The sequence below is a fragment of the Vigna unguiculata genome, chromosome 3, assembly GCF_037176805.1.
Source record: "Vigna unguiculata cultivar grain cowpea cultivar isolate G323 ecotype 2 chromosome 3, ASM3717680v1, whole genome shotgun sequence".
NCBI lineage: Eukaryota > Viridiplantae > Streptophyta > Magnoliopsida > Fabales > Fabaceae > Vigna > Vigna unguiculata.
Window position 1 is genome coordinate 1,773,034 of NC_140794.1, and position 140,412 is coordinate 1,913,445.

Here is a 140,412-nt window from a genome sequence, read left to right on the forward strand (position 1 = left end):
ATATTTACGTAATTTAAATACCTTTGTTTTTTGAATCCTCGATCGTTGTAAGTCGCCATATACTTTTCTCCATGAATCTTGAATGCCAGTAGTGCTTTACTTTGTTTTTCGCCATGAATCTTGAATGCTCGACTTGCTCTACTTCGCTTTTAATGATGAAGGTTTTTTATCGTAATCCTCAAGCCCACCTGGGCAAATTTATGCTTGAGTGTTTATTCATAACCTTCAAGTCCGACCCTAAGCCGAGCTTAGGTAGTTGTTTTAGACGACTCTTCACTGCCCCTAAGCCGAGCTTAGATAGTCGCTTTAGACGGCTCTTCACCGCCCCTAAACCAAGCTTAGGTAGTCAAGGATTATATTGCTTAATTAGGAACTAAAAGGAGAATTTTTATTAAAGAGGAGATTTGACCTCATTAAAAAACCCTTGTGTTCCTTAGCCAAGGGAAAAAGAGTGTCAAAGCATACAAAATGTACAAGTTTTAACTAAAGTATAAATGAAGATTAACTGCATTCCATGTTTGTGTAATTTCCAGGCCATCTAAGGTCTCCAAAACATAGACACCATTTTCTAGCACCTGTTTGAGGTGGAAAGGTCATGTCCATTTGGGAGAGAGCTTGTCCTTTATTTGTAGGGGATGAGCTTTCCTGAGGACAAGGTCGAACTTCCTGAACGATCGTGGGAAGACCTTGGTTTTGTATCTCGATTCGACTCGTCTTTTCATCGCCTCGCTGTTGATTCTGGCAGCCTCCCTAATTTCATCTATGGTGTCCAAATTTGCTCGTATGTCATCCTCTATTAGGGCGACGAAGAACATTCTAACATAGAAAGTTGGCTATTCAACCTCCATGGGTAGCACTGCGTCCATACCATATACTAGGTTGAAAGGGGCTCTCGTGTGGTCGTCTGTGGGGTAGTATGGTAGGCCAACATGATCCCCGATAGCTCTTCGGGCCAGTTCGACTTTGACGAGGAGATACGTCGACGCAAGGCTCCTAATATGATCTAATTGACGGCTTCGGCCTGTTCGTTTGTCTGTGGATGTTCTATCGAAGAAAATACCTCAAGAATTCCCCAACTCTCATAGGCGTCACAGACAATCGTCGTTGTGAATTGTGTTCCCTTGTGAAATATTCAATTGCCACTATAAAGAACTTCCGTTGCTTAGTGGCTATAGGAAATGGTCTTAGACTGTTGATCCCCCACGTGTGGAAAGGCCACTGGATGCTTATAGAGTGCAACTCCTCGGGGGGTGCTCGGTGAAAGTCTGATTGTCATTGGCATTGCATACATATTTTCGTAAAATCTTGACAATCATGCTTTAGTGTTGGTTAGTAATACCCTGCTCGGAGAATTCTGAGGCACAGGGCTCGAGCCCCGATGTGACTGCCGCATATACCTTCATGGAGCTCGGACATCAGTCGATTAGTCTCCCCTTGCACGACGCAGGTGAGGAGTGGTCGGCTAAATCCTTAGCAAAAGAGACGACCTTCTATAACAGTGTATCTAGCTGCGTTCTTTTTAACCGTTTGGGCCTCTGTAGGATCGGATGGGTGACGACCATCCGCTAGGTATGATAGGTAAGGAGCTAACCATGAGTTTGACAGAGGTCTTCCTTCTTGTTCTGTACTGATCGAACATACTTGGACATCTGACCTGATATCGGATACTTTAGGCGTTACTAGTGTTTCTCGTATTACCGACCTCTAGCGTCTCGGACGTGAGCAACTCACCAATTTAGATAGAACGTCGGCGTGCGAGTTTTGTTCTCGGAGCAAATGTATTAATTTAAAAGATCTTTTGCTTGATAGTCCCCGGAAACTTGTCCCGTGACGAGCAGAAAGTCGCTTTTCGCCGTCAGTTTCTTTACTACCAACTCTTTGGCGAGCAACATGTCAGTTATGAGAGCCTCATATTCTACTTGATTGTTGCTCGCTCGAAAGGAGAAATGAAGGGATTGTTCTATCAAAGCACCTTATGGGTCTTCCAAGATGACGCCAGCTCCGCTTCTCTTCGAGTTTGTTGCCCCATCAACTGACAACACCCAGCCCTTGACTTCCTCATCTTCACCCGTTGTGAGCGGAGTTAGCTCGGCCAAGAAGTCAGACAAAACTTGAGCCTTAATAAGTCCATGAGGTTCGAATGAGATGTCATATTCAGATAATTCGATGGCCCACTTGACGAGACGCCCTGACACCTCTAGTTTTTGGAGAATTTACTTTATGAGTTGATCGGTCATTACTAAAGCAGAATGCGTTTGGAAATAATGACGTAGCCTTTGTGTAGAGACAACCACAGCTAGGGCGAGCTTCTCAATTTTTTTATATCTAACTACCGCTCCTTAAAGAGTTTTGCTGACGAAGTAGATCGGCCGTTGATCCTCCCCTTGATCTTGCATCAACGTCGAGCTGATGGCCCTATTAGTTACTGTCACGTATAATTTGAGCGGTATGCCTTGATGTGATCGGCATAAAATTGGCGGACATGATAGATGTTCCATCAGCTGCACGAAGGCTTGTTCACACTCATCCCTCCATCGAAAATTCTTCCCTTTTTGAAGACATTCAAAGTAAGGATGTCCCCGATCTCTAGCTCTTGGCAAAAACCTCGTCAGAGCAACCATGCATCCTATTAATCGTTGCACTTCTTTTATATTACCTGGACTCCTCATATTTATTATTGTCGCACACTTGTCGGTATTCGCTTCAATTCCTCTTTCTGCAAGCAGGAATCCCAAGAATTTGCCTGCTTTGACTCTAAACACACATTTATTTGGATTGAGTTTGAGTCCGTAGGCGTTCATAGTAGAAAAGAGCTCGGTGAGTCGACAAAATGTTCCTTAGCCCTGTTGGATGTAACCACCATGTCCTCAACATATGCATGTATTTTATGTCCTGATAAGGTCTTCAAAATTCGATCCATCAACCTCTGATAAGAAGCACTGACATTTTTTAAGTCCGAAGGGCATAACATGGTAACAGTAGGTGGCTGCCTCCCCATGAAGGTTGTTTTTTCTTCATCGTCCGGATGCATGCTGATCCGATTGTATCCCAAGTAGGCGTTTAGGAAGTTGAGCAACCCACAGCCTGAGGCGTTGTCCACCAACATGTCGATGGTAGGTAGGGGATACAAATCCTTTAAGCAAGCGTTGTTGAGATCGGAGAAATCCACACACATCTTCCATTTGCCGTTCAACTTCTTTACCATGACCACATTAGCCAACCATTCAGGATATTAAATCTCTCAGATATGCCCGACTAACAGAAGCTTGTTGGTCTCTTTCCTTACTGTTGCCAATTTTTCGGGTCCATCTTCGTTCTTCGTTGTATCCTTCGCGAGGGTCGATGTTCAACCAATGGATCATGACATCGGGACTAATCCCAACCATATCCCTAGCGCACCAAGCGAAATAGGCTTTGTTATCCTATAGTACCTTGGTTAGTGCGGCTCGGATCAAGGGATCCAAACTCCCACCGACCTTCACTTTCCTGTCATCCCCTACATTGAATTCTTCTACCTCACCCATGGGTTGAGGTCTTTTGTCCTCCCTACCTATTCTAGGATCGAAATCGGGTGCACAGTCTTCCTTGGGACCAAGCAGGGATAGAGCATACATAGGTCTCCGAATTTTCAGGCTGTTCTCGTAGCATTTTCGAGCTACTGCCTGGTCAACCCTCAATGTGACGACGTGACCCGTGTCCGCTGGGAATTTCATCTTCAAGTGGGTTGTGGATACAACGACCTCGAGGCGATTGAGATAGGGGCGACCTAGGAGGACGTTGTATGAGGACGACACCTTTATGACTATGTATCGTACTATTATTGTTTTGGCCGCCTCTCCATTTGAGAATGTCGTCCTCATATCGGTATATCCTTTGTCTTCCACGGGGTCTCCTGCAAACTCCTCTAATATGTTGTCGAAAGGACGTAATTGATTTAATGGTACACATAAGCTGACGAAGGCGTCCCAAAACATGACATCGGCAGAACTCCCCTAATCGATCAGGACCTGGTGAACTCGTCTTCCCATTGCTATTATCGAAACAACTACCAGGTCATCCTCATGAGGCATGACGTCACTTCGATCATCCTCTGTGAATGTTATAGTCGGCATTGTCTTCTTTTGCCAGGTTGTAGATGTTGTCATGACGCTCCTGGCATACCTCTTCCTGCTGGCGGATGTAACCCCTCTGCCTAAGAAACCGCTAGCTATTGTGTTTAAATCCCCCAGTACAGGTGATATATGATCTGCTTGATCTTTGGGACGACAAGGTTCTTTGACTTGGTCCCTCTCACGAATGTGCCTTCCTTCCCGAGTTTCTCCTCTTAACCTTTGTAGTTGATTGGCTAGAGTGAGACACTGCTCGGTGTGGTGTCCATAGGTGCGATGGAACTCACACCACTCTTTCACGTTCCATCCCAAGATCCTGTTGGTTGGGTCTGGCCATCTGAGAGCCTTTGTGATCTCCTTGTCAACTAGGGCTTCTATCTGAGCTTTGATCTTGGAGGGCGTGCGTTGTTTATCAAATCCTAAACTTGCGATCCTGCCTTACTATAGAGGCTTGTGCTACGTAAAGGTGTCAATTTAGCCCAACCCACAGGGCTTGGCTCTGGCCCATGTGGACGACGGCCAAAAAAGCCCACATTGAAAAAAGCCCTCATCAAAGAAGCCCACAGGGCCAAAAACTCCACAAAGTCCTGTGGGACAGGGCCAACCCATAGGCTTCCATCTTCAACATGAAAAATATATTACTTTTTAAAATATATTATTATCTGTGGCTAGGGATGGCAACGGGGCGGGGCGGGGACGGGTTTCACTATCCCATACCCATCCCTGCATAAAAAATTCATCGCCATCCCCATACCCAAACCCAACGGGTATCAAACTTTTTTCCCATCCCCATCCCCACCGGGTAACGGGTATAATCTCGTACCCATACCCGTACCCATGTTCTAACTACTTCAATATTAATTTTTATAAAAGAAAAAAAATTACGGTAAAGAAAACATAATATTATGAAATAGTTAATATTATGAGGATTTTCTTCGATGCCAAATACATTAAAATAAATTATAATTGTTTATATTTTATATTAAAATACCAAATAAAATTTCATGTGAACAAAAACATTTATTAAATTTGCAAACTACAACATTAATGAACTTAGTTGATAAAATTAAAAAATATTCAAAAAAGTATAAAAGGAAAACAAATATTCAAATTAAAATATATTTTAAATGTTTGTTTACTTCAATTTTTTAAATTCTAATGAATCTCTTTTTTATACACTAATAAAAGTTATAATATATCACTTGATCAAAATGACACAAAGAACAAATATTCAAATTAAAATATATTTTAAATATTTGTTTACTTCAATTTTTTAAATTATAATGAATCTCTTTTTTATACACTAATAAAAAGTTATAATACATCACTTGATCAAAATAACACAAAAAACAAATAATAAACATAATAATAAAATTTTGACATAGATTTTGTATCTTTTGAACTTCAATATATGTTGCATAGTGACAAAAAAATATTCATAGAAATTACATTAAATTTTTATATTGTAGTAAATAAAAGTTATTTATACAATTAAAGTAAAAAAAAATTACAGTATGATTAATAGTGAGTTATAAAATAACAAATAATTAGATAGAATATATCGAAATATTTTATTCTACATGATGAAAATAAACAATAAATAAAAATATTAAAAAACTAACAAATGTGTGTTTTAGAAATAATTTGAGAGACTATCGAAAGAAATCGCACAAAGGAAATCAAATGTATAATTAAGGTATGATAAAATGAAAAAAACCTTAGAGAACTAATTATTAAATTATGTTTGAAGTGGTTAAAAATAAATAGAAATATCATTAGTGACCAAAAAATTTATCATTAAATTACAAATAAATTAGTAATTAAATTGGTCACTAAATCAAGTACCGATTCGATCATTGAATCAGTCACTAATTTAGACAATAAATCAACTACTACCACCAATGACGAAAAATAGTGACTGATATGGGTTACTGACTAAATCAGTCACCATTTCATTTTTTCTTGTAGTGAATTATCATATACTATTCCTAAATATCATTATATATATATATATATATATATATATATAATTTTAACCACTTCAAACAGAATTTAAAGTGAAACAATTACATTATGATATATTATTCTACATGATGAAAATAAAAACAATAAATAAAAATATTAAAAAACTAACAAATGTGTGTTTTAGAAATAATTTGAGAGACTATCGAAAAAAATCACACAAAGGAAATCAAATGTATAACTAAGGTATGATAAGACGAAAAATATCTCAGAGAACTAAGAAAACTTTTCAAATATCAACATATATACTTAATGGTTGAAAAATAACGAAAATTACTTTAATGAAACAAAAGAGTTCTTCAAATTAAACAAAAATTAATAATAATAATAATAATAAGTAAAGAATTTTTTTTATATTACCTTAAATTGAGAGTATAAACATTCTCATGTGAAAGGAAAATTTATAATAAATAAAAATATTAAAAAATAATATAAATATTTAAATGTAAGGCATAATTTTTTTTATTAACATACATTATTTTAACATAATTACATAAAGGTTATGATAAGATAAAAAATATATTGGAGATGAGAATGAGTTTAATGACAAATGAAATAATTAAAAGAAATAAAAAATAGAATATATATATATATATATATATATATATATATATATATATATATATATATATATATATGGGTTACTTGATTAATTGTGAATATTTTAATAATTTAAACGAGAATGAAGATATGGCGGGGACGGGTATTATGGCGGGTATATGTACATCCCCATACCCATTCCCATACCCAACTGAAAAAGTCGGGGATTCCCCATACCCATACCCATACCCAGTCAATGCGGGGATTCCCCGTCAAAACGGGGACGGGTTCGGGCAATACCCACGGGGACGGGTTTATTTGCCATCTCTATCTGTGGCACATGCCCAACTAACTGGACAAGCACGACGACCCGAATATGCTAGACGATCGGAACAGGCCCAAAGACCCAGACGGGCCAGACGACCCAGATGGGACCGACGACCCGAACATACCCGAAGACGCTAATGGGCCTGACGACCTCGACGAGCCCGACGACCCGGACTGGACCGATGACCCGACGAACAGGACGAGCCCGACGACCCGGAAAGGCCCAAAGACCAGGACGAGCCCAACGACCCAGACAGGCTCGATGGCCCAGAAGGGCCCGATGACCAAGACGGATCCGACGACCCAGACGAGCTCGATGACCCAGAAGGGCCCGACGACCAAAACGAACCTAACGATCCGAACAGGCCCAACGAACCAAACGAACCTGACGACCTCTACGGGCTCGACGACTAGGACGAGCCCGACGACCAGGACAGGCCTGACGACCTAGACGGACTCGATTATCCGGACGCGCCCGATGACACGGACGAGCTCGAACACCCGAACGACCAGGACAAGTCTGACGACACGGACGAACCCGACGACCAAGACAGGTCGAACAACCCGGACGAGTCCGTTGACCTGGACGAGCCCGACGACCAAAACGAGCCCAAAGACTAGGACGTGCCTGACGACACAAATAAGTCTGACAATCCGAACGTACCCAACGACCAAGACGGATCATCGGGCCCGATCGGCCCGCGAACTATCTGGGTAGTCAGACCAATCTAGGACATCGGGCCTGTCTAGGTCGTCAAGCCCATTAGGGTCATCGAACCCGTCTCGTTCGTTAGGCCCGTCTGGATCATTGGGCTAGTCGGGCTGGTTAGGCTCATCTAGGTCGTTAGGCTCGTCCTGATTGTCGGGTCCGTCTGGGTCGTCGGGCATGTCCAGGTTGTCGGGTCTATTTTTATTTTCGGGTCGTCCAAATTGTCGTGTTCGTCCGGGTCGTCAAGCCCATCTAGGTCGTCGGGTTCGTCCGGGTGGTTGGGCCCGTGTTGGTCTTCGGGCGCATCTAAGTCGTTGGGTCATTCCTGGTCGTCAGGCCCGTCCAGATCATCGGGCCTGTCGGGGTCGTCGGGGTCGTTGGGCCCATCCAGGTTGTTGGGTCCCTTTGGGTAGTTGGGTCAGTCCGGGTCGTTGAGCTCGTCCGGGTTGTCGGGCTTGTCTAGGTCGTAGGGCTCGTCCTGGTCGTCTGGCTCGTCGGGGTTATCGGGCCCGTCTGGGTAATTGGGTTCGTCTAGGTCATCGGGTCTGTTCTGGTCGTCAGGCCCGTCTGGGTAGTCGGGCCCATATAGGTCTTTAAACTCGTTTAGTTTGTTAGGCCGATTTGGGTCTTCGGGCCCGTCCGGGTCGTTGAGTTCGTCTAGGGCTTCGGACTTGTCGGGGTGATTGGACATGTTTGGCTCGTCAGGTCTGTTTGGGTCTTCGGACCCGTTTGGCTCGCTTGACTTGATATTTGACTTTTACTTAATGTACTATTATTTGGGGGGCCTAACCCACCTCAGTCCTAACCCTAGCCCTAACCCACTAGAGAGGGGGCTTTGGGGGTTGGGCTTTTTTTTGGCCCCTTCATTTGGGGTCCCCCTTAGAGGGGACTTTATGAAGAGTGGGCTAGGGTTGGCCCATGGGCTAAGGACCAAATTGACACATCTAGTGCTACGTAAGAGGTGTATCTTTTATCGAATCGTTTGGTGAAGGTGTCGTCGTAGGAACGTCACATTTCCCGAGTTCTCGCATTGTTGGTGATACACTTTTCTTGTCGTCACTTTTACCTCATCACATCCTTTGCGTCTGTGTGTCGTGGCCCACAACCTTATTTCTGACACTGATAGCGCAGGGGTCCATACGAGCGATTCGTTGAACGAGTTCGCTCGAAGGCCTTTTACGAAGGCGTCTACCAGGATCTCCTCATTGGGGGTCGAAATGCTGGTGCACGCGTCGCAGAAGCAATTTAAGTAATCTATCAACGTTTTGTCCGAACCTTGTCTTACGTCAAATAGGTCGACAATTTTTGATGCCTTTACTCTATTAGCAGCAAATCTCTCTACAAACGTGCGCGCAAAGATAGCGAAGGAGACGATGGATGAGCGCGACAAACTATTGAACCACTTTAGAGTTGTGCTCGCCAATGTCCCCACAAACACCTTGCAACGCACTGCATCGCTGCCCCCCGAGATTAGCATTTGAGCGTTAAATGCTTTGAGATGGGCCTCTAGGTCCGAGCTTCCGGTGAAGGGCGGTATCTTTGGAATGATGAACTGTTGCGGGACCACCTCGGCCATGATAAGAGCGAAGATAGGGTATCCCTCTTCTGGCATAATGAGCTTCGTACCTCGCCCTCTTTCATGCTCATCTCTTGTTTGTATACGTTGTAGGAGATCTCCATTGGCTCGTTGCAGCGCATCTTGACCTCGGAGGGTCTCATTCATTTGTCTTCGAGCCTCTACCGACTCCTGACGTGTTGCAGCATGCTCCGCATTTGCTTCCTCGGCGCGACGATGAACTTCCTCAACCCTTTTGCGGATCAGCTCGTGCTCCCGTCTTAGCTCTAGTATTTGCTGCAATAATTCTCTAGTGGTGGGGTCTGGTGGGGGATCTTCCTGCGTGTGGTTAACTTGATGAGTGGGGTCGAGTCCAGGACTTCGAACCATCGTGAGTGTTTGTTATCTAGGGTCTGGGAATCTGTTTTATCGAGACCCCACGGTGGACGCCAAATGTTCTTGTCGACGTCCGTCCGATTTTAAATCGATTAGGTGTCTAGCAAGAGCAAAATTTTGTGTGTCTTCAGTGTTTTTTGTACCCTCTTATACTAGAAAACATGTGAGTTCCCAAGACTATCAGTCTAAAAATTCGGTTACGTGGCAAGATGGTTCCACTTCACGGGGGTCGCTTACCGTTGTGGTATCTGGCCCGCCACATCCGCTTTGGGGATAACTTACCGTGGTGTCCTTACTGGTGACTAGTACTAATGGGCCACTGACCGTGTTTGGACCATCCTTAACCGTCTTTGTGATTGGGTACAGCTCGGACGCGCCTGGACACTCCTGAAATGTAATGAGTGGAGATTTGCACAAAAGAGTTAACTTTGAAGCGGTGTTTCTTCCTGTTTATGTTTTAAACAAGTGTTTCTTCCCTTTAAATTCTAAATAAGAATAGCTGAAGGAAGCATATTTTATGTCTTTTAAGTTTTATCTGCAGAGGAAGATGTCTTGTAAGTCAAGCAACACTAACAAACCCAATCTTCACACAAACTCGCTCTCACACACACTCAACATCGCAATTTTCCATTCATTATCTGCGCTAACTAAACAAAGCAGAGCAATGCTAATCGATAAGAGTTGTTGCGTTGACCAACACCATGCACGACCACGTTGTTGTCGAGTTCCACGACCTTCCTCCTTCCGCTTTCGCCGACGCGGCTCCCAACTTATCAGAACCGGAGCTCCGGGAAACGGCGTACGAGATCCTCGTCGGAGCCTGCCGGAGTTCGGGGCCGAAGCCGTTAACGTTCGTCTCGCACTCCGACTCTAACAGAGGAGATAAACGGAATCCTTCGCCGTCCTTGTACAGGTCGCTGACTGTAAAGGCGTCGAGCGAGGTGAAGAAGAAGCTGGGACTGAAAACGACGTCGTCGTGGAGGAACAGAAGGGCGGCGACGACGGGGGAGTTGATGAGAGTGCAGATGAGAGTGACGGAAGTCACTGATACTCGGGTCAGACGTGCCCTTCTCAGAGTAGCTGCTGGCCAGGTCTCTTCTTTCTGCTCCAAACTTTAATTTTTCTATGAAATAAAACCCTTGAGAGTTTATTTAATGGTAGCAAGCTTACTAGGTGTTTGTTCTTGAAATAGCTTGGAAGACGAATAGAATCGATGGTTCTGCCCCTGGAGCTAATGCAACAGCTCAAGTGTCCAGATTTTGCTAGTGAACAAGAGTACGAGGCTTGGCTAAAGAGGAATTTGAAGGTTCTTGAAGCAGGACTTCTCTTGCATCCTCGCTTGTCGTTAGACAAGGAAGATATTAGCGCACTGAGCCTGCAGCAAATAATCCATGGGGGCCTTGAGAAGCCCATGGATATTGGAAAAGACAATGAATCAATGCACGCACTTCGCAAAGTTGTTATGTCTCTTGCTTGTAGGTCATCTCAGGGGTCTGTTACCGATATATGCCATTGGGCTGATGGGTTTCCGCTAAACCTTAGGATCTACCAAACTCTATTAGAAGCATGTTTTGATAATCATGAAGAAAGTAATGTGATAGAAGAGGTTGACGAGGTCTTAGAGCTCATCAAGACAACCTGGGTTATTCTTGGACTGAATGAGATGCTGCATAATGTCTGTTTTTCTTGGACCTTGTTTCAACGTTATGTTGCCACTGGTCAAGTGGAAAATGATCTGCTGTTAGCATCGAGTAATCTGCTGGCAGAAGCTGAGAAAGATGCCAAGGCGATTATGGATCCATTTTACTCAAAATCCTTAAGCTACGCATTGAATTTGATGTTAAGTTGGGCAGAAGAAAAGCTCCTTGCCTACCACGATACTTTCCATGATGGTAATATTGAGTCAATGCAAAGTGTTGTTTCTCTTGCTGTATCGTCAGCAAAGATATTGGTAGGAGATATCTCTCTTGTGTGTAGCAGGATGAAGAAAGAAGCTGATATATCCTGCACCAGAGTTGAAAATTACATTACATCGTCATTGCATGCTGTTTTTATTAAGGCAGGTTCAACCCTTCAAACTTCCCTCCCTAAGCACAAACACTACTCATTTTCTATCTTGAGGCTAATTTTCATTGAGTTTGGAAGATTTTTTGACTAATTATGCGAAATCATTTACTCTGTTGATTTATTCACGATTTAATATTGAATGCTTATGCAATTTTTAAACCTAGTTTTGTTTGAAGCAGAAACTGGATCTCCGCAACAGCAAGCACTTAGCTAGAGAAGAGGATAAAGTGTTTCCACGTCTCTCAGTTCTTGCACGAGACGTGAGCGAAGTGGCTTTTGGTGAGAAAGCAATGTTTAGTCCAATACTGAAGAGATGGCATCCACTTGCAGCTGGTGTTGCTGTTGCCACCCTTCATGTATGTTATGGTCATGAGTTGAAGCAATATGTGAAGAGTGTTACGGAGTTGACTCCTGATACTGTACAAACGCTGATGGCTGCTGATAAATTGGAGAAAGATCTGGTACATATAGCAGTGGAAGATTCGGTTGACAGTGACGATGGTGGGAAATCCGTTATAAGGGAGATGTGTCCTTATGAGGCTGAAGCAGTAATTATCAATCTGGTCAAGTCATGGATCAAGAACAGAGTGGACACACTGGAGGAATGTGTTGACAGAAATCTACAAGAAGAGGTTTGTTGCTCACAATCTAATCAAAGCAAAAAGGGTACATGAATAACATGAATCATAACTCACTTGATTCTTTTTTGCAGCAGGTGTGGATTCCACATGCGAACAAAGAGTTGTTTGCTCCTTCCGCTCTTGAAATTCTAGGATTCATAGATGACTCCCTGGAAGCGTTCTTTCTGTTGCCAATACCCATGCATGCAGTTTTGCTTCCTGAATTCATGTTTGCTCTTGACAAATCTCTCCAACAATACATCTTGAAGGCTAAAGCTTCCTGTGGTATATATTTACTGCATACCATTCATAATCCTCTTCATGACCAGCCTTTCATTTCATATCATCATCTGCAGGAAACCGTAATACATTCATCCCAATCATGCCAGCTTTGACTCGGTGTTCGCCAGGATCAAAATTTCATGCTGTATTCAGAAAAAAGGAAAAGTCACAAGTAACTCAGAGAAGGGTATTCCATGTTGGAACAACAAACGTGGAAAACTCGTTTGGATTACCCCAGTTTTGTGTTCGCATAAATACCATGCAGCGCATTGGCATGGGACTAAAGATTTTAGAAAAGAGGACCGTTGCCCGTCTTGGGAATTCTAAATCCACCACAGAGGGTGGTATGGAGAAGAGGTTGAAGTTCAAGCTTTCTAAAGCTGCTTCTGTGGAAGGTATCCGTCAACTCTCCGAAGCCATGGCATACAAAGTGATTTTCCAGGATCTCTGTCATGTTCTTTGGGATGGCTTATACGTTGGTGAAGTTTCATCCACTAGAATTGAGCCTTTTCTTGAGGAGCTTAACCAATGCTTGAAGATAATATTGTCCACTGTGCATGAGAGAGTAATAACGCATGTAATAACTGATGTAATGAAGGCTTCTTTTGATGGGTTCTTGTTGGTTTTGTTAGCTGGGGGTCCAGCACGAGCTTTCTCTCTTGAAGACCATGTTATAATTGATGAGGACTTTAAGCTTCTCACTGATTTATTCTGGTCCAATGGAAAGGGTTTACCAGCTGATTTGATAGAAAAGCATTCTACATTTGTTAAAGAAGTGCTTCCTCTGTTTCGCAAGGATACTGAGGACTTGACTAAGATATTCAGTCAGCTTATTATGGAAATGTATAATTCTTCAACCAAATCTCACTTGCCATTGCCCACCACATCTGGTCAATGGAGTCCAAGGGAACCAAACACTCTTCTGCGAGTTTTGTGTCATAGAAATGATGAAACTGCTGCCAAGTTCCTTAAAAGGAACTACAACTTGCCTAAGAAGGCTAAGCGCCAATAATACAAGGCACAACGTATACCATATACTATTTGTAAAAGAAAAACCAATTCGTTCAGCCGCTGCTGCTATTGCTGTTGTGCCAGGATGCTTTTAGTGACAACCTAGACGATCCAAAATTGGTATCTTTAAATTGTAATTAGTAATTGTTTGTTTTGGTATTTTTCTCTGCTAAAAGACCATTTGAAATTTTCTTTCAATCCAGAAGACTTGAGTTTCATGACCTAAATGAAATTTCTTCATTCAAAACTGAACTCTAGACACGGCAATTTCTGCCTGCATTGGGTTAAACCATCATTATAGTTCTTCATTCAAAAATGAACTCTAGACACAGCAATTTCTGCCTGCATTGGGTTAAACCATCATTATTCTTCATTCAAAAATGAACTCTAGTCACGGCAATTTCTGCCTGCATTGGATTAAACCATCATTATAGTTCTTCATTCAAAAATGAACTCTAGACACGGCAATTTCTGCCTGCATTGGGTTAAACCATCATTATAGTTCTTCATTCAAAAATGAACTCTAGACACGGCAATTTCTGCCTGCATTGGGTTAAACCATCATTATAGTTCTTCATTCAAAAATGAACTCTAGACACGGCAATTTCTGCCTGCATTGGGTTAAACCATCATTATAGTTCCGGCATTAGGTTAGACCGTCCATTCTGGATGGGCAGAACTTTTGACTGTCATTTCTAATATCCATTACTTGGAAAAAAAAAATCCAGCTGAAGAACAACATCGGAGAGGAAAAGAGTCTTGAAGCATGACCATTAATATTAACTTGTTATGGAGAAGAAATTAGTAAAACAAATTTCAATGAATCTCTGGACGATCATTAATCTACACCTCTGTATACCACAAGCTGCAGCTGGAAATATAATAAACAACACAAATAAAGCGTTACAATGCTTCTCAAAAATTGGTCGTCAAAGAAATGTTAAATAAAAAGAAATGTGGCTGCAAAACAGTAACATATAACAAGCATATTCATCCGACAGGTAACAAATGGTCAGGCCACACAATATTGTCCAATGGTTGGTAAGCATGTTCTCTTCATTAGGTGGATGGAGCTAAATCATCAATCTTTCAAAGCGGAACCTGCATACATTACAGAAATTAACAAAGTGCAACCTATAACGCAACTATTAAGAATGACAAAGCATACAAAGAACTATACAAAACTTACAAATGGATCTGCAAGGACAAAGCTTCAAAGCAACTGATTACAAAGAGGCTGAAGCCAAAAAACTTTTAAGAAAATACATATGAATCAATTTGTTGGACGTTGGGGAATGTTTCCCTAAGGAATGCAGAATAGTTGGGTGACTTAGCCTGAAAGAAACAAGCAGGATTAGTTCCTAAATAAGTAAATCATATACCGAGAAGTCCTAAAGAAGAAAGATCAGACAAGGAATAACATGGAATCTATCACTGAAGGATGACTGTAAATGTCAAGTTAAGCTTCCTCCTAGAAACCCAGTACTTCCAAAATAACAAAACCAACAGGGTTGAAAGTCCCAATAGTGAAAATAGATAGCAGTACAACATATAAATTACACTTTTATTTATCCAGTCAAAGCCAAAAATCGAATAGTGGCAATTGGAGCTTCTAAATGAAACTCGGTAAGATTATCCCCATTTTATAGTCTACAATACAATTCCATAACACGATTAATTAAAGAGTAAAACTCGTAGTATAATGCATAAAACAACATATGGTTCAATTGCCAAATACCAAGGTTTCAAGAAGAAAATGATTCAAACTCGTTACACTAAAAAGGAACCGTACACATGGGTTATGCTCCAGGTAGATGGTTGTAAGCTTCTCTCTCGAACCAACAACAGCCTCAGCAACTCCTTCAAGTGATTCTATTTGGTTGTCGTTTAGCCACAAATCTTCCAATCTGCAATAAATTAAACAAGGCAATTTATTTACCGATGTAAGTCTTTAAAAAGTTATTAGTGCGGAGGGAAAAAGATGGACCAACGGAGAAGCAGACATACTGCGTCAGGTTCGTAATGTCATCCACTGAAGTTAACTTATTTGAAGATACGTCTAAAACCCGGAGATTGACTAATGTCGACAACCCTTCCATTTTTGAAATACCATTATGGCTCAGGTATAGTTCTTCTAGAGCTACGCAGCCCTGCATCCCAGAATGAAGGTTGGCAACTATAAAGTTCTCAATTAATAATAAAGAGTTTAGTGGTTATGCATAGATGTAAAACAGTTTTACACTTAGATCCAACTCAAATTACCAATGGAGTGACTTTTAAGAATATTATAAAATTCAATAAACTTACCAACATGGTGGTTTTGTGATTGTTTGAAAGTGTAAAACCATTTTACATAATCAATGCATACATTTTTTTGTGTGGTGGGGGGCGTTAACCTACTATTCACATAGTCCTGATATTTATCTTCATCTTACGTTTTAATTCCTACACGAGAAATTAGGTTTAGTTCCTACAAATGAATACAAGTTAATTCTACTGGTGATAAATAGTCACAAAAACAATATAAGAACTAAAACTTAATATTTTTTTCGTATGGAGACTCAAACTTCAAATCAGAACTACAGAGAACAGATGAATAGTTTACCCCAAAAGAATAAATTTGTGGATTCAAATTGAGGGCAACCCCATCGGTAGAGAGCATACCTCAAATCCCGTCATTGAAGTGAGACGATTGCTTTGCAAACTAATCTTCTTAATGCAATTGAGACCACATAGATTCACAACTTTAATTCGATTCCGACCGAGCCACAGCTCCTGCAAATTCACAAGGCTCTGCAAATTCTCCATGACCTAAATCACAAACAAAAACAAAAAAAAATCAAAAACCCCATTGGAAACAAACAAGGCACAAACCCGGTAACTTAACAACGTTAACCTCAACACACCCGCAATTTATTGGAGCCGAGTTCAAGAATCTGCAGCTGATGGAAGTGGTCGATCTCCTCGATCTTCGCAACTTCATTCTTGGACACGTAGAGTTCCTTGAGCATATCGGAGACTTTGGCACAGCCGTGTAGCGAACTAATCTCGTTGAACGAAACATCGAATACCAGAAGCTTCTGGAATATGCTGACGTCAGGAATGTTCCTCAATTGATTATCCCGCAGCACCAGCTCCTGCATGTAGGAAAAAAAAAAGAGATTAAAACAAACGCGTTCGAGAAAATGTTATTCATCCATCCAAACAGAGGCTTAAGCGACATACCTCGAGCGAGGCGAGGGCGCTCCAGGAAGAGAGAGGGAGAACGGCGGCGTCGGTGACGAGGTTCTGGCGCAGTGAGAGCTTCTTGAGATGGGAGAGGTTGGCTATGCGCGGGTCCAGCGTGGACAAGCGATTCGCGGTGAGGTCCAACTCGGTGAGAGTGGGAGGCAACTCGACCGAGTCAAGGTCGTGGAGCTGGTAACTGGTGAGATCCAAAATCGTGGATGAAGGATCGTCTTCGTCGTGATCCGGAACCGCTATTGATTCTACTGACTCCTCCATCTTCCAATTAAAGAACCTTCCAATTTCACTTTCTGCTTCAACCAAAAGCTCACATTGCCTTGCCCTGCCCTGCAAGATGCAACTCAAACTATGTTTCAATTTTTTTTTTATATCTATTGGGCCATCTGGGCTGGGCCTGTGATGAGGCCTGCTATTTTTTAAGGGGCTTTTCCTGCATTCTCTTTATAATTGATACTACCGAAAATGCCCTTGTTCTTGTTTTTTGAAAAGCTCGCTCAATTGTAAAAGAAAGAAAAGGCTTGTTTTTTCGGCGCATATGCCTGCCATGCAGAGCATGTAGCAGCGCAAGGACACTATTATGTCTATGCGCACGTTATTCCAACTTGCGTTCCCCCTTCGTCGTCGTCGTTGTAGTTACTCTACCCAAAACTCTGCGCTTCGATCTCTTCTGGATTATTCAGGAAGCGACCTTGTAGCGTTGGTAGCTACTCATTTGAGTAATTGTGCTACTGTGCGGGAACTGAATCCATTGCATGCCCACCTTCTAAGGACGCATTTTTTTATCTCCAATCCGGCGCCGTTTAATTGGAACAATATTATAAGATCATACACCAGGCTAGAGGCTCCACGCGATGCACTTCGCATCTACGTTTTAATGTTGCGGAATGGGGTTTTGCCCGATTGTTACTCCCTTCCCATTGTTCTGAAGGCCGTCTCCCAAACTTTTGATGTTAAGCTCGGGAAACAGCTTCACTCAGTTGGTATCAAGATTGGATTGCAATGTAACGAGTTCTGTGAAACTGGGTTTTTAAGTTTGTATTTTAAAGCTGGCGAGTTTGGAAGTGCCCGAATGGTGTTTGATGAAAATCCTGACCCGAAGCTTGGTTCTTGGAATGCTGTAATAGGTGGGCTTTCGCAGGCTGGCCTTGTCCGGGATGCGATTGGCGTGTTCCTTGATATGAAGAGGCGGGGATTTGCGCCGGATGGGTTGACCATGGTTAATGTGACTTCGGCTTGTGGGAAGATTGGTGACCTCAACCTGGCTCTCCAGGTGCATAAATGTGTTTTCCAGGCTGAAGCTGGTGAGAGGACTGATGTTTTGATGTTGAATTCGCTGATTGATATGTATGGGAAGTGTGGGCGGCTGGACCTGGCTTACAAGGTTTTTGCAACTATGGAGGAAAGAAATGTGTCGTCGTGGACGTCCATGATCGTGGTGTATGGTATGCATGGACATGTGAGGGAAGCGCTGGAATGCTTCTGTCATATGAGGGAGGCTGGGGTGAGGCCAAATTATGTGACTTTTATTGGAGTGCTTAGTGCCTGTGTGCACGGTGGGGCAGTTCGAGAAGGGAGATTTTATTTTGATATGATGAAGAATGTTTATGGCATAGCACCCCAATTGCAGCATTATGGATGCATGGTAGACCTTCTGGGTCGAGCTGGATTGCTTGAGGATGCCAGAAGAATGGTGGAGGAGATGCCTATGAAGCCAAACTCGGTAGTGTGGGGGTGTTTGATGGGTGCGTGTGAAAAATATGGGAATGTGGACATGGCGGAGTGGGTGGCTAAGCATTTGCAAGAATTGGAACCTTGGAGTGATGGGGTTTACGTGGTGTTGTCTAATATCTATGCCAATAGAGGATTGTGGAAGGAGGTGGAGAGAATAAGATCGGTAATGGAAGAAGGAAGACTTGCTAAGGTTCCTGCTTATAGCCTGACAACTAATTCAAATTGAAGATAATTTATTTAAGCATCAGTAATTTACACTAAATTATAGTTTTGCCTGTATTGACCATGACTTGCAAATTGATGTTTTGATTTTTCGATAATGTATACTCCATAAACAGAAGATGTTTCCATAACCATTATTTTTGTGTTAATGAATGGGCAAGTTGGTTAGGGGAAGACCCAAGTAGGTATGGATAGCTCACTAGAGAGTAGAGAAATTTTGATCTGTAAATTCTCTGTTGTTAATTACAGAATAAGTTGATTTTTAGTTTAAGCTTTCATAGTGCAAGGTTAAAATCTAGCCTTTGTAACTGAGGATTGAGAATCTTATTCATGCGTGATCTGCAGATATGACTATTAATCTTATACCGAATTCAGCCTTATGATGCATGGAGTGAATGTTTTTGCTTGACAGAGAAGAAAAATGGCACTCTTTGTTTTTGGAAGAAGTTAAAACTCACTCCACGATTCATTCACTCAATATGATTCTGATATATTATATATACTGCCTAATGCCTTTTATAGGCTTTCAAAAACAATAAAATAATAAAATCAAGATAAACAAAAACTTAGTTCCTAAGAAATAGTGGCGGTGCAGTAAAATATGGAAGTTCATTTGCGTGGCTCTGCCATTCCAGTATAGTTTGTTTTTTAAGAAAATACCAATTACTTGGTTATGAAGTGATTTGCGGCCCAATAAAGAAACAACAACTTGATTTAATTTTTCCTGAAATCAAATTTGTATCATTCCAAGCACTTTGTTCACTTTTAAAGTAACTCAGCTTCGTAAAAATATCCACTACTTGATCTGTTTAGTTTGACAATAAATAGTTTCACCTTTTTAAAACTATCAATTTACCCGAAAGTATCTATCAAGGTGCTCTGTCTGCAAGTAAAAAATCGGATACTTAGTTAATTTAATAGCATATTTGGTAGTCACCAAATATTTTTGTGGGAGACTGTTGTTCTGGTTTTTATTCTTTTTCAGCCAAGTTCATTATAAGATCAACTTATCCTCTAATATTGTAAGTTGTCTTGGACATCCACTTCACTTCAAATGAATTTTTACTTGCATACGAATCAATTGACCTCCCGTATTTTTCTTCTCTAAGGTAAGAAATGGAGTAAAAATAAAGGTGTTTTGATTGAGAAGGAACAGAAATAAAAATACAGTATAATCAATACAGTAAAATACCAAAAGAAAATACAGTATTATGTTGGTTTTCATTTTTTACTCTTTTCAACTGAATCTAAGTGGAAATTTATCACATCATATCCTTAATCAATTTTTCAACTTTCAAATCCTTCTATTCAGTCAAACACAACCTCTTTCTTTCTCTTTTATCCATTCAAACACAACTTCTCTCTCCCTCCACTTTCTTCCTCCCTTTTTTTTTCTCATTGTCTCATTTTCATGAGATTAAACAAATGACAAAGGGTCAATATTTCTCTCTCTCTTTCTCTCTCAACACTTCTTCTTCATGAGAGAATTAATCATCATTGTGCTATCAATCATTTAGAATTTCTGATTTAAATGAGTCCTTAGCTATAGAAGATGAATGTCTGATTTAGGTGTTTTTTGCATGAAATGCCGAAGATCTAATCTTATACATGGAATTCTCATATTTAACATAAATGTTATCAAGATTCGTTCCACTAGTTAAAAAACATACTTCATTATTACTTTTAGTCAAATAATGTCGATTCTTAAACCTAATATGACATTTACTGTAACTTTTACATTTTTTTTCTCTTATATTTTGGTTGCAGTTTCATTATGTCAGTCACACGGATACTCCCTCTTTCCTTCATACTGGTCTCTTCCACTCCATGAGTGTATACACGGATATGAAGTTGGATGTGAAACAAAGACTTTACCTTTTAGTGATAACTTAGTTACGTTCTCGTTTGCCTTTTGGAGAATCCCAATCAATGCAGTGCTCTAACGAACAGAGGGGCTACTGGGTAGGTGTGGGTGAGTAGCTGCCAAATTTAGTGCCAATGCAATTAAAGTTCTCTCTTTTTGTTACCTTTTTCTCACCTTTTTGCATTCTTACGGAGTAACAAGGACTAAAGCCAACCCTACAACGTATTGCAACACTCAAAATGTGATTTTCATTATGAACTGCGTCCTTCTGACCAAAAAAATAGTAGGATTTAGGAATGGAATAAGGCATCGCCTCTTACCTCAGACCCTTTACAGCGTATCATCGCTATCTTTTATTATAGCGTCAATATATCAGATTTTCATCTATTCTTTGTTTATTTCTGCTAACAGTGCCTCGTCTATGTCCCCCAACAGCTACTAAAAATGGAGTGTGTTGACTTTATACCTGTGAACTCATTTGTAGGAGTTGTCAATCATATCAGAAAACTACTTTTGAGGACCGAATCAAATATTTGAAATTGAGTACACATACTTGGAGGAACAACATTCTCCCAAATCGTGTTTTCCATTCATAAAATTAGAAATCATGGGACTCTAAGTCCTTGTCACCGGATTTGCAATGAAAACCAAGCTACTAAAACAAAGCTGAATGTAGCTGCAAAACAAAATGTATCATTCACAACAATTACATTTATCTTGGCCTATACAGTTTTTCAAATCCAACGAAAACAAAGCTGCATATCTAAATGAAACCTCTCGAGGTCCTTGGCCAAATTCAGCAGCTAGTGATCTCTTCATGAAAAATATCTGCAATGTTACAATTCCCTATGTATAATTACATCATACATAGTCATGAACTAAAAAAAACTCTATAGCCTAGAAACTCACACCTTACAGCTCTGTACTTTTTTTTTAAGTAATGAAAAGTGGCATCTATGAACTCTGGTTTACAAAGACGAGAAACATAATCTCATTAAACCAAACTAGCTATCTGCTTCACCGATTTCTGAAATGTGTTTGATGCCTGAAGCATCGTAATGAGCAATAATATTTCCTGCATTAGTTTTTTCATCAGCATCGTTCTTTGATGTTTCCGGATTCACTTCTACGTATGTGACTTCATAAATGTGTTTTCTTAACCAACTTCCTTTACTATGAACTCTGGTTTACAAAGACGAGAAACATAATCTCATTAAACCAAACTAGCTATCTGTTTCACCTTCTGAAATGTGTTTGATGCCTGAAGCATCGTAATGAGCAATAATATTTCCTGCATTAGTTTCTTCATCAGCATCGTTCTTTTATGTTTCCGGATTCACTTCTACGTATGTGACTTCATAAATGTGTTTTCTTAACCAACTTCCTTTCATGCACAATGTGTGCCCGACCAAATACTATCTCAGTTTCATTAACATCAGGTGGGGCACCATTTCAGAAATCGGTGAAGCAGATAGCTAGTTTGGTTTAATGAGATTATGTTTCTCGTCTTTGTAAACCAGAGTTCATAGATGCCACTTTTCATTATGTTTTTCGTCTTTGTAAACCAGAGTTCATAGGTGCCACTTTTCATCAGGTGGGGCACCATTTTCATCATGAAAGCTTTGAACCTCATCTATTTCCTCTGTCAATTCAGCATTTGTGGCACCCTCCACCACATTTTTCTGTATCCCGGTTTCCTTTTCTCTAATTATTGGCCCTTCATCTACATCATTCTCCTTTTCTGAGAAATCTAATGTAGCATTCTGTCTAACATGCTCATCATTTAGCTGTTTCCTGAGTTGTACTTCTTTTTCTATGCCATTACCTTTAGAACCGTTTACTTTTGATCCCTTTGGATATTTCTCAATGCCATGCTCTTTGTGACCTGACTCACTTCTTGATTCTATACCAACCTTTCCGGCTGTTGTTTTGGATGAATCTCTGCATTGATTTTCAGATAACACCTCAGGTTGAGTTTGTGGTTCAAATCCCACTTCTTTTCTTTCTCTTGTGCTGAATTTCTCATTGATATGTACAAGCCCTGCTTCAGCCTTATCTTCCTTGGCTCCATCAGATGACTCAGATCCATCATCGCTGCCACTACTTGACTCTTTAGCTTCTCCTGCAGAATCTACATTTCCTGAGTCAGGAAAATCTATTTCGTATACCCGTGGTAGGATCCCCTTACGCCCTAACAATCTAGCTCCATGTCCACCAACAAGCTTCCTTTCATCGCTATATTTCTCTCTATCATTTCTTGATTGCTTGATCTGATATAACATCCAGGAACCAACAGCCAAAACTAGCATCACCTTCAATGTCTGCTTTGTAATCGCCACTTTTGATCTCTGGGCCCTCCCAAAAGCTTGATACTCCATTCTTCTGCATATGATTCAGAATCTCTGTCAATGCTCAGATATATATTTAGAGGATTCTAAAGATGCACAATTGAGCATTTCAACATCTAGGTTCTTGCATTAATTCCGGAAAAGTAAAACTACTAGTAAATCTTGAAAACCACCAAGAGGGTATAAACAATTCCAACAAAACTACTAGTAAATCTTGAAAACCAGCAAGAGGGTATAAACAATTCCAACAAAACAATCAGATAAACAAGTCCGATTACTAACAATTACACCACAGAAAATTTTAGATAAAAACAAGAACAGCAACAGAAAGATAAGAGGCGCATGTGCAGGCATCAACAAAAGTACTCTAATAATCGTGACTTGAAACAAAACCCAAGAAATAAAAAGTCAAACAAGTGCAACCATTCATTCAAACAAGGCGGAAGAGAAGTATTTCTTCCATGGGAGATGGTCTTAGAATCGCAAACATTCATGGGCTCTTTCTAGTCCCAAACATGATGCCCAAGAACACTTAATTTCATGAGAAACTACTTAATCCAAGAAAGACGTTTGAGCGTGATTCTTGATGAAAACAAGAAGAAAGAAAGAATAAAAGATTGCAGAGGTATAGAGAATTGAAGGGAAGAAGAAGAATGAGAAGCAAGAAATGGAGTTTATGGAGTAATTACCTTTTGCCTTGTTTTCTTGGCTGAGGAAGTGATGTTATGTGTTGTGTGGGATTACGGTTGTTCAGTCTCTTTGTAGTTTAAAATTGTAGTTGGAACAAGAAAATCAAAATGAATGGCTTTGAAAGTACAGAAAACCAGAAGAGTAGTTGGGAGTGCCCAAAAGTAGCAGTTAACATTTTGTCGCCATCTAAAATAATCCTGGGACGGGATTCTCCAACACGCAACCAGAGAAAGTCAAACAAATCATTCGGGGCAAATTCAGAATTCAAACCACTTATTAAGCCTTCCCTTCAGTGATGCTTTTTATTCCCCTCGACTCTCTACTAATCCATCACCATGATCCACTTATATGGTGATGGGCTCCGTTCATACGGAGATTTGGATCAGACAATTTCTTATTACACCTACATAAATTTCTTTCTGCACCCCCATATAAAAATTTCATTTCATCCTTTTCTAATTACATATTTCGAAAATTATCTTTTTTATTTTCAGATTATATAATTTTAAAATAAAAAAAAATTCTGAAGTATAAAACCTATATAACCCAGAAACTAAATAACTTTCAGATTATATAATCCAATATTTTTATTTTCTAAACACAATTCAAAAAAGGCAAAAATGATTATCAAGGTGCAAGAAGATAGGAAGAAATCCTAATATTAATTAAACCTCCAACATAGTTAAGAAAATAAAAAATATCCTTTAGATATTTAGCAAAAATAACCTTTGTTAAAAAGAAATTTTCGGTAATTAACTCAACCAAAAGTTTATGTAGTGTTAATTTTATTTATTTTTTAAAAGTCATTGAGAAACAAAAGAAGTAACTTTTTTATGGAAATTTTTTTAATATGTTAGTTTTTGTGAATAGGAAAACTCGAATTTATGATATATCTATCATTTTCTTTCTTCTTTACCGAAACAGAAGTAAAATGAATAGAAAATTGTGTGTTTAATTATATATGAATTTGTTTATAAACACATTCACTTTATTATTACAAAGACAAAAACAAATCCATGGCAAGACAGGTTTGATAATGTATATTTTAATTTTTTTGATAATTAATATATTCTTTTATGAAAATATTATGTTGTCATAAGTCAAACTTAAATATACCAACATTTTTTTTCTTGGTAAATAAAATATATACTACATCCTTGAAAGTCATGCATTACAACTATTCCATACACAACTAAAGACAATAATAATAAAAAAAGTTACAGAAAAAAAACATAATACAAACTTCATAAATATGTGTCCTTGCAAAGAACAAGGAAGCCTTCCACAATGCAATGTTTAAAAGTGTTCGATTTCATTGTAAATATATAATCCTCAAAATGGGTTTATAGATCGGAATTTGATAAAATATTTTATAGAGTTGAAAAAAAAATAGAAATAATACATTAAAGGTATACTCATAATTATTTACTAGCATACACACAGGCGCGATAATGTCTGTGTATATGCATTTTTTAGATATGAATGATAATATCTTAGTAGGTGATAATAGTGTAATGTTATTAAGTTAATATATAAAATAAATTTATATTTATTAAAAATGAAATGAAATGTTAAAAATAAAATGAAATGAATAGAAAACTTAATTGTTGATGAATAAAAATAAATAAATAGTTTTATAGAAAATAGGTAAAAATAACCATTAATTTTAAAAATTTTAATAAATAATTATATTGTAAAAGGTAGAATTGGTATTATGAAATGTGGACACGAAAGAGGGGATTATCTTTGTATATTATTATGGATTTAGTTGTTCGGATTTATTTAATTATATTTATACACTCTTAATTAATTTCTTGTTTTTATGCCGTTCATCATAAATCCACATTTAGAACTCCTAGTTATTCAATTTTGCGTTTAATTAATCTCTTACATAAATATTTAAAAACTTCCACGTTGTGATATACCTTATGCAATTAAATGGTTGAACTAAAACTTAAACTAAAAAATCGACAAAAAATGTAAAACATTTATTTTTGCATGTTTAATTATGAAAAACGAATCATTGTTAAAATAAATATAATAATGATTTCAATTGTCTATTGACATCTATTGTTTTGCATGAGATTATCTTATTAACTGTTGCACTTTTGTTTGTTCACAACTAAAAATTTAGAGATTACTAATTCAGAAAAACTCATAATTAAAATATGTATTTAAATTTAAATAAATTTAATATTTTTTTCACATAAAACACTACCTAAGCCAAAAATCACATGGAGGGTATTACCCACATGTCAACTTATTATTTAGAACTATTCAATATATCATAGATGTATGCTTGAATCCCACATTAATTAATCCCTTGATTTATGGTCACTTTCCACATTGTAAACTACTATCAGAATTGAAGTCCAATTTGCATGTCATTACAAAACATTTTAATGAGAAAGTGAGAAAAAAGAGAAAACACTCACAATTTTCTGTGAGAAAAAAATGTATTTTTAAAATTTAAATATTTTAGTTACATTATTATTATTGTTATTATTTAAATAGTAATCTAATATATGTTTTCATTATATTGTAAAGTGAATCCAACGCACAAGTGTTAAAATTATAATAGTGGCTTAAATTGTGTAAAGTATTGGAAAAGTGAAGCATGGGTTATCTCTTCGAAATTGTCTTGCTCTTATCTAGATGCTTTTATAAAGTAAAGTGTATAAAGTCTAAGAAATTATTCAAAGTCAAAGGTTTTCGATTGGAAGAGGACCAGGCTAAGGAAACTCCTCCATCTATACTTATCTTCTATAATAACATTTTATTTGTTGCATTAAAAATAAAATATTACTTTACTTTCTCACTCTCTCTGCAACAACGGTAACAAAAGTTGAAGAGCTTAAAATAACTTTTTCATAAAAATATAGGCGAACGGAATTTTATCTTACGAAAATTATTTGTACTAATTAATATTGAACATTAAATAATTTTTTGATGTCATAATTTTATTTAATAAAAATCAGTTTTAGTATAAATTAAAAGTCTAAATTTAGAGTATGTACATCATACTTAGGATAAAAAAATTTGGATCAATGGTTTGATCTAATACACTCGACTACGTACACTCACTCACTATCATCCTTAATTTTATCATAACAAAGGTAGTTTTACTGACTTAGTTTAAACTTCTTCATTTGGTTTGCAACATTTTTTTCGATTAAAAACTATTTTTATCATCTAATTACCTGTTTTATGAATAATTGATTTAAACTTACATTCTTTGTTTTATGCAAAATTAAAGTTTTGCTTTCAGTCATTAAAAGTTCTTATTCATTTTCATTATTTAAAAGGATAAGTCTAACCTGATAAAATAATTTAATACGACTATTAGTTTGTGGAATTATTATTTTGATTCGAAATCCAACTTCTTTATTAGTAATTGAACAGTTGAAAAATAAAATTCAATGACTTATTCTAGTATAAATTTTCTTATTACCAGGTTTTCTTTAACTTTATCAAAATCTTTCTTTTAATACAAACTCATAAATGTTTATTTCGTTATCACTTTTTCTATAGATTTTTTTTTACATGGATCTAATATAATCTGACGTAAATTATTGTTTTTATGTCGAATCTTGTGTTGTCTAATATGAATTTACTAGAAGTGTTTTTCATTTGATTTAAATTCACATGTCTCGCATTAATATCAAATTTAAAAGAGAAAAAAAGTTATAAGTAACTATCACTGACATTGTGTTAGTATCACTAACATTGTGTTATTAATGGACTCAAAATATCAAATTGTAACAAAAATATATGAATTCTATTAGTAATTTATCTAATAGACTATGTAACAAATAGTAATAACATAATTTTTGTATTAATATTTCTTAGAAAACTATATCATAGAACATTAAATAACTTAAATTTATATAATTTTAAAACATATATAAATTTATAATTCCCCTATAAAAATGTATAAGTTGTGGCATCTGAGAAAATTCTACATAGATATTGAATTGGTCAATCAACTCCCCATTAAAATCCACTTCAGCTAAAAAATTAGCTATATTAAATATAGTGATTTTTATAAGGAGGAGATAAGATATATTCTATTTTCAATTATTTTTGTCTCTTGTAAATTATCAACACTATACACTCATTTATTCTGAATTAATGTGAGATGATCTTTCGTACTTAAATACTCAACGCTAGAGATTGGGTTGCCACGATATACATTGGGAGAGATAGAGACACATTACACAAGACAAATTTTAGGTGTAAATATATAAGCATATTATTTTTCGATAATTTGTGTCAATTGTGTTACGATGTCTCACTGTCAATGAAATCATTAAATTAAAACTCTAATTTTAATACTCCTAATGTTTGCCCAATCACACATATTAACGAACCAATTAAGCACGGTTCATGTTTTCTCTGCTCTTATAAGAGAACACCACAATGCCACGTTTCCAAAGTAGTTGTTCTATTCATGACCCATGAGTGCGATTTTGCAGTGAGATATTTTTAGTGATGTTCGTTAAGTGACACTGATAACGTTACACACATATTAAATTCTCTCTACGACTTATATTTTTGTCTATTGTAATCGAGAGGTGCAAAATATATATGGTTTTTTCAGTGTTGTTGGGATATTTAATTTTGAAAATGTAGATATCAAAATCTTATTACACTGTGAAGTATATGAAACGTAAACTGAATTAATGGCTGGAGCAATCACACCTTTCATGATTTTTGAAAGGGATTGCAAGACGATTTTGGATCTCTTGTTTTTGCAGTGCTGAAATTGGTCCAAACAAGGGCATTATTCACTGGCGACACCTTTTATAAATGTAGGTTATTTATTACTTGTACTATAGTATAAGCATTTTTAATTAACGAGTAAAAAGTAATGAAATAAATAAACATTTTTATAATAAATTAAAATTGGTTTATGGTTCAACTAATTAGTAGAAAAAGCACCTTAGTAGTATCTAATCTATTTCCGGGAATCAATTTCTTTCGTGATTTTTATTTTCATGCATACTTTCCAGGAAACTTGATTATTAATAATATAATTGATATCTTACGAAAAAAATAAGCCAAAATGTAATTTAAACAGTCACAACGAGTTGACATATCACACTTTCCTCGAATAACAAGCTCAGAACAAATGACGCAGAAAAAAAAAAAATATATATATATATATATATATATATATATAAGTGGAAATGGACGGTAGAGATTACGCGGTTGAAATATATTTAATCAATACTTCGTCAGCACGGCAAAGGCTAATATACTTGAAAAAAAAAACTCAAATAATGTCTAATTATTTGTTTTTGGTATGCAAATCTATTTATGTACCTATAAATAGTTTTCGTTGGATTTACGGAAAATATTTTTTGTTAAAATAGTTGACTAATTATTAATTATGTTTTTTATGAACAAATTTTAAGTTTAAAACTCTATTTAAGAAATGGAGTTGAATATCGACTAAGTAAATAAATAAACAAACATGGGTTTCCATCATGGAGACCTTCGAGTAAACTCCAACGTCCATTCCTGGTAATGCACCAACCTACCAACATCAATGGCAGACTTTTAAATAACCATTTTTGTCATTGTCATATAAATTTCCTCTCACCCTCTCCAATCTATCATATATAATGTATATCAATCTTTTTATCGGTGTTTGTTTAACTGGGTTTGATAATTTAAATTTTTATAGCAGTGGTCAAAAAAATAATAATAATTATAAATTATGTGAAGTACAACAATAATAGTAGTAAATCAGTTTTCATATGCCTAAACTATACCTAAGAAGTAAATAATTAATTTAATATTTTTTTTATTTTATTGGTAAACTAAAACCAGCTTTTTAAATTGTCTTCAGTTTTTGTATCTCTCGCTAACACAATACTCAATATGAAATCTTATTTCTTTTTGTTTTTTTTTAAAGGAAACTTATTATTGAATCATTACAATAATAAACTATATTAGTCTTCAGTTCCTTAAACTGGAAATGATTAGTAACAACACAAAAAATTACTTACCAAATTCAAAATTTCGTTCCAACTTGGCTTCAAACCCCCGTATCATTCGCAAATGATCACTTTTATAAATTAAGGTCACGTAGCAAACTTTGAAAGAAAAAGAGACGGAAATATCAACCTAAGTAATTATATTTTTTTTGTTTATCATTAAAAAAATTCAAATTTATATAAATATTTATTAAAGTAGCATATGTAATATACTTTTTTAATTCATGCATTATAATAAAGACTTTTCAAGTCAAAAATAGTATAATAGAAAAATAGAACATTAACAAACATTTTTAAACTCTAAGCTTTGAGTTTATTATGTTTTTCTCCTCTCTTCTCTTTCTTTGTTCATTCTCTCATTGTAATTGTGTCCCACTCATTATCTCAATGATTGGTTACATTATTCTTTTTTTTTTTGGGAAAACTTCATTTATTGTCTCGTCGAATATAATATACACGATCATCTGGAGAAAAAAACATATTATATATATATATAGAATGAATAATCTAAGTTATGATATTAAATTTACAATTTATTTATTCATTTAAAAAAATATTATTGTAATTGTTTACACTCTTTTAATTATCTTTTCTTAATTGATAAATAAAAATAAATTTATGCATTAAATATTGTGTATAGCATAATTGTTTATTTTTTTATTTTTTATTTTTGATCGGCATAGCATACTTGTTTATAATGATTATTTTTTTAACGTATAAAATTAGTTTGATAACGATGTATTATGCTAAAGATACAAATAGGTTTATAATTGTTAAATATGGTCGTGGAGATTGGTTGTATGTCCAAACCATAATATCCCATTTAAACATTTTCATCCCATTAATAAATATATATATATATATATATATATATATATATATATATATATTAAATTAATTGTTAAAAAAAACATAAATAATGATAATGAGATAATAATAAGCACAACAACCGTGTGGCACTTGCATATCGCTCGCTCCTTTAAATAGCTCCAACCCCCTCTCCCATTGCATACCAAAACACATTCCAATCATTCAATTATTACTCTCTCTCTCTCTCTCTCTCTCTCACTTCCTTAAGCATTTAGACATAAAAGAAAAGAAGAAAAAAGACAGTGAGGAAATGGAAATTGAGGGAAGCACGCAGGTGGTGGCGAAGAAGGTATGGAACATCATACGTGTGATGTTCTTCATGTTGAGGAAGGGCATAGCGAAGAGCAAGATAATGGCGGAGTTCAATCTCATGCTGAAGCGTGGGAAGAAAGCTTTGGTGAACAACCTCATGCTGAACCACCACTACATCATCGCCTCTTTCACCGGCCGCTCCAACCACAACCACGCCACCTTCATCTCCCCACGCGACTACGAGTTCAGCTGCAGCAACAGCCCCGCCGTCCCCTTCCACGCCCACAAAAACCACCGCTTCTCCAAACCCTCCCAACAACACCACGACGTTTCCACCCTCTCCGCCGTTCAGAAGGTTCTCGAAATCCTCAACAACGACGCCACTAACTCCCCCTTCCCCGCCTTCGCCAAAAGCCCCCTTGGCAAACAACTCAGAGTCACCGACTCACCCTTCCCTCTCAAAGACGACGGGGATAGTCAAGTCGACGTGGCCGCCGAAGAATTCATTAAGAAGTTCTACAAAGACCTCAACTTGCAGAAAAAAATGGCATATCTTGAGTCCCCGTATCATACTTCCTGGAGCAGATGAACAATATTGCATTCCACTGTTTTCAACTTCCAATTTTCGAAACAACAACAACCTTTTGTCATCTCGCATGAACAGAACCTTCTGCATATTTTTGGCTGCTACATCACGAGAGTTACATGATCAGATTGATCATTTGCACGGTGACATGGATGACATGTGACGTGACTTTATTGCTTTCATTCGATGTAGCAGCTTTGGTTTTTTTGGATCGGTTCTTGGGAGATGATTGTTTGTCCTGATGCTTATTTTGTGTTTTTGCTTACACTGTCTTGTTTCGGTTCACTACACTATACTACACTGTATATTGGTGTTTTGGAACTATGTTTTTCTTTCTTCCCAGTATTTGGGGTTTGAGAATGTTGGTGACAGTACCAGTGTAATGGAAGAAAAGAATGAAAGGGAAAAAAAAAAGAAAAAAAAAGAAAGAAAGAGATGTGATGTGTTTGTTTGTGAAATTTTTTGTGCGTGTCTTCCTCCGGTGGTTTGGAATTTCTCAGTTCCCAATAAAGGAATGCAGCTACTGCAACTTTGCACAATGAAAAATTAAAGTGGGAGATTAATGCAGCTATTGGTTATAAGTGCAGAAATTTAATTTACAGCTTTTCAAGTTTGGTGAGTTGGAAATTGGCTTTATTAGGGCCTTTATGTCTCTCTTGTCTCTCAATTGCTCTAATCATTCTAAATTTCTCCTTTTTCATAACCTCTATTTATCCTTATTAAATTTCATGGGTTTTAATGCTTCGGTGTCTTTTATGGTAAGGTATTTCAATTAAAATTATTGTGAACTATGTGTTTAATTATTATTACTTTAAACTAACTCAATCCTAATATCTTAATTCACTTTAAATCTTCTTAAAAAAAATAATTTGGATTTTATTATTAACACTGGATAAAGATAATTAATATACATTAAATTTTATAAAATTTAATTTATCTTATCTAATAACTATTAATGTAGTTTTATTTTATTTAATAGACAAAAATATCTATAAATATTGTACAATTATATTTAATGTTCATCAATTAAAGTTAAAAAATAATTAAATAATTAAATAATTTTATTTTAATGTTGTTAAAAATTAAAATATAATTAAACATAAAAAAGTTTAAATTAATATAAAAATCAACAAAAAATAATATTAAACATTTAAAAAGTTAAAAAATTAATTTGATACTTTATTGAGTTTTTTTCATGACTTTTCTATAAACTTTTGTAACATTCATCTTAGTTTAACAAAATCTATTACACTAAAATAACGTATAATATTTTAAAATCTGAAATTATTAATTATATAGATTTTTTTTTTGTTTTTTAGTAAAGAGCTTAGAATTCCAAAATACTCATTTGATAGCATAAAAATTTTAAAGGATATTTTTATTTTTATAAAATCTATTATATAGGTATATATATTGTTTTAGTTAATGAAGTTAACTATTTCGGCTTTCAATAAAAAAAATATAAAATCAATACTTATTAATTATTCGTTAATCAGTATGTCTTTAGAGTATTCGGTAGCATTCTCCCATTAATTAAATCCAATATGACAACAAATGAAGTTATTATTATTAGTATCTATGTATCCATTGTCCATTCCATTTATAAATACCTATTTTATTACTTGTTCTGTTATTTGTACTTGTAACTCTCAATATTTATAAATATTTTTACATGTTATTTTTGATGGGTTAAATATGGTTTTGGTCACAAGGATTAAATCCACGTATTTTGGAAGATGAAAGACTAAATTGGTCCAAAGTTTCAGAATTGACTAATTCCAAAATTCACTAAAAGTTAAGAGACAAAAACCATATTTAATCATTTTTTAAATTTTAAATAAAATTATTTAAAAGTAAAATTTTAAATTATAAATTTATATGAAAAAATAATTTGAAAGTACAATTCGGATTAAATTCCTTATTAAAATATTAATAGAAATAAATTTAATATGCATTTAAAAAAATTGCATATTAATGAAAGTACTAAAATATATGCATTTAAAAAAAATCAATCTTTCAAAAAATAATTTTAATTTCACATGTTTAAATACAAAAACAAAAATATGTAAATCAAATTTTAAATAATTATTTAATAATTAATTTTTTTTCACTAATAATTTTATTTTAATGACTTGGTTCTAAAAAAGATTGCTAATAATTATTAGTTGATAGATGATACTACAATGAACCATGATATTATTCGTCGTATTACCAAACATATAATTATATATTCATACTCATTAATTACATTAATTACATGTAAATAGTAATTTAATATTTATCATAAATTTTACCCGAAAATATCTGCATGTATTTTTTTTTTCATCTGCAATTAAGACTTCATTGTCAAATTAGAAAAAGATGAAATGACAATAATTAATTCGCCATAATTTTAATTAAAATGCTGATAAAACTCAAGTGAACATATTAAATACTGAAGTTTAATTATTTTACTGTCTTCACATAAAATAAGATATATTGTTAGTTTAGAATATTAATGACAGGGTTTTGAGTATTAAAATACTAATACTAATTAATGTAGTCATACTTCGTCAACAGAATGAAACCAATATTATTTATTTGCTTCTAAATTTAAATATATTTTTAAGGTATCAATCAGTGGGATTGTGTTATAAACTCAAGTTCATCTAAAATATAATTAAGAGTCATATTATGAGTTTAGCAGTGTCAAATATTTTTAAAAGTTTTTATTTTTTTTCTAAAAGTGTTATGAAATTCGCACTCTACATAATTTTCTATTTATACTTTAATTTTTCAAATTTTATTTTTATGACCCCAAATATAATTATAAATTTAATAGCTTAAAAAAATATTTTCATTTCAGCATAAATATATTTCTAACAAGCTGTCCTGTCCTATCTAATTTGAAAAAGATTGTCTCAATGTTGGTATATAAAAATCATTATATTTGAACTTTTTTTGAGTTATCAACGTATGATAAAAATAATGAGTTATTTAATTGAAAGGCGCGTCTTTATCACACCACTACACTATATTATTCAGTTTTGCTAGCTTGGCACTTGTCGTCGTGTGCCATCATAGAGTCTAAAAAAAAGGCCCCTTAATCCACTTTTTGCTTAAGATGAACAAAATCATTGAATCTCAAAATAATTTGGGATCCGTATCTTCGTTACCATCTTTTTTTTGTCATCAATATGAAAGTATCTTGTTTTGGATATAAAATGTTTAGTAATTGTTCTATATGTACAAAAGAGTGGGTCTTAATGTTCACAAGTTAAAATAACTTTCAACTTTGTATTATTTTGCTAAGGAATCGAAATTATATTTATGTTAACAAACAAGACGAGATGGTATGGTTTTGCAAATTTAAATGGACTCAATTCAATTTAAACATTTAGATGTTCAATAGTTTGATTCTATAGATTAAGCATAGAGATTTTAGGTTTAACATACCCAATTTATTAATATGTGTTGGGTTATATATTCTTTCATATGTTTTGGTTATATATGAGTTATGGTCATAATCATTGAGAGATTGTGGTTTCATATGGTTATATAACGTTAGTCTTACATATATAAGACATTTGACACCACTTTTATACTAAAACCTTAAAATAATGATATTATGGATTTTTATTCTTATATAATGTTTAACTTTATTTTTTCTATCTAATGTGAGGACTATTGATTCATACTTGGACTATTCCCAACATAATATGATAAAAAAAATTACAACTTGGAAGAAGAAATTGATTTAGGGAAATTATGTGATTGAAAAGTGTGATTCTGTGTGATAGTAGTGGGCATAGAAGACATGTGGGTCAGTGGTATTATTTGAGGGAACTTTAGTTAGTGTGTGGATTAGTTTGTCTATTTGTTCCCAAAGCAATGGCTATGGCAAACATTGGAGCTATTTTGTCAAACACAAAATAAAAGTACATGCTGCTTTAGGGATCACTAAGGACCCAAAAGACCATTGTTGCTTAGTTAGGTAATATAAAAGCCACTTTCATTTCCCCTATATGTCCATTTTTTAGCTTTATTTTATTCCCATTATACGCACCCCTTTTCCCTACACACACTTGCAAACTTATCTGTTATTTATTTTGAAGGAAAAACATGCTACTTGAAACTATACATTTAAAACATTGAATTTTATTTCTAATCCAACTATATAAAATTGACAAGTTTGTATCTACTAATATATTGAGTACAAGATGAAATAATAACATATGGTTCAATAATAACCTGAATAGACCGTATGATAAAATTTATTATAATAAAGTTTAGATAACCAAATTTAATTTTATTATAAGATGACATTTGACATTTATATTTATTTATATATTATAAATTTATTGTTATTTATAATCGATATTAGATTTTCAAAAATACATGCATACTTTTTTTTGTTATATATCTTCAATGTTGTCTCTGGTTAAATTTTTTTTTGAAATGTGAAAGCTTTATTTTGAATGAAAGTTTTCATAATAAGTGTAGGCTGATTTCTATAGGATGCAGTGTCAATTGCGGAAAAACACAGGCAATTGCTTCTTCGAATTATTATTTCTGTGACTGTAGCGTATAATTTCAGAAAGGGTTAAATGTACCACAGAAAGACGGTTTCCGAATGATTATACTCTGCAACATTTTTTCGATTAAAAACTATTTATATCATCTAATTACCTGTTTTATGAATAATAGATTTAAACTTACATTATTTGTTTAAACAAAATTAAAATTTTTCGTTCAGTCATTAAAATTTCATATTCATTTTCATTATTTAAACGGATAAGCCTAACCTGATAAAATAATTCAATACGATTATTAGTTTGTGGAATCTTACTACGATTCGAAATCCAACTTCTTTTTAGTAATTGGACAGCTGAAAAATAAAATTTAATGACTTATTATAATATAAAATTTATCTGCACGAAATTTAATTACTACCATTTATCTTTTACATTAAGATAAAAACAGTCATTTACATTACCCGATATATGTCTAACATAAACCCAATTTATGTTTAGTAGCGAAAAAAAAAAAAAAAAAACAGTGGTATATTTTTAAATAAATGGAGGCAATGTGCGTAGTCGACGTAGAATAGGTCATATGGTATCAACGTAAATTATTTCTAAATAATATAATAATATATATTTGTTTAGTGCTTCTCAAACAATTGTGCAACACAACATTGGTCTTTAGAGAGTGTTTTATGTGTTTAGTACCTCATTTCATATACATATTACACAAGCAATGAAATTGTTGTACGAGAAATATGAGCAAAGCTACACCTAAAATTTACTTTCTAAGAGAAATATTAGGTTAATTACATTGTTAACAATAATCACCTCATTCAGTCAAGCGAAAACTAACCAATGTTATTACATAAACATCATCATTGACTTTACCATAAAACTCAGCATCCCATTTGTCTGCAGCATGAGCAAACAACAGTTGTTAACCTTCTTTATGAATGCATAATTTGTTCCACTTGATTATCTTTTGAACGAAATTGATTTCTCCTTCTCTTCTTCCTCTGTTTTGCTCTGAATATTAACCCTCGACAATTAACAAATCAAAGAACAAACATAACATCAGTCACACCACAGTATGGCATGTAACCCACGGTCTCTTTTTGAAGGCGCTCTCTAGAATCTGAAATTCAACAAAAGTTAAGATGATTGTTATATTGAAAAACGGAACCCTAAACGAAAAAAAAGAAAGAAAGACAGAAAATGGAACCTCAGAAGTGCTGGAACTGAATTGGAACCAAAAAACAATTGCCCAGAAGCCATCCTTCCCTACCCTACGGGACGTGGATTATTTTCTGATTCATCAACATCATCAGCTCCTCTGAAATTACTATTGTTCCCATCAACCGTCGATGAAGCAAATTCAGAATTATCACTGCTCCCGCCAGTATTTTTTTGAGTCCTATCTTTCCTTCCTTATCAAATTCCTAACCGCATATATCCACATATTCCTGAACATTTCATCATGATGATACCAAGCCTATTCATCTTGGAGTTTGCTATATATTATCGAAAGAAACCCTTGCATGAAAATATACGTAAGAATATGGACACACATTAGGGTTTAGGGTTTTCGGAACATAAGGAAAGATAGGACAAAAAATATTGGAGTGACAAGTTCTTCTGTTTCAATTCTCCTCGTACATGATTCTAAATCTCTTAACATGTTCTGTGCTTTTGAGTTAACCAAATACAAATCAGAAATCTCGACTCGGGCCGCTCCATTTTTATCCAACTAAAATTTTACATCAGAAAACTTTTTTTTCATATTTAAAAATCTATAACGATATATAAAGAAATTCTCCTTTTTGTATTCACATTTCAAATACCAAATTCACCCTTTAGATATAATAATTTATTAAATTTTTAAAAATTGATCGTTATTTTTACAAACTTTTTTATAAAATCGTTATCTCTGCTATTTCTCTTCTTCATTATTTATCAATGGTTATTCTTTCATCTGTTCTGATATATATTAACTTAATAACATTACAATATTATCACCTACTAATATAATATCACACAAATTTAAAAAATACATACACATAGGCATGATAGCACATGTATTTACTCTAGTATATATATATATATATATATATATATATATATATATATATATATATATATATATATAACAATATATAAAGAGATACTTGTGTTCATATTTCGTTATTCCAATTTTACCCTTAATTATTATTTTAAAAATTAATTATTTTATAAATAATTTATTTTTAACCGTTAGTCTAAAAATCTATTTTGTCTTCAATAGTTGTTTTAAAAACCTCTCTTATGTACATATTTTATTTTTTCTAATTTTACGTTTAACAACTATTTTAAAAATTCATTATATATTATTTATTGAACTGAATCGAACCAAATCGAATTGAACTGAACCGAATCGGACCAGACCGAACCGAAATGAACCAAATTGAACCGGATTGGACCGAATCGAACCGCACTGAACCGAAACGAATCGGACCAAACTGAACCGAACTGAACTGAATCGAATCGAACTGCACTGAACCGAAACGAACCGAACCAGACCGAACTGAACTAAATCGAACCAAACTGAACCGAAACGAACCAGACCAGACCGAACACTGAACTGAGCTGGACCCGACCAAATCGAACCAAAGTAAACCAGACCGCACTAACTGAACCGGACCGAACCAAACTGAATCGAACTAGACCGAACCAAACCAAATCAAACCAAACTGAACCGAATCGAACCAAACTGAATTGAAATACTATTTAGTTGTGCTGAATTTTAAAACACCTTCAAAAAAAGAGGAGAAATTTTAAAGGAAAATTTTACACTTTCATAATTAATTAATAAAGAGCAAAAAGAGAGTCACTTTGTAATGTGCACAAAAAATGTCATACCCAAATATTTGTTCAGCACCAACACCACAATCGTAAGGTCCCTCTTAAACAATTGAAACATAATTTTTTTCCCCCAAATTAAATATAAGTGTATAAACAATAACATAAACAAATTGTATATCTTCAATAAAAAAATCCAAAGGACAAGCTTGAATTGATTTTTATTCACCTTTCACAAAAATAACTATTTGATCAGAATGGAGAGCATAGAGTTCCAAAATTAGTAAAAGCCTAAATAGTTAAGAAAAACATTACAAGACGATGAAAAAGAAGAGTGAGATGAGAGCAGTGAAGCATTGAGTATAAAAAAATGAGAAAAATGCAAAAGACATATAAGAGAAGGATAAAATATTAGTTAGAGTTAAAGTTCAAAATAAAACATATCATTTGGGTGGGGTGTAAGGTGTTAGAATTGCAGTGAAGGTGTTAAGGTGGGATGACGAGAGTAAGACGACATGGCCTTATATAGTAGTGACAAGGATGAGAAGCTCACAATCATTGTCTCAATGATGGTGATTGAATTAAAAAATGGAGTGTGCGTGATGTTTAGGATAAGAAGTCATTGAAGAAAAGAGAGAAAATATAATACATAATCCAATTAGTGAGTAGTTAACCGATAGAAATTAAGTTTTTTTAAAATAAATGGTAAAACAATACGGTTTAATTTTTATTAATTTTTTTACTATAATATTTAATTTCTATTCAAAATAGTTTTCTTACTTTAATATAATACATATAATTATAGTTAAATTTAGTTAGATAAATTTTGTTCATCTATAATAATATATAAAGAGGACACCCTCATTTGTATCCATATTTCGTTATTTCAATTTTATCCTTAATTATTATTTTAAAAACTAATTATTTAAAAATAGTATACTTTTAACCGTGAGTCTAAAAACATATTTTTTCTTCAACAGTTGTTTTAAAAACCTCTCTTATGTACATATTTTATTTTTCTAATTTTACGTTTAACAACTATTTTAAAAATTCATTATACATTCTTTATTGAACTGAACCGAACCAAATCGAAATGAATTGAACCGAACCGGACCATATTGAACCGAAGTAAACCAAACTAAACCGGATCAGACCGAACCGAACCGCACTGAACCGAAACAAACTGGACCAAACCAAACTGAATCGAATTGAACCGCACTGAACCAAACCGAACCGGACCAGACCGAACTAAACCAAAATGAACCGAACCGAACCAAACTAAACCGAAATGAACCGAACCAGGCTGAACCGAACTGAATCGAACCACACTAAATTGGATCGCACTAAACCGAATCAAACCAGATCGGACCGAACCGAACTAGACCGAACCAAACTGAACTGAATCAAACCAAAATGAACTGAAATACTTTTTAGTTGTGTTGAATTTTAAAACACCTTAAACAAAAGGAGGAAATTTAAAGGAAAATTTTACACTTTCATAATTAATTAATATAGAGCAAAAGGAGAGTTGCTTTGTAATGTGCGCAAAAAGTATCATACCCAAATTTTGTTTGAGCACCAACACCACAATCGTAAGGTCCCTCTTAAACAATTGAAACATAATGTTTTTCCCAAAATTAAATATAGCAAGTGTATAAACAATAACATAAACAAACTGTATATTTTCAATAAAAAAAAATCCAAATGACAAGCTTGAATTGGTTTGTATTCACCTTTCACACAAATAACTATTTGGTCAAAATAAGACATATAAGAGAAAGAAAAGTGAAAGCCTAACAAACTGAACTGAACCGAATCGAACCGCACTGAACCGAACCGTAGCAGACTGAACTAAATTGAACCAAAATGAACCGAACCTAACCAAACTGAACCGAAACGAACCGAACTAGACTGAACCGAACCGCACCGAACCGCACTGAACCGGAGCAGACCGAACCGAACCAAACTGAACTTAAATACTCTTTAGTTGTGCTGAATTTTAAAACACCTTAAAAAAAAGGAGGAAATTTAAAGAAAAATTTTACACTTTCATAATTAATTAATATAGAGCAAAAGGAGAGTCGCTTTGTAATGTGCACAAAAAATATCATACGCAAAAGTTTTTTCAGCACCAACACCACAATCGTAAGGTCCCTCTTAAAAAATTGAAATATAATGTTTTTTCCAAAATTAAATATAGCAAGTGTATAAACAATAACATAAACAAACTGTATATTTTCAATAAATATAAAAATCCAAAGGACAAATTGAATTGATTTGTATTCATCTTTCATACGAATAACTATTTGGTCAAAGTGGAGAACATAGAGTTTCGAAATTGGTAAAAACCTAAATATTTAAGGAAAAATATTATACTCGCTACAACAATAATCTTTGTGTTTGTCAAAATATACACATCAATGAAGTTATTACTATTTCTTCAATATTTGTATACCATTACATATACATTTAATGTCTCATAACTAAATAACAATATTCAATCATATTTTTTAGTTCTTTAAAACTCAACAACTTATGGACCATGTCTTCTACAGAGAATTAAGAAGACTGCTATAAAGATAAATAAAGATTTTTTATTATTATTTATACTTAATTCAGTTGCTACATAATATTTCTTTTATTTGCATATATATATATATATATATATATTAACAATAATATTTTCTTTTTTTAAAATGCAGGAAAGCTGAAACACATCCTACACATCAATATTTATTTGGCCTCCTAATTAAAGAAATGTTTAAGATGTAAATCTATGATACTTTCATTTACTAATTTTTTTTCTACATCATGTATTAGTAAATATATATTTAAGTTTTTTAACGAATGTATATTTATAGACACCTACTAAAATAGTTTGTATATTTATAGACAACTACCATTAACTCCATCACATATAGCTCATTAACCCCCAAATCTTGATCAAATGTATTAAATATTAGTTGATACACAATCTTACGTATTAGTAATTTATTACTTTCTTTTTTAACCAATCTACGTATATCTATCATAAATTGTCATCAATTATTCTGAATATTATACATATAGATACATAAAAAAAGCGAACACACAGGCGCGACAATGCCTATATTTTCGCTAGTTTAGATTAAAAGAATTCAATCCAAAAAATTATAAATCGTAAATCAAATTAAAATCCAAATTTAATATAATAAATTTTACATAGACTAAATATTTAATAAAATGAATTGAATAATGGAAAATAGATGAGATTTTTCTTTTCCATCCCTAATAATCTCATAACTATTCTATAAAATATTATAATTCTTTTTTAAATTAATAATATACTATACATTTTTTTTTCATTTGTTCTTGCTTAAACAAAACATACATTCATTTTGGAAGTAAAAAATATATATAAAATATAAATAAAAGAAACGGTGAAATGCTCTACTATCATCATCCAACTAGTGTGCAAATCAATAGGAGATTTTTGATTTGCAAAAATAACATGTTGAGGTTAGTATCTAATTGTATTTTACTTGTATAAAAATTAAATATCTGTTTTTAGTTTTTATTTCGACATACCTAATAAGTCGTACATCGCTTAGTTGAGGTCAAGTGCAGTTTATATATTTCTTTTTCCCTTAACATTAGGAACAACCACTATATTTCTCAGGTATTGTCTGCTTTGGAGCGTAGAGTTCCATCACGGTTTACGAACTTGGATCAAATCGAAACAAGTTTTTTTTTTTAAATGATGTAATTTGCTACATGTACATACATAGTTGAATTAATAAAAATATTTTATTACTAGGGAAAATTTTACTAATTAGCTCTCTTGTAAGGTAGTTGAAATTTATTGTTTTCATAATTTAAATTGATTATTTTTTCAGAAGATATAATATAGTATAATATTCTTGAACCAATATTATTATGATAAAGTAATATTGACTTTGAGAATATATTGTAAGAGAGATCATTATTTCTATATCGTTAAACGAATATCACTATTATAAAGGAATACTAACTTCAGTTGAAAATAATCCGATACAGCTTTATACAAAACTATTCATTTTTTTATTGACAAAAAATAAAAATATATAAATGTACCAGAGATCAGGTGTCTCAATCCATATAAAAAAAAGTTCTTTCTTATATAAACTAAGCAATGTTGTACTAGACAATCATGCACATACACATTAAATCAAATACAAATGTACATCCTAGTATCTATCCATGCCAAATTAGATATTTCGGTCATTGCATAAAATAAAATATACACTAAAATAATAGATGGATTGGATCAAAAATTAACCCATATTAATATTTGTAAAAAAATTTTAATCCAGTTCAGTTTAAACCGATGATGAGTCTGATTGATTCGCAGATTACAATCTATTTTTGACAACTTTAAATTTAATAATTAAGTTGACAAAAACACTCAAAAAAGTTTTTCACACAAAATAGCAATAATTAATGTGCATATGCTCCATGTACTATCAACATTAGTATATCTAATAAAGATGAAAAGTGTAATTCGCAACTCACTTTAACCGATGAATGAGAAAAAAAATTAAAGACCGAATGAGTAAGAAAAACAAAAATAATTATCAAACCATCTCATTAACAACAAAATAAAATAACGCATAAAAAAACTCAATTAAAAGTACTAAAATTTGTAAGTTACTTAATTATTGTATTTAAAACTAACCCGTTGTTATGCAAATCATATTCAAAACGTAACAAGTTATCTTTATATTCTCCTTAAAAAAATCTCTTATTCTAACAAAATAAAATAAATTGTCCAATACTACCAATCTATATCTTTATACAAAGTACTATAGACAAGAATATTATTTTGCGTGTGACGATCATTATACTAGGTCAGTAGTTCTCTTTAGTTTTAAAATTCCCACCCTTGCTTCTTTTGAACAAACAACTCACCTATCGATGAAGCACGTGTTGTTGATAACAGCCATTGTTTCCTTCTAATTTGGACACCTTTCTTCAACCATGTTACAAAGCATAACTAATATATTACTGTAACAATTTTCTTAACATTATCTAATCCCCTTTATCCAACAAGAATACGTGACATCAGACAAGACAAAAACTCTTACTCAAGCCAATTGTGACCACACAGTGCCACGTATTCCACATTGTCATCTAGAAATTCCATCTGTCTACTATCGCCGAACAGAGACAAAGCCTTTGTCTTTTTTTCTCTCTCTCCCTCGTATGATTTCGTTGAACATAGCCAATTTAATGGTAATTAACGACTCTCAACCAGAGATGTTTCCTTTTTTTTTTCCACCTATTTTATTTGTTTTTTGGTAAATTTTGAAAATTTCCAACATGGTCACCATGAGTTAACCATCTGCAAAACGTAGTAAAATTGTAACGATAAAGCACAGAAGACGAGACTTGACATAGTTTTTCGAATAGAAAATGACATATTGACGAATGTGCATTGTGCAGTGTTCCCTTGACTTCTTTCTTCATAATTGTTGTGTTTGACATTTAACCGTTATGAAGTAGGGACACGGGTGCTCAAAAAACTTGGGAATTTCTAGTTGGTGTGGCGGTGGAAAGAGGAAAATATCAGAGAAAGTTGTGTTGCGTGTGAACTCAAAGGTTAGTCAACATAATAATATCCATAGCACTGGTGAAGAAGACGAGGGAGGGGAAGAGAAGAAAGTGATTGGTAGGAAGATGGAGAGCATACTTAAGTCACTGAGAGATGGAGAGTCAGTGTTGGACCTCAGCCCAAGATCCACCGTCAGCGGTGGCGTTGAGGATGTCTACGGCGAGGATCGCGCCACCGAGGACCAACTTGTCACCCCATGGACTATCTCAGTTGCCAGGTCCCACTCACACACGCATTTTACTTCTTCACGAGTTCAATTACTTGTGGTGTATATGCTCATGCTTAATATTGTGTTTCATCATTAACAATATAGTGTTTCTAAAATTGAGTTGGATTTCATGTAAGTATGTCAACTTGTGGTTTCTTTTCTGCCATTTTGCTTCTTTTATCCCTCACTACTGGGTTGATTTTAGTAACCTCTTTATCATAGAAAAATTTACATGGTAAACCAATTAAAATTCATGTTAGAATGGTTTTTAAGATAATTAATGTAACATCAAGAATTTACCCTATATAGTAAGTTGTGTGATTAGATATCTGTATGAAAATCGGTTCCTTTATGAGCTGCATGCACTATTTACTCTGACAGAAACACCTCTCTGATCTGAATCTGATATGAATTTGTGGTTTCTGAGTTTCTGGAGCAATTTGTTCTACATGCAGTGGTTACTCTTTGCTAAGGGATCCACAGTACAACAAAGGGCTAGCTTTCACTGAGAAAGAGAGGGATGCACACTATTTGCGTGGACTTCTACCTCCCACTGTCATCACTCAGTTACTTCAGGTTTGTGCCTTCTGAAAATAATTTTATTTAAAATCTGAGAGTATTATTTTCGTCTCATTGTTTCTTTGTACTCTCCACAGGAGAAGAAACTGATGCACAACATCAGGCAATATGAGGTTCCCTTGCAGAAGTACGTGGCCATGATGGAACTTCAGGCAAGAATTTCAAGTCATCATAGATATATTAAAAAACATCATAAGATTTGTTCCTGTTCAGGTTCTCTTGTTCATTCATGGTGTTTTTGTTCATATTAAGTTTTATGCTGAAAAGAAGGGCAGTATAACCTCGCAAATACTGGATAGTAATTTATTTCTTTCATGGTCTCTTTTCTTCTCTTAGTGGTGCTTTGAACTATATCCCTGAACTATATCCCTGCAAATACACTATGCCCTTGAATTTTGCAAGAACATAGAAAATATATCAATATGGTGAGAACTGAAATATTGAGGATATGAAAGCTGAGAGGTAACTACCGCAGCATTTTGTTCTTGCATACAGGAGAGGAATGAAAGGCTGTTTTACAAACTTCTCATTGATAATGTCGAGGAATTGCTCCCAGTTGTATATACTCCTACTGTTGGTGAGGCTTGCCAGAAATATGGGAGCATATTCAGGCGTCCTCAGGGTCTTTACATTAGTTTGAAAGAAAAGTATAATTCTTTATTTTCCTGCATTAGTATGCAACTTTCAGCCACATTTGGTGCATAGTTGTAAGGTTGTTGGCCCTTTGCAGGGGTAAAGTCCTTGAGGTTTTGAAAAACTGGCCTGAGAAGAGTATTCAAGTTATTGTTGTAACTGATGGCGAGCGAATTTTGGGACTTGGGGATCTTGGATGTCAGGTACATATGAAGGGGAATTGAACTTGTTAATTTACACAGAAATTATAGACATGTGAAAGTAGATGAACACATAACTAATTACGTTGGTTGTGCTTCAGGGGATGGGGATTCCTGTTGGTAAATTGGCTTTGTACACTGCACTAGGAGGAGTTCGTCCTTCAGCTGTAAGCATTTTCCATTATTTGTTACATGTTACATATGATGTTTGTGTTTTGTCTTCTTAATTTCTTCCTCTCCTCCTTTCATTTGATTTTATTTGTGTTCAGTGTTTGCCTGTCACTATCGATGTGGGGACAAACAATGAGACATTACTGAAGGATGAATTTTACATTGGGCTTAGACAAAATAGGGCAACTGGGCAGGTTTGTATGAGATAGATGTCTTATATTGTTGTACAGTTAATAACTTGTTTTGATCTTAGGCAACTTTAATGGTGTCTTTTTAGGAATATTATGACCTTCTGGATGAGTTCATGACTGCTGTGAAGCAAAATTACGGAGAAAAAATTCTTGTACAGGTCAATACAAATTTTCTATGCATGGTTTATGTAGCTTCTAAACCTGTTTTCTTCAATTATTATGCCTCATTCTTTGAACTTCAAATGATTATTGCAGTTTGAAGACTTTGCAAATCACAATGCTTTTGAGTTGCTTGCTAAATATGGTACAACACATCTTGTTTTCAACGACGATATACAGGTACTTTGTCTCGCAAAATCAGGCATCTATGTATGGAATATTAATTGTTGATGTGTTGTTTCAGGGTACTGCATCTGTTGTTCTAGCTGGTGTTGTAGCAGCCCTGAAGCTCATTGGTGGTACCTTACCTGAGCACAGATTCCTCTTTCTCGGTGCTGGAGAAGTAAGACCATTTTCTGTTTTTCCTCTTTTTTCTGACTTGTTATTTATGCTTCATGCTGTGGAAGTGGAGAGAAGCAACTAAAAGGAATAAATCATTCAATTTTTTTCATTATCTAAATTTCATCTTCATTCTGAGGGTGATAATACAAGCCATCAATTGCCCATTTTTTTGTTACTTAACAAATCAATTTGTCTAACTCATTGTTTGCACACTTTCAGGCAGGAACTGGTATAGCAGAGCTAATAGCTCTGGAGATGTCAAAGCAGGTGAATTAGTCACTTATTCAGCAACACTGGTTTCTTGAGTTCATTTCAATTCAGCAACTTATTCAGCTAATAGTTCTATATGTATTTCTAATTGTTTCTCTGGTAGACTAAGGCACCTATAGAAGAGAGTCGCAAGAAGATATGGCTTGTAGACTCAAAGGTAGTAGAGTGCTTGACAAGTTTCAGCAGCAAAATCTTCTCTGCTCATTAAATTTTAGTTTTGTACACTTTTCTAAAGCATTTTTTCATTCTGTTGCAGGGTTTAATTGTTAGTTCCCGGAAGAATTCACTCCAACACTTCAAGAAGCCGTGGGCTCATGAACATGAGCCAGTCAACAGTCTCCTAGACGCAGTCAAGGTGTTTGATATGTTTTCTTATGGTCTTCAATGGGTTGCCTTAGATATGTCCTTCTCCTTAATTACTGCACATTTCAGGTTATCAAGCCTACAGTTTTGATTGGATCCTCTGGTGTGGGAAAAACATTTACAAAGGAAGTGGTTGAGGCTATGACTTCAAACAATGATGTAAAACCTAATCTCACTCTTGTTGTGGATGAGTTTTTAGATATATGATTTTACTTAAGAACTGCACTTCCATGCCCACTTGCAGAAACCTCTCATTTTGGCTCTCTCCAATCCTACCTCACAGTCTGAGTGTACTGCCGAAGAGGCTTATCAGTGGAGTGAGGTAAAAAGACTGATAATCACATCATTCTCTGGGCCTGGTTAAGCATTTATTTATGCAAATTATGCTCAACTCACGTACAATTTTGCAAGAATATTAATTTGTCTCCTTGTTTTCAAAAAAAGGGTCGTGCAATTTTCGCTAGTGGGAGTCCATTTGATCCTGTCGAATACAAGGGCAAAGTTTATGCTTCTGGCCAGGTTTCAAAGTCTTCTCCAAATTCATTATCGCTTCTCTATTTTCATTTGTTAAACAGCAGAACTTCGCATCTGATGCTTTCCTTGTTATTTCAGGCCAACAATGCTTACATTTTCCCAGGCTTTGGTTTGGGTTTAGTAATCTCAGGAGCTATTCGAGTACATGATGATATGCTTCTAGCAGCTTGTAAGTGAATGTGACAAATTTTGCTAGATAAATCCAATGAACATGATGATGATGATGAGTACTTGCTTTCTTTTGAAGCAGATAGTAGAGAAGGAAATGTTTTAACGGAAACTCATTTTGTTTCAATATTCTTGACTCCTTTTACTTTATACATACGCAAGCCAAAACTATCAAATATTGAAATCTTTTGACATGTAATAAGCAGTGCTTACACATAAACAATGCTTTTAGATAATGTAAAACTGAGAATGGAATGATGAACTCATTGACATTCTTGTGAATTGTGCAGCTGAAGCCTTGGCAACACAAGTGAGCGAGGAGAACTACAAAAATGGTTTGATTTACCCACCACTCTCTAATATCAGAAAAATCTCAGCCAATATAGCAGCAAATGTTGCTGCCAAGGCCTACGAACTAGGTGTGTGCTCATTCTCTTTGCTCTTTCATCCTCATTTATTTCCCTGTAAACTAATCAACTGCTTCAACTGTTTTTGTAGGCTTGGCCACTCGTCTTCCTCGACCTCAGGATCTTGTGAAGTATGCTGAGAGTTGCATGTATACCCCTGTATACCGCAACTATAGGTGATTCAGGACAACTTCTATGAACTCTTGCCCTTTTGTTCTAACAAGGATGTATTTTGTGCTTTTCTGCGTATTCAAGAATAAACAATTTCATGCATAAACTAGTGTTTTTCTACTATGTAACCCATCTTGGCTTGTTTTAACCCTATTGTACCATCTACTACTACCTCTATAATATGAAACTCTTCTATGGCTTTCATTAACAGAATAAACATATTTCCTCTCGCATTTTTCCTTTAGACAACACTTTCATTCAACACATAACTCCCCCTCAATTTTTCTCCTACTCTCCCAAAACACTAACATTCTGGTTTTTCAATTTTTACTGCAACAATCACATGCACCTCACAGGTTACTCTTATTCTATTCATCACAAATCAGAAACCAGACATGCACCTTCGGCACTATTTCTTTCATTCAACACTAGCAGACCCTCGCACCAAGCACACAAATACTCAGAGAGATGGTAACAAAAAATAATTTATAATTTAAAAATATAATCTTGTAAAGGGTGGTTTTAGTAATTTAGTACTTGATATGCAGAATTCAGATTTTCTATTGGAATTTTTGTTATAATAAATATCATTTTCCATAATAAAAATACAAATATATTAATGTTTAAAAAAAATTTAATACATTTTAAAATATTAAAAGCAGTGTGTTCATCCTCTTATATTTTGAAAATACATGATAACAAAAAAGAAAATTTAACAAACAATCCAAATTCTCTTGTTCATGTCAGTAAAACCCGTTAAGGACCATCAAATTCATTCGACTAAAGCATGTATGCATAGAAACTATTGTATTCATTCATTATGAAAACCAACATAATTGATTAGAACATTTTTCATTTATTCCTGCATTTATTAAAATTCTTGACTTATTAACCACTTTTCCTTTATCCCTCCTATTCATTTATGATAATAATAATAGCAATAAATATTATAATTAAAATTTGATAAAAAAAACCTTATTAATAATAAATAATAAATAATAAAATAAGACTATTAGTAACTAAAATAATATTAATATTCAAAAATATATAATTTTTCATCTTCTTAAATTCAATTTATTCTTTTTAATTGAAAATTAGCTTTCAGTTTTGTATTTATTATGTTTATCGATAATACAAGCAAGTCTGCAATTTGAAATTTTCTATTCCACCATTTTATCAAGTCCACAGAAAATATCAAGACTTAAAAAAAGTATGATTTTCAAATAATATTTCTTAAAATATTACAAAGTAAATTATATTTTAATACTATATTTTTTTAAAATATTGCATATATGCATTCTTATAAAAATAAGTTATATATATATATATATATATATATAATTTATTAAATGTAATAACTACCATAAAAATATGTAATAAATATTGAGAAAAATGTTTTTATTTATATAATTATATGAATACTACATTAATATATGCACTGAATTATGTTTTATTTTTTTCATAAATTGATTATTCAAAAATACATTTTATGAACAATAGTAATTGAAATTAAGAAATTTTTAAGTATCTAGTTGAACTTAAGGATATTTCATAAGAAATACGATATTAATTTACACCCATATGTTAATATATGCATTTGAATTTTATGTTTTAAATGTTTCACAAACTGGTTTCATAAAATAATATTAAAAATAAGAAACGTGTGCATACATACATATATATATATATATATATATATATATATATATATATATATATATGCGCCATGCGTTTGAACCAAAAAATATTAATGACGCATTAAACTATCATTGATTGCATTTAGTGATTTTAATATATATTACACTTAATAAATATGACATTTAATGATACCAATTAATTTAATTTATATTTTATTTAATACTTAACTCATTGACTTCATCTAACTAATTAATATCAGTTTTAGATTCAAACTCTTACCTAATAAACGTGTTATTTTTACAAAATAAAAGACAATACCCAATACATATATTTTAGAAACCTTCTTCTTCTCTCTCATTTATTTTATTCTTATAAGAATGTATAAATGCGATATTTTTTCATCCAGACCAATTCAAATAAGTATTTGAGACAACACTAATAAATTAATAAATAAAATAATTATTGGTATTTCTTGAAGTAATATAGAAATTGTATTTTTGTTTCAAAGAAATCGAAAGATTTATGCGTATTTTAACACCAGACTTATTAAATTAAGGGTTAAATATGTTTTTATTTTTGAAGTTTAAGTGAAATTTGAAATTAGTCATTTTTTAAATTTTTTTATCAATTTAGTCATTCATTTTGTAAAAATACGTGAATTTAGTTATTTTAACCAAATTTTGTTAAATTTATCTAACGTTTGAAGCGCATTTCATTATAGTATTTGAATTTTTTACCTCGTTTGACACTCTTTACTTTAACTTTAACTCAAATATTATCATAAAATACGTTTAAAATGTCAAATAAACTTAACAAAACTTAATAAAAAAGACTAAATCTACATATATTTAAAAATGAATGATCAAATGGATATAAAATTTCAAAAAAAAATTAATTCAAAATTCACTCAAACTTAGGAAAAAAACGTATTTAAACCTTAACGATTTAATAAAAATGAAAAATATATTAGAACCCTTCCACATGTACACGAAAAAAGTCATCAGAAACTGCAGTTTCAATATTAGAAACTTTTGTAACATTTGAGGGAGTATAAAAAGAAAGAAGTGTGGGGATCAATGATCCCAAAAAAGCAAAAACCTTTCTAATAAAAGAACTCTTCTCTTTCAGCCATCTTCTTCTTCAACTATGGGTCGTCGTAAGATTGATATCGCAGAGGTGAAGGATCCCAACGACAGACAAGTTACATTCTCAAAGCGCCGCACAGGTTTGTTCAAAAAAGCAAACGACTTGTCTGTAAAGTGCGGTGCAGAACTTGCTATTGTCATGTTCTCTCCTGCGAAAAGGCCTTACTCTTTTGGCCACCCAAGTGTTAATGTTGTTGCAGACAAATTTCTTCGGAAGAACCCAACGTCAAATTACGTACGAGAAAATGACGCACCCGATGATGAAGTTGATGACATTGAGAGGTTACGTCAACAGTTATCTGTTGTTGAAGTTCACATAAACGAGGAACAAAAGAAGGCTACGGAACTTGACGAGAGAGAGAAAGAACAAGAAACTTCAGAAGCCCAAAATAAGGAATTGCAGAATTCACCTGTGCTCCGGCGTATGGTGGAAGATTATGTTGATGCGATTGAGGTCTCAGAGTGTATGTTGCTTCTGGCGAAAGAACCTGTAATTGGAATATCAAATCGACCAATTTGCAAGAGAAGAAGAAGGAATTGATACTCAGTACCATCAAAATTATCTTTGCATCTCTTATGTAAAAGAGTGTTTGTTGAGAAAATAATATTGTATATCAAAGAGTAACAAATAAACTCTCTATAGTTATTGTGTTCGTGTTGTTATTAATCGTATGCAAGAATCAATTTAGTAAATTTATGGATTTTAATCATATTAAGCATCAAGTATTCAAGAATTCTGTCCCTTTCGATAAATTCACTTGGTTTAGATTTGTTGAGATCGATTAATATGTTTTTTTTTTTTTTCTGAATAAATCTGGTATGCCTTGAATTAGTAATGGAATAATACAGTTTTAATTTTGGTGTAGAGAATATAAGCAAAATCGTATAGAAAATATCAGTTTTTAAAAACCAGTGGAACATTCAAATCTAGAATTTTGATGTGACTTCTTTTTTTTTCTTCAAGTAATGAAAAAAAAAAAAAACTGTTGCAAATTCTGAGATAACTAAGATTTTCTTACTGTGTTATTGCTATCTTTGAGCACTCTTTTGGTAGAGATAAGTGTGTATTAATTGAATAATCTTAACAACGCCAGCCCATATTAATTACGTTACATTTAATATAGTTTTAAATTAAACATTACAAAAATAGAAGTTAATTAATAAAATATTAATTGATAAAACTTTTTAATTAGTATATATATTGTTATTTAATCAAAAGAGGGGTTGGTAAAGATTGGTATGTGTTGACAGGTAAATCATGTTCATTAATAGGTTTGGTTTGATGTCTTCTAAAGTTATGATTGTCATGATTGCAGATGTTGTTTATTAATATAAAATAATCGTATATATTTACAATGGACCATAAATAAATTATATAAGTGAATTTAAAATTATACTTAACCCAAAATTATAAGACATTAAATTTAAAGATTTTTTTTATATATGTTATTTTATCAAATGTGCAACTCATGTTTACATTTACATTACAATAAATATTATCATGAGAAATTTCTTGTAATAACAAGTTGGTGATACTATTTTCTAAAGTGTAAGAATTTCAAGTTATATGAGAATGGATTTATTTTGTTTCATAGAACTTACTTGGTATATAGTATCTATTCAAAGGACTGGAAGCATATATTGTGACCGTTAAAGAGTAATTAATATTAATTCAGATAAATTTTTTCATAACTTTTAAGAAAGAAAAATAAACGAAATTAATCTTTTAAGATAAATTAACTATACACACATTCAAGATAAAAATGTAGAGAAATCATATAAAAAAATGTTTTATAAATTAGTTTAAAAGATAATTTAAATCTGATATGTATAGATAAGGCTAGTGAAGTAAAAATGTTTTTTAGGTAAGATAGTGAGATAATTCTTCTTTTTCAAGGCACATAAGATATCTTAAATCCAAATGTTGAATAGGTAATTTAAAAACAAATTTTCATGATCAAATTACAGCAAAAGAAACTTCAAGATTAGATCTTATTACTTAAAAGTTCAAAACTCAAACACGTAAGTAAAAAATTCAAGAAAATTTCCTACAAATGGTAAAGAAGCAAAACAAAGTCATTGAAGGAGTGATAGACCTACTTTGATTGACATTACAAATGATAACAAGTGAGGAAAGTTATAACTTCTTTATTATATTGAGATGGTTCCCAACATGCTTAAAAAATAAATAACTACAAAAATTGTTATGTATCATAGTTTTTTTAACTTTTTTATTGTCTTGTCATCCTTCCCTTGTCGAATATCTTTATTTCTTATTTCCAAGCTCTCATCATATATAAAAGAGTACAAACCATGGTACCAAGCTTGAAAGTGGGCAAATGGGCCAGATCCATCATCATATGGAACAATTTATCCCTCATATCATATTGTGTGGGCAAGTGGGCCAGATCCAAATTTGTCTTCAAATGGTAAATCAATTTCTACGTATAATTGAGATTGAGAAGAATATGAGGATTGAGATTGTGTTGAAGACTTAAAAATTGGTGTGCTTCAATCGATTTGTCCTTGTAAAAACAATAATATAGCATTCTTGTCTTATTGTAGTTCATAGGCTATATCACTTTTGTATGACAAATTTACCTCTATCAAAGTCGATTTATATTTTTTTATGATAATATTCAGAACATTTTTTTTATAGTGCTTAGTCGTATATCATATCTTTAATTTTATCAATGGAGAAGACAATATTGTAAGGCTAATATTAAATAGCTTTTATAGTTATAAAGATATATAAATTTAACTATATTTTGTTGCATCCAATATAAATAGAACATTAGCCAAGCTAAACAACATATCATCCAATTGTTAATTTTAAACTATTTTATTTAATATTTTAATACATGTTTATTTATATATTATTAATAATATTATTATTAAATATTTTTCTCTAACGCCCTCTTTTTTATTTTTATTTTATTTTATTTTATAAGGTTTAAAGCGATTAAAAAAATACTTTATAAAGATCTATTATTATAAAATAGTCATCAATACATATGCATAAAAAGTCTTAAAATGAGAGCAGTGATATCCAAAAGTACACACAAAAGCTATGCATATGTCATTGATATGCATGTTTAATAAACAAATAAGAGAAAACACAACATATATTATTATCAATAAATAAAAGAAAGAAATCAATGAGAACATAAAGTAGAAACTTTAGATAATGTAACATGTACTTCTAAACTTTACTTTATAATAAAGTAAAAAATAGGTGATTAACTATTTTATCATAGATTTCACAAATGGGTTCTACTTCCTACCACAACACCTCTCTTTTGTAAGTTATCCCTAATTTGTAAACAAATGAGAGAAAACACTACATATATTATTATCAATAAATAAAAGAAAAAATCAATGAGAACATAAAGTAGAAACTTTAGATAATGTAATATATACTTGATTTCTACTAAAGTAAAAAATAGGCGATTAACTGTTTTACCATAGGTTTCACACATGAGTTCCACTCCCTATCACAATACATTTCTTTTGTAAGTTATCCCTTATTTGTAAGTATTCGCCGTGCAAAATGTTGTGTTGTAGGTAAGATTTTTGTTCTCTATAATAGATCAAATAAAGATCATTCATTTCTCCTAATTCCATTTTGTAACAACCCATATGTTGATTTGACTATATATAAATATGATTTCTCTTCATTCCACAACCATTCATCCTCTCCATTTGGAACCATTGTTTTACTCTCTACTTCACTCCTTATTTTGCTTTCCGGACATCTTTTTCACTCAAATCACTCTCTTCTCCATGTGAGGTTCCATTTTCACATACCTTCATTCCAACAACCTATATGAAATCTTTCTCTAAGAGGATAATCGCTTAACCAATTATCATCCTAAAACCTTACTTTATCACCTATACGACTTTTCCACTTAATGCTCTTATTAAACCAATTTCTCTCATGTCTCTTCCAACAAGTTCTCTTCATATCCCTCCACCAGAATGAGTCACAACTTTCATCTTTGTTTATATCTAGTGCTCTCCATAACCCATATTTTTTCAAAATATCTTTTCATAAGTTTGTCTCCATATTGTTTTACATATTGTTTCTCATTTGACACATGCTATCTTTCATCCCTCATAATCCTGTCTCCATAAGAAATCTCGTTATACTTCTAATAATTTTTCCCATACCGGTGTACCTAGATACTTAAATGGTATATTCATAAGTTTGCAATTTAACCTAGCTGAGTATCTTTGTACACACCGCTATTTATAATTGGATGATACTATAAAATTTTACATTACTATACAACTTGATTTCTCTTCTTTTCTAAAGAATACTTAATAAACTAGTTTTATTCAATATTATTTTTTCTAAAAATTAATTGAATTTTAAATAGATTATGCTTTACATTTAAAATATATTTTTTGGATGATAACTTTGTTATCCATCTATAAAATATTATAATAACTAAAATCAATAAAATAATTAACATAAGCAACTTCATTGTATGGATTAACATTATACAATAAAGGCTATCATGTTGAGTCCTTAATCTTGGATCTTATATATGAATAATTATATAGATATTAGGATACCTTAGTACTATTGTATCAAAGTGATGGGATGCGACATATCGACGATAATGCGTCAATGGTGAAGACACCAACGATGACTTTGACCCAGAGAAGACACACAACATCAAGACCAGGTATTGGAAAAATGAGATGATATATGCTTTCAAATCCCTAAAAATGTCATCCATTGTATATTTACAAATAAAATAATTACTTTCTATATCAGTTATAACTAGAATCGATATAAAAAATTTTCTTTTTTATTACAAATATTTTATCGTGTCAACTTTTTATATCGAATATAACTAGAATTAGTATAGAGAATTTTCTTCTTTATTAAAAGATGTCATTGTATCTACTTTCTAGACCGATTATAACTCTAACTGATATAATTATTATATTATTTATAATTCTGCTAACGCATCACTTATTGTAGTGAGTGTAGATTATAACTTGTACAAAAAAATCGTTTTAAAAAATTATTTTTCCACTAAAATTTGTATCGAATAAGTTTTAAATTCAACAATAGTTCTTACTATAGAGCTCCTATTTTCGCAAAATAAACTAGTTGTTATCCACGTAATATACATAACAACTCACTATTTAAGAGGATATTAGAAAAAAAAAGTTGGCAACTATGACCAAAGAATAAAATTTTCTTTTAAAACTTACAGTAATATCTAGCAAATATAGAAACCATATATAGTTTTCAACATAGCTATTTAATACCAGTACCATCTAATAAGGAAGTTCATAGCCAAAATTGTTGATATATATAGCGTCAGATTCACAAAATTAGAAAGTATAAAACATATTAAAACACTTTCCTTATGCACAATAATAAGAATAAAAAATATAAAAAACTTCATATATTAAAAATATTGATAATTTTCACGAGAGTGTGTATAAATAAAGAAGTGTGGGAGTGATATCATATGCCTAAACCTTTCTAATAACCTCTCTTTTGTTTATGGCTCCCCAATAACTTTTCTTTCTTTTTAAAGCTTTGTTCTTGAATCATGGGTCGTCGAAAGATTGAGATTACGGAAGTGAAGGACCCCAACACCAAACAAGTGACATTTTCGAAGCGTCGAACAGGTTTGTTCAAAAAAGCAAACGAATTATCAATTCTGTGTGGAGCTGAAGTTGCTATTGTTGTGTTTTCTCCTGGGAACAAGCCTTACTCTTTTGGGCACCCAAGTGTTGATGCTGTTGCAGACAAGTTTCTGCAACAAGAAAGTGCATCAGATGTTGCTGTCACACCAAATGTTGTCGAAGGAAATGATTCATCTAATGCTGACAACATAGATGCACTGAATCAAGAATTGTGTGGTGTTCAAACTCAAATAAGCGAGGAACATAAGAAGGCTATTGAACTTGACAGGAGAAAGAAGCAACAAGATGTTACTAAGGTTACCCTCAACAAACAATTGCAACGTTCATACCTAAAGGTTCAGCGTAAGGTGGAGGACTATCTTGATGCCATTGAAGTGTCGGAGTATATGTTGCTTCTTGCAAAAGAACCTGTGATTGGAATAACAAAACAAGTAACTGCAAAAAGAAGAAAGAATTGATGCGTTGTAGCATCAAAATTATGTTCTCGTTTGGGTTGGTTCCTTAACCCTAAACCGTGTTGTTCCCAGTGTGTTGTTGGTTGAAAAAAATAATATTGTGTGTGAAATGGTTGTTATTTATGTTTGCAGAATCTATGTTAAGGTTGATTTCAAGAATTTTATCTATTACTGATTACTAAATTTTACCTTGTTCCAATTTGAATGTTTTTTACAAGAGATCTCATTGTATTGGATAATGAAAGAATATAGTAAGGTTGAGAATATCATGAAAAGCATTATTGATCTAAGTGGTGATTTTCCTTTTTGTTTCTTCAAATAAGAATACAAATTCTGACAAATCCTGAGATAGCTAAACAATATAATCAGACATTTTTTCACTATGAAGATGTCTATATTGGATGATCTTGTCAACTAATATTACATTACATCTAAGATAATTGTAAACTCAAAATTTTAAAAATAGTAGTTTTTCATAAAACTTTTTAACTAGAGTACGCATTTTATTCTTAATAATTTAAGGTTACTTTACTAATTATATAATTAGTGCATTTAGTTTATCAAATTATTGATATGTTTTATCTCAAATTTTTTCCTATCTTCTCGATGGATCAAAGCCTTAAAATTTGTCTTTGTTATTTATGTTGTCCTCTTTTTGAATGCTTATTTGTCTTCATACTAACAGTTATCTCATTTTTATTTTTATTATTTATAGCATTTCTCAGTTATTTGTTTGATCTTTCTATATCAATTTAAAAATTCTTGCACCAGATATCAATTATTTTATATATTATTTTCCTATATGAATATACATTATTTTTGTTTCTCTAAATCCTTAACATGTAACCAGGTGTTGGCATTGTTTTAACCGATAGAGAAGAGATAATATGCAATGTATATGAATATAACTATGGTTCAAAATTTTCAATCATTTTTTTATTTTTGCGTTTTATTTTATCTGTTATGTTAATTTTCACCCGCTAAAAATGAATCAAACTCTCATCGAAACCTTTTATGCAATTTTCATGAGATATAACAAAGATTCTTTGAAAACAAAGACTTTGACAAAGAAAATATAATAAACTAGCAATTTTACATAAATATTAAAGTTTCAAATAGAAAAAAAATGTAATATGATGCGTTATCCTATTATATTACTACACTAGTAATTCAAATAATGGAAAATGACTCAGCTCTAATCTTCCTAAAATTCTATCACCCATGTTAAAAGATGGTTAGATCTGGGACGTTCAAAACAATTTAAAACTTTAAGGAAATAATGAGAGAAATTTAGGACTAATTCATTACAAAAATAAGAGTAATAATGAATTTATTAAGTAATATAGTGTTAATACATTACTGTATTTAATACAATAAATATATTATTGAATATATTCTTTAACTTATTAAATAATACTATTTCATGAATTCAATAATACATTAAATGTAATAATTAAATGGAATAATATATTTAATATATTAAATGTAGAAATGTATCAGTAATACATTTTTTAATAAATTAATTAATTACAACTATTTAATCATAATTATTATAAAACAATAATTAAAACCATAAATGCCTAGTTTGTTATATTATCTTTGTAAAATTTAATAAATACATTACATTTCATAAAATTATTAAATTAAACTGTATATTATATTTAAAAGTACAATGACTGCAGTTAATCATATATGTTAATTTCATAATTATTATATCTCTTAAAAATATGAACAGCATATTAGTAAATATATTAAATTTAATAATTAATATTGTATTAATATCTTGTATTTTTAATAAATTTACTACTTACTATTATTTAACAATAGTTTAAAGTAAAATAAAACTTAATAAAATAAAAAGATGTTAATACAATGTATTTGATAAGTTTAATAAACATAATATATTTCATAAAATTATTACTGTTAATTATATATCATATTAAATACTTAATAGCATATGAAGAAAATGTTTTATTTTATCAATTATTTGTGGTGACAAAGTTTAAAGCATTATAATATATAAATGCTAAATTAATTGAAAAATATATATAAATATATATATATATATATATATATATATATATATATTATTAGAAATTTTCATATTAAATAGAATTTTTTTTATAAATTTATTAAAAAATTGTAAGAAAAGACTATTTTTATCATTTTTTCTAAAAATTTTAATTGTGAAGTAATTTTTGTGTGAATAATTATTTTTTATAAAACTATAAAATTCATAAGTATATTTTATAATTTTATTTTTTGCGAATAATATTTTATACAAAATATTTTAAATAAAATTGATAATAATTTCTTATAACAAATTTTTTCATAACAAAGTATTTTATAAAAAGAATTAAATCAAAATTCAATGGAATATATATATATATATATATATATATATATATAATTTATTTGTGTGTATGTATGTGATTACAATAATTAATAGTTAACAGTATTACGGTGAATAAAGTTCGAAGTATCACATACATTATGATCAATTCAAACTTATACTAATATTTTTGTTAATTCTAGTCGTTTATTTTAATCTAATGTGGTTCTTTTTTTTTAATCGAACGTATTTCTTTTTTGTTATTGTTATTTTAATCTAACGTAGTGTTTGTTAATGCTTAGAAGACTTTTGAAGCAGATGGACATGTGAGTATCGAGGCAATTTGTTTTAGTTAATTTAAGAGAAATTGTGGTACAGATTTATATATCCTCGCATAATTCAAGAGATTTGTCATTACATCCAATATAACATTACTAAATTGTCTTGACTTTTTGTCCTATATTCTTTTTTGTGATGGTTGGTTTAGGGTAGTTCAAATAATATTTTCTTCTCTTTCTCACGTGCATCTGTATGGAAACATCTAACTTTTTTCAATTATTTTTCTACAAGGTTTAGTTTATGTGCCTAATTATTTTTAGGAAAATTTAACTATAATTATTTATGAATGTCTAATTTGTTTGTCTCGTTTTTCTTAAATGTGAATTTTATGATTTTGTATTTGAACTTTTTTAAATTTGTTTTTATATGCATGTATATTAATTTAGATGTCAAAATTTATAGAAAATATAATTTTAGATGATGTAAAAAATATGGTAAAATTATTTTATTAGTTTATATTATGTTTTTAAGTTATTTAAATTATAATTTTAGATGTAAATTGAGTGAACTTTAGTTTATATCTGAGATTTAGCACAAATAATTATTTGTATTAAATTTTGAATTGTTGATTTGATAATTTTGAAATTTTATTTTTGAAATTTTATATTTGATAAATTTTAGGTTTGAACCATATTGTGTTGTTTAAATACATACTTGAATGTAATCGATGATGACTTTTATTTTGTGTATTTCGAATATTTATAACACTACTGAAATTTTATCAGATGGCAAAAAATAAATTATTTAAAATTTAGTGTGTTTAAAAAATATTATTAAATTCAGGATAAAAAAATAAACTTTTTTTATTATACATATACTATATACAATGTTAATTATCTTATTTGTATATAATAAATAAAATTACATTAATACATATTTATAAGAAGTTATAAGACAGCATAATAAAAAAGTTGTGAACACGCATAAAAAATATTAATATTTGAAATTTAGTTTTCTATTAAATATAACTACCAATTAAATTTAATTACATACAATCGTTATTTATATAACATTAAAATACGATCTATAAAAGATTATTATCATTATATATATATACACGACATTCAATAAGATAAATTTCAGAAATTTGTATTTGAATGTTCAAATCGAGAATACATTATTTGATTAGTACATTATATATTTGAGAAAAAGGTTGACTAAAGAATAAGAAAAGGAAGAGGAAAGCAAAATTGGACTTAGAATAAGATACGGCGGCGGCACAGGGGGCAGGAGTTGCAGTGCTCCAACCAGATGGTGATGCAGCTTGAGTGGTACACGTGGCCGCAGGGGACTCGCTTCTTTTCTCCTTCCTCGTTGCGCCGGCTGAACCTCTCCATGCAAACGGCGCAAACCTCATCCCTCTTCACCTCGTTAACTGTCGGCAACTTCGACACGTAGCTCTCGCACGCTGCCACTACACACCCTGACTCTCCCTCCACCACCGCAAGAGCCTCGTCCAGATCAAAACCACCCAGGTCTATGAAATTGTTCACCATTAACGCCGGCGATAGCAGCATCACCGCAATATGGTCTCTGTTCTCTGAAATCTCATGGTTAACGTTGCTGTTATCCATTGCACGACCTCAATACTATACACTCAATCACCTATATATATCTCACCCTCTAAGATTACTTTTCCTTTTCCTTTTTCATATCTATGGTTGTTTATTGACTGATTGGGTCTTTGAACAGTTGCGCTTTCATAAATCTATTCAATTTTTTTTAATAATTTATTATAATTTTGATTTTGATTGATAGTCACCTTATAACAGTGTTATTATCCATTTCACATTTTCTTCTTTGTTTATATATTTTTTTAATGATTGACATATTCATCATAAAATATCTTTTATTGTAAGTCATTCATATTTTACGCGCATAGCTGACGACAGAAATAAATAATACAAGATTTGATAATTTGTTCCTATTTTTTTTTTATAATGACCTGGATTTAAAATGAATTAGATTTCTCATGTTAAGTCAAATGTTTTACTTTTGTCTACCCTACATTTTTATAATTTAAAGAAAAAATAAATGATCCCTTCAATAATATTTTCTTTTGGCTTATAAAATTCAAGACATTATCATAATAGCATAATTGAGAGGACTTTAGAACTACTGTGGGTGAATTAAGCAAGAGTCTTGCCGCACTATTAGGTCTCAAGATTACAATTTTCTTTCACCAGATGGGAACTTAGGAATTCCGTAATTAAGAAAGACCAGACCGATTTTAATTTTGTGCATAAAGTAGAGCAATGATAATTTTATTTTGCTTAACTTAATTTGTTAATTCTTATAGTTTTATTGAAAAGATAATCAATTTCTTATGATTTAATTTTTTTTGGTAAATCTTTTCTAAGAATTTTATATTAAATAATCAATTATTAATGGTTTATAGAATTAATATATAAGAGCGTAGATTCAAGCCCTAGTGACTCAATTATCAACAGCCACTTGGTGGTCAACATAGACATAATTTAAAATAAGTTAAGACTGTTTTTTTTATTTGAAGGAAAAAAAATTATATAAAATGAAGCTAAAATCATTATTTACTGGCCCGCGCTATTCGAGGCTCCTAATATTTATGGATTTGACGTATGCGGACGATCAAATTTGTTAGGTTAATAATAATAAAATTAAGTTTATTATTATTATTATTATTATTATTAATTTTATTGTTATATTTATAGAATAAATATGATAAGGTTCATGATTAAGATTAAAGAATTATTATTATAATAAAGATTATAATAACAAGAAATAAGTTTATATAGTTTTAACTTCAATTGTTTTTTATTATAGTATTATTAAGTATACGACATCATTGATCTGGCCATATTAATACATGAATAGTGATTTTTAGCGTATAAAGATTAAAAGATTTTACTTTTTTAAATTTTATATATATATATATATATATATATATATATATATATATATATATATATAAATATGTTCATTTAGAGTAAATGAAAATTTCTTGATGTTTAAGTGTAAGACCCACTTTTCGTTCTGCCATTTTTATTAAGGTTGCCCCTAACTATTAGGCCTTAGGGCTGGCTCAAAGGGGAAAATAGATCTAATCTGCCCCAAACCCTAACTTGTACTCACATTTCGTAAAAATAGAAACCTCACCTCCTTAGAGCTATTGTCGCCTTCCTCTGCTAGGGTTCCAAAATTCTCTCAGATTCGCTTTGGCTTGACCTTGATTCCGCTCATGTAAGTGTTCTTTAACTCCTATCGCCATCTCTAGTCTAGTTTCGTGGTCACAGTTGGAGTCCCTGTAATAATCTGTTTCTGTTCGCTGTTTCCAGTTGCGAGTCTGGTTCTAGAGCTGTTGTGCTCTGTGGTTCAGTGTCGAAGTGTCGTACAAACCCCTTTCTAGTAAGGGAAGCTAGAACCTAATCATCTATTCGTTTTTCCTGTTGTTCTTGCTGTTGTGCTAAGATTCTATGGTTGATATGAGGTTCTGAATGCGTGGAATGTTTTAGTATGTTAGTTTGGCTTGGTATGAATGGCTGTCGCAGGAAAACAGTGGCGAGATCTGATAATCTCGCCCAAGAGAGCCTGTCTCGCCTAGGCGAGATGAGCAGAGGTTCACCCAGACCTTTTTACGCAAGGGGTCGCTTAGGCGACCAACTTAGTTTTGAGCGAGCGAGTGTCTCGCTCAGGCGAGGGGAGTCTCGCCTAAGCGAGAATGCGCAAAGGTCGCTATTGTGTGTGTCGAGCTCTCGCATGGGCGAAGGGAGCTCGCCTGAGCGAGAGTCCTTCTCGCTTGAGCGAGACCCTCCAGCCTTTGTGAAGAGCTGGGTGAGAATGCATCCTGAGTTGGTTTCCCTCTGTGCTTTGATGTTTAGCTTGTGCTGGTTTGAATTATTGTATGATGGCTTAATGGTGAATTGTGAGTTTGGCATGATCTTTATATGAATTATACATGAGAGGTTGGATATATATATATATATATATGTGTGTGTGTGTGTGTGTGTGTGTGTGTGTGTGTGTGTGTGGTCACGAATTTGACATGAGCAACAATGGACATGACGGTTGGTAATCCAGTGGCATGGTTTTGGTATGAGAAGAAGCACTTTACTCATGGTTGGGAATAACGAGTTGGTATTGATTCAACATATGATTAATGAGGGTTGGTTACGAATGTTGGTATGAGGTTCCCATGCATGATATATGTATCTATTACTTGGTTGTTTGTATATGTTTGATATGTGATCAGTACGTAATTCCTTGAAGTCTCTAGGTGGGACTTCAGGGTCGTGCTTCAGTGGTCGGGACGTAATTCCATGGCCCCTATTAGTGGGTGTCCATGGTGGTGTCCCATCTATATAACTTGGTAAGGATTCAAGGTAAGGATCGCATCCTGACACTCTAAAGAGTCAGTTAGTCTCACTTAGAGCGGACTGACTCATGTGGTGAGAGTAGCAGGAGGCCTGAAACTCATTAAGCGCTAACATTGTGCGTGAGGGAATTGATTCATTGTAACACTTGTGACACACAGCTCGGGGGTGAGCAGAGGTATCCACCACAAGTACAAGCATCCGCTGAATCCGACCAAGTTATATGTATCCGAATGAGTCGAGTCGAGTCTTAGTGTATTGATTGAAAAGTCATAACATGCTTGGTTGATATATAGATATTGGACTGTGAAAGTATATTTGATTGTATTGATGAAATCTTTTTGGCTCTAGCTTTTCCTTTCTTGTTTGAATGCCTTGTATGTTATCCTTCTACCTTTGCGATGATCATCAATTTATTGATCGGAGCAGATGCGAGAGGTTCTCGTGGCCAACCAGGGAGAGATGATTCCGTTGCATAATCTACTTAGGCTGGACTTGATTTTCTTGTTGGGCTTTTTGTTAGGGCTATGGCCACCCATGTATTGCTTTAATCTTTAATACTCTATTTTTTCTTCCGTTAGTCTTGTATCTAGTTTTCTTTTGGCATCGTAGTGTGCCTAGGATTGTAGAGGTGTGTTTAAGACTCCAGGACTGCGTTGTTGTACTATTTGTGTGTGACGTTTCTTTTAATTACGCTTATTAATTAAATGGGACGTTACATTAAGATTATCTTGTCAATGAAATTTCTTTTTTGAAGAAATATATATTATGATAAAAATTAACAAGTTATTTATTATACTGTGATATCAGACATCTAACACTTTGTGATGTTAGTTGCATGATTATTGGACAAGACTAAATTCTTGTGAGATTAATGATCGACCAATAAACAATCCATCAACTCTTAGTAATGAGTTTGAGTTTCATATAAATAAATATCTTGGTCACAATATTAATGAATGAAAAAAAAAATAGTTTCTTAAGTCATTCATTATGTGTTTACTTATTAGAATTTGAAAGTTATACCATATTTTCACCACAAAAAAAAAATAAATAATAAGTTTTAATGACATAAATTGTTAGTCGCTATAATGATAATTTAAATATCAATTTATATAATAAAATATTATTGCTTACTAAAATAGTCAATATTATGAATAAAAAATTATAACTGGTCATTAATTAATTAAAAATTAATTTATAAATTAATTTCTCTAGTAGCTAAAATCTTGGTAGCTAATGTTTAGTGACCAATTTATAAACTAATTCGTCAAAACCTTTGTAGTTAAATTTTAGAGACCAATTTAGAGACTAATTATAATTTTTTACTCGTAATAGTAACTAATAATTTTTTATCTCGTAAATTGATATCTAAATTAGTCACTATAGCGACTAACATTTTTTTCTCACTGAAATTGGTTGTTAATATGGAATTTTCTCATAGTTTTTAGAGTTAACATAGAGATGTAAATATGAAAAAAATATTATATTAATCTTCTAGTGATTCTAAAGTAAAGATATTTCATCATATCCTGTCATTAAAAAATGTTGTTAGATGTCAACCTTGATTAATAAGTTAATTTATTTTCAATTTTAGTAGTGAACCTCTAGAGTCACACAATAATGAGTGTTTCGGTCTTTGTTGAACGATAAAATATTATTGATTAAATTAAAATGTTCAATTTTAATTAATTAATATATTTTTTAAGTGAAATATTATTGTATTTTTTTACTAGCACCAAAAATACAATTAATAAAATTTTAATTAAGTAAGACTTAATTAAAAAATTTGATAAATCAAAGTTAAGTTAAGGTTATTTTACCTTAAATTTTGTCTCCTTTATATCAAGTATACATGAATTTAATCAAAGTAGATCCAATAATTTCCGTTGTGCACATTATGACTACGATTTATAACTTTCTATATCTTAAAAAAAGTACAGAATCATCAAAGATATTTTTAAATTTTAAATTATTTTTTAAATTTATAATTCAAAATATATTTTTTGGAATGCATATCCGATTATATATTTGAGAATATATTTTTAAATTTAGAAATATTTTAAAATATATAATTCAGAATGTTTCTAACAAATATATTTTAACTTCTATATTTCGGAATATATTTTCACTAGATTCTTTCAAAACATATAATACAGAATATATATTTTTGAACATAATATAACATTACAGTATTTTGAAATGTATTTCAAAAATCTAAAAAAAAAAAAGTAGAAGAATTTACTTTTCAATCAGTGACCATAATGTTCATAATGCTCGCGTGGACGTGAGAAGGAAGTCGAGTTGGAGGAAATGAAAGGGGTGAGAGGCTACTGCGAGCGAGAATATTTCCGCTAGTTTTAGGATTTTATTAAATTTTACAACAAAATAAAGAAAATTATAGGTTTTTTCGGGGTGCGAGAAGTAAAAATAGAGATGCCAAAGAAAAAGTCTTTGTTGGATCGATATTAGTCCAAGATGTTTTTTCCCTATTAGGTCTCATTACGTGTTTTAAGCCCTTCGGCCGAAAACAAAATTTTGTATAGAATTGGGTGATAAACTAATCTTAGTGCAACTATAGCTGATTATAAAATCAACTATTTAAAATTGTGATAAAATTTAATATATATTTGATAAAATATAATTAATTATAGTATCAACAGCTGATAATCAATTGCTCCCATCTTAACTTATCTTCTTAAAGTCCATCTTCTGAAGCGAAATCCCTTTTTACATTACTATAATCATATCTAAATAAAGAAACGAATTACATAATATTAAAATTAAAAAATAATCCCAAACAAGTGACGAAATAAGTTATAAAAGAAATGTTAAGAATTTAAAAAAGGTTAGTATAAAGTTCTTCGAAAATTGAAATGTTTTATATTATTCCATTAATTGATTATTGTTATCAATCGATAAAAGAAATCTTCCGTACTAAACCAATGCATAGTATAGTATTTTTGTTAGAATTCAAAACCAATGCATAATAAAAAAGAAAATCTTACAGAATAATAGCATAATTCGATACAAGAATGTAAAACAAGTTATTCTCCATCCCATCATATTTTTCTAAATTCAATCCACAAAATCACACTCAATTAAAATTTAACTACAAAATTACATGCTATACATAACATCAATTCTTTCGTCTTTTTTTCACCTGTTTCGTTATTTCGACCACGGGTTGTTGTGCAAGTAGAATCAAACATTCTGATACCTCAATCGCATCAGTATAATCTTTCACCCTACGTTGCAATTCTAAATACGAATCTTGTAATTGCTTAAATTGGGAGGGTTGTGACAGTTGGTGCTGTTTTAGTATCTGATCATGCTCCAAACCCTTCTTTTCTTCCACAAGTATTTGGGCTTCAATATCTAACAGTTGTTGATTCAACCTACTAATGTCACCAACTTCTACGTTGTTTTGTTTGACATCGTTTGATTTGGTTTCATGTCGAAGAAATTTTGCTGCGACAGCATCAACACCTGGGTGCCCAAAAGAGTAAGGTCTGTTTCCAATAGAGAAGACGACAATTGCAATTTCTGCACCACACAGTATAGATAGTTCATTCGCCTTTTTGAATAAACCTGTTCGACGCTTTGAAAATGTGACTTGTCTCGTATTAGGGTCCTTCACTGCTGCAATTTCAATTTTACGACGACCCATTGTTTCTTCGCTCTGCTAATTACTAAAAACAACACAAGAATCAGAGAATAGAAAGAAAGAGAAAGAGAGAGATGAATATATGATATGATATTTCCACAACCCTTTATATATTTATAAAACTTTATTTGAAATCCTTCAACGTTTCTAATATTGAATTTTTCAATTCCCAATATTTTCACTCGTCTACGCAAGCATTTTATTATCTTTCCTGATTTTTCTTTGAATAAATACCTGTTTTAGTCTTTTTTTTTTTTTTTAAGAAAGAGCCTATTTAGTTTTCTAAAACTACACACATTAGTCATTTTTTCTTACAATTAATGTCTATTAATTGTCATTTAAGATCAAATTTATCATTGTCTATATATAATAGAATTTATTCAAATACATTTATAGCATAAAATAATATGTTGTTTTAGATATTTGTGCGCGTTAATATATCTACCTAATGCAAAATCCTGATTAGGGATTAAGTTTAAACAACGGCTCTAATCCAAACATTAGGGTTGAAAAAAAAATGCACCAATGATGATCTGAAAATCACTGCCATGTATTTTTAAACACGTGGTCATTGTTAGATTAACTACTTTAAGGATAATTAATTAATTAAATTATTCGTTGATACCTCAATTAAGGAAGGAGAAAAAAAAAAGAATTATTCGTTTGGTACTAAACTGAAAAAAATAGGAGGAGATATTTCATTGATGATATTTAATTAATTATAATTTTTTATTTATAATAGAGATTATTTTAGTTATATATCATGTTATAATTAACTAAAACTATTAGTATTTAAAAGTAATCTTTATAATGAATAAAAAATAGTATTAGTTTGTGAATTAGAGTCTAAGTTTGGTCTAAAACTTTGGTGGTAGTGTTAAAGCCTAATTTAACCAATAATTCATAAATCAATTATAATATTTTATTCATAATAGAGATAATTTTAAATATTATTAATTTTTTTTTCTCTAAAACTAGTTATTATTTATTAATTTTTTTTTGTAGTGCAAGATTTAAAAGTTTGTTTGAAGAAAAAGAGAAAAAAATTGGAGAAAGGTAATTATTGTGTTAACATTTTTTTTAATTTATAATAAAACATGGTATGTGCCTATTAGTAACACAAGGCTGAAACTAATATGATTCGATAGAAAGGTAAATAAAGTTTGACCAATAGTTGTTTTTTTACAAAGAATTAAACTCGGAAAATGTCTGAATAATTCGATCTTAGATTCAATATATTAAGCATTTGTAACCAATCTGATTACAAAAGGATTTAGAATTAGTAGTAAAAATTTTCTTTCAATTTTCATTTTTTTAGTGAACAGTTCTTTAGTAATTTTTTATTTGTTTTAAATAGTCATATACTTAATAGAAAGGTTAAAGGAATGAGAAAATAGAAGGTCTCATATTCGGTAAAGCGTGTCTTTAATTAGTTTATAATTTGTGTAAACAGGGAGTGGGTTTACAGCTAATATGTGATTAGTTAACCATTAATCAGATGACTTTGTTTGGATTAATCAAATAAAGTTCGTGATTCACTTATCTATAGAAGCAAGGAACAATTATCTGCTTAACCTAACAAATTTGATTAATTACAACTTTGAAAGGATGATTCATGAACCAATATTACACTTTAACCCTTTTATTTATTTAGAAACTGGTCGTGTGTTCATTAAGAATTTGAAGCTTTAAGAGCAACGAATGTACTTTATAAGAGTATAATGTAAACGGAATAAGAGAATAAAGTCTAATGTCATACAAATGAAGTTAATAATTACAAAGTATCAGAAAAATTATATTATCAATTAAATTAGAATTTTTATTGATTAGATTTAAAGATAATTATTATAAAGTTAATAAATTTGTTGTAAAGCATGATGTGTTATTCAATGATGGTATAAATTTATTGTATATATATACAGTTTGTCTTTTCTATAAAACTAGTAAATATAGATGGAAATTTGTGATGGTTGTTTAATGGAAACGATTGACCAGTCATAATAATGATTAGTCGTCTTAATATGTTCCTATGTTTACCTCCAGTTATAAATAACTAAATAAATTTTTTAATATATTTTTATTGAATTTTAAATCTTTTTAATATTATGCAATTGCAGAAGAAATATGACACCACAAAATCAGAATCTTGATTCTCGTTTCGCTTTTTCCTTCTCATATTTTCTTGATACCCTAAATTTTGCGTTACATCTATCTCCGTTCCATTTACTATTTCATTACGTTTTCTGCAAACGTTAGTTATATTAGATGATGACGGGTGTGTGGGAGAAGTAAATGGTTGAGAATTTGGTAGAAAGTGCTGGTTATTCAAACACCAATATATAGTATAAAAGTGATTAATTAAAGTAATATGAAAAATGATTATCGTTTAAAAAAAGCATGGCAACATTTGGCAAAGAGTTGAGAGAGATGGAAGGTGTGTGTCGTGTGAGGATTTGATGATGCAGAATTATAATTTGAAAAGGGGTATAGTGGTAATTGGAGTGGAAAGGAATCTGTGTACCTTGGAGGAGGTCCTTGTCTTGGGGTGTTTCCCAGCTAGCCCAACCCAAGACTCGTGGAAGAAGAAGAAGAAGAAGGGTGTGGATGTAACAACCATGGTGGTGCCTTCAATTCCACACACGCCCACGTGTTCACCCAAACACACAAGAATCAATCCTAAACCAGATACCTCCTACTCCTAAATTGTTTCAAACTCAATTTTAAAGCTCTTCCATGATGGAGACTTTCTTTTTCCTCCTTTTTCATTTTTTTTTTCTAATTTTGTATTCTTAAATTTATATTTCTTTTTGTACGGACTGTTACCACCTGTTTCCTATAATTGAATTTCAAGTACCCCAGTACAGTGACAGGGATTCATCATCATTGCTGTCCTTCTGCATTGCTTCTCACGCAATGTTACTTAGGAATGTTAGAAACCTGGTGGATCAACACATTTAACTCATTCCTTCATGGTGTATTTGGTAGGAATAATGGAATAAGAAACAAGAGTCAAAGTACAAAAGGTAAAAAAGCCTGTATCTATATTTTATACAGGAGAAGTAGGTGAGAAGGAAAAAAAAAATGATTATAAATTCTCTTTCTTCTCTATTTTATTAAGAAAAAACCTAATATAGTCTTATTTTTTATTATATTTATCACTTGTTTATATTTATCTAATCGAACACACATGGATTTTTAATGATTGAATCAGATTAACTTGCAACTTATGTTATAAAAATTTCAATGTAGTCTCAAAATAAGCTATTGTTACCTTGAAAAGGCATTGTAGTTCTAGATGATTGATTCTTCCATTTGGCATTTGTCTAATCTGTTTCCACCTTGCTCAAGAAATTAGAAATCACCACGCGTTGTTGGCGTTTGGTTGAAGTCCACACCGCGATGGCTTGAATTTCAGAAGAGTGAACACCTGGAAGTATAGTAGTAGACTTGTAGCCTAGAACGACCAATTCCTCTGTCGCAGTCAAGTCCTATAAAAAATTACCCTTCCAAATTTTCTTGTACCTTTTTTAAAAAGATACTCTCATTCATTAATGCAAAGGAAAACTGAAAAAAAAAAAAATCATGATTTTCTCATTGAAGTTCAATTAACTCGCACGTCAAATTTTACCAAACGAGTAGGTCCCCAAAGTAATCCTTGATGACACCTGGCGTTACTCTAATTAAAGACAGAGTACCGTTGCTTACGTACATAGGTTCCTCACACGTCACACACACAAGGGTGCAATCCAGTGCAGGGAGGTCTGCGTGGTACTTTGAGAAGGGTTTCATCACGATTGGTGGGGATGAGCAGCAAGATTAGGATGAAAGCGGGTGCAGGGTTGCGCGAAGCAGAGGATTAGAAAGAGGCGTGATGAGGAAAAGAAACGTGTGGAAGGAAGATCAATGGAGGGACAGGTGGAGACACAGCATAAGGCAGGTGAGTACGACTACAATTTACAAACAGTTGGTGTCTCTCTCCCTTTTCCTTTCTTTCCTTTCTTTCCCCACTCACAATTCACAATAGATGCGTGCGCCATCGACAAAACTTACAATTTCCTCACACGTGTCACTTTCTCGTCTCTCCTTTCACCTCCTTTTATCGCCTCCTCCTCGCTTCCTTTTCTTCCCGTTCCCTCTCTCAACTACGACACCGCTGAGCTATGGAGGAGGACGACCCACTCGAACGACTCGACTCGGAGTTCGCGTCCACCAGCTCCGGCTCCGTCATTTCCTCCACACTCAGCACCGAGGATTTCCGGAACCTCAACAGCTCCGGCGACATTTCCTCTATCAGTAGTGGCTCCGGCGAGATTCCTCCTGCCGCGGTCACCGAGGCGATACTCTCGCCGCCTCCGCTGCACCGCGCGGGACTCAGTGACTGCGAGGCGCCTGCGGTGAGGGAGAAGTGCATCGGAAGGAGTAACAAGGGAGTGAGTTGGGGACACACTTCGGTGATTGGGAGAAGGAAAGAGATGGAGGACGCCGTGGCAGTTATTCCTGGATTCATGTCTCGTACGTGCGATCACGTCGGCGGTTGTACCGCTCCCGGCTCCAGATCCTCCGGCGAGATCTCTCCCGTTCATTTCTTCGGCGTTTACGACGGCCATGGTGGCTCACAGGTTCGGTACACCTTCTTCTTCTCCTTCTTCCATTTTCTAATAATTATTTAATTTTTTCAATTGAAGTTTGAAAGAGTTGTTGGTGGTTGTGGTGACTGCGCAGGGAGGGAGTGTGGCGTTCTGGTTAATATTTACTTATTCTCTTTTTTAATTGTAATTTATCTGGTTGATTAGTATCTATGTTTATTTTACTACTATTATTTTCTGTAAATAAATAAAAAATGATATCGGAATTATTGTGCTCGCTAAGTTTAAACTGGGAATGTGGTTGGTGGGTGTGTTGCTCAGAAAGGCCACGTGTTGTAGGCTCATAGGCAGAGTGGTCCTTACAGAGAGAGATAAATTCACGGTGCTTTTCGTTCTGCTATGACACGTGTAAATGCGATCGTGCATAACAGGGGCGTGGGCCTTTTCTTTTCTAGGATGGATACTTGTACTAATTAGGAATGGGGATTGATTTGTGTGACTGAGATCTGACGTGGTTTCTATCACAGACAAATCATCACCTTGTGGCTTGCCGAAAGGTTTCCGGGATGAGTCTAGCGCCAAGAAAAAACAGTCCGATTTGAAATAAATCAGAAATAATTTCTTCCCAAGCTTGATTTTAATGTGTTTATAAGACTTTTTTTTCATTAACACTAAAAAAAACTTGAATCAATTTATAATATTTTTGTATTATTTTAGTTTATGAGTTTTCATTTTTTGTTTTTATGAATACTTTTGGAGGAGTTTATTTACGCATATTCAATCTTGCGAACTAATTCGAAATTATTTTTTGTGCAATTCTTAAGATGATTATTATAAAAGTCACAATTTATAATTAAGTGATGGCCTTTTTTGTGCATAAAATTATTTATGTATATTATTTATTTAATCTATCAAGAATATATTGACAATACTTAATTATGTTTTTTACCTACCTTTATTTCAAAGGTTGTCTTTAAAAATTCTTTCGATACAATTGTAGGTTTATTATTTATTTATTTCCTGTGAAAAGAAATGTAATGATTAGGACGTGCTACTGTTGGGTGGCCACCTGGATAGAAAGATGAGCTTTTTGTCTAAAGAAAAGGTATATTGTTTATGTGTGACAAAGTGGGACATATACTAATTATGCTCCTTTGCACTACTTTTGGCATGTTATATTGTGGGGCTGACTGATGATGGCTGTGGTTAGTCTGCTTCATTCTAGAAAAGTTTCGTATGTTCTTTTGAATACCAATTTCCAATAAATTATAATAAATTGCATAGTATAGTTGCTAACGTCTATGTCACTAGATTAAATCTCAACTGTTAGAAACATTATTCTTTGAATATATAAAACGATTTTCCCTGTATATTGGGTAGAACAACGCCTATAGTTTATTTGGAAAACTCTCTCGTACAAAGATTATGCTCTCCACACTCCACAACATATAAGATTCATGCCTTGTTTGGTTTTAAATTTTAGGGATTCTTTTCCGGTAGGATATTGTTATTTCAGCAGTACTTTTAGTGATGTTTAGTTACATAAGTAGATGAAACCAATCATCGTAATTGGTTTAGTACTGGCCTTTAAACATGCAAGTGGAGTGAAAATTGCGTAAACAAAAGGTATGAAAAAAATATCACGCTTCTAGATCAACCTCAGAAGTTTTGTTTCCCATTTGGTTATCAATCTATTTCACCCCTTGGACAAAACAAATTTGTATCTACAATTCAGACGTCGAAAATGTCTGGGTCCCGAACTATTAGTAAGGATACCTGATAAATTTCCACAGTTTCATTGGAGCTTTAAGTAACTATTGAGTAGCGGAAAGCGTCTTCCCTAGTGTCATTCTATGTTATTCTGCGTGATAGCTATATCGTTTGATTTGCATTTGAAGTGTAGGTGCAACCGAATTTCAAGGTGAGTTGTGTGGAAAAAAATGTGGAGTGAAGATCTCATATGAAGATGCCTGATTAGACTTGGTATTTGTTACAGGATGCTTAAATGATAATTTTTATTTTATTTATACTTTGGTACAAGCAAAAAAACGAGTCTATTTATTTTTCTTCTTGAACAGCTTGCCATGTAGATTGGGTGAATACTTTGCATTGTATAAAATTCATTGTAGATATTAATTATGACATTAATACCTATTATTTTGGCGTATTAAATTGAGTATATTTCTTTGACTACAACTATCTATTTCAGAATAATGATATCAAAGATGGATTAAGAAGGGCAACTGAATTCTGAGCGTCCTTCTCCTTGTACAAGGGAGGAGAAATACCTGTCCAAAATGCGAAGCCTGGAGCTCATTGTAGATGGATAATATTTTGGTGTTAAAACTCGTCGAAAATTTCCCCTTGATGGCTATTTTTCTATTTTTTTAACTAAACTGTACCGATCTTTGATTCTAGTCAAATGCATTCGTCCAACGTGGTCTTCACAACACAGAGCTACATAGAATTATCTGACCGTCTTGATGAAGTTAATACTATAAGATCCATTCAAGAAATATTTGATAGTCCATAATACAAGACTCCGCACAATTTGTTGAAGTCGTCACCTTGTTTCCCTTCTTGACTTTAATCTACTAATTACTCTACAATTAACATTAAAATTTGGTATTTTAAATAAGGATAAACTAGTGTTGTCATAAATTTTTCAAAAATAAATAGATTATCTAATTTTACCTTTCTTGATTCATATGCTTTGGTTAAATAAACACCATATAAAAAGGATGGAGTACATCATGAAATTTTTATCATTCTCCTAACTGTTGTGGTAATTTAATACTCCTAGGTGGCTAAGTTCTGTGCTAAGCGGATGCACGATGTTATAGCAGAGGAGTGGAACCGAGAAATGGCAGGTGGGGCTGAGTGGCAGAGAAGATGGGAAACCGTATTTGCTAACAGTTTTGAGAGGACTGACAATGAAATCCTATCAGACGCAGTTGCACCTGAAATGGTTGGATCTACTGCCTCTGTGGTGGTTCTATCTGGTTGCCAAATTATTGCATCCAACTGCGGCGACTCAAGGGTAGTTCTTTGCCGCAGGACACAAACAATCCCCTTGTCAGTGGATCAAAAGGTCAGGTCTAGTCATAACCCACTTATCTTGATGATATAACACTCCGACCATGTGATCATGCGTTCCGTTTTAAGTTTCTTGAATGGAAAATTATATGTACTTCCAGTTTATTAAAGTAGGCCGGATATCTATTGACAACAATTACAATAATAAAAAAGATAAAAGCACTGACCTCTGCTGCTTTTGAAATTCTTAATAATTCGGGAAAAGGGGACATTAAAAATCAAAAAGAGAAAACTCGCCCATGCAGCCATGTACTCAGAAGAAAATCAGGGTTGGATGTAAGGAGGGTAACTCTTAAAAAAACTTCAAAAATTGTATACTTTGATTTTATTTATATAACTATATAATATTATAATTTATTGATTTAACTATGTTAGTGAAGGTAACTTTTACTCTCCTATGCTTATATCATTAACGGAATTGAGATGCTATTGTCCTTGTTTGTACAGCCGGATAGACAAGATGAACTCTTGAGAATTGAAGGAGAAGGAGGAAAAGTCATAAACTGGAATGGAGCTAGGGTGTTTGGTGTGCTTGCCATGTCCAGGGCCATAGGTACCTTGATTTATCTTCATACCCGATCTTAGGTTAAGAATTTGCGAAATTTTTTCTTCTTTCTGAACTATTAATAAAGGGACAAAGTTATTATGTCTCTGCTATGGAAAAATAAAAGATGCAAACGGCTATAATTTTCTAGTATTTTGATTTTAATCGTCTAGTAATTAGGGATTATTGTAATACCTATACTCATGTAAGAGGGTCATTTTCTTGCTGGTGTCACTATAGCTAAGTTACTCAAAGAAACAAAACAAAATGCGCAGACACTGAAGCTTATTGCATTAGTTGCGATAATGATGAGACAGTGGAAGAATGCAGGTTAAGATAGGGAATCTGAGCTTGAGTTAAAAACCTTCCTCTGTTTTGATACTCGAAAATGAGTCCGAGGATGAGTGTTGTGACTCGTGAGATAACACTGTAAGAGGACGAAGCTGCTAAGTAATGAGAGGAGGAAAATTTATCCCTGGAGAAGTAAATAAAAGCCATGTAAAACCGTAAGTTATAGATAAATACAATGCCTATCGTTTGAAGCCATTATTATTGTCTTCCTTCTTCCTCAATCAAATCAAGGTAGATTATTCCCGCCTCTGGCGTCTTGTGGCTTGAACTCCATAAGAATACAACTTAACCTTTTGGTGTGACGGTTGGATTTTTCTCCTCCACCATTCATACACGTTGGTTCAAGTTATATATGCTTGATCAAACTTCTCTGCATATTTTCTGTTCTGATAATAGCAACATTTTATGATTTAGAAGAGAAAAAAATCTGCCGGTCTCTTCCTCTTGCTTATTTTAATTGGTAACTAGTTCATGCAAGTACTTGCATAAAACTGAAGGTGTGTTGGAAGTCCCACATCGACTAAAGATAAGGTCAATAACCTGAATAGCTAAGCATTATTATCACTTTCTTGAATGGGACAAATTCTAGCTATACGGCAATTTGTTAGTCTGCAATTATTTTCACAATTCCTGAACAGTTGGTAGTTGGAATTTTTGTTAATAGAATGATTTGAGTCCTCATTGTGTTTGACTTTTGGATAGAGAAAAAGTCCAGCAATCGTGCTTAAGTTTTGTTAAGTTCTGGCTGAATTTTGTCAAATTTTTGCTTTAAATTTTATTGTTTACACTTTTAGGTTTTTTGACACCAGCATGAGTAGTTAAAAGATGTTGAGAAGAGATATATTGACTAAGGGGATAGATTTTAAGTAGAGAACAATATAGCTAGAGGAGTGACATAATCCTATTATTGTTAGTTGCTAAACATAGGAGAGTGATTGGAGGTAGGGCTCGGCATAGGGGCTAAGTTGGACCGTATAAGCGTAGTCTTATAGTTAAATACCATTAAAATGGTCAAATCATGTTAGCTCCGGACATAGATGAAATAAATAATAAAAGGAAAACAATTGATGCACTAGAGAATTTCATCCAAACCTAATATATCAATAAAGAAAGAGAAAAAAAATTCTGGATAGTTACAGGATATATATGATGTGATAAAAGAATAGAAATTTGCAAAAATATATTTATATTAAAATGAGTATTTTCAATCTCTTAAATAATTTTGTCCTATTGACCTAATTTTTTTTTACTTTTCTTTATGTAATTTGTTGTTTGATATTATTTTCATCAATGGAATGATTCATCTCTTTTATCTTCGATCTTTTTTAATTTGTTGGTCAACTCATTATTATAAAAAAAGAAAGTAAATTGTCGAACAAGTTAAAAAAATTATAAAAGAAAAGAATAAGTTAATTGGTGAACAGGAGACAAGATGATAAAAATAAAAGACATGATACTTAAAAAAATTAACTACTCAATAAAATAATTTTTAATAAAAATTTAATTAAAAATATCTAAATTTTTGAGATATTTAAAATTAGTTAAATCTAGCTTGATCGGCCCGTTGGTCTATGAACTTTGACTTAAAAGGATAGAGAAAAATAAGTCTTTTGCTAATTTCACCTTCTAATTAATTAACTAGGCTCCCTTCTGCCCTTTATTTTGGCATATAAATTTACGTAATCACCTTTTTAACTTTTTTATTAAATGATCCTTGTTTTCTTGAAATGCTGCTATTCTTCTTCATTCTTTTGTATCCTCCCTCTTTCATAAACATGGTTCCTTGTTTCAATTCCTTTATTCGTTGAACACCTTTTTCTTCCGTGTAAGTTGTCATTGTCCATTTTTTCTCCAGACCTTACCTTACCTTACCTTCCCATAAATTATGGATTTTGGCTTATAGTTTTAGAAGTTACTTTGACTTTGTATATATATATGTTTCTATAAAGTACTTTGAATAGGTATATATTTTCCAAAAAGTTACTTTCAATGTAAATAAAGTTATGATATTTTTATTACAGAGAATAAAAGAGAGAGGAGAAAATAGATGTAAAGAGTTTACCAAATAACGGAGATGGGATACAAGTATTTAAAGAGTAATCAGGATAAGAGTACAGGGTTCAAAAGAACAATGAAGATGAAGAGCGCAAAAATAAGGTTTAAAGTGTAATGAGGATGATACAGAATAGGGTTTTATTATTTTTATACAGAAGATATCTTGGTAATAAAAAATAACAAGGGGAAGGGAAGGTTAAATAGCAGAAGGCAAAAAAGTTGTATTCGTACTAACCTATATTTCTTCTAGTCCTAATCCGCATGAAGCATGATTCCTTATAGGGACCAGCCAAGATCTAAACCTAAGTCCAGATGGTTCGCTTTGGTTTAAGTTGTATTCTCACAGTCCTAGAGAGTTACAAGATTGTCCTATATATTATCAGATGATTATTCTAATCTAATAATAATGTACGGTCATTTTCTCTTTCGATATTACTAAAAAATCCCAGAGTACGTAGAAATTTCTAGTTGATGATTCTCCAGAAATTTTAGCAGAAGCTATTTAACTTTTCAGTTAATTCAAGAAAAGTCTTCAGCAATAAGATTCAGATAATCTTCAAGAAAGGTATTGAGTTTGTGGTATGTATAGCACCGGATTTTCAAGGCTACATGTTTTTAGCAGCATCTAGTGCAAACTATGCGTTTGTTCTTTTCTTTTGGGGCTATTCATCAGTTACAGAAACTATATGGACAGTCTTCCAAATTGAGCTAGCATTTGGACATCTTGAAACCAAGTCTATGATTTGTCGTGTATTGACCTGCTTAACAATGACGTTTCAGGTGATCGGTATTTGAGACCATGGATTATTCCTGTGCCTGAGATAACTTTCACAGCTAGAACAGACGAGGATGAGTGCTTAATTTTGGCAAGTGACGGACTCTGGGATGTAATGAGTAATGAAGAGGTTGGAGAAGTGGCACGCCACATTCTTAGAAGACGCCGCAGATCCTTGTCAGTGGAGGAACCGTCTCCTGCACAAGTTGTTGCCGACAGCCTGACTGAAATTGCATATGGTAGAAATAGTAAAGATAACATTTCGATCATAGTTGTTGATCTGAAATCCAAGAGAAAACGTCAGCAAAGGCCTCCTTTAATTTCCTAAGAATCTGTTTCTCTTCAATCTTGAGAAGGACAAAGAGACGGTAATGAAGTTGTAGAGTTGATCTATAAACAAACCTCTTTCTTTTTTTTTTTTTCTATTTTTCATATGACCCCCTTAGTACTTGGTATCACTTCACCTTGTGTCTTTCTCCTAACCTGCTGTACAGTACAGAGCTGATTGGGAAAAAAGAATCTGCTTCATGACGAGTCACAACTAGCTAGGGCTGGCTTGTTGTAACGAAGTATATAGATCACTACTATTTTTCCTTTTCCATTTGCTCCTTCCTGAACGGTTATGTGGATAACAGAATGAAATGCCATCAATTGTATTGTTTGAATTTCTTTTAGTGAAAGAAATGGAATAAAATATGGTGAACTCTATTCCATTTCATTGCATTCAATATTCTCACTATCTTCTATTTGATTTGAAAACATAGAATGGAATTAGTTTAATGAAGTAATAACTCTTGCTGCCATGTCTAATTTTCAAACAGTGAAACAAATTACTACAATAATAGGAGATAATTATTTAATTTTAGTCTATGTTCTACCTTTTTGTTCACATGTCATTAGATATTAAAACATAGTTGAAGTTGGAAGAAGAAAATTGTCTATTTAGGCTGTTCCTGTTGAAACAAGTAGCACAAATTTCAATGCACTTCAATGAAAAAATTTAGTTTAATTTGTCGTTCAGTTTCCACAACCAAAATAAATTGAAAAGCAAGGCAAGTATAATCCCTCAACGCAGATAAGCCATTTTGGAAATCTTTCTCCAATATTGTTGCTTGTAAATGACATTAACCAATTCAGATGTTAAGTTGCCCATTCTATTAATATTTTCACAATATTTATGTGAAACCATACCATCTAAATATTTTAATTTCACACTACAGAGATTAAAATTTTGAATAGAATATTCTCATATGTATGTTCAGGAATGCAAATTTCATAATTAAATTGATTGATACATATCAGTATATCAATATCTGATAACTAAAAAGTCCACCAATATAAAACTAAAGAAAATAAAATCCTCGCTAGAGCAATATTGAATGTTTAGCCATGTTGCTAGAGTCTATCACCTAATCAGACATCTCAGAATTTACCAATTGAGATCAGAGTCTGAAACTAAGAATTATTAAGACCTGAATCTAAAGAATTATTAAAATAGTCATCAATTTCGAATAAACTTAGGCATACAACAATTATCTGCGAACTGGTTCTGGAATTGTTTCAAGGTTAAAGTAATCAATCATCCACGTGCCCATGCAATTCCAATTCCAATTCCAATTACTCATCTCTTCCCAAATCCAAATCATGGACGCATTTTCCACCGATCAGAAAGTTGAAAACTTGTCTCACATTTCCTCTGGATGGTCGAGCATCTGTTGCAAACTTGCATAAATATACAAGCCGTCTCCTCATATCCCATTTAGTGACTTGTGCTGCATCAAAGGATTTCCCATCATCAAACGTACCTTGAAGAAGAAAAGGTAAACACAAGGACGAAAAATTAGTGATGGATGGACTTATTATGAAGTATCAAAGCTCTCAAAATTCAAGAATAAGCACAAAAACTTATTTTGAACTATTAACTAGACCTAACTCATATATTAAATCTACTCTCTTATCATCTATTGCTTAGAACATCATGCCAACTTAAAATCTATGCAAACGCTTATCGTGTTTCAGACTACATAATATTTTCATCTTGGGATAAGAAAAATGGAAAGGCTATTCTAGGTGTACAATTATGCTGTAATCATTCATTTTGATTTTAACTTTCCTATGCTTAATGTTTCCTACATAATTCCCTTACTCTATTTGAGAATCAGTTTTTAAGTATTCAGTAAATAGATATGAACATGTCCCTCCACCCTCCTCTCTCTGTCTGTGTATCAAACTTGTCTTAAAAACATAAATTTTACATCAAGAATCCTTGAAAAATGATATGATGAATATGAAATGATCATGTTGTTGCGTTGATTCTATAGTAAGTGAGATATGGGTTTCTTAATTAATGTTTTCTAACAAAGTGAAAGATATATAGATACGTACCATTTTCATCAAATAATGACATTAAGATTGCCAAACAAACACATACACTGATATCTTCCCCTGAAAAAAACAAAGAAATTCTATATATTATTTGTTTGTTACAACACTTCATGGTCTACGATAATCATTTAAAAGGATTAAGGAAAGGCACCTTAGAGATTCAAAATGAAGTTAGAAAGAAAAAAAAAAAAAATACAAATTCAAAGGGCAGTGAATGTAACACTGAACATACACCAAACACATGTCATTTGGTTTCAAATAAATACACAAAGTCGACAGAGGGTAGTTCAGAGCCATTACCATTATTACAACAAACTACAAGTCTTTTTCCCTGGCTGAGATTGAACTTTGCAAAGCTCACCGCTTTAGGAAGATTGGTCAATAAAGAAAATCTATCAAACTTTGAAGTCTGACCATAAAAGATTAAGATGAGTTAGGAATGAGTAGGGATTTCCACAAGAATAAAAACAAATAAAAAGTTTCCTTTCAACTACGTACTAACCATCATCGGAAGATGCAAATATGATTCAGCACTGGGAAGACAGACAGAGATGGACTCCTGATCACAGTTCAGTATGCAATCTACATTGGCAGCATCTGCAGCTGCACCATACATGGCCACTGAACATTCAGCCACATAAACATTTTAGAACTAAAAACAATGCTCAATGTGTGGTTGCTGATCAGAAGCAGAGGCAACAAAAGTATGTCTGAACTGTAAGTTTAACAGTGTATTTCCATTTTACAGACCTCTTTTCAAAAATTTTGATCATAAACTCGACAGAACCGGTCATCATCAAAAGAAATGCACCAAAGGATTAAAAATGTGCTTTAATTAATTAGCTAAGGCATACCAATTCGAGATGTGCCAACTGCCAAATTAGTTGATCCCAGCCAAGATAATCCAGAATCTTCGGAAGACTCGGCATCAGTTTTAACAATTGAAGCATCGTAGGTCACTGATGGTTCTTCCTGGGTAAGAGAGGCTGACTTAAGGGTCTTAACTGTAATCTGTGGTGCACTTTCTCCTCTATAAGCACGGTTTACTCTACTCTTTTCAACTATATCTGCAACCTTCTGGTTACACACATCAGGACCTGAGTTTATAAGATCATAAACATGTTTCCAGAAAAGGACAGGTGATAAACCCCTGGCCCAGCTTTCTTCATCATCTCCTGCACCGGGTATGTAATTCCAGCTGAACTCAGAGGTAGTACCATGTTGGCTCACACCAACCGATGAAGACGCCGACACAAGAATGATGGGTGTGAAATCCCAAGATTCATGGTGAGGCACTTCATTTAACCAGATCACAGTTCTCTGCGAAATCCAGAGAGGACGCAAGGGCTTCCTCAAGCAGGCGGCAAGGGAAGCAATATCAGCCCCACTTGCTTTCAGTAACAGAGTCCATTCCTCTAACCTCTTCTCAATGGAAGCTCTTTCTGTTTGGGAAACCCACAGGGGAAGGTGCAAGGAGCAATCCCATTCACGAACATTTTCATCACAACCATTAGAGTCCTGTTTTATGAAGACAAAGCAAAACATTATCATAAGCAATAACAGTCTATCAGAAAAGTGAATCGTATCAAACCAAGGACTAAAGTGAAACCCAAAAACAAATGAATAACCAACAATGTATTTCGGGGAAGAAATGAAAAATTTCTCACACGAAAGTCCTTGATGGCCCGATTGAAAACACAGGTCCAAATGGGTATTGTTTTGGACATGCTATCAGGGAAGCGCTTTCCTCTTCGAGTAGAATCAACGATGATGCAGCCTCCCTTCTGTCCTACCTACCCAGATGAAAAACGATGAGCATTAACGCAGAAAGGTTACGTCTTTGAGAATTGGGAATGAGAAAGAAGAGTACCGGCGAGCTGCGCGACGTGAAGGTTGAGGCGAGCGGTGCTGAAGGAGCAGTTGTTGGTGTGGCCGTCGGTGGATTTGAAATAGCAGGTGGAGTGGAAGGATCGAGAATACCAGAGACCGCATCGGAGGTTGGCGAGGAGAGGGAGCTGAGGCCATAGGAGAGAGATTTCAGAGACAAAGATGGAGTCTTGGTAGATCGATCTGAGAGCGTTGTATAAACTGTTGTCTCTTCGCTTTATGCTTCTCGCCGCCTTGTAAATGCTAAGCCTCGCACCTTCTTCCTCTCCTTCCATACCTATTTTTCTCTTTCTCCTTCTCTTTCTCTGTCCTATGTAATCAATCTACTTTGATCTGTTACCACAATCTAATGTTGTCTTGCTTCTTTAAGATAAAAGAAACAGGAATGTACTTGAACTTCGTTACATGTTAAGATACGCACTCACTTTGAGGACCCCACAAATTTCTTCTCCTCCTATTTATTTTCGCATCAACTCTCCAAAATATAAAAATTATATTTTATTTGACACGTCTAATTTATTTGAAAATGTGAAATATTTAATAATTTCGTAAAATGAAAAAGAAATACTACTTAATCCGTGATTAAATTTATTAACGGAGCTAATTATTAAATATGATAAAAACTATTTACCGTTTTTAAGTTATTATTTCTTAATATACTTTTAAAATCTGAATATAAAAGTAACTAATATATTTATATCTTGAAAATATTAATCACCTACTAAAATATTAATTCAAGTGTTGATTTTATAATACTTTTTATTAAAGTAAAAGTTAAAAAGAAGAAGTTAAGAACTTCATATAATAACCACCACAAAAATAAATATTTTTAAATAAAAGTATTTTTTATGCAGAATTTTATTTATGATATAGTGTTTTCAATTTTATATGTTATTAGTATACATCATTAAAAAAGTCTTCTAAAATCCAAATGTTAAACTCATGATTTTAAATATGATTTTTGTATCAAAGATGTCTTATAAAGAAATTTTTTCATAAAACTTAAATTTTGGGTATGATCCACAAATAGCGAACACGATGATATTGATCTATATTTCAATTCACTTTTAAAAATAAAAAAGATTATATTGAAAATTTAAGTTTAAAGTGTTTACAATGTACTTTTTTAAAGACTTTAATCTGTACTAAAATTATATATATATATATATATATATATATATTATGCTTTTATCTTATAAATTGAAAATTTATCTAATACTAATTAAATATTAATTTCCAAATTTTTAATTATTAAAATATTTTATACTATTAATGTAAATTTTTCTATTTAGATTAATTGCATACCGTTGGTGTGTCAACCTACTGTTATGACCGAAAGCAAAGATGTCCAGATTATTTTGGGTCAATTTATTTTGGATGGGCTGGTGATAGGCCCAGTCCACACAAACTACACTTGTCTGTGTTTATCGTCCCATTAGGTTTCCATATATAATAATGACTCATCGAATTGTATACATTTACAAAGTATATAATAGTAATTTGTAAATGAAATTAAAGAATCATCACATCATAAGTTGTATTTTAAAACATGATTTATAATATAAATTTGAAAATTAAATTTAAAAAAAAAACTAGAAATCTCATTTGAATTTAATTAAAAATATTTTGCTAAAAATTACCTTTGGAAATAGAAAAAAAAAGTAAAATTAAATTTTAAAACATAACATCAATTGTTTAAAAAGATAACAATAAAGTCTTACTTTGAAACACTACTTATTAGATGATCTGAAGTATCATTTTTAAACACACTTTATCTATATTTCTTCATTTTTTTTAAATTACGTTTAAATTCTTTTTATTGTCTTGGAAGCTAACAAATACTTGTAAAATCTAAAAATGCACATAATTATATTACTAGTTATAGTATTGTTTAAACCATTACTATCAAAATATTGTTAGACATTTTTCTCACATCATTTTAACCAATATATGCTTATTAAAGTATCTTTATAATCCAATCTAACCATACAAAAAATGATAAAATGCATAATCATGCAGAATAAGAAAAGGAAATAAACAATTAGCGGATTATATACACTTTTCTCTAATAATTTGGTATTTGTCAAAATAAAATAAAATAAAATGGAAAAAATATTGTTTGTAGTTAAAATATAGCTATAACAAGTGTTTAAAGTTTTCACACTGCTACATGTTTTTTTTTTAATAAAATGCAATTTTTTATTTTTATTTATTTCTAATTATTTCTCACTCCTTCATTGCTTTTGTTCTATTACGCTTAAGATGGATTGGACTCACGCGGATTGTAAACTCCAATGGTGAACTAAAATAGAACTAATTTATTTATTAAATTTATTAATAAAGTTTAAATATGGTGAAAGCTTTTTTTTTTTACTTGAAGCTATATGATAAAATATAGAAATGAATTTTAAATATTGAAATTAAATAAAATGCGAACCTATCTAAATTTAAATTAAATGAAAGCTTTTTTCTTTTGTTGTTTTAAGTTTTAACTGTTATTGCAAACTAAGTGATAAATTTATATTGGGTTCGCATTTAATTTAATTTCAATATTTAAAATTCATCTATATTTTATCATATAGCTTCAAGTTGTTTAAATTTGATCCATTTTGTCACGTTCTTTTTATCAGCGATTCATTCATATATCATTCAACTATTCTCATAAATTAAAATGTAAGCGCTATCAATCTCTCACGCAGGAATGATAAAAAACCCCTCACGGCAACACCTTTTCACTAGTCTATGTGGGCATTCTTCATGAAACATTGAATAACTTAAGTTGATTAATTAAAAGAATATTGGAACTCACGTCATAATCATAATTAATCAGCGCAAAATTAGGTACTAATTGTTCCACCACATGGTATCTATCCTCCTTAAACCTTTCATAATCATGAAAAAAAAGAAACTTGATTTGATTTTTTATTTAAAAGTTGGAACCTTGGCAGCTTTTTTGAGCACTCCATTGGTTGCTGAAGAAGCTGGAGTTAAAGCTTTTCGTATCTTAAAGACATTCCAAGCAGTATTCGCAGCATGTCCAGCTGTTGCAAATACATGTTCAGTAGCTTCCCCTGCACTTTCCCCAAACCTGTCACCAAATCTCATCTATCAAATTCAACTTCAGACAAAAAAAAAAGCATATGCATGAGTATAACAGTTAATAAAACTGAAAATTTGAAAACATGTGTGAGAAAAATTTGTAAGGCTACATTTAATCTTTGCATAACTTGTTCTCTGTGGGATGTCCTTTACCTGTTAGAAACCGCTCTTGATGCAGCTTTGGAAGTGGCAGAAAAAGTTTGTTTTTCAGCAGCTTCAGCAGCATCTAGAACCTTGTCTGCAGCATTAGAAGGGTTATGAATTAAAGAAGTGAGGGTGGTGGTGCTTATCTGAAAGAAAAGTAGTGTTATGAAGTGTTTCACTTTCACATGGTTTTAACTTTTACTCACTCACTGCATCAAGGGAAGCCAACAGAACCTCCCCAGGAACCATCTTTAGGAATGCCTTTCCTGGTTGGGATTTAAGCACAGGATTCATCACTGATCCACTCACTATACCAACACCATTTAGCACAGATTTGCTCAACTTTTCTGTCATCTTCGACAGCTTTCTCACACTATAATGCAAATACAAAAGACATTTAATGTAACTCATTCACATGTGCACTAAACATAGTCATTTATGTGTCCAGTTTCATTCCTTGAATACCGTTTGAGGTTTTTATTAATCTTGTTCTTCTTTGAGGCGCTGAAAGTCTTGTTGTTCATGCTTTCGCTGGCCACAACAACACCATTTTTCTCATCTGCAGAACTGTTTAGGATCGTTTCTCCTCCTTTCTGAACCTGGTGATTTTCCACCCAGCAAGTTTTAGATATTTAGTGGTACAAACAGCATTTTGATTGTCTTTCTTTCTTTTTTCTTCTGACAAACTGTTCACTCGATGTTTATAACTTTGTCTTTGTAATTAATTTCACTTGAGTTTTAGTCTCAAAGCTCATGTAAATGGTAATTTTAATTCCTTATGTTAGCAAACTCTTAGATGCTGTTACTGACAGAAACAATATTCTGATAATATATAACTGCTACAAATTTTTCTAATGAGAGGTGTAAAACTTCCAAAAAAAAGTGCAATATGGAAAACTTTCTGGGGTGGCTTTACACCACGAGAAATTTTTGTAACAATTTCACTTTTCATTGTAAAAGTTCAAAACTTGATTTTCTGGGCTTCAAACTTAAAATGAAGAGAAAGTGTATGAATATAGTGAACAACAGAACAGAACCTTATTGGTGTAAGCATTGCTGCAGATGAAGATGCCCTTCACAATCTGACCAGTTCCTCCTGCAATTGCCTTGGCCAGAAAATGATTGTAATTATCAACCTTTGGAGCAAACTCCCTCCAATCTAGATTGTTCTTCTTGTTCAAATTGAAGCCAGAAAAGCAAGAGTGGTCCTTCAGAAACGAGTCCAGCGAACTCAAACTTCCCAAAGTAGCTTCTGAAAAGGTGACACCATAGCTGAGAGGTTCACCATCTTTCACCGGCAAGGAAAACAAGTAATGGAGAGCACCCAGCTTAACAACTGGCTCATCTTTCGTCAAAGGCCATTGAAGATCATCTCCCACTTTTATGATTGTAGCCAGAGACACATTCTCTTCCATGGTTTTCACGATCGTGAAGTGCCCTTGAGCCAGTTCAAGAGCTTCTCCTTCATCCATCAGATGAACTCTGCACGCTGGTACTTGTATGAGAACTTCTTGTTTGAGCCCTGAGTCTTCTCCAACACTTGCAGTTGCAGGTATGGAGGAACCACGGAGGCAACACCCCATCACTGTTTTCTCTCTCTTGGCAGCCATGTTCATCGAGAAAAAAGACAATGGGGAAACTCTTTCTTGCTGTGGATTCCTTTGCTCCTTGCTTTATTCTGTTCTTGACGACTTTTTCAGCAATTCCCTTAATTATATACCAAATTAACTTAGTTTTTCAGAATTTATCAATCATAAAATGTCTTTTTTTTTGGACAAATATTTGGAACAGTTCGTAATCATTAAAAGTACTCTTATAAATTACTTGCGTAAAAGAAGGATAAGGACTCATCCATGCATACATAGTTTAATCTAGTTTAGATACTGACAAGATTTACACGCAGTTACTTGTGTTGTTTTGTAATTATAGTCTTATTTTGATAGTAATTTGTTATTTTGTATATCATAGAAATAAACTTTTAATTTTAACTGAAGAGCAACACCTTCACACTCCCTTAATTGTACGAAAATTTTGCAATTTTATAATATTGAAAAGTGGCACCATGTGTATTAGTCAAAAAGTCATTCTAAATATCTGGTGCTAAGGTGAACTGACTTTCGGTGGAATATATTCTATAAAAGGAACTAGTAATCATTCCACAGTAAAAATAAAAGTTATAAATATATAAATATTAATACCAATTTTACTAGTAATCTTCTATAAAGATAATTATGTAAAGGTATTTTGAACCTTTTAATTTCATTTTCTTTTACTGTTATTTTGTTGAGTTATTTATTAATTTTGAAACACTTCATGCAATCATTCCACAGTAAAAATAAAAGTCAAACTAATGAATCAATAAAAAGAATAAACTAGATGTTTTTCTTACCCATTGTCTGGATGTGGATCAAATCGCTACCTATATAATTCTGCAATTCTTGATCAACTGTATTACATAAATCAATCACTGAACTGTTACAATTACAAAATCAACCCTAAGGGAGAAGGCCTGGGCTATAAAAAATCATATGGATTGAATGGGCAAATGAAAAAATGGAACTGGATTTCCTACCACACTAAAACAATCAATCATGAATGCACCAAACAATAATTAAGACCAATGTGATCTATCAACACCCATGCTTCTGAATCCTAGTTATCAAATTTCTTGGGTTGATGCCATTGTGCCAAACTTCTGGACAAAGAACTCAGGAATGATCCTCTAGTAGGCATCCCTTTCTTTCCGTATAAATGTTTTCCTCCCAAATCTGTGAAAACTGGACCCATATCCTTGCTTCTTTGAGTTCTTTCAATCTGCAGAACATACCAAAAATTGAAATATATTCTGTTTAAGGAAACAGGTCTAATACGGAAATCAGAGATTACATAAAGCATCAACCATCTTACCTTGCTAATTTTCCCATCTTTCAAATAGTACCGAATACCAGACCAGTTGATAGATTGAGAAAAATGAGAGCGGAAGGCAGATACGGGATAGAGAAAGTTATCCACCAGCATTGCAATGAACACCTGTTCAAAAAAAAGTCACTTTCTAACTTTACCAACTAGTAGCAGGCTTGTTTGATATTTCACAACCTTTCTATCATAATACTACATTCATAATCATCCCCAAATATATTTTTTTCCAACATCTACTCACAAGTCCATGCATTACTTTCTCTATTTTATACCATAGTTCAACGTATTTACGCCAGTGGCTGACCCACATCAATTCTTTGTGCTTGCAATGTTTGATTGGACTCAAAATTTATGTTTGTTGTTTTATCAAATTTTAGAATATGAGGAATCCTAAAATACTGCATCGTTCTCCTCCCCTTGAATATCATCATTAGCTATAAAATTGGAATACAAGGTTGATACATAAACATTTACTCAGAAGAACTCAACTTTACAGTAAAAATGTACAAGACATCAATGATAAACAATGCCTGTCAAATTTGTCCACATAAAAAACAGGGAAGACGAAAATACTTACAAGACACCAATTATAAGATGCGAGGGAGAGTTGTGGCGCCTCTGGAGACAACATGTTGCACAGCTGGACTTCTATCCGCGTCAAGTTCCACATTGAAAGAAGTTCAACAAGAGTGCATATGGCTAGGATGGTCACCAATAACAACCCTGGGAAAAAGGTACTTATGAAAACGCAAGAACTGAAAATGTAAAGTTTCATGGGAAAAAGTTCATCTCACAATAAAGCAGTACACCCATTTATGTTTTCCTATAGCCTTGTCTATTCATGGCAAATACAGAAATGTCACCAGTGGAAATGCAACATATAAAAATGGGAATAGAATGTTATGGCTGGATTGAATTTCATGTCCTCCCATTGCGTTATTAGAAAAGATAATCCAAACCATATTGATAACAGTTAACAGTTTATATAATATTCCACAGAAGGTAATGACCCTTATCATAAATAAAATTCCAATGAAGTTCTTATATAATAACAAGTATTTATGAAATCCATGTAAGACGAAAAAATCCCACACAAATACTCATGAATAGAGAGCTTCTAAAACTGCATATAAGTTGAACAATAATCCTGTTTCAGCATCATAATCCTGCCATTTTCTATCCATGAATCCACACACTAACAACATACCTAGAAAGGAAAAGTAGTGTGCTCACCACCAGAATTGTAGGTAATTTCTTCAGGAAAGAACTCTTTATTGTAAAATCTTAAAGCTGCTGCAACATGAACCATCGCCATAATATATGGTGCTACAAATCCCCATGATAAATAACAGTGAGTAGTAAACAGTGCACGATTCATTATCCAGTTAACATTTGTTGTGTAGGACTCCAAAACAAATGTTTGCTTCCTCAAGTAATTCCAATATCTACACAGGTTAAAAAGAAAGTAAATAATCAAATATGCAAAGAAACTCAATTTAAGATGAGAAATAATCACAAACCTTCCAAAATTAAGATCACTTGCAAGGGGATGAGGAAAGACAGCAACAGGGGGAGAAGTAATGAGCCTTTTGTGAGCCCCTGCATGATAAATTGTAATACTTGTTAGAATATTAAGATTCTTATTCTTTTAGAAGACTCCTTTGTTTAGTAGACTTATTAAGTAGGGGTATAACAAAATCCACAACGGTACTATTTTGACCTATTTTATCAGTATAAGAAGGACTATTAGTGGTTAGTACAAAACATTAACACCTGCTAATGAAATACAAACACATTCATGTCCTCTTTTCTCATTATTTTCCAACTTATCTGTATAAATTTAATAGCAATGAACTCACTCAATAAATAGGAATGAAATGACAGGGAAAAAACATTAAATATGTACCAAAAAAAGGTTAGTGTATCCAATTGAATGAGTAGGAGCCTATTGCATTGACAAAAAAATGATGTCATATATGTATGTGAGTGTGTGGAGCAGTCTCTTGCGCAATATTAAGTTTAATGAAAACAACATTACCCAAAAGAAAACTACTATCATTCAGTGTCATTTTTCTGCAAGATGTGCATAAACAAGAACAAGAAATTGTTCATAGGATTGCCAAATCTCACTATAAGGAATTAGCTTCTTCGTGGATCAATCATCAAGTAATCTTTATTTTCAATGAATGATACAGATAAAGTAGTTGTATACAATTACAAAGTGTACATAAACAAAAAGATAAGAGAACCAAAGATTAACCGGATATGGCTGCTAGAGTCATATCATCAGAATATCCACCATCTTTAAGTCCTGAGACTACACCATAACGATCTTGCCTAAAGTCATCAGCATGCATCTGAAAAAAAAAAAAAAACTAAATGTTAGAACATGAGTTTCTTCAAAGCATCAACTGAGTATAAAAAAGAACAGTAAAAGCTACTTGCCATCATGCACCCTCCCCACAAAAAGAATGTTTTTCCACCGGTGGCAAAGCCCATCGAACAAGGCTGTGAAATAAAATAAAAGCACATTAGGAGCAAATGAGTAGAACTATTATAACTAAATCTTGTCAAATATTAGGATTTACAAAAGATCCAAATTAAAAGTTATCCAATAAATCCTGAAACTTGAGTAAAATTCAATTAGCCAAGTTTCATTTGTAGGTCTTGTACCCTTTATAACAAAAGGAAAATAAAAGAAAACTCAAACTTATACACAGACATGTGCTGCAGAGATTGGAGATATAAATCCAGAGGAAGTTGTGTACCATATGGTATTCATAGATGCAGTAACTCCCCAGGCTTCCAGATGGCAGATCAAGAGGGTATCCCGTTTGAATAAATATCTGCTAAGCATTAAAGAATTAAGAACATAATAAATTAGTTCAGGGAAGTGAACCCATAATAATTATAATTAATCCTTTAGAAAAGAACCACAATAAACAAATTTAAGTTAGACCTCGGGGTTCTTCTCCATCTCACGAGTGAGTGCTCCAATTGATCCAGGATGTAACCTAACATCATCATCCAAAAACAATACATACTTGCTATCTTTATGCATTGTCTCCACTCCAACCTGCCCAGGTGTTAAGACCACTCAATACACATGTGAATCTAGCAAGGACAATCTAGGAAATCAACAAGGATGCACATGAACCAAATTTCAATGTGGAATTTCTACGAGTTAACCCTGATCTTTCACATATGTATTTGCCTAATTAGTGTTACAATATAGAGAAGTGCTTGCTAAGATCTGAGATCATCATTTTCAACATAGATTTAGATTGACTTCCAAAAAATACAAGGAAGATAAGATTACTGCATATAGCATGGCCCCGAGGCAACACTTAGTATTTGAAAAAATTATCAAAAATATGTCAACAAAATTCCATACCAATTGATTATGAATTTTTTGACTACAAGTTGTTGACAAACCAGCTACAACAACCTTAGCATCAACATGATCCTGCATATATCAAATAGGCATGTAATTTAGCGTAAATGAGACACAGACATGATAATGGAGACAGTCCAAATCAGAAAACAACTAACTCCAACAGGGCAAAGCAACTAATTGAAAGGACTAAGGAGTGTGCAGCCGCAAATAATGACAGACATGAAAGTGGAAAGAAAATGAAAAACATGAGAGAATAACTTGTGAGCTTGTTTATACCTGAAATTCTGCTATTAGTCTTGATACAGCATGGTAAGCAGGATCCTCGGTACTTTCTACCACAAAAAGAAATTCAATAGGGCCACCATATAGAGATGTTATCTGTGTTTAAAATGAACAGAATCATATATTAAATAAAGTGGACAACAGTTGCTCAAAAACAAACTTCAAGCATTACTGAAAATATATTCAAAAATACAACCAATTATTATTTACTATGCAACAAAAATGAATAACTAATAGTACGCCAACAATGACAATAGATCATACCATTTAAATTACAAATTTAGGAAAATGCAAGAGAAAGTGTGTGAAATACATAAATCATACAAGATCGAATTATATTTCAACTTTCCTATTTATAGTGTATTACTATTACTTGTGAAGAACCAAAAAGGCACTGCACAGAAACCAAAATATTGGAAACCTCAAATAAATACCAGGGGCATGTCATATAAGTTATCACCTGACTCCTCCAGTTATGAAGATTATGTTCTCCAAACCCTTTTAGCGGCATAATCACAGTTACTCTTGGAAGATTGAGTTGGTAGGAGTGCTCAAGTTCGTTAATGTCATGAGAAAGGAAAGAAAAGCTATTGCCATTCTTCATACAATCCTTCATTTGTTTGATCTCTCTGTTCCTGTGAGTGGGGGAAAAAGCTGTAAATTTCTCATTGAAATGCCACTGAAAGTGTTTCCTAGGTGCTTTATATCAATGACTACCTCACATAAGCAGCACAGGCCCACCCAAGAGCAAGTGTTAAGCAAATTATACACCCCTGCAGAGCAAACATAAAATTCAGGTTTTTATGCAATGTTCTCTTAAAAAAAACGGGGAAAACAACGCGAGATTTCATTTTAAGGAAACAAAAATAATTATCATGCAATATTGAAATGCAAGAGTTATATTGCCATACTTAAGACTGCCACAAATACACATAGCCCTTATTCTGACACTTAAGGTTCCATTACCTCCTTTATTATTAACATTCATTCAACAAACACGAAATTTTACAACCTGAGCTTGAAATGCAGTTCAAGGGAAATCCCTTTCAACAATGCATTATTTTCTATCTCAATTCTCTATAATGTCTCTTCTGTTTCTAAATGTTAATTTAAAGTCTATATAGACATCCCAACTAACGGGATTCTGGATGCTAAATCGATAAAAATGACACACATGTTGGTACCTCAACTCTGTCAAAATTTCTGGGTGAGAATAAAATCTGTGAAAAAGATTTCACAGATAAAAATTAAATATTGGAAGTATATCTGAATTCCATCCATATCCTACCAGACTAAACTAGGTCACTTTCTCAAGCCAAAACCATTCAATCCTCTTCCTGGAGGCAGAAATTGGTTTCAACACCCGGAGAAGAAAGAAACTTCAATTTAATTCCAGAAGTAGCAAATAGCCCCAATTGGTTAAATAAAAAAGCATCATTAACAGCACAAGAGCTTTATCTCATGTTTCCCCAAGTGCCATTGGGAAGCACATCATCCAGACATACCCACTTTTCCCTCCCCAAACCCTTTGTAACCACAAACAAATAAAACATAAAAAGCACAATTCTGTTCGGTACCAAAACCACCATAACTCAGCTGAAAAAACCCTGGCATACAGATACTGAATGAAGAGCAACAAAAATTTATATTGGTGGCCACAAAAACCTGCAAGCCAAGAAATGCTAGGAAGGAAACAATATCTAACCACAAACAAGAGACTAATGCTGAATTAGTTGAACAATAATTGAGACAAAATTAGTCACCCCCAAAATCAAGAGCTTTAAACAGAGATGGATCAAAAAGTGATAGAAGTGAAAAACCTGGATCTGAAAGAAAACCGCGATGGGACTACACAAGACCCTGCTCAGAGAAAACAGTAACAAATCAAAGGAAGACATTGTTGTGCTCTCTTCTCTCTCTTCTCTCTGAACACTTTCTGTTATGTCTGTCTCTGAACGGAAACGTTCACAGTGTCTCTCTCTACCTCAGAAGGACATGAACGACACTGAGAGAGAAACACAAGCTTCTGCGAACAGTTACGGGAACTCTCTCAAAGAAAGCTCCAATTCAATTTAAACACTTATTGCGTAATTAAGGATTTTTTAAATTCAAAATTTCATCATCACCTTCAAATAATATTAGTTCAATACAACCTGGTATTTTTATCATATTAATGCTTTATTTTGTTCTTTATCTTCCTACAAACCTAGTTATGTCTTCAAATATTAATGAAAATTAATATTTTTAATACCTTTCTTTTGTTTGGTGGAAAATATTTAATATATTCTAAATATCCAATTTAATTATTTATTGAAGAAACAGGATATATATACATAAATCCATTTTTTAAGGATGTAATAGGGAATGAGATGAATGTATAGTTAAAAGAATTTAAAATTTTCATTTTTAATTTATCCAAAAAAAAAATAGTATTCTACTTTTCATAAAAATATTCTCTTTTCACCAAATTCTTTTGTCTTATAAGTTGCTTTTCTATCTTTCTCAATTTCTCTGAGTATTTTTCGCTTTATCAATTTCACCCTACAAAACAAAACTTTCTCAATTATTATTCTAAAGTTTACAACATTTTAAGTAGGAACAATTGAATTTTGAAAAATGCACTATGTCACGAGAAATTTAAAAGCAGACAAAAATTATATTTATCTAATAAAAAATCATAAAAATAAAAAATCATAAAAATTTATATTTATTTTTAAAACAATCAACAAACTCAGGGTTAACTAAACTAAAAACAAGCTAATTAGGTTCAACAATATATACTTTTAAAATTCAATTTTTAAAGTCATATTTTTCCAAAAATAATATAATTTTACCGTAAAAACTAGATGGTAATTTAAGATATTAGTAGAATGTATTTGCTGAAGAAAAAAACTTCACATCCTAAAAAATATAAGCACCAATTGAAGTTTTTCTTTTCTCGGTCAACCTTAATCAAACCAGATTACCAGCGAATTCAAGTACAAAATAGCATAAAAAATAAATTGTAAATTGAAACCCATAGTTATCCTCACCAAACTTGTCTGATAGGAAAACATAATTGAAGCATTTAATAGGAATATTCTTCCGGAAAAAAACACTATTTTGTTTTATAATACACCTTTGTGCTGTTCTAAATAAAGAAAAGAAAAGAAAATATATATTTTTTTTAATTTGTAATTTTGTTGTTTGGAGTGTTAAATCTGAGGGAAAAGAAAAAACAGACCGTTGGATTGGTGGTTATTGATAGGTTGAGAGAAGAATGGCAGCTTGCAAAGTTTGATGAGAAAAAAAAAAGAAAAGAAAGAAAATGAAGGAAGGTGCCTTTCTTAGGATCGGAATCTTTTTCCATATGTCGCTTTTGGTACACACAACACAACATTTTTTCCCTTGTCACTTGATCACTTCACAGTACATGTCTTCTCCTATCACTTTTTGGTCATTATTACACTTACATGCAACTTTGTATGAAGATGAATATTTTATAAGGTAAATAACGTGTAAAGGTTCTTACTATTTCTGCTAAGCATCGACATGTACTATGTTCAGATGTTGATGTTCCGTATGAGATGTTCCTCAATCTTTAAAAAAATGGTGACAATTTGGTGATGCTGTGAAGGAGTTTAATATCAAACTGAGAAGAAAACAATAGAAGAAATATCGTGAGTGTCCCATGTGAGGAATCCGTGAAACATGCATTGAATAGAAAAACAAAGTAAAAGGTTGCACTGTAATAATTAAAACAATGCAACAAGGATGTTCATTAGAATGTGCATGATGTTATATGATTTGTTTGTATAACTGAGGAGTTTGCATAAAAATTGAAGGGAAGAAGTGAAGAAGGATAATGAAGAAAGTGATGGGATTTGAAATGCATGTGTTAGTGCCCCACCTTATTCACATGGCATTGCCAGCTATTGCTTTCGATGTTCTAATGGAATACCACTCATCAAGTGGCCCATTGCAATTTTTTGAGAACATTATCTATGGTGTTATTTGTAATTTTATGGTTACCAAAAATCAAACTCTAACCTACCCTTCTTCACTCTTATAATCCAACCTTTCAAGATTTTTTTTTAAAATAATGTTCAATATCCTCTTGTACAAAACTTTTAAGAATATATGTTTTTCTCGTGTTTTCCATCTCAATCACTCATGTTATTTTATAAAGGGTCAATTTCACTCTTCTAATATATATATATATATATATATATATATATATATATATATATATATATATATATATATATATATATATATATATATATATATATATATATATATATATATATATATATATATATATATATATTCTTACACTCTTAGTGTTGCCTGAGGTGTTTAATAGGGTATAAGTTAACTGAATATTAAAAGTTTTATTTAAATAGAAATTTTATCTTTAAAATTTAAATATTTTATAATGTGCATCCTATATAGCATTATGTTATGTCTGTTTTGACATAATTTTTGTTCAATCTACCATTTCAGTATCTTTAATCCCAAATTTGAATTGTTTTTAACAAACAATGTCAATATTTAAAAATAGAAATGTATCAAAAAATAAATTATTTGTCATAAATATAAAGTATAACTTATATATTCAGCCTTGTAAAATAATTTTGTACAATACTAATTAACAATAATTATTTCAATAGAAAATATCTTAGTGCACTTTAACTAAAAGCAATTTTAATTAATATTAATTGAAAATAGATTAACATTTTTTTAATTGTTAAGGGTTATTTAATTATTGAACATTATTCAATATTAAAATAGCATTTTACATATAATTTAAATAGTTTATTCAAATGAAAAACTTTTAATGAACATATTTGAATTATTTTGTAAAAAGAATTTAAAATATAAATAATATAGTATAAAATAAATTCAAATTCAATTATATTTCTTTTTAAGTTATGAAACTCACTATTCAAAAATATTATAATGTAATTGGACAGATATTGGCATAGTAGCTGGATACAGTATATCTACTTACCATACAAGTATTCATGCAGAAACGTGTTAATTAATTATAAAGTTTGAAATATTTTTAGTATAGAGGTCGAGACTAGTTTCTGGCCCAACAATCTTGGAGAAACTAATAGTAGGGAGAATATATACAAATTAAGAGTAATGAGCATAATTACTTATTTATATTCAGAAGATAGAAATTAATCTCTTATCTGAAGTACTACTTCTAAATGAAAAATGACATTTGAAATTCTGAAACAGGATTAATCTTATAAAATAAAATAGTGATTCCAGATGTGAAAAAGAAAAGAGAAAAATGAATATTTGATAATTTTGTCATTTATTTACGTTTATGTGTGGCTCAGTCCTTAAAAAATATAGAAAAAAATAGTGAAGCAAATGTTGAATTCTGATTGAAGAAAGATGTTCACATTAAAATTTTAAAAAAATAATTGCCTGTACAACAGGTCGAACTTCAAAAATGTCAACACTACAACTCCAGAATATGTTTTTGGTAATATACAACTTGACCACTTAAACTTTAATTAATAGCATTCACTTCAACTTTAAAAAAATAAGACATATCAAGGAATTACAAGTTATTGACCACTTAAAATTGCAATGCTTATATATGATGATAAAAATTATGGAAACATAAGGACCAAATGAATCTTAAGGAAAGAAACAAAAACATCCCCTTATCTTAAGGGTCATCTAGGAGAGTGGTTTTTCGCTGTATTGTTGCTATGTCCATATATTATTTATAGATGAGGTTTTTGCACAGGGAACTTTGTTATCTTGTCCCTACTCTATCCTCTTGTCCCCATAGCTTCTTATGAGAAGATATTTTTTGTGGGCATGTTTGTATCAGACAGACAAAGAGAAATTTCCTTATGGTTTTGATCAACTCTTAAAAAATTGTACAATCTGTTTTCCTCATTTGAAGTTAACAATTTTTTATTGTATGATAATATGTAATTAGATGATAGAGTTCCTCTATCTCTCTCTGTCTGCATTGAATTCTTGCTACTTGCTATAAATTGAGATGTACCACAGTGTATTGATATATCTGATATATTCACAGAACATATAACCCTTGTTAATATCAAACTTAATCCTAACAAATCAGAGGAACAGATCATGATAAGATGAAGTCGTACGTAATTAGTCCTGTATATAAAGAAAAAAGATAATCCTGAAGGGGATCATCTAAAATATTCTAATAAAAGCTAAAGACATTTCCATAGGTTCTAACACTCAATCTGAAGCTTATTATAAAGAAAACCCTTCTTCTGATAGAAAACAAATAAGTCCTAAAACGTCAGGGAAAGGAAAGAACAACCTAAAAATATTGCACAACCACAGAACAACTAGAGGGACACAACAAACCAAACATGGATGTCAAACAAGACGAGAGATGAGGTAAAGTGTGCAGCATTAGCCAAAGAAGTAGGGTCAAGTGCAACCTCCAAATAACAAGGGTGCATGAAGCCAAGTGTGGTCACCAAACAATGAAATGAGGTACAGGAATCACAAACTAAGGACAGCAAGTTCCTCCTGCACTTCAATAAAAGCACGTGCAACTCTCCCCTTTCCAACTTTCATCTTGAAAAGATAATTTGAAATGTAGTTTTACTTTCCAGATCATCCTTTATGGAATGAAAGGGTGCTGATTAAGGCACTAAACTAACATCACATAAAGGCATTCAAAAGAGAGATCCAAAGACCTAAAGATATAAAAAAAATAGCGAGAGATAAACAATATCAAAGTAAAAGCCCAAAGTCACATCCAAAGAAGTAAAGAGTGGGACACAAACAACACTCCATGGGACATAGCTAGGGTAAAAATAAAGACAAAAAACATATTATTGAAGGAGACACACTAAACATGAGCTTCAAAGCGATCACAGATTTGAACAGAGGAAAGCGAGTTCAACCATGGAGACAAAATGGAAGATCAAAACTTTCTGGGAAGAAGATACACAGCAATTGTAACTAATGGGAATTAAGCAACAAGTTATAGAAAGTGAAAGAAGTTCAGGAGAAAGTTCTATAAAATAAAATAATTTTACTTTTTAAGAAAGAATGAAGTTATAAACAGTAAAAGAGGATGACATCCCAGACTGCTATAGATGGAGAAAAGGAAGGACACGAGAGAAAATATATCACTGAATTAATATTAATAGAAATATATCATTATTTCAGAATATTTTTTATATATTCATAAAATTTATAATACTAACTCTAATGTATATTAATCTAACTAAATATCAGGGGGAAATCATACTAAGATAAAGAAAGATGATAACTATTCATAAGGGATAAAGATGAACAGAGAAATTAAACCAAAAGATAATTTAAAATGTGATGGGATATGATAAGATACTTTTGTATATTCTAACATTTATTTAGTGTAAACTAAGGCATGTCGTACCTTGTTCAAGACATGAAGAAGATGTTTGCATGATAACGGTCACGAATGAAAATTGTAATGCTCCAGTTATATTGTGATATTATGCCTATATGTTATATACTGTCTTTCCAGAATAGAAGCATCTATTATTTACAAATAATAAAATTTCTTAAATATAACACTGAAAAAGAGGATTGTGATACTGCTTCTGGTAATACAAATCTTGCGAGTGAGTATGAAATGAATAAATTAATTCTTGGTTGCCAAAATGCAAATATCTAAAATACATGGGAATATTAAAATACGGTGTATATAAAAATACAAAGCAACAGTTATCATAAAGTGGAGAACCTTAAGATCCAAGGCTAGTGTGTATCATAAAGTTCAATCTGCTGGAACTGCAACTGCATGGCAACAGTTACCACTCATCATATTCAGAACCTAGCCATTCACTAATGAGACCGTTCGCAACCTGGAACTGAAAGTAGAGCAAAGAAAAGATAGTATTTCTTGAATGATTGCAACACAACAGAACAAAGGAGAGAGATCACTCTTTCAAAGGTTTCCACTTCACAACGATCCCTCATATCCCAAAGAGATAATTCTCAATTTACAAACGATAACAAATATGAAACAATTCCTTTCCCTCCAGTAACTCCCTTTACCTAGAAATGTTCTACCTATGCTAATTAACTACCCCTTTCCAACAGTCCTAACATATGCCAACACAAGATCTTGATGTCATGTGGCTCTAATCCTGGACGAACTGACCTCAGAAACCACTAGAAGCAGTAAAGAACTGTAGGTGTGGGTTAGGGTGCCCAGTCTGTAACTAAAGCCCAAGACAAAGAGTTATAATAGAAGTTTGTCAGACATTTGTTGAGTTGGTCCTTGAGAAGTCGTGTTTGGTTCAGAAAGGGATTTGCTCTTGAGGACAGTCATTTACTAATTTTAATACAGAAAAACTATTTGCTTCCTATTCTCGATTTCTGTTCTTGATAATTTCAGTTTGAAAAGATCTCAGTAGCCTAACAGTGGGTGTTGTTGAGCCTGAAACTTTACTCTGTAGGAATGGGTAAGATACATTTTGCAAACAAGGCAGAAAGTAATAACACGTTTAACCCAAAAGTCCTTTAGAACTTCAACAAGAACCAGAAAGAAAAAGCAATATGAGCATGTAAAAGTAATTATACTCCGTTAGATGGTGTCACTTGTCATGGAGTCATAGGGATTCAGCTAAAGTTAAGAGTATAAGCAGGCCACGGATTTCATGTTATATAGAGACAATGTGCAAAATTCAGGACAAAGAAACAGCCACCTCATAAACTTCAACACAGAAACACAGCCACAATAAAAATAAATCATAATTTTCAATTGTTTCAAATTTGATTTATAATGAAAAAATCACATCTGAAATTCAAAACAATACAATTCAAGTTAAAAATAACACAAAACTATAAACTAATACAACTTCGATGTGATAAGCAGCAGAAGCCTCAACTTTTTTATTTAATTGATCAATTTTCCTTCATTTGAATAATTATGTAAAGTATATTTAGCCTTCAAGTTATATTGCAGTCAAAATTTGTGAGCCGACTCCACGGCAGGACAGATCAACTTTCTTACATGATTGTATTATGAATACATAATCAAGTAATGAAGAAGGAGGAATTACACTGTATTCAAAGAAGTAAAAGCTGTGATCCATCGGCAAACAATAAGTAAGATAGAACTAAATAAATTGAGGCAATGCAGTCTCACTCAGACACGTCAATCTGTTTATTGACCTCTGGTAATGAATCCACTAACTTCTTCCCGATTAAATGGTGAACAAGTACACCTGCTGCAACACTAACATTTAAGCTTTCCACGGCCAAAAATGATAGAAACTCTCTACCAGAGCTCTGAGCATTCAAATCATTACTTTCACCATCCAATTCACTAGTATTTGGGTCGAGAGGAATGTTCCCAGGAATCCTAACTAACTGAGTGCATGATCTCTCCACCAATGGTCTCAAACCAGTGCCCTCGCTGCCCAAAACAAGAATAGTAGGCGGACCTGGTACAACCTCATCCAAAGAAATAGCTTTGGAGGAGACAGAGCCCCCAAGAACCCGCCAACCATTTTCAGCTGAAGACACCAAGAATTGCATCATATTCTTGCAATATCTAAGTTCCATTAACTCAAGAGAGCCTGCACTTGCTTTGCTCACAACACCACTCAATGGGGCTGAATTCTTGGCACATAACACTACCCCAGAAGCTCCAAAATAGTATGAAGACCTAATTATTGCCCCTAAATTCTGTGGATCAGTAACCTCATCCAAGGCTATCCAAAGGGAACCCTTCCCTTCATCAACAGAAACAGGGTCCAGTTCCTTTATTTTCACCATCTCTAGTGGTGAAGCATCTAAAACCAAACCCTGATGAGGACGGTTATCAACCACCATATTCAGATCATGTTTTGATGCTTCTTTTACACTCAAATCTAGCTTCTCAGCAATCTTTAGAACTCTTTCAAAGCCTTTCTTGTCCTTCTTCTTCCTATTATTGCTACTCAAATCCAATCCTTCTTGAACATACAATGCATAGAATTCCCTTCGATCAGCTGACAATGCAGCCAAAACTGGACCAACCCCATAAATCCCTTCACCAACAATCTTAGGCACAGTAGATTCAGAGGCCTCTTTCCATGTCTTTCTACCCCAGTTCTCCTGCTTATTCCATCTTCGAAACTCGGGTCTCTCCATTCCAACCTTTGCCCCCACCGTCCCCTTGAACCTATTCTTTATGTTATCCCACCTTTGATCCTCAATCTCCTCCCCCATTTCATCATCAACTTCTTCCTCGTCACTATCATCATACTTCACATACCTTTTGCCATAATCACTCCTGTGCTCTCCAGCCTTCTCAACCAATCCACTCTTCCTTTCCTTACTAGCAGCTGTCGATGCACCGCCTTTCATAGAAAATGTTGCAGCTGTTGCTGATCTCGGCTTAATTTCTGGAATTGTTGTTTTATGGCTTTTATCTAACCTTTTAATGGATTGTTCCCAAGAGGACTTACCACTCACCTTCTTTGCTGAACCCTCCTGAATAGAGCCACTAATCCTAGTCATCTTTGCTTTCTCCACCACCTTACCTTCTCCCTGAACCTCATTAGCCACTTCTAACCAAGGAAGTTGTTTTTCGCCACTTCTTGACCTATAATATCTTCTAGCAATTTGTAGCATAAAGCCGTACGGATTTGCTGACTTCCACACTTCCGAGGTTCCAAATTTATGTGAAGTGGGGATCATTAAGATGTGGTTTTGATGATAAGCAAGCGGTAAAGATAGAGACCTTAAGGCGTTGGGTGAAGTGAAGCATTTGGGTTGCGAAGAGATTTTAGCGGCAAAAGGAAATGCCTGGACTTTGGAGATGTTGGTGTACATTGAGGTAGTAGCACTAGAATAACTACGAACTCGTCAAAGTGAAAACCCAGAAAAGAATCTCAAGTATTGATATAAAGGATTGAGGAAGGAGCAACCATGTGAGAACTGGATTAAAGTAAAAGTACAGTGAAGTTTTCGAAATGAAAATGCCTTATCTTTGTTTCCTTACTTTGATGTGTAAGCGAAATTAGGGCAGACAGAGACTACAAGAGACGATTTATAATTGTTCGTAGGGGCAATTAAACGACACCGTTTAATCTTTAATGTTCTTATTGGACCTTTTTATTGATTAATAAATATTTTTAAAATAATCACAAAAATGTAAATTAATAATGAAATCTTATGTGAATATGAAAAATATACTGATTTTATAATTTACAAGAACAAAACATTGAAATTTAAATATTTAAGGTGGTGAATCCAAAATTACACCATAATGTATAAATAAAAAGTTTATTTTTCTTTTGAAAATTATTATTTGAACTTTAAATAACATCACTCTTTATATTTAATTTTTTTTCTTAGCTCATTAAGGATAGAAAAACAATAAAATTAGTATTTCTTACCTCCTAGAAATATTGTAAATAAAATATGAAAAGAATCCGCAACTTTAATTAAAAAATAATACTTTTCACTTGGTGAGTCAAACTCGAACCAAGTTCACCTTAAATTGAAGAATATATGTGGCTGGCAAAAGAACAGACATGCCACTCCCCTCTCCCCTGCTAAATCCCCGCTCCCTCCACTGTCTTATCCGCCACTACCACTCTTCCACCGTCCGACACTCGATGGCCGCCGCCGAGCCCATAAGCCCATCAAACACGCGTGTGGGCTGGATCGGCACGGGCGTCATGGGCCAGTCCATGTGCGCCCACCTCATCCGGGCCGGCTACACCCTCACCGTCTTCAACCGCACTGCTTCCAAGGCCCAACCTCTCGTCGACCTCGGGGCCCACTTCGCTGCTTCCCCCCACGCCGTCGCCGCCCGCTCCGACGTCGTATTCTCCATCGTCGGCTACCCCTCCGACGTGCGCTCCGTCCTCCTCCACCCAACCTCCGGCGCGCTCGCCGCCCTCCGCCCGGGCGGTGTCCTCGTTGACATGACCACCTCGGAGCCCTCCCTCGCCGCCGAAATTGCGGAGGCAGCCGTGGCCAAAGGCTGCCACTCCGTCGACGCCCCCGTCTCCGGCGGAGACCGCGGCGCGAAGAACGGAACCCTGGCGATTTTCGCCGGTGGGGAGGAATCGACAGTGAAGAATCTGGAACCCTTGTTTTCAGTGATGGGGAAAGTGAACTACATGGGAGGGAGTGGGAAGGGGCAATTCGCGAAATTGGCGAATCAGGTGACGATAGCGTCGACGATGGTGGGGCTGGTGGAGGGCATGGTGTACGCACACAAGGCAGGGTTGGATGTAGGGTTGTTCCTGGAGGCGATTTCCACCGGCGCGGCCGGTTCGAAGTCGCTGGACTTGTACGGAAAGAGGATCTTAAAGAGGGATTTTGAAGCGGGGTTTTTCGTGAACCACTTTGTTAAAGATTTGGGGATTTGTCTGAAGGAGTGTCAGAATATGGGGATTGCTTTGCCTGGTTTGGCTCTTGCTCAACAGCTTTATTTGTCGCTTAAGGCTCATGGTGAAGGAAATTTGGGTACTCAGGCTCTGATTTTGGTACTCGAGCGACTCAACAATGTCTCTCTTCCTCCCTCCGATTCCTGAAATCTCAAAACAACGCATTGCCCTCTGCACTCTGTTGTCTCACACAACCCTGTGGCATAATAAAGTTTGCTGATTAAGTTACCCTTTTGTTTCTTTGAAGAATTCTTTGGTATCAACAATGTTGGGGATTTATGTATGATGCTCATGAAAATGTGTTCTACCTCTTTATCTCAAGAGTTATAACACCGTTGTATCAGTTACTTATAAACTAATTATCCTATTTTCAGTGAAGTTTTCACATCATGGAAATGTAACTTCCAGAATGCATAGAAGGTGGCAGCAATGGCATTTCGCTTTATTCCAGGTTTCCTAGTCGATGGCATGAAAAAACAATACCGATTACGAGGTTTGTAGTTGGGCCTCGCAAAAACAAGGTTGATGTTTGCTGTAGAGTAGGTTTTATACTATTGTTTTGCTGTGATGTTTGGATTGGTCTTGGACCTGTGAATGTTGCTTACTTATGAAAGCTTTTCTTCTATCTATTTACTCTCCTCGACGAAAGGAAATTTTGATGAGGACAGCTAGGTAAGATTGGCTTATGTTGCATCATAGTAAAATGTGCGATAATAATACAGAAAGATGACAAACCAAAATTGGCCACCCAAAGTATTTGTCTTGATTTCATAATTGGAGTTAAATTGAGACAAGCACCAATATCGTTAGTTGAATTTTATAGAAGACAGACGCGTATGCTCTTACCGTTACCGATTTTAATTCAGACGTTAAAAAATAAAAGTTAAAAGTTTAGTTAAATTTATAATTTTAAGTTCGTTATTTTAAATGATTTAACTATTATAATAATGAACTTATATTTATAAAAAATGTAGTCTATATATATATGATGAAAAAGTTATATAAATATCAAAATGACGGAACATATACAAACACTGGTTAGCTGTATACTCATTCATCCTTACCCGTTAAAAAAAGTCAAATAATACGTGTACTCGTAATTAATCGAGACGTATTAAATCTAATCTAATACTTATACATACGTCACGAAAAAAAAAAAACCTTGAATCCAAAATTTATGAACCTTCATAACAAATAATATTATTATTACTATTATAATGTCTCTCCATCCATCAAAAAGCCTCATTTCTTGAAAAAATGAATACAAAATTACGTACCTATGTTTCCAATCCCACGCTGTTAACATTGCCCACAAACTCCACCATCAACAACTCTACCGACAGCACAACAAAGACCAGCAAAATTTGTTTCAATGTACTCTAACCTCAATTTTTTCCTTCAAACGTGTTTTCAGAGGCCACATTTTCTTTTTCAATAAATACATGCGGCGACATTAAAATTGCCATTGTCATGTCAACCATTGTATATACCAAATTGATACATACTTGGCTTGCTTAGTAGAAATTTTCCAAATTGAGTTTGAAGTCTGATATTTATGTATTTTCACAAAAAGCTATGATAAAAACATGTTTACTTTTCTCATGAACAAGAAAAAGCAAAAAACAAATCCAAGATTCTCTAGCGGAGGTAAATCACTGACAAAAAATTGAAAAACTTGGGCGTGTTTCATACAAGATAATAAAACAATACAATAATAATAACAGCAACAGCAACAACTCCCGAGTCTTCACTGATAACTCAGAAAAGGTTTGAATAAAAAAGCACTTAGGCTTTTGAATGCATCAAGTCCTGCTTTATTCCGGTTGGCTACATTCCGCAAAAGGTGACTAGTCACTCATGATTAAGTTTATATCTTTGACATTATTCCTTAACGAAGGAGAAACAAACCCGGAACCAAAATAATGAATGCCCCAGTAAGAAGAGATACCTCTCCCGGTGGACATGATCTGCAGGACCAATAACCAAGGCATCATTGCTTCAATGTGTTGATCTATTACCTAAGCAAAAAAAATGAAACTAGTATTACATTCCCTCAGCAATAATTTAAGACTCCTCCACTCCCAAATATTGGGAGTGAGAAGCTGCTAGAAGGGCTGCACCAATGCCGGAGCCATCATTAGCATGCTCAATGACAATGGTCTCAGCAGCCTCCTCTCCCAGCAATTCCTTCAGTGTACTCTCCAGGCATTCTCTGAACTTAGTGTAGTGTTCATACAATCCTCCATCCAATGCTATCACTGACTTTTGCTTCTCCCCAACCTTAACTGTGTCTCTTCCTAGTTTCTTCAGGATGCCCAAAATACCAGCAGCAGCAAGCCGAGCCCCGCGAGTAGCAACAATGTCACATAGTTCCACAACAATCTTCCTCATTTTTAGGGAAGTGTTCGAGATCTGACAGAATGAAGGGCATTAGAAGCACCAACTTTTATTGTCCTAAACTAAACATAATCACAATGCTTTTACTTTAAAAGACAGGTCACAAAGAATAGGTAGTTTAGTTTATGTTATCGTGTCATAGTTTCTGGCCCCCCACATCCAATTCATGAAAATGCAATTTATAGAATGATGTGAGACATGATAGTGTTGGAAATAGTCTAAGTGTGAGTTAAAAAGAGTCAAAGTCCCACATTTGATAGAAAAGACAAAATTAAACACTATATAAGAATAAAGGCCCATAACACCATTGTCTTAAGGTTTTTGTGTAAAAGTGGTGTCAAATGCCTTATATGTGTAAGACTGATGACATATAACCATATGGAACCACAATCTCTCAAATAACCATAACTCATATATAAAAGAATATATAACCCCACAGATAGAAATATTTCAAAATCGCAGCAGATCATGCATACCTCTAATGTATCCTTTAATTTGTTTCCAACCACTTTCAGATCAGGAGTAGTGTCGTGGTGCATAGCTGCCATGTCAGGCGTCCTAATAAAAATGATGTCAAAACTCTAAAAGTGAGTATATGTTGCAATGAAGAGTTATACAATTCAACAAGAGCACGGGTAGCATAAACAGTGCACACTGTGGAATAAAAGCCAAAATGAGAAGTGAATACAATTTATTAAGATTGATTGGTATGAATACAATTTTTACACTTTCGGATAAAAATGTAATACCAAACCAATAATGCCACAAAAATAATTCTTACTTGTCCTTCTATCTTAAGCTTATACATAGAGAATAATATTACCATTTCCCCATTTACACGGCATAAAGAAATGGTAATAAATCTTGTCTTCATTTACAAGTTCCAAAAAAAAAATTGATGCACAAGTTAGTTCATGTGATGACCTTGGCCATCAATTAACAACAGAGCAACTATCAAGCAACCTTGAGAAATAAGATTTAAATAGAAAAGGGGGGAACAACACTTTGTCAAAAGTTAAATACATGATGAAACTGAAGTGGTCCACACAAAAAGTTTAAACAGAGCAAACACCTTAATTTTCTCGGTTTATGAATAAAGTTATATAATTCATACATCAATCCTTAAACATTAAAAAAATATATAAGCCAAACACACAAGTCAATAGCACCGTAATCAAAGAACAAAAAAGAGACAGAACAGTGATGGAGACAAAACTCATTACAAATAAGGGATAGATTGGTGATCATGGTAAGGAAGTTATGATAAAATAAGAAATTATATCCTGCTATCTTAATCCATTGTTTTGTGAGCCAATTGGATCCGATAAGACAACCTTATCACCTTATCCTATCCTATCTTTTTCATCAGTTGAATTTTATCTTGTGATGAATGCTATGTTGGAAGCTAACAGGATAAGATTAAAATATTTTCCACTTAAGTTCTCTCCGCCCATCTGTCCCCTTACTGTGTTTCATTTGCACTCTCACTGCATCACTTGTGCTCCTTTTTATCAGTGGCAGCTCACGAATCTAGTTATCATCATATCCACATTCTCCATGTTATTTTAAAATGGGAATGAATTTTTTAAGCATATAAAACATGTACATTACGTGTTACACTCTTTTAGTTAAAACTAATTTTATACTTTACATAATTTATATACAATTTAAAATTTAATTGAGTTCAATACAAGATTTAGAAATAATAGTTCTAAAATTCAATGCATCCATATTAAAGTTATATATTTATAGAGTTAAATAAGTTTATTAAAATTATGTAATTATATTGTTACTTTAATATTTTTTATAATTTAAATAATAGAAAAATTGACATAAAACTGTCAAAATGAACTTACAAAAAGTGATTTGCAATTGGGTCACAAAGGTAATTTTGCCATTTACTACGACTTGCATCACATGCCATTACACATGATAGAATAATATAGTACTATTTAGTTGTTATTCTGTGTCTACCAAAGACAGGATAGGAAAGAGTTTACCGGATTCATATCATGGTTTGTCCATAAGCTAATATTTGTTTGTTCCAAGAATCTCTTCAAAATAACTCACTAATATGAAAACATTTTAACCTTACTTTTTCTCTTTGGTTATCAAAATAACTTAAACATAAGCCTAAGTTCTTATTACGTAATTCACACACTCTTATCCTATCATTCCATATCCTATCATGTTAACCAAACAGCCCTAAGAAGACCAGGGAAAAGAAGGGACAGAGCAGTGAAATGAAGGACCTATGTTGGTCTGTTATACAGAACACAGAGAGCTCCATAGGAGAGAGTACAGAGCAGAAGGAAAGAACAAGATAAGGTTTCACTGGAAAGTTGGAAAGAACACCAGAACTGACCAGTGCAGCAGATTTTCTGGAAACAGAGCTGCACTTTACCAGCATTGCTGTTTGATCTCATATTCATTTTGAACTTCTTGTGACAGAAAAAAGGGTGGGTCTCTCTGTATCTCTCTCTATCAAAAATAGAGAGAGACGATGATTCCTATTCACAGTCATGACTACCACAACCCAAAATGTCAAATAGCAGCCACTGGCCACTTCTACACCAGTGCAGTATTAACAACTACGTTTGCCAGTATGAATTAGCATACCTAAGTATGAAAGGAACTTTCAATTTGGGTGGAACAGTATCTCCAAAAAAGTCAGCTTCTTCGGCCATCTTCAACAAAGCTCTCCTAATAATCTCCCCCAAATACATGCCAGAAATCAATTTCTCAAAAATCTGTGAACAACAGTGGGATAATGTTAGAGTTGCCTTAGTTAATTAAACAAATGTACACCATAGATGATTATTACCTGTTCTCCAGGGTTTAAACTCTCAGCATCAAGAGCCAGATCATATTCTGTAAGAGAAAGATTTGATGATCGGAAATTACCCCACTCCATGTTTATAACCTATAACATTTAGAAATAATCAGAGCATGCTTCGGCACCAGATAGTAACACGGTAAAGACAACTCTTTCACAAGAAATTAAATCTCACACATTATAACCTACATACCATATCTCCAGATTTTGGTATAAGGCCGTGCCATTTCGGAATAGCATGTGCACGTTCTACATATGCTGCATTTGTCCCAGTACCAAGAATCACAGCAGCAATTACATCCTGATTGTAGAATCTGCCTCCAGCTAATGTTCCAATGGTATCATTAACCTACATCAAATCAGCAAGTTAAGTTTCATTTCCAGTTTATATACTAAACCACCAAGAACGACTTAAAATAAAATAAAACTGACATAATAAACTCTTATAACTCAAAAAACTCAGTCACACACATATTGGAAATCTGATGCTCAAATCCTAGCCATAAAATATAAAGAAAAAAAGAGAGAAGAGGGAGACTGACTAGAGCAGCAATCCGCATATCCAGCCCAATTTTTTCCATGGACTTGGTTAACTCTCCCACCACATCTTCACCAACCTACAAACAAACAATGAAGGAGTATCCATGCTCAGTAAGAGATCAGAGAATCAACAAGAAATTCACTCTCTAAAAAAAATGAAAGATCCTATTACTAGGATGCAGTTTTGAATTATAATGAGGCAAATCATGATTGTACTATTGCAATATCTGGAGACTTGCAAAACTTAATACAACAAGAGAGTGACTCGTTCAAATTTCTGGACTATACGTCCCAGTGTAATGAAGTCGAGTGACAGGAAGAAAATAGTGTCCGCACAAGTAAAATTGAATATTGAAAAATGCTAACATTACGTTTTATAACACACTCTCTACTATTGGTTGAATTTATGAGATCAAAAAATTTTGTGGCTCTCATTTCAAATATAATTAATCAGCTTCATTTGTGATTTTGTAGTTTCTTGTATATTTTAACCAATAGTAGGTGTAGGTGTAAAAAAGTGTGTGCTAGGACTGCTAGCACTCCTCTTGAATAACATGAAGGCAACAAGAATTACCGTATCTTGAATATTGAAACCTTTAGTCCACTTAATTAGAGTCCCAGATGAAATTGATGTTTGCCTCACTGGGAATGAGAATGTAAAACCCAGTTCTCTTTGTCTGCCGGGGGGAGGATGAAAACCTTCTGGTTCTGAAGCAACAAACTTGGCAAGAGCTGCGGCTATAAAATCAAATAATGCCTGTAACAACATAATGAATATGTGTCAAAGTGTAGCAAGGCTTAATAGTCTAATCGATTTTCCCATAACACACTTACCTCCGAAGAACCAGTCATCAAATTTGGAGGAATTGAAACTTCTGCAAACTCTTGGCCAATAACACCTTTGTCTTTCCCACCCAGATGTACACGAAGGACACGGAAGTTTGTGCCACCAAGATCCAGCGCATAATAGAGTCCTTTCTCATCCCTGTATGTAATGGATATGGTGATCAATGAACTAACACAGAAGAAATCTTTAAGAATAACTAGTTCATATTTCTCTCTCAGCAACATCTTGACTGCAGATTCTTCACACCACAATATAAACAATCAAACGCTTTAGTGATAAACCGTTATAATCCAGAAGGTCACAGAACCATGAATGATATGCTAGTAAACTCCTCCAATTTAATCACGTAAATTCTGAACTGCTAAAAAGCAGTATCATTTTGAACCATCGTGACAAATCACGTTCGAGTTTCAAAAACCCCGGATTTACAACGAACAAAAAAGCTGTAATCTTTACTCTTAACATTCCAATACCACAATACGATCATAATTGAGATAATGCATATAATGAAGTGAACTACTACACGACTGATCCAAATTTGTCAGTTCACCGTATCAAAATTCAGAACGCAAAATAAACAGCACGCAGAAAAAAACAAAAAAAAAAAGGAAAAGGAAAAACATTGGTTAACCAAAAATCCATTTAAAAAGTCAAATAAAACAACAAGATCAACGTTTCAGAGAGCAGGACAAATAGACAGACAACAAATCCGGGACATCCTGATCCTCAAGTGTCTCGAACTCTTTTTACTAAAAACTTTATTTACAAAAAATAGAGACAAAAAAATCACATATTTTATTAATATTAGTATAAAAAGGCTAACAGATGGGAAAAAGGAAAAGAGATAGATAAATCCACGAACCCAGTAGGGAGATTATCGACGAAACTGATCAACATATTAAGCTTGCTACCACCTTCAGATGCCAGACCTGCGTGCATCTCAACATCCATGGCATCAGCCACTTGTCTGAGCTTCGCAAGTGGGGTCCCACTCTTTTCCTCGAACTCTTTCAGTATGGCCATGGCGCGACTCCACTTGCGGGAACTAATCATGCGGTGGCGCACCACCAGCGCCGCCGCGGCGCAAACGGCGGCGGCGCAGACAACGGCAGCTCCCACCGCGACCTTGCCCATGACAGCAGTGGAACAAGCCGAATCCCGCAAAGTCCGAAACTTTGTCCTCTGAAGAATGAAACCCAGATTAGATTTTAGTGGGGAAGTGAGAGATTGTTGTTATTGGTGCACATTGTGGGAAAGTGACAGTGGCGTGGCCTTGGGGGGTTAGGAAAGAGAGGTGAAATGAAATCAGACAGACAGAAACACAACATATACATACATATACATCAAATAGTGTTAAACACAGTAAAAAAAATTAAAATTTGAAAAAATATTGTAGATATCTCTCTGTGAGCTTCAAATGGAGGCTTAGAAAATGGTTAAACCAACAAATCAATAAATTTTTCATTAGGGTTGAGTTGAAATACCGAATCTGACCTCAATCTTATAAATTTGATGTAAAACTTCATTTTTTTCGGTAAAAAAAAAAAAGAGTAGGAATCCAGTTGATTGGTTAACATAAGTAATTTCCGGATAAGAAGATTGTAAAAAAATTTGGTTGAAATTTTTTTATTTCTATAAATTTAATATATATAATGAAATTTACAACAACTTTCTTCAAGAACTAAGCACCTTTCATTTTCTGGAGCTTACCCAGTGATAGATTCAACTTCTCTATTATTTGGTAGAGGACAGATGTATAAAATTAAGAAGTAAAAAGAACAAAAAGGTAAATATATTTAATAGGTTCACCGCTGAGCTTACATAGGGATCAAAAGAATAAATGAAAAATGACTATTGAATTTCATCATAAATATATAAAGAATGAAATCATTTGGCTTATATTTTTCCATCTTAAAAGTTCATTTATTATAATTTTTAAATAATGCCAAAGAGGGACAAAGTTTCCTTAGACAAGAATTTTGCTTTCACTAATTATAAATCACCACTTGTTGGTAATTCATAAGCTTGAAAGAGTAATATAGGGATAGGTTTATATTAAGTTTAGTTTGATTAAGAGTATGGAAATGGAAGGTTCTTATTTGCATAGAAAAAGGAAGATGAGTGGTGGTATGAATAAGTAAATATGTCAAAAGAAAAGAAGGCAGTGACAGATAAGAGACACTTTTTTGCATGTGTCCTAACAAATGTGTAAATAAATAAAATATATATATAATATTTCAAAATTTTGAATTACAAATCGTCTCACTCAGTATATGTGTTATTTATTTTTTTTTTTACTTTCTCTTAATATCCACTTTGCATGTGAACTTCATTATTATGACTTACATTCAGAACTGAATCTTACATGGAGTGAGGAAAGTTGTGTTCCCCATTTTTTTTAAGTTACTTATATATTAAGTTTTTTTTTTTATATATATAGAGATTGACCATCCACATATTTGTAATTATTAATCAATATTGTAAAAGTCAATTAAAACAAATATAACATAAAAGACAGTATTAGACTGAGATAAAATAGGTACAAAAAGTTAAAGCTGTTAGAATATATAAGATAACATTACAAAGAACTAATTCCAAAAGATAATGAGATTAAAATAAATCAAATCACAATGGATAAGGGATTTGAATATAAAATATATTAGGTCCACAAGATCAAAGTATTAGAATACACTATATATATTCAAATATAAATTTAAAATAAATATAAATAGATAGAAATAATGAAATAAAATATAAATTGAGTTTAAAGATATAAACATGCAAACAACTAGATTTAAAGACGAAGATATTATACTATAAAATAAACCAGATTATAAAAATTAAGAGAATTAAAAGAATTAAAGGATAATGCAACTGAGTCCAAAAAATTTGCCATTAAGCGTTAAAGGGCAATTTTAAAATATTTAGAATATAGCTTTTTATAGTTGAGTCAAAAGAAAGTGGTGTTGAACATTAAAGGCGGTTAAAAGAAAAAGTCAAAAGTGGTGCACAAGTTAAACAATTACCGGTTTACTTGTTAAGTTCTTGTGGATACAACAACTCATTTGATTGTATTACACTAGACTTAGTACACTTGTTAATAGATCACACATTTGAATAACTCTTTTAAAACTTGATATTGTATGATGTGAGGCTTTTGGAACTTAAGTCCAATGGACATAAAAATCCTAACTAAAGTTCTCCCAATGTAGGTGAACAAATTTTAGTTTTAAAAACTCATAAAATTATCTTCTTGAAGAATAAGATAAAATTTATATATGAAAATCAACATTTGAGATCTTGAGATGAAGATAAGTAGATGTGTAATTCAAGACATACAAGTCAATCTTTTGTTTATCAAAAATTTTTCTCTTTATTTTATTTTTTCAATTATCATTCAGTGATACGTGTCTTGTGATAAAATTATGCCTTCATATATAACAAAATCAACAAGTTGTCCAATTTGATAACAAAATTATGATGGCTAGACTTGACCTAATGTCAAGCTCACAACCATTTTATTAACATTAAAAACTTAAAAATGTATTTTTAAATTTTAAGTCATTAATAAAATTTCTTTTAATTTTAAATTGTAATGATTTAATTTATAAATTACAATATTTAAACACATTTTAATAAATTAATTTTTGATAATTTTATTCTTTAAAATATAACAACTATTTTGTAAACAAGCCTACTTGACATACACCAAAAAAAAAATTAATAAAAATGAATCGATTCAATTTACTCACAAAATATTTTTACATGACTTACCAAGTCAAAACCATCTTAAAAACTCTAAATAAAAAGACTCTTCATTTAGCTTAAAAAAAACTAAACAATGCAAATAAACATATCCTAGACAATGCAAATTTCAGTGTTCTCTAACATCACAGTACTTTCCACACCTTCTCTTCACCTTTACCTTAAACACCCAAACACCACACCTCACCTCTTTTTAAATCACATGTCTTCTCTTTTTCCTCTTTCACCCTACCGCTTCAACCACAACATTTTTAATATTTGTCATCAAAATGCAACCACAACAATTCATCTTCACTTATTTTAACCCCTCTTTGAGTGATGGTTTTTGTGTTCATTCACAATGAAATGACACAAAAACGGAAGAGGACAATAATGATTGACGAAGCGTGCAGGAGAAAAAGAAATAGTAATTGAAAAGATTGGTGTTGTTTAGTAGTTATCTACGGTTTGGTTTTGTTGTAGGCATGTTGGGTGCGATCAGGTTTTGATTGGAAGTGTAACCAAATCATTCCAATCCAACATCTCACGCCAAATATTCTTTCATTATTTATTTATTTCTAGAATAAAAGATATATTCTTTAAGCATTCATGTGTATAATAATAATAATAATAATAATAATAATAATAATAATAATTCTAACTACATGTACAAAATAAACCACACCAACATTCTATTCCTTTCAACATCTTGTGTTTTCTGAAATTTCTCTTCCTTCCATAATATATATATATATATATATATATATATATATATTTTATTTTAAGTAAAGATTTGAATTTATTGTTATTATTTTGATGACATAATAAACGTATCGTTTTCAATTAGACAAGGACGTAGGCCATAATTTGCTGGTACGTAAAAGCTATAATACCTGATATTCTATTCTCATCAATGTTAGTGCTTAGATATTTTATTACATAAAATACCCAACGTGTCCTCTCACCACAATTACGTTTTCTTAATTCAATGATAACATCACACCACAACTAATACTCAAAAACAAACAAATTACTCACCAATACTTTATGTTGATAAAGAAATATTCATTCATTTACAACTTAAAATTGATTTACATATAAACTATTTTTTATGCTGAGTTTTTCTCTTTCGGAAAAATTAATAGAACCAATCCGTGAAAAAAAAAGTAAAAATAAATATCGTGTTTAAACATGAAAAGAACAATAAAGAGAACCGAATAATACCACCAATTTTGTGCCCGAAATGGATAGACAAGGCAACATGTTTATTTGACGTAGCTATGTCAGATGTTCTATGATAAAATTATGTGTTATGATAATTTTCTTACATATGTGTATTCGAAGACACATTACAAACATGCTTTTTTTTCATATTAGTAGTTGTTCTTCTTATTCAAGTAGCGTGATTCTCACAGCTTGGAAACAACGGTATTTTTGTACTTTTGAGGATTGATTCTTCTCCATAGATTTTGATTAGGGAGATTCTTTCGCAAAGTTTAATAGTCTTATATTATTTAAAAATTAAAATTAAAAATAATTTAAATATATTTTTAAAATTTTCTAAAATATTTTCAAAGATAAAATTGTAACTAAACTTTAAAATTAAATACGGTGATTAATAATAATAACAATAATAATGTTATCTCAAGGGTAAAACCATTTTCATTTTTTTAGTTTTTGAAAATTTTAAAATTTTGTTTGGTTTTTATTTGTTTTAATTTTTAATCTCTCTTACGTTCTTTATCACCATTGTCTGATATCCACGTCTACCATTCATGGCTTTATTTAGGATGACTCTTATTGTCGTATAGTGAAAAAAAAAATGAAACATTACATCAACAACTCTTTAAACATAAGTTTATGTGATGACTTGAATTATGGATGTGTTTGATTTAAAGTTGGAGAATTAATTCAACCAGAATCAATTATGAAGAAAAATGAGTTATTTCTCATTCAATTTAATTCTTTTGTCTTTTAATTGATTTTTGAAATCAAACGCATTATGATTTTGCATTAAAAAATTAATTTTACATCGATTTAACATCAATTTTTTTAACATGTAATCAAATACGCACACTATATAAAATATTATTAGCTTAGCTTTTCCGAATTACTGTATGTAACTGGGTTTATCAGGATAAATAGAAATTATGATAAATTTTAATTGTCACTCGTGAGGGAAATATACGAAAAATATATATAGTTTAAAACTAGAAATATGTTATTTTCTAATATTCAACCAAACATTTTTTTTTCTTTGAAAATGAAAACAAAAATATCTCAAGATAAATTTCCGAGGAATCTCTGACAATGGCTAAAAAACTTCAAGGTCTAAGGTACGCATCTAAAGCTTTTTTAACTAATACCAGGTACATCACATATCACCTTTTAGGATTTCTATAAATTAGTTTGTGTGAATAAATTTTAGTTTTAATTTTATTTCCCTCTTTTAGAAATCATAGGGAGAACTTGGTTTAAACATGTCATAGTTAATTTTTTTTTTCACGAAAATGTTATAACATGCCGGAGGCTAACATTTTTGTCACTCTATAAGATCGTAACAAACAATGGCCCAACAAATTATATTGTTTATATAAAATTAGTCCGAGTTTGTTTTCAGCTTTTTTTTCCTGCACCCCCATAATTTTTTTGTCACACTCACAAATTTGAAAATGACATTTTAGTCTTTGTAAAAGTGACTTTTGGTTTACATGTTTTAAAAATCTTTTGAAATCAGTTTTTTGGAATTTCTAGAGCATGATTTTCATAATGGAATTTTTGGAATAGATTTTTCGAACAGGATTTTCCAAACAAATCAAATACATTTTAGAATAAACTTTCTGAAATAGAATATTTGGAATAAAATTTCTGAAACATATATAGTACTTTCTGGCACGACTTTTTTTTTTTTACAACGCTGTTCTGTCTATCTTCTTCTGCAGCACAGGCATTCGCAATGATAATGTACCATAGGGCAATGAGAGAGAATATTTTAGTCTTTTCCATTAGTATGGGATGCACTTAGTAATGATTGGGGTGCACAAATAAAACATATTTGATTTCTTATTGTCTGGTCTTGGGCCAATTTACGTCTTTTTTTTTTCTTGGTTTACTTTACTTACGTGAGGAAAAAATACTGACAAGAGAAAGACATTCTTAGCCTCAAAGGTAGGAGTTTTTCTTTTTCATCATCTTTTATTCATTTGGAACAAATTTTCCTAAATTCAAGAAATAGAGGTTTAGAAAATAGAATATTAAAATATCAACATGCTAATAAATAAGCTAGAGCTATTAATGTTGGAAATACAAAGCTAGTAAAATATTGAATGATTTGTACTAAAGAGTTTTAAATAAATTAATTACACAAATGATTTTAATATTACAATAGACTAACAAAATGTAAGGTATTAAATTTTTAATTTTTTAACGTATATACTTTCCAGTTTGTCTAATCCAATAAATATAAACTTCGAGTTCACACTTGCTCTTTAACAAGGTCACTTGTTAGAAAAAGAGATCTGAAAAACAGAGCGATCTGAAGCAGATGTCAGAGTTTCGGGCTTATAGAAACTCTAACAGATTTGAGGTTGGAAAAATTATTGTATGATAAAAAATGGTTCAAGTTTAAAGATCATATCCACACACTTGTATGTTTATATCTTTTGAATATTTATAGCAATAGTTTAATCAGTAAAGTACAGAGAAGAAAATGAACCACCCAGCTTGAGCTTGATCATTTGATGAGTGGATGTTACACATGAAAGAAAAGAGAGTTTGGCGTATTGTTATGTATTGTGAATATACCCTCAGATTACCTCACATTATCTATTAATGTCTAGTTTAATTTTTTATAATTTTACGTACGAGATGTATATATCTCGAATTATCTTGAATCAGGTGGTGTGAAGTGCTAATTTTATAAGCTTTAGTTTGAAATTGAAGTGGATCACGTTATACAATTGTTGATTCCAGGGCGTGGTGGCCATACTTGCAGTTAATGCAAGTGGGGACTGCAGATAAACAACTTGGTGAGAGCATCATGCAACCACAACACTTTGTAATTCAGAACTCCTTTTCAAGCTATAGTCTCAACACTAATCATTAAATAAACTTATCCTGATGTAGTTTTCATGAATACAAATATAGAATTCTGCAGCAATCGAAATTTGACCTTATTCTCTAACACTGTCATGGTTTAAAACATTCCGAAAGCTTTTCTAACCATATAAAGTATTACTTTGTGAAATGAAATTGGACAATATATATTGAGTTCCGGCAATAAAGGGATTTGACTCTGGTTTGTGTCTTTACTTTGGTGGAGGAAGTGATTATGACTTTTTTATGGTCTCATGGGATTCATTCATTCAGCAATAATGATTCTTTAATGACTCTTACGATTGATTTCCATATTCAAACATGCAATCCATATCAGCTAATTATAATGTGTGTAGTACAGATCAATGCAAAAAAATTAACCCCCCAAAATCCAACCATATCTAACTATAATCATTTCCCATTTTGTATTGCGCTTCAATTTGTATACACCCCTTGTGAAAATGCCCCCTGCTTCCTGCATAAATATATCTACTTTGACAACACTAAAAGACAACCTTAGAGATAATGTTTGCAATGCTCCATTGTTGTAATGGATGCTGATCACTTCACTCTTTCTATCGTTTGACTGCACCACCACTAAAAAACAATGACCACGTGAGCTTCGAACAATTCTAAACTTTATTGCATATTTCTGCATCATGGATCATTTGGTCCCAGAAAAACATTGATTTGCAAGTTGCATGACCACTAATTAGTTTGTAGGGTGGGGATCGAATTATGTTAACAACAGAACTTAATTAAAAAATAATTATCCCGTAAAAGTTGAGGAATATCCGCTTAATCCCGTAACATGGATTTTATACAACACCCAAATCTCTTATAAGCAAAAACCACCATACATTGCACACGGCAATGCTACATGGAATCCACGGTTTTGTCTGCTTCTGGCTTTTTCTTCGGGGCAAAGGTATAATAAATTAATCACTAATTAACACCTCTAATTAATCAGGTCATAGTCAAAATTATCAAAATCAGTGACCAAACTGGGGAATGCTGATTGGACGAAATGAAAAGGCGCACGCACGTTAATACACAGTAGAGGGTTAATGACAAGTCAAAAACATGAAATACAAGGTAAAATTTAAGGTTTTCATGGGCAAATTAAATTCAAAAGTGAGAAATATTGTTTATTCTATACATTGATTCAATAGAATTGAATTCAGATCTAAACTTAAACCAATATATTATACTTCTATCTTTTTTTTTTTAGTTATGTTCGAGATTTTTCGATCATGACTTGGCTAATTAAGAAAGTTGAGAAAAATGATGAATCTTGTGAGTGATGCAAACAATGTGTAATGAGCATGTGCAGCAAAAGAGTCCCCACGTGGGTTATGACAAGCGTGTGGGTCTCTAATTCCAAGTGTTGCTCTTTTCTTTGATAGATTTGGCAAGATGCAATCTTCTTGGATAACAAAACTTCCAAGTGAGGAAGGAAAATGAGGGTTATTGAGAGAGAAAAGATGACACAAATAATGGTGAATGAAGAAGTACATAGATCTTATATTAATTAATTGCAAGGTTTGGTGATGAAGTTTTATTTGAGGTATACATTTCCCATGTTGATGAGAATTATGAGATATTCTTTTTCCTGAATCCCAAGATCAGAGCTGGCTCTGTAAACCCAGTTGCTTAGCATGTCTTTTTTCAAAATCTTTTCAGTTACTTCATCACTAATCAACTCTCTTTCTTATTTTTTGACTAATCTAACTAAACTTTAAAAAAAAAAAAAAACCCAAACTTATTTCACATGAACGAATTTCTACCAAACATTTCTCATACTTGCCCTTCTTTTCATAATCTTTAATGGGTGTAAAGAGGAAAATCCTAACCTACTATAGTTCTTTGTGTACATATAAAATTGAAGACAAAAAAAAATTGATTTTTTTTTTCAAATGTGCAAATGTTGTATTCATATAATGTTAACCTTTTTGGCTAAAGGTTAAAGTTTGTGATGGGAGGAAAAAGGGGAATCTGGTGACCAAAGCTTCTGTTTTTAGCTATTTACTATTTATAGGGTTTTGCCAAGTGTACTATAAATAGATATTTAATTCTGTTTTCATGAGATATATTGAATATAAAAATTGCATTCCACATGCCCCAACCCCCAAGAAATCGAATTTGAGAAATACAAGCTTAGTTACAACAAATCAAATTTATAGACTCTAGCTTAAAAAAAAAGTTAAAATTCAAAATTGTATGTGAGGAATTATTAATGTTTCCAGCTTGGAAATAATGCATGTTGAAACCCCTTGCCAATACTTGTTTTATACAGAAAGAATATATATAGTGTTTAATCTTTGAAAGCGCGTTTGTCTCATTAAAATTTGTGCTGAAATAGAATCTGAGTTATATGTTTTATTTAACCAAAAACTGAATATGTATGTGACTTCAAGTTCCTTACACTAAAGGGAAAATAAAATTCAACCAAACTTACTATGACGGTAATGATTCACTGAGATATAACCATCTATAACATAATCACAAAATGGATTTTAACCTGACCCGGTTTAAATTTGAATTAACTTGGATTAAAAATTTTTAAATATGGATCAAATTGAAACATTCATTTAATACATGAATTAAAGAGAGTCAAATTGAAAATGTTTCCTCAGAACCTACCAACGTCAACTTTTTATTAGTTTTTTTTTTCTTCATATTTTTATTATTATAATTATTTACCATTTCTAATTACGTAAATAAATAATTTAATCTTTTTAAAATATTATAATATTGTTCGATAATATTCGTATAGTTTAAATGTTTTGTATGTTAATATTTTAATTTTTAACTATTATCTTTGGTAAAATAGATGAATAGCGAGTCAAATTAATATCCTTTAATCGTATAACAATAAATACATAAAATATATTAAAAAGCAAAATATCGTTAAGTATATTTTTAATAGATCAAGTTGAGTTATAAAGTTTTTAACTCATTAAAATGTGAGTTAGATCAAATTGATTCATTTTCAGTTTATATCTATATATTAATCTATCGATATAAGTTAGGTTGGTTTATATTTAACACTTTTAGAATCAAAATACAAATATAGAATTAATTATAAACTTGAGTTATGTAAGCGAATTTTAATTAACGAAGAAAGCAGAACATATAATTTTAAGATCAATGCTGTGTATCCCAAAATAATCTAAAATTGCATAAAATATACTCAATATTATATCTATGTAAGTTTTAACCAATATAAAATGTTCATATACAATATCCATTTAGGTTATATCTAATGTAATAGTTTTTGTTTTTAATATGTGTTTTTCAACCGTGATTGAGAAAATAAATATATTTTTCAAGTGAAATAACTTTCTAGTATTCAATAAGAATAGTAAATACTAAATTTTATCAGTAATTCTATTTACTAGCATTGACGTCTTAATCCAAAACTATACTAATTATCACAACTAGTAAAACCTAAACTAATTTATTAATTAATATCTAAACATAACAATTAATAGTAAAATTATTAATAATATTTCATAATTATGCTAACGAAAATAAAGTATAGTAATTGAAAGACAAAGGCAAGAGTATATGAGAATTGATCATGTCATGTGGTTCTTCCATGATATCTGGCTATTATAGTTCATAGCCACACCACAGCCTCCAAGAAAGATGCTGAATTCAGAAGCAAGGTCCCACCTCACCCCAATCAACCACCATGTTCCCTTTAAACCAACAATCAATACTCACTTCACACCTCATGCAAACCTACTTTTAAATACCACTGTCACATCACCATAATTCACATTAACAATTTCTTCTTTATACACAACTCACAAATAATTTCACCATAAAACTATTATATAATCCACAATTTCAACATTTTTCTTTTCTCAAAATTTACATTATCCTTCTCGTTTTTTAATCATTCCATTATTTAACTACACTCGAAAAACAAAAACCAGAAATAAATGACTCAAGATTTGTTCCTTATTACTTATACTTCGTCTATCATGAACAAGTTCCAATATAAATATGAATCATACCCTTCCAACCTCCAACTGTTGTCAAATCACAAGATTTTCTTTAGCTTTAACAAAAATCTATTTTTGGCACCAATCGTATCAAACAATTACAGAAACATTAATGATTGTGTACATTTATATATAGTACAAATAACTAATTTATAATATCAACTTCAGTGCATATTTTTCTAAAGGAAAATTATAATACTTATTCGTGTATCACATCGAAATTTGGATAATCACTTTTTTTTTTTTTAAATAACAAAAGGACATGGTAATATCAAAATGTAAATGATCTAATACAGATAAAGCTACCTAAAATAGCCAAGTATATTCATACATGCAAATGTTATGTTACTTGTACGAAAATATCTTTCTCCTTGATTTACACAATAACTAAAATAGAAGGAACAATATTTAATTATTGGATGAATGAAACCTCGAACATGAACAATGGCTTTTAACAATTTGATTCGTGATTCCCCTCCCTCCCCCTACCACCACACACACACACTTGATTCATGTACAATTGTAAAATCAAACTCAAGAAAATCATAATTCTTTTACTCAATTAAATTGTATATGTTTTACACGATTTAATTTTTTTATGTCATGGTGGTGTTTATTTCCATGAGTAAAGGAAAAAGTTAATTCACAGTTAATTAACACGAAAAATGATAGAAACATAAAAAAAAAAATACTTATGTGAATTCAATTACAAAAACTAACAAATGAACTAACTAGATTAAAAAATTACAAATTTTAAGAGCTCGAGGTTATTAATTTTAGACATTTAGCACTAATCATTACTTAAGCATTTTTTTATTTTAGAAAATTAAGTAACTTTGTTTAATATCCCTATACATCCAATATCTAATGAGAAATTTGAAGTGATACTAAAGTACTATCATAAATGTGCCCACCTAAATGTGTATATGTAATACTAACATTCATACTAGAGATCAAATATCAATTTAACGGGTGAATCAAAATACATAATTGAAACTGTAAAAGACCAAAATCATAAATAATAAATGGATAAATTAAAACCTATAAATAAATGAGCAAATTTTTAAAATTATCAATATTTTGATGTTAACCAATAATAAAATGAATACATTGTTTTCGGAAAGAAATTGTGTTTTAAAAGTGCGTATGCCAAGAGAGAAAGGGAAGTAAAAAGAACAGAAAAAAAAAAGAATGCATAGCATACGAGTCAAAAATATCAGAAAGGTGATTCTAAAATTAAGGTCTGAAAAAGTTACGAGTATAAAAGTAATTTTTGAAATAAAAATTTACATTTATAATTTTCAAACAGCTTTAATAATTTAAAATAATTTATGAGGAATATACTTGCACGAATGAAACAGTCAACATGCACTTCATACCAAAAATACTAATTATTTTATTTATACAAAAACATTTATTAAATTATTTATTTGAACAAACCACTATATTTCCTTCTTTCTTTATACGTCTTCAGTAAATTTTCTTGTCTCCCACCAAAGTTAGTGATCGATTAAAGTGCATTTACATTTTACCTATTCACCATGTGAGATATCAGTGTTTCAAATATCAGTTACAAAGAGAATGTGTAAAACAGGTGCAGTGGAAAACGCAATAAAGAAATCCACGTTTTCAATACAAAACATACAGATTAATTCTTTATAAAAGATTTGAATGTAATAGTTATTGTCATTTATCTGTGTGAGTATATATATAAATATATATAACACATGAAGTGGATAAAACTGTTATTAAGTAAAAGGAGGTGAGTGAATATTAACGAGATAAAAATGATAACATAGTTTTGAGACGTTTAATCATAATACTGTTGTGAGGTATATGTAGATTTTGCAGGTGAAAGTGGTGAGAATTGGAGGGTTTGTAAGAGAGGGATAGTTTTACTATGTAGGCATTCTGGGAGTGAATATGTGAAAGCAAAGGTGTGGGTTGACATCATGTGATGCAAAAGAAAGAAACATGCAACTATGTTCGAATTGGGAAGCAGAAGATGTTAAATATTTTACGTGGCTTTATGTGACCTATGGTCTGAGACAACCAAGTAATGAAGCACAACACAACAACACTGCATTATGTAGGTTGCTTCCCCCAATGACAGAAAACAAAAAGAAGAAGTGGTAAGTGGTGCCACTGCCTCCCAAATGTGAGACTCTGAGAGCTGTCAGATGGGGATGGTGGGGACTGCGTATTATAATCTCTTCAACATCATAACACAATTTTTTACCACCTTATTCTCCTCAATTCTCTTCTCTTGTACATAACAAGGGACGACAGAGGCAAAACATGCACATTTGGATGGGACAACAACACTTAATACCAACAACTCAACAAGACAGAGATAGATAGAAAGAGAATGCTACAAAGTAGAAAGTAGTAAATGCTAACCAGTACTGTGTGGCCTATTGTTATGAGGGATGTTTCCCTCCAACCATCTGTTTGTGAAAATGGGAGCTGAGTGCTGTGCAGCCTCCGCCAATTTCGCACGCACCCATGTGATCCATTATCACTCACACACTATTCTTATACTCTCATCCATCATTTCCTTCTTTCTTCTTTCATCGACCTTTCTTTTATATGAATGCCACACCATAATATTAACTTCTCCATTCAAACCCCGTTTCAGCTGCTTCACTTGCAGATGCCATGAAAAACAAAGTCTTGCTCTCAAACTCCACGTGTGGCCCTTTCCTTTATCAAATCGATAAACAGATACAATTCACCAAATAGTCAACTAATATCTTATTACCGACTAAACACTACCTAATCTTTCCACCCTTGCCTTCTTATTCTGAACTAACATCAAACTTCTATAGTTGATGACCTCAAAATCAAACTTCTTAGCATCATGATTAAACACAGAACCACGCTTCCTCATAATTAATTTCAAACAGATATATGTTAAACAACTTTGATTAAGAGTGGACTAATTGCGAGGGAGATAGATAATTTATTTAATTACCACTGCCAGTTTTTAAAAATAAATAGGTAAATATTATACGCCTTATTATAAACATAAAAACATTGAATAAAATTTGAAACAACTGAGATATAATTTAATATGAAAACCTTATAACAGTAGAGAGCTGACTACTTTTGTGGTATGTTTGTCATTTGAGAAAGCTCTTACTGGTCCAACACTAATCAATGTTTGGCCATACGCTTTTTACTCTTTATAAACATGTTTTTTTTACTGTCTGAATTAAAATTAAAATATACGTACAATTATCATTTTCATGTTAAGAAAATGTTTTAATTAAAAGAAATAAATATTAATCAATAAGAAGAAAAGTAATTAAAATTTGTTTGTATCTTTTTCTTATAATTGAGTTTGGAGAAAATACTTTGATTATTGTTAGCTAGCAATTGAAATTAATAATGAAAGTCAAGAACATTTCTTAGCTGTGATAGATACATTAACAATATAATTAGTGGAGCAATTGCAAAGTCAAAGGCTTTTTGCTAGACCAATATGTAAGCCGTACATGCATTATGCTTTAATGATGAATGACACCTTTGTCAGTAATGCAGTGCTTTGATGCTTTTACAAGAATTCTCGGATTAAATTGAAGTAATTGCATTGCACCTGAAGCTGGAAGTAATCAATTAGAAGTTTTTGTAATTTGAGATCTCAGTTACCTAAGAAGGCCAAGAAACCAGCGTAATCACAATTTCACAACACCAAATAGCTATTCCGTTGTTGGAAATTGTTCCTCGCAGAATACACTGACTTTCATCTGTACAATTCTTATATGGCACTAAACCTGAGTACACGTAACATAAATATACATTTTTTACCAAAGAGATCGGAAAAGTATAGAAAGATTGTAAGATTTTAGGTTATAAGAAGAAACGAGAGAGGTGAGTCATGAATGACTGTTGCACAAGCATGTAACTTGACATCAACCCTCGTTTTTTTTTTTTTTCTTTCTTATTTAATAATTATAATAAAGGAAGAGATGTAGATATTTTAAGAGGTAAAAGACTTGAAATCTCTATTTATACAAGGGTGAGCTTGCAGAAGTTGTCATTCAAACCGTGTAATTATTAGTTTCGTGTATCTATCTATCTATCTGTTCACACACTCTCACTAACTCTGTGGGTGGGAGTGTTTGTTTGGGTCATCCCACACATAACAGAGTGAGGAGTGGTAAGTGTGAAGTGTAAGTTGGTAGAGTCCATTGGGATGGGATCAAAAGCAGAGGGAGGGGATTACGCGATGATGGAGGCAGCGGAAAAAGAGAAACAGTGTTGGGGAATAAGGAGAGAAGTGAAAGCGCTGATGGAGCTAGCGTTTCCCATAGCGTTCACGGCACTCATATTCTACGCGCGTTCCATGGTATCGATGCTGTTCCTGGGACACCTAGGAGACCTCGAACTGGCGGCGGGGTCCTTAGGAATGGCCTTTGCCAACATCACAGGTTATTCGGTTCTGTCGGGTCTAGCACTTGGGATGGAACCGCTATGCTCGCAAGCATTCGGCGCAAAACGCATGAACGTCTTGTCGTTGACCCTCCACCGCTGCGTAATGTTTCTGCTACTCTGCTCCATCCCAATATCGCTCCTCTGGCTCAACATCTCAAACATCCTTCTACCCTTGCACCAGGACCCTAACATCACCCGCATGGCACACACCTACCTCATCTTTTCCCTCCCCGACCTCCTCACCCACTCCTTCCTCCACCCAATCCGCATTTACCTTCGTGCGCAGGGAGTCACCCACCCGGTCACGTTAGCGTCCCTGGCCGGAACCCTCCTTCACCTCCCCTTCAACTACCTTCTCGTCACGCGACTCCGCCTTGGCCTCGCCGGCGTCGCCGCAGCTTCCGCTGCCTCCGGCCTCTCCATCCTCCTCTTCCTCGCCACGCACGTGTGCCTCACAGACCTCCGCTGCGCCGCGCCAACCCGGGACTGTCTAGCCGGGTGGAAGCCGCTGCTCCGGCTGGCCGCGCCGAGCTGCGTCTCCGTTTGCCTGGAGTGGTGGTGGTACGAGATCATGATAGTTTTGTGTGGGCTTTTGGTTAACCCCACATCAACTGTTGCTTCCATGGGTATACTCATTCAAACTACTTCCTTTATTTACGTTTTTCCCTCTTCTTTGAGTTTTGCCGTTTCCACTCGCATCGGAAATGAACTGGGCGCAAATCAGCCTTATCGGGCGAAGCTTTCCACCGTGGTATCTGTTTTTCTGGCCGTGATTATAGGTTTCTCGGCCATGCTTTTTGCCATTGGAATGAGAGAGTCATGGGGAAGAATGTTCACCAATGACGAAAATATTATAAGGATCACATCCATGGCACTTCCGATCCTTGGAATTTGTGAACTCGGCAACTGTCCACAAACGGTGGGTTGTGGCGTGGTAAGAGGGACGGCGCGACCCAACACCGCGGCAAATATCAACCTCAGCGCATTCTATTTGGTCGGAATGCCTGTGGCGGTTGGGCTTGGGTTCTGGTTAGACGTTGGGTTCTGCGGGCTCTGGCTGGGCCTACTATCGGCCCAGGTGTGTTGCGCGGGACTTATGTTGTATGTGATAGGGACCACAGATTGGGATGTGGAAGCCCATCGAGCCCGGTTGCTGATGTGGCACGATGATGGAACGATGGATGAGCAGAAGCAAACGTTGACCAGCGTTGTTACTGTGACGCCCTTGGCTTGATTGTTTGATGAAAAGCAACACCCCGTGTTGATGATGGGTTTTATTTTGTAATTTCACTATGATGAAAGAAAGTGAATTATAAGTGCAATTTTTTTTTTGCCTCTTTTTTCCCACCCATATGGGAACTGGATACATACACACAGAGGATAACATAAAGGAAATTATTCTGTCTTTTTCGACATTCTATTTTATTCCGGAACAAAATTTCTCATTTATATTCTTATTATTTTAGTTACAGGAAAAAATTGGTCTATCTCCTAAAATTAATGAGACTAAAGAAATGATGTTGCTTAATATGCATTTTGATAATATTTTGGGTGTGAAATGCGTAAGTCATTGTGAAAGGGTGTGGATCCGTGGTCCTTGGGAGTTTGATAAAGAAGCGACACCTGGGTGGGTGCATTTCAGGAAACGAGTGAAGAGAAAGGCATGTTTGCATGGTACTGTACTGTGTGTGGTGTGTGAGGAGCTGCCTTCTGTTAACTTTCGCCTTTATCTCTCCGCCACTGCCACCGATTATGACCCATATTCCCACTCAAATTAATATTCCATACTAAAAATCATACTATCATTGTTCTTAGACTATTATGTTCCTGACTTTTGTTTAGCTCCAACGTTTATCATCTAAATAAATTGTATTAAACCATGTTAAAAACAGGAGAGATAAAACATCTGAGTCCAACTTCAAAAAATATTAATACTATTCTCAATCCAAAGACAATGAGTTTATAAATCTTTATTTTTATATAATATTCTATTCTTTTTTATTTTTTATTAATGTAGAATTTAGACTCATACTTAGATTCCTAACAAAATATTTTCGATCACTCCTTAATTATCCTTCGTAAGAATAGATTCTATAGATAATAAATTAAGTGGTTATTTCATGTTTAAAACTATAGTAAGAATTTAAGGTGTGATTTTAAGGTTTTTAAACTCTTGTAAACACTAACGTGAAAAGAACATATTTGTATGAAAATTAGACATTAAAATTATTATTAATTTTGATGATTGAAAAAAATTATTAATGAAGATCAGTTACTAGTAATGATTACTGAAAATATTAAATTAGATAATTAAGGAATTAAAGTAAATAAAACAAAATTGTCATATTAAATAATAGAAACAAGATGTGCGTCAAAAAGAAAAGAGTAGATGGTGAAAAGGAGTGTGCTGGTCCGTATAAACCATAAAAAAGAGGAGAGGAGAGAAGAGAAACAAAAGAGGGTCGTATTTGTTGCAGTGTTAGTGTTGTCTGCATTAGGTTGGTCTGCAGAGCGTGCACGAGCCTAGCATATGTCACAGAATCTTAGTCCTTCAATTTTCTTTTTTCAAACTCCACTTAAATATCTTTTAACTTCCTATAAAATGCCTTTTTTTTCTACTTTTTTATTTTATTTTTCTTTTATATTTCATATATTTTACTAATATAATTCCTCTTTACTTATTCACCAATATATTTGATTTTTTTTTACATACACTAAAATGAGAATTCATCATCACATGTGAAACCATATATATAAGATGCCTAATCTATTTAGAACAAAATTTCATTTTTTAAATTTTAGTAAGTCGTACCTGCTTGGATTGTACAGACTATTTCTTTTAAAGAAAGAAAAAAAAAATAGAAGTCGTTCGTGTTATATATTAATTATATAAATGAAATATGTAAGCTATACATATGGTTTACGACTTTCATGTTATTTTATCATGACACAATGCATATAAGTCGTCATGATAAGTAGATGATTAAGGTATATATGTTAGAATTTTTTTTTCTCTCACATAACTCAAATTCAAGCCGATAAATAATTAGTATTTAAGTTTATTAATCTTTTTTATTTGTCTTTATGTTATGTATTTTGTGTTTATTTTTTGGAAAGTTCATAAGTATTATATGTTTTATTTAGTTCAGAATTTTTTTTTTCTTGAGTCATTGTAGAAAAATGAAAAATTAGAGAAGGTTTCAACATTATTTGTCAGGACCATTTTATCCAGAATTCCATCACTTGCTCAACGAGACAGAACAATTGAATTTGAATATTTATGTATTTCTCGCCTAACTTGAGATTAGACTCTTGAAGATTAATACAATTCTTTTCTTACTGGAGTATTATTTAGTTTTTTGTTATATAAATATTTATCGTAGAAAACATAAAAAGATGAAATAAAATACTTTTTATTAAGTAAAATCAGCTTATCTTCTGAAACTCTGAACTATACGAACTTTGAGGTCCATATAGCATTTATAATAAATTAGTAACTTTTAAAAAAGTAAATAAGTAATTTTGAAATTAACAGGATACCTTTAAGGATATCGCTCTGATTAAGTAAAAAGGATGTTATCAAAAATGGTATTGTGAAAATTTGAAGCAGACGTAAATCTTCTCAATATAATGTAGATTTGTTTTGAAAAAGTTATTTGTTAATAAACCATTTTACTTGGAAAAATTAATAAATTTTTAATTTGAATTGATTAAACTAATCACGCCCTTTAAATCAAATATAAATCTCTTATATTAAAGCTAGCGTTGTGTTTGACTTTGTCACAAAGTCGTATAATTTTTTTAGTTATGGAAGCAAAGTATGTAATTGACTACGTAGGTTATATCTATGTGACCTCACTTAATTCGTTTTTCTTTTCAATTTAATCGAACGGTGGACAGTACATATAAAAAAAAAAATTTAGATGACATAATTGGAGATGACAGAGGATTTGTTCAGGGCTGACCAGGAATATTATAGCTTTGTGACTATTGGACTTATTGCATGGTCGTTGCTAAAATTTATATCCAAGGCTCAATCTAATAATTTTATTTTTAAGTTACCAAACTATAGTCAAAACCTTTATAAAATTAGTAGATAATCCACTAAAAGAATATAATTTTAATAAATAATATTATAGAAAAAACCCGTATTTTATATTTTTAATCACACATATTAGTCGTTAGTATTTAGTTTTTGTTATTGAATACATTTCAACTGACCACTCATCTTGTAATTTCTTCCATTTTTATCACAAAGTCAAATTCATCGTAACCTAATATTGTAGCAGGTTTATACAAACTATTCTTTATTTTTTTTACATTTTATTCAATTGGTTTACTTTCATTTTTCAATTTTAAGCTAGTACTTGATATTATTTAAGTAATTTAAAATATTCATTGATCAACTTGAACTTAATTATGTTAATTAATATCTTAAAAATTAAAGTTTCATCTTATCTTACATTTTGTTCCTCCTAGGTAACAATGGGAAAAGAATAAAAGAAAGAAAAGAGAATGAGAATCAAATATTTTATGTTTTTCTGAGTATCATTACCAAGAGGAAAAGTTTTTGTTATAGTTACAAAAGACAACTCAAAAAATACAACTGAAGGATCATAATAGTTAATACAAACAATTTAAATAACACTAATAAAAATCAATCATGAATAACTATTAGTAAGTCAATGGACATACATTAATGTGCCTGGTTAAACCTTGAAAAATTCCTTTGGGATAAAAACCTACTGAATGAAAAAGATTACAACACTCTTTATTTTTCAATATATAATATTCATCATATTTTTTTCTCCCTCTCATGTAAACGTACATCATCAAGATGACGAAGTCCACTCTTGTGTATTAATTGCTCAAAAGTTCTCCTTGACAAAGACTTTGTAAATAAATCTTTAATATATCATTCTTTCAATTGAGAAATATATGTACTATTGTCTTCATGTATGATTGTTGATTTCACTTTTCTTGATGATAGACCACAAGTTTGTCGCTCATGTTGAATTATAGACCTTAACAAAACATATTCACGATTTGTCTCATGTAATGCTAAAATTTTTGCACGATTTGATGATGTAGTTATTATGGTTTTTTCACAGACCGTCATGAAATTGTTATGCCACTACATGTGAACAAATATCTCATTTGTGATCGACCATTGGGAGGATCTGATAAAAAACCTGCATTTGCATAATCCATTAGATATGATTTTAAATCATTTGGATAAAATAAGTCCATATTCGTAGTATTCTTAAGGTAACAAAGTATATTATTTATTTCAATTCAATGTCTTCTTGTACATGAAGATTTATATCTTACTTAAGAAAGTTAACAAATATAATAGCAGGTCGAGTATAATTAGATACATTAATGCTCCTATAACAATTGTGAGTTGATAAGAAACAAACATGCGGCCATCTACTTGACACATCAATTAAAACCATGAAATACTTAAATAATCCACATCATAAGTCTATTTGAGTACAAATATCATCCTATATTTGTTTTAAAAAGGAGATTGGCTTATTTCTAATTTTTTTCGGTAATGATCTTATTATCAATTTTTATTTGTGATCATGTACTACATGAAAAATAATTGGACTCAAGAAATTATTGACTCTTAAATGAGTGTCGTCCACATAAGACTTTTAACTATTTTTTACATCATAATAGATTTAAAATGATCTAACTGATCATGTCAAACGAGAAATTTATTTTTATTCATAAACTTTTTACTTATAATGACATGCATTTTAATTACACTAATGTATGTGTAATGCAAATCATAAGAAAAGATCGAATTACTTGCATAGAAACTTGATCATTAATCCAATTACTATTTTGCCCCTTTATCCATGCACTGGACAGTGCATAGAGATTGGACTTTGCATGACTTTTATTGCACTAGATTTCTTTTCCAAGTAAGACCACCACTTACACATTTGGAGGAACAGTTTGTTTTGCATTTTTGCTGGTACTGTAAATAACAATTACATGTTACATGTATTTCTCGATGCCTCATATTGTGGTCATGTCAGTTTCATTCATAACTATGAGAATTTGATATTGTTTAAAGTGATACTATAACCAATTACACTTGGTTGCATAATATCAGATTCTTATATTGTCTTTCGTGCTCTATTTTTCACTTTTAAAATTTTAACATTGTCACCATGACTTAACTTGGGAAATAAATTCTTGCTAACGTAACATGATATGCTTATGATATCTTCACTATTTTTTATTGTGTCAAATCTTTACAAATTTTTTTTATTAATGTTTCAATTAAATAATTTTGTTTTACTATTTTATTATTAAATAGAGCTGTCAATTTATGGTCTGAGAAAAAAAGTCGTTATTGATTTTTTTTTTTTTGCAAATGCAATTTTCTGCATGCACATTAAACTTATTATTAATATATGTAATTTTAATTTATTTTCTATAATATAATATACGTATATGCATATGTATATCTTCTTTAACAAATTACATATTTAAAGTCGTTATTTCTGAATATAGTATTATGTATGTGTGTGTATTGATATAATTTAAAATCGTTATATTCTTTTCTTTCACCAACCTTGATATATATTTTTTCATAAATTTAATTAATTAAGTTTTGGTTCCTGATTTAAGTTAAGTTTTTATTATAATCGGCTATTTAATTTTTTTTAATTAGGTAAGGAAATTATCAACTAAAATAACTAAGAAACAACCACGTATCTTAATTACTAAAAGAATAACCAGCATAAATTTAATTGAAAAATAAAATAAAAAAATTAAATATTCGATACACACTAAAACTTTTTCATAAGAACTAAATTAAAAATAATCAAATGTATCATTTAATTAAACCTATTTTTATCTTAATGAAGTAAAATTTATATCATATTAATAATATATGGAGGGTTCCTTCTATAGTATAGAAAAAGTTATTTAAATATGATATCATTTCATATTGACTACTTTTTTAAGTTGGAAAGTTAGACATGTAAGTGTGCATATATTGAAAGAAGAATATTTGACATTTATGATGATCCCACCTTTAAACAAAACTATTTCTAATAAATAATTATTTTTCTCTATAAAAAAAAAAAATGGGTAGTTTTCCATGATTTGCACAAGCAAATGTTGGGTTTTATTTGTGAAGTTGGTTTGACATGTTTCCCTAACCTCTCACAAGTCACAAGGGTTACCCTTATGCTCCACACATGGCTATAACAAGATAGGGTTCTCTTCCCCACCCATCATTCTCTTCCACCTTTAAGGTCTACACTTTCTGGGGCCACACATTTTCTCAACTATTCTTCTCCATATTAATTATACACTCATCAATGCAACTTTCATACATATTAATCAAATTTTATTTTTTCCTCAATAATTTTTGTATATAAGAAAATAATATTTACTAGTTAAGCCTTCACCTGGTTGCCTCAAACCTCCTCCTTCCATCATAAACCCATGAATCCATTGTCTTAAGATTTTTGGGTTGATAGTAATATCAATCTCTTATGTAGTTAGGCTCATATCTCATTAGTATTGTATCTCTTAAGTGAAATCCTTTATAAACCTAACATCAAGTCAATCAAATTTTATGTTGAATTAAAATAAATAATTTGAGTAAGTAAGACCCACCATAAATACATTTATGATTGAAACATCATACTATTTAGTGTGAAATAATGAAAGTCAATCAAAACCAATTAAATCAAATATCACATTTGTATTTACAAATCCAATAAATCAAACCAATCAAATTTGATTTTTCACACCTGTCTATTCTCGTATTAAATCATTTATTTATTTTGAGCATATGAAATTTTGATTCATTTAAGATTATTAATCTTATACAGAAATTTTCTAGAAAAAGTATAGAGTTGTAAGACAACAAATAATTATTTGTTTTGAAGATGTCAATACAATCACACGCTAAATCTCATATAATTACGTGAAAAACTAAAAAATGTATTAAGTAACTCTGATATTAAAAATATATATTAGAACTTGGAACTCATTCATCATTATGCTTCAATGTAATCAATAAACCCTAAATCTAGCCAATTTTTTCAATATAAATAATTTGTCTCCCTGTTAATGTTGTTTTTTTTTACCTCATTCAATGTTTTATATACAGATTTTTTTTTGGCTTTGTTCTTAATTAATTAAAAGAAGATTTTCCTTCTTTTTTTTCATGAACATGTGATAAGTTTTATTTGCTTCCCAATTCGTTTGTAGAGGAACGACGCAAAGGGTTGGACTTCCCCAAAATCACTCTACGCAAAGAAATGGGCAGGCTTTTGTTTGGGCTTAACAAAGCCCAATTCCATACCAAAATACGCTTGAAGCAAGCTTAGAACACCAACAAAATATAATAGAAGAAACATGGTTAGAGTAAAAAAAATACAATTAAATTTAAAATACCTAAACTAAATATAAAATCAGTTAATGTAAAGGAATTATAGTAATATTAAATAATTAAAAAAGAAAAGAGAAATATATAAGTAAGAAATAAAATGAAAATAAATATTGTAGATAAAGAAATGGAGATGAAATTATTTTTTAAATTTTTTAAATTTAATATTAATATTTTTATTTAGTATAATAATTTTTGTGTATTATAATAAAAAGTAAAATAAAATATAAACTCTAAAATAAGGATGAGTATTCATAAACATAATCCATTATACAAGTGTTACATTTATACTTTTTTTACATTTGAAGAAATACAATTGATTGTGTTTGTATGACATAATTAATTAGGTTGTAATTATTAAAAGTCTTGCACATGTTTTTTGCATGTCTGTGAGAAAAAAAAAAAAAAACAAGATATACTTTTTTTAAACTTTTTTTACTTGGCCATGTTCATTATTATTATTTTCACTTTCTTTATTTGAGTCTTTCAGATAGGCTATTCAATGAAAGTTGTGGAATAAGATAAATCCGAATTGGCATTACACGAAATAAAAATGTTACCAGAAGACAAAATAAAAATTTCACCAAAAAATCCTGTTCTATCAGAAAAAAGTATATTTTTAGCAATTTTTTATTGTTGTATTTTTAAAATTTATATTTTAGTTAGACAATAAAAAATAAATAATTAAGATATGTAATGTTTAAAATAGATTACCACATTTAATAATTGAAATTATGTTGTAGTTAATTTACGGTTGTGATATTGAATAAACAAACGTATTTAAGAACGTCTTAAAAGAAATAGGTTTTCTAATTTGAGGAACAAACTATGCAATAGATTAAAATATTAGTTGACGAAAAATTAATATAAATTTGTAATTAAAAATTTCCAAATTTATGAAATTATAAGAATAGTATATCAAAAGGATCTGGAATAAATGAAAGTTTACTCTTTGATAGAAAGCTTAATACAATGTTTATTTATGAAAGATGTCAGGTTACATCCAAGTTATAAAAAAAAAAAAAATATCTTATTAAAGGACATATATATTATCTAAATATGAAGAATTTGTAACAATATCTATATCCATATATATATATATATATATATATATATATATATATATATATATATATATATATATATATATATAATTGTATATATTGTAATATGTTATTTAAATAGTATTTTAATATCTAGAGTTTTGTATTTTTATCTTTCTAAAACTTTTTGTATTTAGGATTTTTGAAAAATTAAAATAATACTTTCTATAAGTTTTGTACTGTTTATTTAAAATAGCAAACATTTTTTCTTTGGAAAACTCAAATCTCCCAAGGTAGATATTGTAAGTTTGGTGTTGAATATACATTAATTTGAGATGCTAAAATTTAAGTGTTTTACGAGCTAAACATTTTAATTTTCTTACCTAATCTAGTAAAGTTAGACTTTTATCTTCTAAAAAAGTTTTAAAATAAGTTTATGGGATACATAAACTTGTAAATAATAACTAATACAATTTTTCTTGAATTTATATACGCACTCAATAATATTAAATTTGTTTTCGGTAAAATATAAAAACTCTAATTTATGTTTGTTATTTATAGGTTAAAAGTAGATTGGTTTAAAAAAATTTGGAGCATTTTTTTCTTCCTCGTTTTTCTCCTTGCATGAAGCTCTCTCTCAACATCGATTATACTTTTTTGTGAGTTAGGGCTTTCATCGATGACCAAAAGTCATGTTTTTTACCATTCTCATGTGCGATTCATTGAAAAATATCTTTTCCTTCAATTATTTTTCTGTGTTGAGGTTAGTTTACTATAATTTTCGCTAGTCTATGCGTGTGACTATTTTTGGGAGAACTCGGTCATAGTTATGCATAAATAACTTCCTTATTTATCTTGAATGTGAGAGTTTTACGATTTCGAGCAACAATGACGATGTTTTCGGAAACAAGAACAATAGGAGGTGACAAAGAGAGGATGTGAGGACTGAGTTGAGGATCTCCAACGAGTGAAGTTTGGAAAGTGATAACAATGACTATAACTTTGAAGTTGTGAAGAAAGACGAAGTGTTTGACGAACTCAATGACTTGGATGAGATGGCCTAGAAAGAGATATGGACTTGAAATAAAAATCATGTTTTTAGGTTTTGGCGTCTCTATAAAATGATCCGAATAATTTTTAAAAAGAAACTCCAAAATTTATGTGTATTATCTCTTCAATATACATAAATATCAACAAACATAAATTTAAGTCTATTATACCTTCAACAAACATAAATTTACATAAAAAAATTATGTCTATTGTAGTTACGTCTCAAGCACAACATGCACCGAAAAATCAACATAACATACGTTTTTTTTTAATTAGTGAATCTATTTTAAAAAGTTAGTGTTAAAGATCACAAATATTAAATGATCATGGGATTAATCATGTATGTCCAATCATGCTGTGATGACATTATAAGAAGGAATTGAGAATAGCCATGAAATTTGAGCTATTGGATGAGAGGTGACATAATGATAGGTGTAGGGAGGAAAAAGGTAATTTGATGGAATAATGTTAAGTGATTTCTAAACAAAGAAAAAATGGTCCTAATTGATATTGCCATGAGAGTGTTACATGTACCTTTCTAATGTCGAAATTGGAAATACAGAATGTCATCAATTCTCATATATAGGATGGGAGTCTTGTACTGTGATGCCATGTAATGTCTCTTACCATACCAACTTTATCTATATTGGAAATGTGCCACTCCGAACAC

General features: G+C 32.4%; 18 protein-coding genes and 1 pseudogene across 23 annotated transcripts; 9 read left to right on the forward strand and 10 right to left on the reverse strand.

Annotated features, from left to right (window-relative positions):
- Positions 1-2,797: 2,797 nt before the first annotated feature.
- LOC114178224 (uncharacterized) lies at positions 2,798-3,974 on the reverse strand. The gene is made up of 2 exons (XM_028064009.1): positions 3,432-3,974; positions 2,798-3,196 (listed from the first exon to the last, which is right to left on the reverse strand). The coding sequence occupies exons 1-2, from the start codon at positions 3,972-3,974 to the stop codon at positions 2,798-2,800; spliced, it is 942 nt and encodes a 313-aa protein (XP_027919810.1).
- A 6,385-nt stretch (positions 3,975-10,359) lies between these two features.
- LOC114178075 (protein unc-13 homolog) lies at positions 10,360-13,836 on the forward strand. 2 transcript variants are annotated; one of them, XM_085670600.1, is made up of 5 exons: positions 10,360-10,749; positions 10,851-11,717; positions 11,905-12,357; positions 12,438-12,630; positions 12,702-13,836. In XM_085670600.1, exons 1-5 carry the CDS (start codon positions 10,360-10,362, stop codon positions 13,637-13,639), a joined length of 2,841 nt encoding a protein of 946 aa, XP_085526726.1. In that variant the 3' UTR covers positions 13,640-13,836. The 2 variants fall into 2 exon arrangements, with proteins under 2 accessions (XP_085526726.1, XP_085526727.1); XM_085670601.1 differs by having other exon boundaries at positions 12,441-12,630.
- Positions 13,837-14,381: 545 nt separating this feature from the next.
- LOC114178074 (Leucine-rich repeat (LRR) family protein) lies at positions 14,382-17,228 on the reverse strand. Its single transcript, XM_085670602.1, has 7 exons — positions 16,864-17,228; positions 16,545-16,775; positions 16,303-16,449; positions 15,646-15,788; positions 15,431-15,545; positions 14,828-14,973; positions 14,382-14,739 (listed from the first exon to the last, which is right to left on the reverse strand). Exons 1-6 carry the CDS (start codon positions 17,140-17,142, stop codon positions 14,893-14,895), a joined length of 996 nt encoding a protein of 331 aa, XP_085526728.1. The 5' UTR covers positions 17,143-17,228; the 3' UTR covers positions 14,382-14,739; positions 14,828-14,892.
- A 99-nt stretch (positions 17,229-17,327) lies between these two features.
- LOC114178073 (Tetratricopeptide repeat (TPR)-like superfamily protein) lies at positions 17,328-19,108 on the forward strand. The gene has a single exon (XM_028063769.2). The coding sequence runs from the start codon at positions 17,462-17,464 to the stop codon at positions 18,839-18,841; it is 1,380 nt and encodes a 459-aa protein (XP_027919570.1). The 5' UTR covers positions 17,328-17,461; the 3' UTR covers positions 18,842-19,108.
- A 2,264-nt stretch (positions 19,109-21,372) lies between these two features.
- On the reverse strand, positions 21,373-24,019 carry LOC114179840 (uncharacterized; annotated as a pseudogene). Its single transcript, XR_014993386.1, has 4 exons — positions 23,739-24,019; positions 22,305-23,083; positions 22,083-22,176; positions 21,373-21,883 (listed from the first exon to the last, which is right to left on the reverse strand). The product of XR_014993386.1 is annotated as an uncharacterized LOC114179840 (transcript).
- A 6,720-nt stretch (positions 24,020-30,739) lies between these two features.
- LOC114176015 (cotton fiber protein) lies at positions 30,740-32,101 on the forward strand. Its single transcript, XM_028060906.2, has one exon. It carries the CDS (start codon positions 30,862-30,864, stop codon positions 31,450-31,452), a length of 591 nt encoding a protein of 196 aa, XP_027916707.1. The 5' UTR covers positions 30,740-30,861; the 3' UTR covers positions 31,453-32,101.
- Positions 32,102-43,994: 11,893 nt separating this feature from the next.
- LOC114175075 (NADP-dependent malic enzyme-like) lies at positions 43,995-49,031 on the forward strand. Its single transcript, XM_028059834.2, has 20 exons — positions 43,995-44,039; positions 44,310-44,635; positions 45,082-45,202; positions 45,283-45,357; positions 45,701-45,852; positions 45,936-46,041; positions 46,140-46,205; positions 46,308-46,403; positions 46,487-46,558; positions 46,656-46,739; positions 46,804-46,902; positions 47,121-47,168; positions 47,275-47,328; positions 47,428-47,526; positions 47,604-47,693; positions 47,779-47,856; positions 47,979-48,053; positions 48,147-48,237; positions 48,527-48,655; positions 48,735-49,031. Exons 1-20 carry the CDS (start codon positions 44,010-44,012, stop codon positions 48,821-48,823), a joined length of 1,980 nt encoding a protein of 659 aa, XP_027915635.1. The 5' UTR covers positions 43,995-44,009; the 3' UTR covers positions 48,824-49,031.
- Positions 49,032-51,446: 2,415 nt separating this feature from the next.
- Positions 51,447-52,391, forward strand: LOC114174982 (agamous-like MADS-box protein AGL29). Its single transcript, XM_028059724.2, has one exon. It carries the CDS (start codon positions 51,599-51,601, stop codon positions 52,136-52,138), a length of 540 nt encoding a protein of 179 aa, XP_027915525.1. The 5' UTR covers positions 51,447-51,598; the 3' UTR covers positions 52,139-52,391.
- Positions 52,392-57,173: 4,782 nt separating this feature from the next.
- Positions 57,174-57,779, forward strand: LOC114178238 (agamous-like MADS-box protein AGL61). Its single transcript, XM_028064034.2, has one exon. It carries the CDS (start codon positions 57,174-57,176, stop codon positions 57,726-57,728), a length of 555 nt encoding a protein of 184 aa, XP_027919835.1. The 3' UTR covers positions 57,729-57,779.
- A 3,813-nt stretch (positions 57,780-61,592) lies between these two features.
- Positions 61,593-61,970, reverse strand: LOC114178243 (uncharacterized). Its single transcript, XM_028064043.1, has one exon. It carries the CDS (start codon positions 61,968-61,970, stop codon positions 61,593-61,595), a length of 378 nt encoding a protein of 125 aa, XP_027919844.1.
- A 5,797-nt stretch (positions 61,971-67,767) lies between these two features.
- On the reverse strand, positions 67,768-71,421 carry LOC114174961 (agamous-like MADS-box protein AGL29). 2 transcript variants are annotated; one of them, XM_085671679.1, is made up of 2 exons: positions 70,934-71,421; positions 67,768-68,427 (listed from the first exon to the last, which is right to left on the reverse strand). In XM_085671679.1, the coding sequence occupies exons 1-2, from the start codon at positions 71,027-71,029 to the stop codon at positions 67,885-67,887; spliced, it is 639 nt and encodes a 212-aa protein (XP_085527805.1). In that variant the 5' UTR covers positions 71,030-71,421; the 3' UTR covers positions 67,768-67,884. The 2 variants fall into 2 exon arrangements, with proteins under 2 accessions (XP_085527805.1, XP_027915498.1); XM_028059697.2 differs by having other exon boundaries at positions 67,768-68,437.
- A 996-nt stretch (positions 71,422-72,417) lies between these two features.
- LOC114178339 (putative protein phosphatase 2C 6) lies at positions 72,418-80,532 on the forward strand. 2 transcript variants are annotated; one of them, XM_085670780.1, is made up of 5 exons: positions 72,418-73,031; positions 75,802-76,089; positions 76,542-76,647; positions 79,559-79,609; positions 79,825-80,532. In XM_085670780.1, the coding sequence occupies exons 1-5, from the start codon at positions 72,573-72,575 to the stop codon at positions 80,145-80,147; spliced, it is 1,227 nt and encodes a 408-aa protein (XP_085526906.1). In that variant the 5' UTR covers positions 72,418-72,572; the 3' UTR covers positions 80,148-80,532. The 2 variants fall into 2 exon arrangements, with proteins under 2 accessions (XP_085526906.1, XP_027919980.1); XM_028064179.2 differs by lacking the exon at positions 79,559-79,609 and having other exon boundaries at positions 72,551-73,031.
- Positions 80,533-81,072: 540 nt separating this feature from the next.
- LOC114179900 (initiator tRNA phosphoribosyl transferase family protein) lies at positions 81,073-84,450 on the reverse strand. Of its 2 annotated transcripts, none has more exons than XM_028066395.2 (7): positions 84,075-84,450; positions 83,872-83,993; positions 83,059-83,722; positions 82,707-82,825; positions 82,505-82,613; positions 82,205-82,264; positions 81,073-81,624 (listed from the first exon to the last, which is right to left on the reverse strand). In XM_028066395.2, the coding sequence occupies exons 1-7, from the start codon at positions 84,364-84,366 to the stop codon at positions 81,437-81,439; spliced, it is 1,554 nt and encodes a 517-aa protein (XP_027922196.1). In that variant the 5' UTR covers positions 84,367-84,450; the 3' UTR covers positions 81,073-81,436. The 2 variants fall into 2 exon arrangements, with proteins under 2 accessions (XP_027922196.1, XP_027922197.1); XM_028066396.2 differs by having other exon boundaries at positions 82,707-82,807; positions 84,075-84,417.
- Positions 84,451-86,878: 2,428 nt separating this feature from the next.
- Positions 86,879-88,950, reverse strand: LOC114178329 (senescence/dehydration-associated protein At4g35985, chloroplastic-like). Its single transcript, XM_028064169.2, has 5 exons — positions 88,372-88,950; positions 87,800-87,933; positions 87,541-87,707; positions 87,344-87,428; positions 86,879-87,179 (listed from the first exon to the last, which is right to left on the reverse strand). The coding sequence occupies exons 1-5, from the start codon at positions 88,948-88,950 to the stop codon at positions 87,014-87,016; spliced, it is 1,131 nt and encodes a 376-aa protein (XP_027919970.1). The 3' UTR covers positions 86,879-87,013.
- Positions 88,951-89,735: 785 nt separating this feature from the next.
- LOC114178328 (uncharacterized) lies at positions 89,736-95,997 on the reverse strand. Its single transcript, XM_028064167.2, has 14 exons — positions 95,753-95,997; positions 94,650-94,705; positions 94,393-94,567; positions 93,927-94,028; positions 93,648-93,719; positions 93,213-93,329; positions 93,022-93,099; positions 92,699-92,761; positions 92,514-92,610; positions 91,774-91,852; positions 91,487-91,698; positions 90,831-90,976; positions 90,242-90,364; positions 89,736-90,148 (listed from the first exon to the last, which is right to left on the reverse strand). The coding sequence occupies exons 1-14, from the start codon at positions 95,828-95,830 to the stop codon at positions 89,987-89,989; spliced, it is 1,560 nt and encodes a 519-aa protein (XP_027919968.1). The 5' UTR covers positions 95,831-95,997; the 3' UTR covers positions 89,736-89,986.
- A 6,195-nt stretch (positions 95,998-102,192) lies between these two features.
- LOC114175674 (tRNA/rRNA methyltransferase (SpoU) family protein) lies at positions 102,193-104,930 on the reverse strand. The gene is made up of 2 exons (XM_028060454.2): positions 103,083-104,930; positions 102,193-102,376 (listed from the first exon to the last, which is right to left on the reverse strand). The coding sequence occupies exons 1-2, from the start codon at positions 104,745-104,747 to the stop codon at positions 102,290-102,292; spliced, it is 1,752 nt and encodes a 583-aa protein (XP_027916255.2). The 5' UTR covers positions 104,748-104,930; the 3' UTR covers positions 102,193-102,289.
- Positions 104,931-105,427: 497 nt separating this feature from the next.
- Positions 105,428-106,944, forward strand: LOC114179824 (6-phosphogluconate dehydrogenase family protein). Its single transcript, XM_028066290.2, has one exon. It carries the CDS (start codon positions 105,452-105,454, stop codon positions 106,460-106,462), a length of 1,011 nt encoding a protein of 336 aa, XP_027922091.1. The 5' UTR covers positions 105,428-105,451; the 3' UTR covers positions 106,463-106,944.
- Positions 106,945-107,981: 1,037 nt separating this feature from the next.
- HXK1 (hexokinase 1) lies at positions 107,982-114,228 on the reverse strand. The gene is made up of 9 exons (XM_028063707.2): positions 113,798-114,228; positions 112,923-113,073; positions 112,663-112,845; positions 112,091-112,165; positions 111,742-111,897; positions 111,537-111,635; positions 111,332-111,462; positions 109,189-109,270; positions 107,982-108,727 (listed from the first exon to the last, which is right to left on the reverse strand). Exons 1-9 carry the CDS (start codon positions 114,067-114,069, stop codon positions 108,380-108,382), a joined length of 1,497 nt encoding a protein of 498 aa, XP_027919508.1. The 5' UTR covers positions 114,070-114,228; the 3' UTR covers positions 107,982-108,379.
- Positions 114,229-128,819: 14,591 nt separating this feature from the next.
- ADS1 (MATE efflux family protein) lies at positions 128,820-130,667 on the forward strand. The gene has a single exon (XM_028065100.2). It carries the CDS (start codon positions 128,986-128,988, stop codon positions 130,456-130,458), a length of 1,473 nt encoding a protein of 490 aa, XP_027920901.1. The 5' UTR covers positions 128,820-128,985; the 3' UTR covers positions 130,459-130,667.
- Positions 130,668-140,412: the final 9,745 nt, after the last annotated feature.

Coding starts and splice junctions, on each gene's coding strand:
- LOC114174982 (XM_028059724.2), top strand. CDS start 51,599: ATGGGTCGTCGTAAGATTGATATCGCAGAGGTGAAGGATCCCAACGAC.
- LOC114178224 (XM_028064009.1), bottom strand. CDS start 3,974: ATGTTTTGGGACGCCTTCGTCAGCTTATGTGTACCATTAAATCAATTA. Junction 3,197..3,431: donor TCCGAGCCGCACTAACCAAG/GTACTATAGGAT, acceptor GTCATGGTAAAG/AAGTTGAACGGCAAATGGAA.
- LOC114178328 (XM_028064167.2), bottom strand. CDS start 95,830: ATGTCTTCCTTTGATTTGTTACTGTTTTCTCTGAGCAGGGTCTTGTGT. Junction 93,330..93,647: donor AAAAAATTCATAATCAATTG/GTATGGAATTTT, acceptor ACACCTGGGCAG/GTTGGAGTGGAGACAATGCA. Junction 91,699..91,773: donor AGTGATCTTAATTTTGGAAG/GTTTGTGATTAT, acceptor TAACCTGTGTAG/ATATTGGAATTACTTGAGGA.
- LOC114178243 (XM_028064043.1), bottom strand. CDS start 61,970: ATGGATAACAGCAACGTTAACCATGAGATTTCAGAGAACAGAGACCAT.
- LOC114178073 (XM_028063769.2), top strand. CDS start 17,462: ATGTCTATGCGCACGTTATTCCAACTTGCGTTCCCCCTTCGTCGTCGT.
- LOC114178074 (XM_085670602.1), bottom strand. CDS start 17,142: ATGGAGGAGTCAGTAGAATCAATAGCGGTTCCGGATCACGACGAAGAC. Junction 16,776..16,863: donor GCGCCCTCGCCTCGCTCGAG/GTATGTCGCTTA, acceptor TCCTACATGCAG/GAGCTGGTGCTGCGGGATAA. Junction 15,546..15,645: donor GACATTACGAACCTGACGCA/GTATGTCTGCTT, acceptor AATTTATTGCAG/ATTGGAAGATTTGTGGCTAA.
- LOC114178339 (XM_085670780.1), top strand. CDS start 72,573: ATGGAGGAGGACGACCCACTCGAACGACTCGACTCGGAGTTCGCGTCC. Junction 76,090..76,541: donor CCTTGTCAGTGGATCAAAAG/GTCAGGTCTAGT, acceptor TTGTTTGTACAG/CCGGATAGACAAGATGAACT. Junction 76,648..79,558: donor TGCCATGTCCAGGGCCATAG/GTACCTTGATTT, acceptor TTAACTTTTCAG/TTAATTCAAGAAAAGTCTTC.
- LOC114176015 (XM_028060906.2), top strand. CDS start 30,862: ATGGAAATTGAGGGAAGCACGCAGGTGGTGGCGAAGAAGGTATGGAAC.
- LOC114175674 (XM_028060454.2), bottom strand. CDS start 104,747: ATGTACACCAACATCTCCAAAGTCCAGGCATTTCCTTTTGCCGCTAAA. Junction 102,377..103,082: donor AGGTCAATAAACAGATTGAC/GTGTCTGAGTGA, acceptor CCATTCCTACAG/AGTAAAGTTTCAGGCTCAAC.
- LOC114178075 (XM_085670600.1), top strand. CDS start 10,360: ATGCACGACCACGTTGTTGTCGAGTTCCACGACCTTCCTCCTTCCGCT. Junction 12,358..12,437: donor ACAGAAATCTACAAGAAGAG/GTTTGTTGCTCA, acceptor TCTTTTTTGCAG/CAGGTGTGGATTCCACATGC. Junction 12,631..12,701: donor GAAGGCTAAAGCTTCCTGTG/GTATATATTTAC, acceptor CATCATCTGCAG/GAAACCGTAATACATTCATC.
- LOC114178238 (XM_028064034.2), top strand. CDS start 57,174: ATGGGTCGTCGAAAGATTGAGATTACGGAAGTGAAGGACCCCAACACC.
- HXK1 (XM_028063707.2), bottom strand. CDS start 114,069: ATGGGCAAGGTCGCGGTGGGAGCTGCCGTTGTCTGCGCCGCCGCCGTT. Junction 111,463..111,536: donor GTTTAAACCCTGGAGAACAG/GTAATAATCATC, acceptor TGTTGTTCACAG/ATTTTTGAGAAATTGATTTC. Junction 109,271..111,331: donor AAAGTTCCTTTCATACTTAG/GTATGCTAATTC, acceptor CATTTTTATTAG/GACGCCTGACATGGCAGCTA.
- LOC114179824 (XM_028066290.2), top strand. CDS start 105,452: ATGCCACTCCCCTCTCCCCTGCTAAATCCCCGCTCCCTCCACTGTCTT.
- LOC114179900 (XM_028066395.2), bottom strand. CDS start 84,366: ATGGAAGGAGAGGAAGAAGGTGCGAGGCTTAGCATTTACAAGGCGGCG. Junction 82,265..82,504: donor TGTAGTTTGTTGTAATAATG/GTAATGGCTCTG, acceptor TGTTTTTTTCAG/GGGAAGATATCAGTGTATGT. Junction 81,625..82,204: donor GTCATTATTTGATGAAAATG/GTACGTATCTAT, acceptor TTCTTCTTCAAG/GTACGTTTGATGATGGGAAA.
- ADS1 (XM_028065100.2), top strand. CDS start 128,986: ATGGGATCAAAAGCAGAGGGAGGGGATTACGCGATGATGGAGGCAGCG.
- LOC114174961 (XM_085671679.1), bottom strand. CDS start 71,029: ATGGTTGTTACATCCACACCCTTCTTCTTCTTCTTCTTCCACGAGTCT. Junction 68,428..70,933: donor AGACAAGGACCTCCTCCAAG/GTACACAGATTC, acceptor AGTAATTAGCAG/AGCGAAGAAACAATGGGTCG.
- LOC114175075 (XM_028059834.2), top strand. CDS start 44,010: ATGATTTCGTTGAACATAGCCAATTTAATG. Junction 45,203..45,282: donor TCATCACTCAGTTACTTCAG/GTTTGTGCCTTC, acceptor TACTCTCCACAG/GAGAAGAAACTGATGCACAA. Junction 47,857..47,978: donor AGGCTTATCAGTGGAGTGAG/GTAAAAAGACTG, acceptor TTTCAAAAAAAG/GGTCGTGCAATTTTCGCTAG.
- LOC114178329 (XM_028064169.2), bottom strand. CDS start 88,950: ATGAACATGGCTGCCAAGAGAGAGAAAACAGTGATGGGGTGTTGCCTC. Junction 87,934..88,371: donor GCAATGCTTACACCAATAAG/GTTCTGTTCTGT, acceptor GAAAATCACCAG/GTTCAGAAAGGAGGAGAAAC. Junction 87,180..87,343: donor TCAAGAGCGGTTTCTAACAG/GTAAAGGACATC, acceptor ATTTGGTGACAG/GTTTGGGGAAAGTGCAGGGG.